This window comes from Dasypus novemcinctus (genome assembly GCF_030445035.2).
Source record: "Dasypus novemcinctus isolate mDasNov1 chromosome 8 unlocalized genomic scaffold, mDasNov1.1.hap2 SUPER_8_unloc_1, whole genome shotgun sequence".
NCBI lineage: Eukaryota > Metazoa > Chordata > Mammalia > Cingulata > Dasypodidae > Dasypus > Dasypus novemcinctus.
In genome coordinates, this window is record NW_026688123.1 from 1,881,342 (window position 1) to 2,025,520 (window position 144,179).

Consider the following 144,179-nt stretch of genomic DNA (forward strand, 5'->3'; position numbering starts at 1 on the left):
TCTTCCCAGAATGGTAGGGTGGAGCCCTGGGAAGAGGGACTATGGGCCACACAGATGGCATATCCATGGGAGGGCTCCAGAGGAAAGTGACAGGTAAGAATCAGGCCCTCTGGTCTTCCCCAGTTGTCTCAGGACCTGGTGCGGAGCTGCCACCCACATGCTCTCACCTGGATGCAGCCCTGGCAGGCTCCCTTGGGCTGCTTCTTGCCGACCTTCTGTGTGGAGCTCTGTAAACACAGTGCACAGTAGCCAGGCAGGAGGTGTCAAGAGGCTGCCTTGCAGTTGCCACAGGGTGATTTCCTTCTACCTTTGTGACCCAGATGAGGCACAGAAGGGTGTCTGAATGCAACTCCAGCCCATTTGGAATGGGCCTCAGGTCTAATATTTATAATGTCATTGTGTCCCACACACACTTGCCTACCCACCAATCAGCCATGACTGTAGATGTGAACCTGAAGGGCCCACCAGATTTCCCAACCCTGACAACTTGCTCCTGTCCGACTGTCCTGTTCCTCAAGTCTCCCACACAGTGAAAGGAGGGGGGTTTGGGGTGTCCAGGTAGGAGGAAAGTAGTGGGTTGACTTGATGACCTTGAGCCACACTGTGTTACCTTTGGGAATCTGCTGGTCAATGGCCAGTGGTTTTGAGGTTGAGGATTAATCCCATGTCTACATCAATGAAAAAATGTCTTATTCTGAGTATTCCTGAAGCCAGGACTTCTGGAATTACACACAAAGCAGGAGAACATCCTGCTCTCTCTAGCGTCTCCTCCTAAGTGAGGTGGGTAGGGGGTTGTCTGTGAATTCTCAGTGCCTGGTTACCAGGCTTTCAAATTCTGTTGTGTTCTATCTCCAAGGAAGTGATGTCACTACACTTAACTGACAGCTCTCAATGGATAAGACTTCCATGAAGTTCCCTCAGGACTGCTGGCTACTCATCCTCCTCAACCATGTCATCCTGTAAACTGGACAGAGTTTCACCATGTATCCCTTCTCACAGCTACCTGAAAAGGGCTGGGTGCAGACAGGGCTCCTGGCTTGAAGAGATTGCGCTGCCTTCAAACCTTGATACTACTTCTTATCAGTTTTCTGACCCTGGTCTTTTCATTTCCCCTTTCAGCCCCTCCCCAGTCTTCTCACCTCTACAGTGGGGAACATTCTAGCTCCTTATTCCTGGGTCATCAAATGTATGTGAGGTAATTGTAAAAGTCATGGGCTGGTGTCTCAGTAGGTAAAAGAATCTTAGAGATGGATGAATTATAAGAGGGGCTTTTCATAATATGCACTGCCACACCCAACAGCACTGGATACTGTCTGCGCAGTTTTGAGAAAGAAAATTTCCTTCTTGATCTCTTTACTCAGTCTGCACCTTGAAGAGGTTGAAATTAAATGAAAGTCAGATATGATTACTCTCTGGCAGGAAACCTTTCAATTACAATTAGACTTCCCATTACAATTAGAATCAGAACCAAGTGGCTCAAGTTAACTGATGCTGTGTATAGTCTTGGTGAAGCTCAGTTCCACCGATCCCATGAAACAAGGAGCAATACCACCAATATTGGTCCTGCCCTAAGCAATGATGGTCCCTAAATACATATATGCAGTTTTAATGCACACAAATGGAAGGAGGATACAATACAGCCAAGGTAGTACCAGTGGGGTAATTACACAAGAGATGCTGAGGTTACTCACTTTCACTGATGGGAACATGTTAATCCACTGATGTCTTCATGGCTCATCTCAAAAAATAAATCTTCTGAAGGTGTACTTCTTTGTCTTGCACTGTGAACCATGTGTCCTTTGGGGGATTTTCCTCAAAGTCTGCAAGAGTTTTTTCTAAAGCAAGACCTAATTAGGAATTGGCACCTAAGAACAATATATGAGATTCATTCTTGGCTGGGAGCCTCAGAAAGTAATCTCTCCCTTTTGAGAAGATGTCAGATAGACATTTCCAACTCAGCCCTGGATGTGGACAGCCCCCTGCGGGTGATGAGTGAAGCACAGGCAGGCAGCAGGGGATAAGGAGAGTCAGTGTCACAGGAAAAACCAATGCACCTCAAAGGTGAAAGTCAGAAGACCTAGAGGAAATCATGCAGACTACCCTAGGGCAGCTCTATTGCTACCAGATGCTTTTTAAGAGAACGCTGGAAAGCGGACTTGGCTCAATGGTTAGATTGTCTGCGTACCACATGGGAGGTCCAAGATTCAAACCCAGGACCTCCTGACCCATGTGATGACCTGGCCCACACACAGAGCTGATGCACACAAGGAGTGCCGTGCCACACCGGAGTGTCCCCACATAGGGGAGCCCCATGCACAAGAAGCGTGCCCCGTAAGGAGAGCACATGTAGTTTTCTGTTCTTCTTAATGATGGCCACTCTATATGGTGTGAAATAATATATTATTGTAGTTTTGAGCTGCATTTTCCCTAATAGCTAGTGATGTTGAGCATCTTTTCATGTATCTTTTGGCCATTAGTATTTCCTCTTTGGAAAAATGTCTATTCTAGTCTTTTGACCTTTTTAAAATTGGGTTGTTTGCCATTTTGTCAAGTTGTGTGATCTCTTTATATAACATGGAAAGCAACCCGTGTCAAATGTGTGGTTTCTAAAGATATTTTCTCATTGAGTTGGCTACCTTTTCACCTTAACAAAAAATTTTTAAGCACATAAGTGTTTAATTTCAAGGGAGTCCTATTTACCTACTTTTTCTTTCATTGCCTGTGCTTTGGGTGTAAGGTCCCAAGAACCACCACCTACCACAAGGTACTGAAGATGCTGACCTATTTTTGTTCTAGGAAATTTATTGCCTTTGGTTTTATATTTAGGTCTTTGATTCATTTTGCGTTCATTTTTGAGTAAGGTGTAGGATAGGGATCCTTTTTCTTTCTTTTAGCTAAGGATATCTGGTTTTCCCAGGGCCATTTGTTGAATAGGCTGTACGGACCTAGCCAATTGGATTTGACAGCCTTGTGAAAAATCACTTAATCATAGATTTGAGGGTCTTGTTTTGAACACTTGATTTGATTCCATTTGGCAATCTATCTTTATTCAAGTACCAAGCTATTTTTACCTCTGTACCTAGATACTATCTTTTAAAGCCTGGAAGTGAGAGTCTTCCATCTTTATTCTTCTTTTAAAGATATTTTTGGCTATTTGGAGCCCTTATTCTTTTGGAAATATTTGAAAATTGGCTTTTCCAAATCCACAAAGATGACTGTTGGAATTTTTATTGGGATTGTGTTAAAACTGTAGTTCAGGTTGCATAGAATTGACATCTTTATGATATTTAGTCTTCCAACTTATGCATCCAGAATGTTCTTCCATTTATTTATATCATCTTTCTTTCTTTTAGCTATGTTTTATAGTTTTCTAGTATAGATGATTTATGGTCTTGGTTAAATTTATTCCTAAATGTTTGAATATTTTAGTTGCTATTGTAAATGAAATTTTTTCTCTGACTTCCTCCTCAGATTTATCATTAATGATGTATATAAACACTATTGATTTTTGTGAATTAGCCTTGTATCCAGTCACTTAGGTGAAATTATCTATTAGTTCTAGTAGTGTAGTTGTGGATTTTTTGGAATTTACTAGTTATATGATTATATCCTCAGTGAATAGTGAAAGTTTTACATTTTCCTTTCCTATTTAGGTGCCTTTTATTTTATTGTCTTGCCTAATTGTTCTAGCTAGAACTTGTTAGCACAACATTGAATAACAGTGGACAGAATGGACACCCTTCTCTTATTCCTCATCCTAGGAGGGAAATTTCAGTTATTTATATGTTTTTTTTAAAAAAAAGATTTATTTATTTATTTATTTATGTTCCCTTCTCCCCCATCCCGGTTGTCTGTTTTCTGTGTCTATTTGCAGCTTCTTTGTCTGCTTCTGTTGTCATCAGTGGCATGGGAATTCTGTGTTTCTTTTTGCTGCGTCATCTGGTTGTGTCATTTCTCCATGTGGGTGGCACCATTCTTAGGCTGGCTGCACTTTCTTTCATGCTGGGTGACTCTCCTTAAGGGTGCACTCCTTGCTCATGGGGCTCCCCTATGCGGGGGACACCCCTGCATGGCATGGCACTCCTTGCACTCATCAGCACTGTGCATGGGCCAGCTCCACACAGCACAAGGAGGCCCGGGGTTTGAACCGTGGACCTCCCATGTGGTAGACAGATGCCCTAACCAGTGGGCCAAGTGCGCTGCCTATTGTTCTTTATTGTATTAAGAATGTTTCCTATTCCTATCTTTTGGAAGGTTTTTATCAGGAAATGATGTCATATTTTGTCAAATGCCCTATTTTGCATGTTTTGAGACAATCACATGTTGTCACAAGACAAATCTTTTCTCCATTTTGTTCTCCCAGGACAATGTGTAAACACATGATACAACCAGATACTATTTTTACTTAGCTTTGTGTGTTCTGTTTATATTACTGATAACCCTATTGAGAACTGAGACTGTGGCTTGGTTTTGAATATGAAATACAATGAATATTCATCAAAAAGTAGATAGCAAACAATTTAAATTTAATTTAATAATATGAAGTCAGTCTGGGTTCTTTCATTTTTCACCATCCTTGTCTGCTTTTTGTTTATTATTACCATTATTGAAATAATGAAAATGCTTTAATAATGATTGAAATGATGAACACACTACTATATGACTATAGCAAACACCATTGATTGTACACTTTGGATAGGTTGCATGCTTCATTAATATGTATCAATATAATTGATTTTTTAAAAAAATTAAATTGGTAGAATGTTATCAGGAGAATGAAAATGTAGAAAAAGAACCAAGTGTAATTATTTTTAAAATATTGGCCATTGTGATGGTTAATTACAGGTAACAGTTTTGCAAGGTTATGTTTTCCAAGTGTTTGTTCAAGCAAGCACTAGCCTGATGGTTACTGTGAGGGTATTTCATAAATGGATTTGCATCTATAATAAATTGATTCTATCTTTGACTTATTCTATCTACAGCTAATAAAGGAGATTGTCTTCATCAATGTAAGGAACCTCCTTATCCAGTCAGTTGGAAGTTTCAAAAAGCAAACAGGATTTCAGGAGTCAGAAAGAATTTGTACCTCTACTACAGTTTCCATTGGGGTAGTCACACTCAGAGTGATCAGAACTATGAGCTTGCAGCCTGCCACACAGAGTTCAGGCTTGCTCGGCCCACCTTCTGATGAGCCAATTCATGTAATAAATCTCTCTCTCTCTCACTCTCTCTCTCTCTCTATGTGTATATATATATATATAGTTTTTATTTCTTTGGAGAAATATAATGACTATATCCTTTAAATGGCAAAAGAATGAGAAAATGGTATAATAAGCAGGCTAGTGGAAACACCTTTCAGGACATTGACAATTAGGAAGTATTTCCTGGATCAATATAAGAGAAAGATAAAAATGAAGATGGGGTTAGGAAGGTAAAGAAAGGGAAACTCATTACTATAGGGGACCAAATTGAAGGCAATTATGTAATAGTAATCATACACAAACACACACACACAGACACACATATGTATATTCCTCTCCTGAGGCATAGGTAAATAAAAAAGGTACATATGAATAAAGAGTAAGTGAAAAATATGACACCATCTTTAGAATTTCCCCCAAAGTTCTTGGAGACATTTCAGAAAATGTCATTCACTCAAGGAGGTTGGATTTGACACTTCCAGGTTCCTGTGTTCCCACTGGTAAGGCTCTTTCTCATCTTGAAGCACAGGTTCCAGGAGCTCACCTACACTCTAGCCTTGGAGAAATCTTCTGTCTTCACTCCACAGCTCATCTTTTACTCCAATGGAAAATCACACCCTATCTACAGGACTGATCTACCTGCATATAGATTGTGAGTTCTGTGCTGAGAGTACTGCATGATCTTCAAGTCCAGGGCTGGCACCAAGGGAAAAAAAGCCGAATATATAGAGTTTGGTCCAGGGAGGAGAACTTTAAACATCAAAAACATAGACAATTCTTCCTCAGTGAAGAAAGTACACCTGGTCCTGTTCTAAAGACAGTAAAGTCATCTGGTTGATGATTTCCACATCCAAGTTCAAAGACAGAGTGCAAAACCATCAATGACTTAGTAAGGCAGAAGTTAAATTATTATAAAATTAATCCCAATAAACATGAGTTTCACCATAAAAGGTTATATGGAAAAAGATATTCTCATTATTTTTATTACTGTAATCTCAAACCTCAGCTTCAATCTTAGAGTAGAAGAGTAACTTAGAGTTTGATTCATTGATTCACTCATTAAAAATATTCATTGACTTCCCAACACAATTCTGTGTTGTGTTGCAAGATTGAGTAGCAAGGACAACTTTTAAAATTGACAAACTATGTGTATGTTAATAAATAAAAAAGCAGGTTTCCGTCATGTCATGGTCAGGGCCATGAAAGAATTGGCAAGTTGTGGAGTGGAATATAGGGAAGATGGTCTGGATATTTGTTGATAAATATGTAAGAAATGTAGAGAAAATCACCCATAGAGAACAAATGAGTGATGCTTTCCAGCATCACATATTTGAACAGCTCTTCGATCTGCCAGGAAGGCCCACCCTTCATGGATGAGGTCTAGAGCTATGTTATCAAAGATCACTGATCCCAAAAGCATAGTGGGCATTATAATTAATCCAGGGCCATCCTTAACCATGTCCAAAGGATGATGATCAGGATGAGAGCCCTGGGAAGGCAATGCTGTATTTATGGAAAACTCCAATTGTGTTTGTTTTTCCAGGCAAATGTTGTCTGGGCTGATCCAGAATATACCTTCCCCACATATGCACAGAACACACTCTGAAAATGCTTTAACTTCATTATTATAGAATAACACATGAGGTATTGTGTGAAATATCCTAGCCTTTCCTTGAATAACCCACTAATTTCCAGTGTAACTTCCAATAAACTGGTGACTTCCATCTGTTGATAATAAAAGTTTTGCTTGAGAATCCATATCTCTAACACTCCACATCACCAGTTTTGAGCAACTATAGAGGTTCGTCAGAAGACAAGCAATATACATGACGTGTAACTCTTTAAGACTCCATAGGAAATTATTAGTATATAACATCCTCAAGTTCCTCATTTGCAAAATAGTTTTCCAATTTGTTAGAAATGTTGTTGATAGAAATGTTGCAAGTTCCAATGACCTAATGGTTAAAATTCTTCCTATCTAATATGCACTTATTAAATACTGGTGATCAGCTTTTATTTATTAAAATAACAAAAATATTATGGGGCCAATATCTAGCATTCTTCAGAATGAACAGATTTCCTAGAGAACTTGGGGTCAGCAGGTATTATTGCCTCTCTCATGTCTACACAACTGGTATCTTTTTGAGTTGTCCGGTCAAAGAGTTCAGAAACACAAGCCAGGCACTCTTCAGACTGCTGCACTGAAAGACATTCCTAGCTGGTTTGGCATGATGTCTCCCATTTTCAATTTCTTTGAGAATACAAGCTCCTGTTAACATTGCATTTCTGGTATTTTCATCCCATCTCTCTGCTTAAGGGTAATTTTCAGATTCTTGATTTTTCCTTGTCACACCAGTTCTTCAAACTGAAACAGAGATCTTAAACATTACTCCAATTTTTGGCTCCTTCTCCTCAAAGCCTATCTAAACTTAAAGAAATAGTACTTCCTTTCCAGTGAATTTGAAAAAAACATTGATAACAGAGTAAAAATTCATGACTTTGCTCAAGGGAGGTATGAAATACTAAGAATTTTTAAAATTTGCATATATATAAATATACTCTAAGTTTTAATAAAATCAAGGAAAATAAATAATTAATATATATGTACCTCTTACCCCTTCATGAAAAGATGAATAATCTAATTACAGATGGACAAAGAAAGTACTTCAATAGACATTTCTTCAAGGAATATATGCAGTTGGCCAACAACCCCATTAAAAGATACTGAATATCTTTACACATTAGGAATATGCACATCAAAACTACATTGAGACAGCACCTCACACCCACTAGAATGATTATAATTTTTTTGAAAATCTAATATAATTGTTGGTTAAGATGTGCCAAAATTAGAATCCCCATACATCATAGATGGTCATGTATAATGGTGCAAGCCCTGTGGAAAATATTTGGAGAGTTCCTCAGTAAGTTATATTCAGAGTTATCACATGATCCAGCAATCTTACTCCTTAATTTATACCAGCCATAATTGAAAACAGACATTCAAATAGTTGTACACAAATATTCATAGCAATACTATTAATAATTACAAACAATAGAGAGCAACCCAAATTTCTATCCTTGAATGAATGCATAACCGAAATACCTAATATCCAGATATTGGAATACTTTTCAGCCATGAAAAGGAATGAAGTTAGTGCACAAGCTATAATAACATTGACAAATCTCAAAAACATGATAAGTGAAAGAAGCCAGATTAAAAGGTCACCTTTTAAAAAGATTCTTTTGGGAAGTGGCTGTGGTTCAATCAGTTGAGTTCCCATCTACCATATGGGAGGCCCTGGGTTTGCATCCCAGGGCCTCCCTGTGAAGGCAGGCTCTCTTGCCCGCATGCTGTGGATAGCTGCTGGCCCGGGCACCGCAGAGTGCTCACTCAGCAAGGTGACCCAATAAAAAGGGAGACAAGCAAAAACACAGAAGAGCACACAGCAAATGGACAAAGAGAGCAAAACAACAAGCAATCTGCAAGGGGTGGGATAAATAAAAATAAATACATATACAGAAGAAAGCACAGTGAATGGACACAGAGAGCAGACAGCAAGCTAAAAAACCACAAGGGGAGGGGGGTGAATAAAAAAAAAGATTCTGTTTATTTGGAATATCCAGAGTAGGTAAATCCATAGAGACAGAAAGAAGTCTAGTGATTGGTAAGTGTTGAAGGGAGCAGAGAACGGGGAGTGACATCTACTGAGGACACGAGCTTTCCTTTGAAGCGAAGAAAATGCTCTGGAACTAGATCAAGCTTGTTAAAAGAAAGCTGCACCCGTGAGAGAACAAACGGACACCTGATTGTGGAGGAGAAAAGAATTTTTGATTGTGGAGGAGAAAAGACTGAAGGATCTTGCAAGAACGCTGACCTGGATAACATGGCTGGGGGGCCAAACAACAAGAAACAACATACAGGCCCCTCCCCTGTGCCCCACTGATTGGGTTCTTCAGGGTTACAGCCTAGGGAGAGGTCTAGCTAATTTACGCGGTTCCACTGAGTCCCCGCTCCAGTCCCTGCATTCCAGTGGGCAGGGCGGCTGGTGCTGCTTTCACTGCTGGCACCTCTTTTAAATTTGGCTGATTTTCACTTTGGCCCCGCCCTCGCTTCTCACCATTGGCTCCCTCGTTTTGGCCCCGCCCTCGCTTCTCACCATTGGCTCCCTCGCTTTGGCTCCGCCCTCACTTCTCACCATTGGCCCCCTCGCTTTGGCCCCGCCCTTGCTTCTCACCATTGGCCCCCTCGCTTCGGTGCCAATTTTCAAATTCTTGGTGCAAAAGCCGCTAGAGCCCCTTTCCCTCCCTCCTCCAACACAGAACCGGCTCTGGCTTCCCCTTTCTGTGAAAAGCAAACTTAACCCTTTCCTTACCAGCTGATGCACAACATTGTTTGTGTACCAAATGCCACTGATTATGCTCTCTAAAATGGTCAATTTTTATGCACTGAATTTCACCTCATAAATAAACGGGCAGAACACTTACGTACAATAAATGCATAATACTTTATTCAGAGAAGTTCAATTTTCTCTGGAACATAAAACATATTTTAATATATAAATATGAGTATAAACATTAATAGTTCAAAAATTTTTAAGTTATTTTCTCATATTTATTTTCATGCCAAAAAGAAATATATTCCGAGATAATAAAATAAAAATACAAATGTAAAAGAAACACGGGGGGTGTCGCAACTCAGAAGCTGGGACCTGGAAGGGTCCAAGATGGGGAGGAGGGCGGGCGCTGCAGAGCGGGAGTGAAGGCGGCCCCTGGCGGCAGGTTTGATTCTCCCAGGGAAGAAGGGCGAGGGGTAGGAGGGGACTTGGGGGGGAGGGGACTTGGAGAGGAGGGTTCCTGGGGAGGAGGAGGCTTAGGGAGGAGGGGGGCTTGGGGAGGAGAACTTGGGGAGGAGGAAGGTTCTTGGGGAGGAGGGCGCTTGGGAGGGGTTTTTGGGGGAGGGGGCTTGGGGAGGAGGAGGTCTTGAGGAGGGAGGCACTTGGGAGAGGGGCTTGGGGAGGCAGCGCCCACAGGACTCCCGCCATCCCCTCCGCCCCCACAGTCTCCTGCCTGCGTGTCAGCCCAGGTGACACCCCCGTCCTGTCCACCGCCCCGACCTCCATGTAAAGTGCTCAGCTGTGTGGGAAATTGCGTGGACCCTATGAGCCTGCAGTGCAGGGCGATGGCTCAGGAACCCACCCCCCTCCGCTGGGAGATGGCTGTTCCTCCTGTAGCCAGAAGTCGGCGTTGTACAGTTTAAAGAAGTAAAAATTTCCTACATGTACTATTAATAACTTCAGTTTTTGTCCGGAAGAAATGGGAGACGTATTAGAAAGTTCACCATTTTCATCTAGCCTCAGTGGAAATGTAATGTGAGCCAGAGAGCATATTGACTTGTCCTGGGGAGAGATTGGGGTTTTGAAAATTCATTAGAAGGCATTATTTTTTTTTTGATGAAGCTAATGGTTTACCAAATGGTAAGTTTCCATCATTTTGTGAGCTGGTTCCCAGTTTTTATTGCAATTTTTAAAACATTTATTTCTCTCCCCTTCCCCCCACTCCAGTTGTCTGCTCTCTGTGTCCATTCACTGTGTGTTTTTCTGTGACTACTTCTATCCTAATCAGTGGCATGGGAATCAGTGTTTCTTTTTGTTGCATCATCTTGTGTCAGCTCTCCGTGTGTGCGGCACCATTCTTGGTCAGGCTGCACTTTCTTTCATGCTGGGCTGCTCTCCTTATGGGGTGCACTCCTTGTGCATAGGGCTCCCCTATGTGGGGACACCCCTGTGTGGCATGACACTCCTTGTGCACATCAGCACTGCATGTGGGCCAGCTCTACATGGGGCAAGGAGGCCCAGGGTTTGAACCATGGACCTCCCATGTGGTAGGCAGATGCCCTATCCATTGGCCCAAGTCTGCTTCCCTTAAAGCAATTTTGAAGTTTCGATGAATATTCTCTCTGAATGAAAGCAGAAAGAATCAAGTGGAAATACTGATGTGGTCCCTGAGGTATTAAAGGAAATGATGAGATGCATTTCATACATGGAAAGCACCAAACCTTGACAAAGTGGCTGACAACTTGTTGGCAGCTGCAGACAAGTAAGACCTGGAACTGCTGAAGGTCATGTGGGAAGAAGCTTGAGTAGTCACCTCACAGAGAAAAGGGTGCTGATGTGCACAGTGCAGAGCAGTTGAAAGCACAAGCCATAGGCTTTCCTCATAGGTGAGTGTACTTGCACAACTTGGGGGTTAAGATGGCAAAAACTGGAAACATCAGGGTGGGAGTCCATGATTCATTTACCCTCAAGCAGCAGGAGCCTTGAGCACTGACATCTGCACAGTGGCCACAGTTTGCCTAAGCCACCCAAACAGCTAAAATAGTCCTGAAAACTATCATGAATTATAAAACAATGGAATTGAGGAATTGACTTTTACTTCTCCAGGTTCAGAATGATTCTAATACACAAACCATAAGCAAAAGTTTTTTCTGTTATATTGTTCACAGAAAAGAAGCTGAAAAATCATATTCTCTGCTTTACCAGTGGATAGTTGATGGTTTATTCTTCAGCTTTAAATTAGACTAATTATATTCTTAATTTACTTTAAGGCCATAGATTATCTTTGATGATGTCTCTGATTTATATAATACTGTAGTTTTTGTGTGTATGTGTGCCTTGTCATTTTCACCAAGTCTATGCAGGATTACACTAGATCCTTAATACACTAAGATTGATAAATGAAGACATTGAGTTTCAATAGTATCTTCTGTTATTTTAGAAAACAAAATGAATTTTATAGGGTTTGTCCTATGTTATCTCAAATGTTCTGCTTAAAAGCACTTGTACTCGAGATTACCTGGAATGTTTCCAGTCTAAGTTCTAGGAATACAGTAGACCCTGTGGGCCATCAAGGTAAGTTATGGCAATACATGGCTTCAATATAATTTAATTTTCACTTCAGGGGCAAATATGCAATGAATTGCCCTAAATTTTTAGGAAACACAGTAATGTTTGTCTCTATGTTAGCTGTTCAATAAACTAAGACAAACTTTTGTTTGTGTTTCTTTTGGGGATTATCTCAAGTTTTACAATGATTGAAAACTGATGGAGGTTGAAATTTCAACAAGAAGAAAGCATGTTTTGTGCTGAAGTAGTTTTTTTTTAAGTTTACAATGACCTCCATTTATGTGAAGAATTCTGTACACATTAAAAGGATGACCAGATTTAAATTGAATGAATGGGGCAATTAAGAAAGATTTTAAAAAAGAAAGGTAATAAAAAATAATACCTAAAAAAAGAAAGATATATATGCTCTAAGTCAAGTGTACGCTAAGTAAGGGAAACTACCCTATATCAATCAATAAGATTATTTTCTTTAAGACAACCTTGTTCTCCCTAAAAGAGTCTTGCTTTTGGTTGAATGATATCTAATTCATGAATCACTTACAAGTTGTAAGATCCAGGGAAGCAGATTTGGCTCAAAGGATGGAGCATCCATGTACTACATGGGAGGTCCAGTGTTCAGACCCAGGACCTCCTGGCCTGTGTGGTGGGCTGGCCCATGCATGGTGCTGATGCACACAGGGAGTGCTGTGCCATGCAGGGGTGTCCCCCATGTGGAGAGCCCCATGTGCAGGGCATGTGCCCCATAAGGAGAGCCACCCAGCATGAAGAGAAGTGCAGCCTGCTCAGGAGTGGCACTGCACGTGCGGAGAGCTGATGCAACAAGGTGATGCAACAAAAAGAGATGGATTCCTGGTGCCACTGGCAGTGATGCAGGTGGACACAGAGGAACGTGCAGCAAATGGACACAGAGAGCAGACAACTCAGGGGGGTGGAGAAGGGAGAGAAAAAAAAGTTGTAAGATCCAAAAAATTAACTTCCTGTTATATTTTCTTTTTTGTTTGTTTGTTTTTTCATTTTTGGTGATGAGAACAGAATCTGAAGGCCACTGCTGAGGACTCTGGAGATAGGAAAGACAGAAGAAGGCACCTGCTGAACTTTGAGTTCTCTGTCCTCCCCATTATCTCCACAGTTTATGGGTGAGTCTCTTGGATCTGTGATCCACTCTTTTTGTGTTTGACTCTCTGATCTCACTAGCACTTAGTCCAAGGTCAGTGGGTCAATCTTACTGATGAGAAAACTCAAAATTTGAGCCTGACTCTCTATCATTAAGGTGCAGTCCAGTTTCATTTTTGCTACTGCTGGTTTTCATTGCTCCATATGCAAGTTAAGAAGCAAAATGATAAACATAGGTCCTCATACTCTTAATAATTTGATTCTCCACTCTGTGGAACTCTGGCATATTACATGATCAAAAATTATTTGGCTGGATCATGTGCTGATCAAACAAAATGGCAAATCTCACAAAAGACAACTTAGAATGTCAATGTTCTTTTTCATGGCTCTGTTTCTTTTAATGAATATATGCAATTTACTGGCTGACTTAGGTTATTCCCAGTTTGCAGCTTGCTCTGGGTTAAATTGTGTTCCCAAAACAGCATGAGGCCAAGACTTAATCCCAAGTGCCATGGACATGACTCTATTTGGAAATAGGGTATTGGAAGATATTATTAAAGATGGGGCCAAGCTGGATTAGGGCTGGCACGAATCCTGTGTGACTGGTGTCCTTATAAGGAAAGAATTGGGCACAGATAGAGATGGAAGATGCCATGTTACGGAGGCAGAAATGGAGCAATGCTGCCACAAGCCAAGGAGCACCAAGGATTTCATGTAATTGCCAGAAGCTGGAATAGACATAAACAGAGTCTTCACAGTGTTTTGAAGGTAATATGGCCCCTGCTGACACTTTGACTTTGGACTTGTAGCCTTCAGAACTGTGAGATGATGAATTTGTAGTTTTAGGCCACCTAGTTTGTTGTACTTTGTTCCAGCAGCCCTAGGACACTAAAACAGGGATTTTACAAATGATGGTGTAAACATTCTCATACATGCCTTCTGGTGGACATGTGTATGGATACCTATTGACTGTGGAATTGCTGAATCAGAGTGCACATGTAGGTTCAGCTTTAGAGGATACTGCCAATAACTTTCCAGAATGGTTTTCACATGTTTACTTACCATTTCTTTATTCTTCTGGAATTTGCCTTTCCATTTTTTCTGCCAATTTATATATTGAAGATTTTCCCATTTTTGATTTGTGGGCACCCTTTGCATGCTGTGGATACTAATGCTTTCTCATATATGATGCAAATGACACATCACAGTCAAACTATGAAAGTCAAACACAGATTTTTTTTTACATTTTTTATTATTAAAATTTTATTTTTAAAGAAGCTTTAGATTACTTAAATGTTGCATAAAAACACAAGGGATTCCCATATGTCCTACTCCCCCCATCCACACTTTCCCACATTAACAACATCCTCAATTGTGTGGTACATTTGTTACAATTGATCAACCCATATTGAGGCATTGCTACTAACCATGGAGTATAGTTTATAGTTTATACTTCATCCCACACAATTTTGTAAGTTATGACAAAATATACAGTGGCCTGTATCCATCACTGCAGCCACAGAGGACAAATCCAATGTCCTGAAAATGTCCCCATGTTACACCAATTCTTCCCTCTCCCATCCCTCAGAACCTCTGGTGGCCACTGCCTTTACATCAGTGATAAGTGTTCTTCCATTGCTAGAATAATAACACATTTTAAAATAGAATAATAATAAGTGTACTTCAGTTCATTGGTCATTCCCCTTTCTTGAGGATTTGGGGTTGGTGATGTCCCCTCTGCTTCTAATATAGAGGGGGCCTAGATCCAGGGGCAGATGGATGGAACTCTCTTGCTTGTAGTTATAGACTACATCTTTGGATGGCGATGACCATCATCATCTCCTTGTTAGTTGTCCTGAGTGAGTGGAATGACATATTCAAAGCATTGAAGGAAAAAACTGACAGCCATAATTTCTATATCCAGCAAAATGAAAGTGAAATAAAGACCATCCAAGAAGGTGCAGAGGTGCCCAAAGATGTACTTACCAAATCCAATGGATGTGTCATGATGATGGGAACGAGTGTTGTTGGGGGGGGGGAGAGGGGGGGTGGGGGGGTGGGGTTGAATGGGACCTCACATATATATTTTTAATGTAATATTATTACAAAGTCAATAAAAAATAAAAAAATAAAAAAAAAAATTAAAAAAAAAGACCACCCAAGATAAAGAAAGAGTAAGATAATTTTTCATTAACAAATATGCTGCCTTGGCTTACCAGGTTGCTGTGACAAATATCACACATTCTTGGCCTAATCAAATGGAATTTATTGCCTGATAGTTTTAAAGACTCTAGGTCCAAAATCAAGATGTCAGCAAGGCAGTGCTTTCCCCTGGAGCTGTAGCATTCTGGTCATGGCAGTCTCTCATTTCACGGTGATGTCCTGGATTTCCTCCTGTGGCTTTTTCTACTGTCTGTGGCCACATTTCTTCTGTTTATAAAGGACTCAGTATCACAGATTCAAGTCCACACTGATCCATTCACACCACACCCAAACAGACTCTCAGAAGCTCCTATTCACAAAATAGGTATACACTTTAATTGGTAATACAACTTCAAAGGGTCCTATTACAAATAGGTTCACACAGGAACATGGATTAAGAATGAGAACATGTCTTCTTTGAATATATAATTCAACCATCCAAAACATGCCTTACAAAAACATCTTAAAGCTAATACTTGATATTGAAAAGAAATTACTCCAGGCAAGGGCTCAAGTTCTCAGGAAGAAATGAAGAGCTCAGAGATTATGATCACTTGGATTAATAGAAAAGGCTATGGAGATATACTTTTTCTCATTTCTTGACTTAACTTCTATAAAAAGACATAATATTGTTTAAAGCAATAATTATAACTTTAAATGATACATTCATAACATACATAGATATATTGAGAATGGCATACAGAAAAGGGGGAGACATGGAGATACACTGGAGAAAAGTTTCTACATATTTCTGAAATTACATTGGCATTGATCTGAAGTAGACTGTGATAAATTGATATATATATTCTTATCTTTCAATTAAAATCCTTAAGGAATAACTAAAGAAGTTAAAATTAATTTAAATAGTGCTGTAAAAATGTCTAACACAACAAAGGCAGTCAAAAAGAACATAAAAATAAAAAAGAGACAGAAAAATCCCAATGTGGGAAATATACATCTGAACATGACAATAACTACATTAAATATGAATAGTCTAAACCCTCCAAAGTCAGAGATTTCATGCTAGATGAAATTGCAAGTCACAATTATAAGAGGCTGTATTGGGAAAAAATTTAGTGAGTATTGTTCAGACCTAAAAGTGAAACATTATGCAGGAGGCTTTGTTAATCAGCACACCAATGCCTTACTGGTCAGCACTTTTCATATTTCAGGAGCAGTGATGAGAAGCTGCTGAGATGAGCCCAGTGATAGGTTGGCTAAAAGGAAAGGTGACACAGAACTTTATGAAATAAAGGTCAGAGAGAGACACAAGAGAGGAGATAAAGATGGGACCAGGGGACTCACAGCTTCTGGAACTGAGAGCCCCAACCCTAGTTTCCACATCATATTTATTGGAAACTACCAAGCAGCTATTTGCTAGTAGAACTCCAACATCATCAATAATAGGGAACAACTGCAACATCTAACAACTGCAACATCTACAATAGAACAGGTGTAACATTTACAACAAGGAACAGGTAAGCCAGTTTCCCACAAGTAGAACAGTGGGTGTGTTTTGTTATTTTTTAACAAATAAGAAGAGATAGAGTGCATTCCAGGGAGTATTGTGGCCCTCCCTGGGAAGGCTGGCCACTTTCTCAGAAACTGACACAAGAACTTTAGAATGTACTGCCCAGAGAGTGTTCTATTCCTTCCTGAGGAGGCTGACCACTTCCTCGGGAACTGATGCAGTACTCACAAGTTGGCATCTAGAGTATCGAGTTCACTGATTATGAACACAATAAAAGGGACAGTCCCTGATCAAGCCAGTTGAAGTCCGACCCTGAGAGAGGGTGCTCTACACAGGTGTTGTTTTCAGTCAAGACTCTGGTTGCCTGCTGATTCAGGACTTCCCAGCCATGAGCTAGATCCTGGTGAGTTTTCATGTAAGACGGTTATATTTTTCTGTTATTTTGGGCCTTCAATCAATATTGATTTAATCCTTTCTTTGATAATGGTATTATTCTCAGTCTAATTGTCAGGATAGGCTTATTAAACTAGATATGCATATATATATATTTATTTATTTTGCATCCAATTGGGTCTCTGGTTGGAAGTGGGTCAGGTATGTCCATGTGTCCCTGGTTTGGTGAGATTGTGAATGTATGTATGCCTAGCATGAGGGATTTGGATATAGCAGTTGGACTGCTGTTTATAGACAATCCTTCATTTATTTTGTATTATTTCAATTAACAAAGGTTCACTAACACTATATATATGTGTACATGTACATACGCATATATATATATATATATATTTATATTGCATCCAATCGGGACCCTGGCTGGAGGTAGAAAAGGTATGTCAGTGTGTCCCCCAGTTTGGTGAGCTTATATCTATGGTATATATATTGTAAGGGATTATCAGGCAGCAGTTGGACCTCTGTTTGTAGACAATCCTTTGCCTATTTTATATTCTCCCAATTATTAACAAAAGTTTAATAAAATAAATATATATATGTCTGTGTATTGCTTTCTTATGCTTGAGTTAACTGAGTTATTATCTCTCTCTCTCTCTGTATATGTATATATATATATATATAAAAGCATTAGCAAAGAATTTTTATCTAACAGAACAGAGGTGTGTCTAAAGAGACACACCTTACAATCAAAGAAACAAATCAGTTGAAAGTAACATAACTAATAGAAAAAGATAGACCACTTAAATAAGATCAATTAGAAATCTGGAGTAGATACACTATTATCAGACAAAATAGAATTTACAGCAAGAAATATTACTACAGATACAAGGAGACATGACTAATACTAAAAGGGTCAATATATCAGAAAGATATGACCATTGTAATTATGTGCATACTTAAAAATTAAGCCTTCATATATTAATACATAAAAGGAAAAGACTGACACCTGTCTCAGAGATAATGAAGTAAAGAGGAGGAGGCAAGGTTACTGTCAGTTCCTCCTACTTTATGCTGCCAACGAACAGAATTTACTATGATTGTTTTAATCATCTATTGGGTTGGCTCATATAGATCATGCTCTTCCTCTAAATGTTCAGCCTATAGCTCTTCTTAGCATGTACATTTGACATGCAATGAATGTTACAGAATGAATTAATGAATGAACAAGCAGTGAATAAGTGAATGCAACTTCTGCCAGAGATGGGGAAGCAAGGGATTATATTATAGGAACTATAATAAATTGTTGGATGCCTTCTGTAGTATTTTCCAAACTGAATTCCTAGACTTGTTAATGATTTTCATTGAAAAACAGGAAACTGTACTCATACTTTACCATTCCTATTCCTTTCTTGGATATTCTCAATGCCCATTGCTGTGTTTAAATCCATTTCTTCACTTTTGCAAACTTATTTGACCTGAATGTTATTAATATCTTAAGAACTGCCCTTTAGAACCCTGTTTGTAATATGCTGGCTTATAGTGTAAGATAGCTCTGAGGAGGTGAGGGATGAGCCTAGATAGGTGGACCATGGCTAGGCCTTCAGATTTCTGGTATAAAATGGTAGGGAATTTGAATTTATTGTACAGACTAGATAAACCATTAAAAGATTTTAGATCTGGGAGTAACTGTCTAATATGTATTTTATAAATATCATATCAGCAGCATAGAGGATGAATTGGATGTAGACCAGGCAAGAAGAAGTAGAGGGAAGCTTTTGACAATGATCCTAAGACTTGAAAACAGGAATTGGGGGAGGGGTGAAATTAAGAAAACATCTAAGAATTAGGGTTGACATGTTTTCATAATTAATCACATCAAAGAGAGAGAGTGGGAGTAGTCAAGGAAATCTTCCATCTTCTGGCTGAGAGAATTGTTGGTGACATTCATCCAGACAGAGAAGATCTTTAGTTTGAGTGCCCATGAGAGTACACTTGGAAATTCAGATGTGGAACTCAGGAGAATGTTCTGGGCTGGACATGAAGGACTGGGCTCACTGGCACATGGATTGAGTTGACGCCATGGGTGTTGGTGTGGTCACTCAGAGCATGTAGACAGGGAGGGAAGAGGGCAGGAGCTTGAACCTTGGGGAACATCAAATTGTAAGGATATTCAGAGAACAGGGTTTTGGCCTAAGGGCATCCAAATAACCTCTGCTTATATATATATATATATATATATATATATATATATATATAAGATTTGATTTATTTATTTAATTCCCCCCCTCCCCCGGTTGTCTGTTCTCTGTGTCTATTTGCTGCGTCTTGTTTCTTTGTCTGCTTCTGTTGTCGTCAGCAGCATGGGAATTGTGGGTGGCGCCATTCCTGGGCAGGCTGCACATTCTTTCGCACTGGGTGGCTCTCCTTACGGGCGCACTCCTTGCACGTGGGGCTCCCCTACATGGGGGACACCCCTGAGTGGCAGAGCACTCCTTGTGCGCATCATCACTGCACATTGGCCAGCTCCACACGGGTCAAGGAGGCCCGGGGTTTGAACCGCGGACCTCCCATGTGGTAGATGGATGCCCTAACCACTGGGCCAAGTCCGTTTCCCAGCCTCTGCTTATAAAGACTCAGCTATATTGGATTAGGCCCACCCCATTCAGTTTGGCCACATGTTAACTGACAACATCTTCAATTCTATTTACAGATAGGTTCACACCCACAGGATCCAGGTTTCAGACATGAACATGCTTTATATGGGGGACAGGTTTCAATCCATGTGTGTGTATACACATGAAATAATATGTATGTACAAATATAAATACAGACATATACAAATACAGATATATATAGACAGACATTCCACAAGCATAAGCATTCACACTCAGACACTTATAGGCACATACAACAGACATATCATAAAGAGATGTTAAAGAAAGTTTAGGCTTTCAGGCTGAAAGAACAGAAACAGAAACTTGTGATAGTTACTCAACTCTACCATTTTAGTGCAGAAACACCAAAGACAATATGTATTAAATGAGTGTGACTGTGTTTTAATGAGACCTTATCTAAGGACACAGAAATTTGAATATAATGTAATTTTCTGATATTCATGAAATATTGTTCTTTATTTATTTTTTTCACCCATTTAAAAATGCAAAAACATTCTTAGCTCAAAGACTATAAAAAGAGGTGGGAAACTGCATTTTCCACACAATCCATGTTCTAAATACATCAGATAAATGACAGAAATTATTAGACTGGGTACAAAGCAAAATACAACCACATGCTCTTTAAAATGAACCCACTTAAATAAAAAAATATGTAAGTTAAAAATTGAAAGGATAAAGATAAAAAGCCAAAACAATACAAAAAAATTAAAGGATTAAAAAAAATACCATACAAATGCTAATCAAAGAATGATGGAATAGCTGTATTTTTTTTTTTTTTTTGCAGATAGAAATTCTATTTGACATTTTCAATGTGGTAAGAGCAAGCAAATACATGAATGAATATAAGGAAAATATTTTCCTCCATATTCATAGGTGACAAGATTATTTTCACAGAAACAAATTAAAATGTATAGACAAATAATAAGAATTACTAAAGTATTTAGCTAAGGCCCTAAATATAATATTTACAAACAAACAGAGTTTTACTAATGTTTCTTTTCTGTGATGAAGGAAATAGATAATGAGAGGAATGTTTCAATACTTGCAAAAATTTCAGACATGAAATGACCTGGAAATCAAGGCCAAACACATCATTAAACAACTCCTCTTAAAACTACTGTGTATTACTAAGAAATATCAGAGGGTCAGGTTAAATGGATGGACAAACCATATTTATATATTGGAAAAACAATTCAAAATATCACTACTAGCTCCATTAATAGCATGCAAAGTAGACTTCAGAACAGGAAATATTGTCAGGGATAGAGAGGGACAGTACTTAATGAGAAAGCATTCAGTTTTGCAAGATGATATAATCCCAAAGGTGATTGCACCAAACGACAGAATTTCAAAATAAAAGATGAAAGGAGAAATAAATACATCTATAATTATACTTGAAGTCTTCAACACTTATCTCTCAATAACTGATAAAATAAATAAGTATAAAATCAGTATGGATACAGATGGCCTGAAAAATGGACAATTAACTTGACCCAATTTACACATATAGAGCACTAAACCATACCAGAGCAGAATATATATTCTTCTCAAGTGCACATGGAATATGCAACAACTTAGATCATATTCTGGTCAGTAAAACACAGTTTCAGATATAAGATAATACAAATAATGCAAAGTGTCTTCTGTGATCATAGTGGAATTGAACTAGAAATCAATGACAGAAAAATATCTGGAAAACCCCAAATATTTGGACATTTACCAGTGTTCTTATTGATAACCCATGGGTCAAAGAATAAATCACAAGGGAAATTAAGAAATATTTTAACTGAATGAAAATGAAAATACAATATATAAAAATGGGTGAGGTGCAATAAAGCAGTGCTCAAGAGAAACTTTTAGCATTAATATTTGTGTTTTAAAAAGGAGATCTTGGGAAGTGGACTTGGCCCAATGGATAGGGCATCTGCATACCACATGGGAGGTCCATGGTTCAAACCCCGGGTCTCCTTGACCTGTGTGGAGCTGGCCCATGTGCAGTGCTGATGTGCACAAGAAGTGCCCTGACACGCAGGGGTTTCCCCTACATGCGGGAGCCCCACGCATGGGGAGTGTGCCTCATAGGGAGAGCCACCCAGCATGAAAGAAAGTGCAGCCTGCCCAAGAATGGCACTGCACACATGGAGAGCTGACACAGGAAGATGACCCAACAAAGGGAGATGCAGATTCCTGGTGCCACTGATAAGGATGGGAACAGTCACAGAAGCACACACAGTGAGTGGATACAGAGAACAGACAACTAGGGGGGCAGGGAGAAGGGGAGAGAAATAAATAAATAATAAATCTTTAAAAAAAAAGATCTCAAATCAGTAAGCTAAGACTCCATTGAAAGACTCTAGAGAATGAAGCACTGGGTCTGCCAAGTGTATTTAATTAAGACCAGAAACCCTTTCCAGTGGGAGGAAAGTTCTCCCCTATGAAGGTCTCTCAACAGGACAGGTGCTTCATGCTAAGATGTCCTATGGGGAAGGGCAGGTTGAGAGACATTTGTTTTTTCATTTTTTTTTTATTATGATGCATCTTTATGTTGAAAGAAATAAGCCAGACACAAAAGGACAAGTATTGTATGGTCTTACTGATATGAACTACTCACAATGAGTAAACTCACATAGGCAAACTCTAATTTACTAGGAGATAAGATGTGGGTTGAGAATGGGAGATGATGCTCAATGAATGCAGAATTTTTAAGGTTTATTGTAAAAGTGTGGAAATGAAGAGTTGGTGGTACCACATTATAGTAAGTATAACTAACACTGCTGGTTTATAAATGAGATTGTGACTAATGGGTCGACTATGGGTGTAAATGCTAATTGAAAGGAAACTAGAGAAAAATCTATGGAACATATAGAGATTTTGGTGTTGAATAACATGGTGATTAATAGTATAAACATAACAATGTTCTTCTTTGACAAAGGATTAAGAATATGTTGATACATGGGGAAATTACAGCAAACATTAAGTTAAGGATGATAGTTAACAGTAATGTAATATTTTTGCAGCAATAGAAGAATATATAGGGTATGGGATTTTTCCTTTTGGAGTAATGAAGTGTTCTAAAATTGACCAAGGTGATGACAGAATAACTGTGTGAAGAAAGTGAGAGCCACTGAGCATACGCTTTGAATGGATTGTACAGAGTCATTGCATTAAATTGGTCTAGATGAAAAGTTATTTAGATTAGAGAGTAGGGGTGCTATACCAAACACTGATAATGTGAAAAAATGTTTATAAAAGAAACTTTTAAATTATAAATGTAATAAGCACTCACTGTATGTTGAGGAAAACATGGTAGGACACAGACTTTAAAGAGGTCACTTGACACCATGTTGTGGGGAAAATCTTGTTATCAGTATTCCATGACTGCAGACTGCCTCATCAAGGTGCACAGACTACTTTTTAAGATGAATACGTAAAAGTGGATCATCACCTTTATAATGGGCCACTTTCTGCCTTTGTGATGTTGGAGGAAAAGCAGCTGTGGTCATTTTTGGTTGGCATCTGTGAGCACTCCCAGGCACAGCTCTCCAGAGGGAATATGTTTGCTTAGCATCTGCTTCAGTCAGGAGTGAGTCTAGACAACAGCTCCCAGCTCCCAGAGCTTATGACCTACACCAAACACCATTAGGGAGTATTGAAAGGGAATTTGGATTCACAACTGCACACATGTGTAGGGATGGGCATAGAAAATACATGATCAGTGTCTCATTATTTTGCATTAGTTCAGAGATATTATAGTCAAAGGGGTGCTGATGCAAAATACCAGAAATCTGTTGGTTTTTATAAAGGATATTTATTTGGAGGTAGAAGCTTACAGTTACCAGGCCATAAAGCATAAGTTACTTCCTTCACCAAAGTCTATTGCCGTGTGTTGGCGCAAGATGGTTGCCAACATTTGTGAGGGTTCAAGCTTCCTAGGTTCCTCTATTCCCAGGGCTTGCTTCTTTCCATGCTCAGCTGCCCTGCTCTTTCTACAAGGCCAGCTGTAGACTATCAGGAGACTGTCTCTGTGTCTCTCTCCCTGGGGCTTGATTCTCTCTGGGCTCAGCTGCGGCGGCTTGCTCGGTCGGTAGAGGTGGGGTCTGGCTGTGGACGAGGGGTCGGTCCAGCTCTGGATGAGGGGTCGGTCCCACTTGGGACGAGGGGTCGGTCCCACCTGGGACGAGGGATCGGTCCAGCAGCAGACGAGGGATTGGTCTCACAAGGGGTTGCGCGGTTCGGCTGACGGGGTCGCCCGGCGAAGCCGGCGACGAAGGGGTCGCCCGGAGAAGCCGGCGACGAAGGGGTCGCCTGGAGAAGCAGGCGATGAACTGGGGACAAGGGAGGCCAGGCCCTTGTCGGGGGCTCTCAGGACTGGAGGGCGCACGGCAGAAGAACTACCGCGGAGACAAGGTAAACACGCAAGTCCACTTTACTGAGGGAGAGGCAACAGTTTTATAGGGGCTGGGGAAGGCTCATTGGTCGAAGCCACGCCCTGTTCTGATTGGTTGCCGGCGAAAGGTCAGTGGGCGATACTGGGCGGGGGAGGGGTGGTGGTTAGGGATTGGCTGTCGCTGTTGCTGGGGGAAGGGGCAGGGTTTCGGGATTGGTGGCTGCTGTTGCTGGGGTGGAGGGCAGACTTGAGTTTCCCGCCCACGCCTGGCTGTTGCTGCTGTCGGGGGAAGGGAAAAGGGCGGGCTGGATTTTTCCGCCCACACCTGGCTGTTGCTGCTGTCGGGGGAAGGGAAAAGGGCAGACTGGAATTTTCTGCCCTGCGCCTGCGCAGGGAGAAGGAAGAAGAAGGGTGCCACCCCACAAGGCATCGGGTGGCGCCATCTGGGAGGAGGGGCGGCCGCGGAAGCATGGCTGCCGAGAAGGGGAGACCCGAGGGCACTCTGCGCCCATGCCGAGCTTCCTTCAGGGGTGGCGGTGAGTTCGACCAGCCACCCTATTATGGGGGCAGCGGCTTGGCCTACCGCGGCCGCTCCCCCGCCAGGCCAGCAAACCACGCTTTAGCCCGAGGGGTGACCGCATTTCCCCCTTCTTTTCAAATAAGGACCAGGATGGCAGCAGCAACAAGTAGCTGAGGCCCAAGAGGCAGTAAGCAATGAGGGAAGCGGGGCTGAAGAGGGAGGCGAGTATGCCGGGGATAAATGTACAATTTGGGGGGCAGTATCTTGCCGTTGCAAGCAAGGGTGGCCAATGTCCAATTCCCGTTGACCTCGGTGGCGATAAGGTCTATCTGTTGTTAAAAGTCCAGGATGATAGCGCATTACAGGTGGTTGATCTCTTCTTGGTGGCGAAGAGCGGCAGAGGCAGACAGTGTGATGGTCTAGAGGATCGCAGCGGTGAGGACAAGTCGCGTCAGGGCACCAGCGGTGGTGGTGGCGGCAGCGTCAGGAGTGGTGGAGATGTAGGCGAGGACAACAGGAAGGTCAAAGTCTCCACGGGCGCGAGAGAGGCCGATGTTAACGGGGCGGGCCGACATGGGGCGGTCCAATCTGCAAAGCAATGGGGGTTCAAGCAAAAAAGGAGGGGGGCGGGGGACGAGAAAGGACGCTTTGGATGGCTGAGAAGAGGAGTGAGGTCGAGACAGGAGGAAGCTCCGCAGAAGTATGGGGAGGCAAAAGCAGAAACGTTATTAGATGCTAGAAAGCAGGCCGTGGGCTGGGGAAAGTGGGTTGCGGGCCGTTTAGTGGGGCTGGAGCTGCTTGAGAGCGATGGCAGCATGGGGGGCCACGGTTACAGAAGACTTGGGGCTGTTTTAGAGAGATCTTACACCGGTGAGTGTCTAGGAGACCGGCTAGGGCCCGAACTTGTGGGGCTTGCTTAGCAGATAGGATGTTACCCATCGCTAATGGTCTTTTGGAGCCGATAAGAAAAGGGGCCCTTACCTTGAGAGCGCGGCGATGGGAGCTGAGGTGCGCGGTGAGACGAGGGGTCGGAGCCGGTGGGACTCCGACGGTGGTCGTGGGCCAAAGGAAGGCCCCGACGAGGGGAGGGCGGAACGACGAGCAGTGGAGCAAGGCAAAGGGGAGCAAGCGCGGAGGGGAGGAGGCAGAGGTGAAGGCAGGGGTGGAGGTGCTCAGGCACGCGCTCCTGAGAGTTTTATTGGCGCCTCTTAATCATAGCGGGTCGGTATAAGCCCCCGACATGGAAGGAGAAAGCCATCCAGCGATTCTCCCAGACCGCCGTGGATCATATGAGGTCACCAAGGTTCAGGAGCAGCAATGCAGAGCGAAAAGAGAGGGGTGAGAAGAGAGGAGGGCGTAGGGCTGTGGTAGGGTTACTTCAGACGTGCAAGCGCACGCTCCCGAGAAATCCAAGGCTCCTCTTAATCATAGCGGGTCGGTATAAGCCCCCGACATGGAAGGAGAAAGCCATCCAGCGATTCTCCCAGACCGCCGTGGATCGTATGAGGTAGCCAAGGCTCAGGTAGCAGCAATGTTGCACGAGAGAAGTCCCAAGGTGAGAAGAGAGGAGGGGGTAGGGCTGTGGTAGGATTACTTCAGACGTGCAAGCGCGCACTCCCGAGAAATCCAAGGCTCCTCTTAATCATAGCGGGTCGGTATAAACCCCCGACATGGAAGGAGAAAGCCATCCAGCGATTCTCCCAGACCGCCGTGGATCATATGAGGTAGCCAAGGCTCAGGTAGCAGCAATGTTGCACGAGAGAAGTCCCACAGTGAGAAGAGAGGAGGGGGGGGCCGCCAGGTTATAGAGTGAGGCTGTGGTGGAGTTACCTTGCCCCACGTTGTGCTGTGGTGGGGTTGCTTTGCCCCACGTTGGGCGCCAGCTGCGGCGGCTTGCTCGGTCGGTAGAGGTGGGGTCTGGCTGCGGACGAGGGGTCGGTCCAGCTCTGGATGAGGGGTCGGTCCCACTTGGGACGAGGGGTCGGTCCCACCTGGGACGAGGGATCGGTCCAGCAGCAGACGAGGGATTGGTCTCACAAGGGGTTGCGCGGTTCGGCTGACGGGGTCGCCCGGCGAAGCCGGCGACGAAGGGGTCGCCCGGAGAAGCCGGCGACGAAGGGGTCGCCTGGAGAAGCAGGCGACGAACTGGGGACAAGGGAGGCCAGGCCCTTGTCGGGGGCTCTCAGGACTGGAGGGCGCACGGCAGAAGAACTACCGCGGAGACAAGGTAAACACGCAAGTCCACTTTACTGAGGGAGAGGCAACAGTTTTATAGGGGCTGGGGAAGGCTCATTGGTCGAAGCCACGCCCTGTTCTGATTGGTTGCCGGCGAAAGGTCAGTGGGCGATACTGGGCAGGGGAGGGGTGGTGGTTAGGGATTGGCTGTCGCTGTTGCTGGGGGAAGGGGCAGGGTTTCGGGATTGGTGGCTGCTGTTGCTGGGGTGGAGGGCAGACTTGAGTTTCCCGCCCACGCCTGGCTGTTGCTGCTGTCGGGGGAAGGGAAAAGGGCGGGCTGGATTTTTCCGCCCACACCTGGCTGTTGCTGCTGTCGGGGGAAGGGAAAAGGGCAGACTGGAATTTTCTGCCCTGCGCCTGCGCAGGGAGAAGGAAGAAGAAGGGTGCCGCCCCACAAGGCATCGGGTGGCGCCATCTGGGAGGAGGGGCGGCTGCGGAAGCATGGCTGCCGAGAAGGGGAGACCCGAGGGCACTCTGCGCCCATGCCGAGCTTCCTTCAGGGGTGGCGGTGAGTTCGACCAGCCACCCTATTATGGGGGCAGCGGCTTGGCCTACCGCGGCCGCTCCCCCGCCAGGCCAGCAAACCACGCTTTAGCCCGAGGGGTGACCGCACTCAGCTGCTCTGCTCCTCTGTGTGCCTACTTCCCAAGCTCCAGCTCAAAACTCCAATATCAAAAACAAAAATGCCACTCTCTGCTCTGCCATGTGGTTTTCTCTGTGAGTCCCTGCCCTTTTGGTACAGCTGTCCCCCTGATGTGGCCCAATCAAAGCCCTAATCACAACTCAATCAAGTAAAAGTGACATCATTTGTATCCAATACATCTAATATGCCCAGACCAGTTCACCAAGCATAATCTAATATGTTTTTGGAATTTATAAGCAATATCAAACTGCTACAAGAGGTAAGCATGAAGAAAGGATCTAAGAATTGTAGATTTTTGCAAATAAGTACAAATAAAATAAATTCAAGCAGGGGTCAACAAACTCTGGACCAAACTCAGCTCCTATGCCTGTCATTAATAATGGTTATTTCATTTTTAAATTGTTGGAAAACTTTTTAAAAAGAACACTATTTCATGGCATGTGTAAAGTTTATGAAATTCAAACTTCAGTATCCATAAAGAAGCTTTTCATGCTTTTCCCCTTCTGCTGGCTGGTTGGAGGTGAGTACTACTATTTTGGAAGCCACTTGTTGAAGGCAGCACAAAGTGAGAAGTACCTAGGTCCTCGAATCACTTCTTAAAAAATGTCTGACTGATCAAGAAACTGTATTTGTGCTGTGAGCAAAAAAAAAAAAAATAGCATTTTAACATGCTATGACAGAAATATCATGATTTGTGTATTATATCAACTAAAGATACTTTAATCCACCAGCCATCCCAACTCCCTGTGACATGGCACTCTGTTTATTCTTTGGAGGCACAACTTCTTTTAACTCCATCAGGGCTTAGTAGAGCTGTCTCACTGTGCTTTGCCCTCATCCCTCACTGATCATGACCCAACTAGTCGAGTCCTCCAGTAATTTGGTGGTCTGAAAAGTTCAGGGATGGGGTCATGACTCAAAATATGCCAGTCAGAATCTCTTAAGACTAACTATATGGGCCATGTGAAAAGAGTTTTCCTCTTGTCTTCTGAAATGTAGAAGCTGGCTGTAGAATTAAGATAATAAAGGGAGGAAGGAAAAACTGAGACCTGCAGAGGGAGGGAAGGCCAAACTTCACTAAGTGTTTGAATTTAGCTGTGTGGGAAACCAGTGGCTTGGTTTAATAGGTAGGTGAGCCAAAAATTCATTACAGTTTTTTATTTTTAATTTCCATTTCATTATATAATGTGCTTAAGCTAACTGCAGTGGATTTTTGTGTCTTTCAGTCAAAGGAGGGTTGACTGCTGCCTGCCCCACTACAATGCTAGTTCTGGCCCAAAGTATCCTGTCATCACTGCTCAGCTGCCATCCTAGTCCACATCCCTGTGTTCTCTCCTCTGCATTTCTCCAAAGCCCCCTAAATGGCCTTTCAACATCCATCCTTGCTTCCCCATAACTCATTCTTCACATAGCTGTCAATCTAATCCAAGAAGTGGAGTGTTGTACTGCTCAGACTCTCCAGTGTCCTTCCTTTAGTACTAGAATATAGTCCAGAATATTTCACCAGAGCCTGTAGGCCTGGCAGGAGGTGGCCCTTCCCTGCTTCTTCAGCTGCATCTCACAACCTTCCCCCCACTCTTCACACTGCAGCACCCTGGCCTCTCTGTTTCCTGGGCCATCCAGGAGCTTCTGTACTTTAGGTCTTTGTACTTGCCATTCCCTCCACTGGGAAGCTGCTTCTTTGTTCCTGCAATAGCTTTTTCTCCTCCTTGAGGCCTGGACTAGCAGGCCTCACGTCCTCAGAGTGGTCTCCAAGGACCATCCCCTTTAAGCTTCTTTATTTCCTTCACAGTCTGTAATACCCTTGGCTATTTATTTTCATTTTCATGTTTATTATCTGCCTCTCTTCATTAGAATGGAAGCTTTAGGAAGACAGAAACCTGTTTTGTGCCATCAAGAGCTGAATCTCTGGGCACTGTGTGTAGTACACAGTCAGTGCTCAATAAATAACTCTCCTTTCCATGTGGCAGGCCCTGATGGTCCTCACTATGCTATTTGAACACCACCAGACTAGAAATTCTCTTGGTTCTTATGGGTTTGAGAGCATAGTGGTCTTCCTTTAATAAAGAAATGCTAATCAAATATAATGTCTTATTTAACATTCATTTAGGTTGGAGTGATAGTGTGGAATATTGTCATGGATTTAGAATTGTAGCACGTTGCATTGAATAGTTTTCCAACTGGAAGTCAACACTGTGTATTAACTTCTTTGAGTCCCCACCCCCACCTCTCTTTTATAAGACACCAGTATTCTGAGTTAGCCATGGATCCTGTATGAATCAAATATTATAAAGTGGTCAAATCATAATGATGCAAGACAGATTGCCAAGAATATAAGTCTGACCAGGACATATCCTAGAGAAAACTTTAGAAAATATTCTGATATGCTCAAATCCATTCTCCGTATAAGGATTGTTAGCATGTAGAACATTTTAACAAAGTTTCTTGATATTTTAAAGTAAGCCCAAGCTTTACTTGTTTTTCTAAATTTGTTCCCTGAGTATAAGATGTATTGCCTATTTCTTGATTGGAGAAGTAGGTAAGAGAGTAAATCAACAGTTTTTGGGTTTTTTTTTTTCAATTTGGAAATGGGATTTTATTTTCTATTTCACTCCTTTCTGGCCAAAAGGAGTTGAAGAATTTTTATTATGACAAATATCTTCAAAAATTTTAAAGGCAAAATATAACAAAATTTATTTGAGAAAACAAATTCTGTATGAGCAGTATTAATAACAGCTTACTTAAAATTACCCAGTATAGATTTGCTTCAACAGATGATGTTGTCACCTTCTAAACATGAGTCCTTTTTTTTTCTATAACAACTTTATTTGCAATAGATCCAAACTGGAAACCATGCAAATGTACATCAACAGATGACTTGATAAACAAATTGCTGTATATCCATACTATTGAATGCCACTCAGCAATATAAAAAAATTAACCATTAATACATATGACTGCATAGATGAATCTCAAATAATCATGCCAAGTAAAAAAAAAGAAGGCAGATGAGAAGTCTGCCTACCATATGGGAGGCCCCAGTTTCAACCTCTGGGGCCTCAAGGTAAAAAAAAAAAAAAAAGCATGCCTGTGTGGTAAGCCAGTGCCTATGCAGTGAGCTGAGTGGCTGCAAGAGTGCCTACATGGCAAGCCAGTGTCCACATGGCAAGCTGAGTGCTCATGTGGTGAGATGAGTGCCCACTTGGCAAATGAAGTGTCCGTGTGGTGAACCAGTTCCTGTGCAAGTGACTCATGTAGCAAGATGAAGGTGCAACAAAAGAGAGACAAGGGGAGAGTCAAGGTGAGGCACAGTAGTGTTGGAAACAGGCACAGTGGCCTTGCAAGGAGAAACATGCTGTTTCCATGGCTATGCTTGCAACATAAGGAATGCAGTAATTCATATTTCCCAGGAAGAGGACTTGGCCCAGTGGTTAGGGCATCCACCTACCACATGGGAGGTCCTCGGTTCAAACCCCAGGCCTCCTTGACCCATGTGGAGCTGGCCAATGTGCAGTGCTGATGCATGGAAGGAGTGCCATGCCACATAAGGGTGTCCCCCACATAGGGGAGCCCCACGTGCAAGGAATGCACACCATAAGGAGACATGTCCAGTGCAAAAGAAAGTGCAGCCCTCCCAGGAATGGTGCCGCACACAAAGAATTGACACAGCAAGATGATGCAACAAAAAGAGACACAGATTCCCATGCTGCTGACAACAACAGAAGCAGACAAAGATGAACATGCAGCAAAATGGACACAGAGAATAGACAACTGAGGGGGGGAGGGAAGGGGAGAGAAATAAATAAAAAATAAATCTTTAAAAAAGAAAGTGTTCCCAGCAAACAGGATGAAGCTATTAAAGGCTGAAAGAAAAGATGAGCACATACATTTTGTAGTAAATAGACTTTGTACCTTGAGAGATTTTTTTAATTCCTTAGACTATGAGTAATGCTTATAGTTAACTGCATGTTGCTGTTTGTTCTCACATAGACTGGGGTATATATAGAGCCCCTTATAAACAACAAAGTTGTCTGATGAGTCTCTACTTGCAGAACCCCTGATCCCAGCTCTCTCTCTCTATCTCTCTCTTTCACTCTCCTTTTTCTCTTTCTTTCATTCCTGATACCCTTTGGGCCCAAATCTCCAACAAGTGGTGCCCAACATGGGGCCCAAAGAAGTGAGTCTCCCAAAACAGTATTGGGAGCCACAGAAAGGACTCCTACAAGGGTTGTGAATGACATCCAAAGCAGTGTGACTCAAGTCTTCTTTTAGGTAAGTAACATTTCCACAAAGTCACCAGGGTAATGGGTATCCAAATGGGAAGTGTGGAAGAATATTCACAAGTGTTAAAAACTTTGTTGAAAATACACTACAAACACACGTGATAACATGGATGAATCTTGAGAACCTTATGTTGAGTGAAGCAACCCAGGCATAGAAGGACAAATACTACATGACCTCAATGATATGAAATAAACAAGCTGCCTCAGAGAGCTAGAGACTGAACGATAGGCTTACAGGAAATCAGGGGGTGGAGGAAGGATGTGAGCCGACGTCTGCAGGGGTGGAATTTATGATGAGCTGGCAGTAAGTATGAACACAAAGAAGAGATAAAATGGGGGCAAGGGGTTGCCTTTGGGTGGGGCTTTGTGGGTTTGAGGGGGGCTGGGGATGGGCGGATGGGTAATATTGCCCAAAAAGTGGGGGGAGGGAGGGGTAGCATACAAACACAGGAGAGTGTTAGGTGTTGGTTGAGAGTAAAATGCTGAGAAAATCGTATCAAAATATAATTAAGAGGGTTACCTGTTTAAGATGCTCGGAAGGGATGGTCCAATGCGGGACGGGCTCCTGGGGAATGTCTGAATGCTCATTTTGCCAGAGTGGGTGATACCATTGGGTAGAGACCCAAGTAGTGAGAGTGGGGGTGGACCCACATCCTGGGGAGGACTAATGCCATCAAATAGAGGGAACTGTATCTCTCGAGAGAAAGGGTGGCTCCCAGGGCATTGGGGCAGCTGAGCAATTTAGGACCTGAACACTGTTGCAAGTATCTCTGGACGTGGCTCCTCAGGAAATGGAGGTTAGCTGTCACTGTGGGCACCAAGGGGATGGGAAAATGGATGTTAAATGTGTGTAACCAAGATAAAGGTGGAGTAAGAGAGGAGTGTCGTGAGAGTACACAAGGATGGATATAAAATATGTAATATTACATCATAAACATATAGGGGACAACAGAATGATAATGTAAACCATAATGTAAAACATAGGATAACTAAAAATGTTAGAAAACTGCGTGTCCTAAAGTATGCACCACAATGTAAGCACAGATGTCACCTGGTTTGAAAACTATTGTCTCAGACTCTGTACATCACTTTAAGTAAATATGTTGTGAATAGCCTGTTAGAGTATCGCTGTGGAAGGGAAAAGGTTTTGTGGTGGATGTGTGGGAGTGCTGTATATTGCATACATGAATTGCTGTGGTCTAGGGCTCTTGTGAAGAGAAGATCAATAAGTAGGGGGAAAAAATAGGAAAAGAAAAAGATAGGATGTAGAATTTTTCCAAGTCAACACGTATTCTATATCTAACCTTTAAACCCATCGCTATAACCCATCTTGCTAGTAAGAGATCCTGACATAATGTTGGGGCTTCAATATTCAGGAAGTTCTGGATCCCAGAGTGGTCCAACAATGGCAGTGGAGGAATACTGGTATAGGATACTATTGACAGGGGATATATGGCTGACAGGGAGCTATACAGGGCATATGTCCAGGGTGCATGGTAATGTTTGGATATACTCATAGTGGCAACAATTAAAAACTAAAGCTGGGGGGGTACTGGGTCCCTGGCTGGGGGTGCTGTGCCATGGTCCCTAGGGGAGCAGCAGCAGTCCCCCTAAGTGCAGCAGCAAGGACCGAGAAGGGATGAGGGTCCAACAGTGAGCCCCTGATACTAATGACTATGCTTGTGAGCCTATATGCCTGAAATAAGAACAAGGCCTAGAGTAGCACTGTGCCTGGGAATTTCCTCCTGACAGCCTTTATGTTACTCAAATGTGGCCAGTCTCGAAGCCTAACTCAGCATCTAAATGCAATGCCTTCCCCCCAGCGTGGGACATGACACCCCAGGATGAGCCTCCCTGGCACCGAGGGATCACTATCAAGTACCAACTGATGATGCAACTGGAAAATGACCTTGAATTGAAGGTTCAATGCAGATCTAGCAGAATATCCCTATCTACATATAATAACATGACTTTAAAATGCTGTTTGACCTAATGTAAGGGGGAAATGGAAAGGAGAAATGAGTTTATATGGCTACGAGTCTCTAAAAAAGAGTCTGGAGGCTGTCAGAAGGACTGCCCTTATGCACAACTGAGCAGAATCTAAGAGACAGATGAAGTAGATACAATCCCCAGGTATTGGTTCCTTTGAGGGCTAAAGGGACCCACAGGTTCTATGGTCATGGCAGATAGGGTTCATTGCCATGACAGATGGCCCTTCTTTGGAGCTGGTGTTTCTGCGTGATGAAACTGGACCCAGAGGGGATCTCTTTTCATAAGACTATCATGCTATTTTACTGGAATTGTAGTTGGTATTGGGGTTTCAGATATATTTAGGGGATTGAATCTTTTTACTGACAATATGATAACCAGGCCCTGAGCCTCAACAGACTCCAGCTCCTACAGTCTGATTTATTGGACTCACCTCACTCAGCTAAGATGGAGTTGAAGAAGGACAACCACCACACCATGGAGCCTAGAGTGCCTACAACTGAAAGCAGGAGGATTGCATCCAGTAACCATGTGGAATCTGAGCCTCCTCTTGACATAGAGGTGCAACGGACACAACCAATCCAAGGACCTCAGAGAAAAGGTGGCATTGGAGTGGGAAAAGTGGACATGGGGGCTGATGGGTATGGGGAATGGCAGGAAGAGATGAGATGTGGAGGCGCCTTTGGGACTTGGAGTTGCCCTGGATGGTGCTTCAGGGGCAATCACCAGACATTGTTAATCCTCCAAGGGCTCACTGGATGGAATGGGGGAGAGTGTGGGCCATGATGTGGACCAATGACCATGAGGTGCAGAGATACCCAGAGATGTACTTACCAAATGCAATGGATGTGTCATGATGATGGGAGTGAGTGTTGCTGGGGGGGGAGGGGTGCGGTGGGGGTGGTGGGGTCGAATGGGACCTTTATTTTTTTAATGTAATATTTTTACAAAATCAATTAAAAAAATAAAAAATAAAAATAAAAAATAAAAATAAAACTTTGTTGAAAGCTAGTGGGATGCCTGTAAAAAGTTGTGAGTTAATATAATTGTTTGCTTTAATAGAAAAGCATTGTGGTTGGTTTCAGCCTCAGGGGAGTAATGTTTTAAATTTGAAACAGTGGAGATGTGTAATGAAAGCTTTATGGAGAGCATATCAAAGAGGGGAATACATTCCTTTTATCTGAGTGAGCTTTTTGCCAGCAAATTGCTGCCACCTTAGATCCTTTACAATCAGGAAGATAACAAAGAAGAAATTACTATATTTTCAAAACCCATAGACAAACAGAAAATGGAGGGCCATTTGAAAGAATTAAATTCTGAGCCAAAAAAGCAGAGGACAGTTTCCTGGCTTTATGCCTAATCCATACTAACCCTTTTATAGATAAGAAAATAACTGTCTCCCCTAATGAAATATCCAATCACCATATATCTCATCCAGGCGCTTCTCCTAGCTTATATCCAGTTCAACCTACTGCACCTGATGAACCACTACTTATGGCTGCCCTGACCTCAGCACTTAGAATTTTTTCAGATATGGCAGTCACTTTACCCTAAGTTAAAAAGATAGCTGTTTCCAACCCCACTCCTCAAACACCCTTGATGTGCTGTTTATTGCAAGGATCTTGACAAGGGGACCTGGAGGCTCAGCAGTTCTTATCAGCTTTTCCGGTGATGTCATGACCAACCCCATCAGATGCTAATAATCCTCAGAGAGGTGCTGAGTTCCATCATGAACCAATACCCTTTAACCTATTGAAAGATTTAAAACAGGCAAAAATACAAAATAAACTCTTTGTTAGTGAAATCAGTCTTGTAAGAAAACGCTGTTAAAGTGTTAATTAAGATAAGGAAATTATTCTGGCAGCAACTCTGTAAGCTCCCTGCTGTCTACATAATAACATAGTTGTGGGCTAGTGGCATTTAATAGAATTAAACAGCTGGAAAAGGAGAAAAACATGGCAACATTAGTGTTCTGTTTTCTTTCCATGCTAATTCTGATTGGGCCTACTTAACCAAGATAATAAAACTAGTACAACATTTTTATCAAGGTGTTAAGAGGAATTTTCAGTTTTAAATCAACAGTTTACTCCTGAACTTCAAGTCTCCATGTAGTCTTACAGAGTAGTAATCCCAAAAATGTGTGTTAATGGTCTGTCTAAACTGCTAAATAAGAGCTTAACTACATTATGCTGCTCAAGTTATCTTAACTGATTGCTAGTAACTAATAAAAAGGTTTCCAAGCACAAGCTTGCATGTTACAGGTAACATGGATTCCAGGGAAAATCTTAAAAACAGTAAAATCTAAGATGTGCTATGATGGAGAATTTAAAAACAGCTTTACCAAAAAAGTAAGAAAGTAAGAGTTATGAGTCAATTGTAAACTGTATGTTTCTGTTAATGTGTTGTAATTGTTTTGTGTTTGTCTGCTTGTTCAATGTCAGTGTATATTTTGATACCTCCAGATAGTGATATAAATTAATAAATAAAAATTTCTAAAAGAGCTCTATTCAAATGGTCAAAAATTAAATAAGTGCTTATATTAATACTTAAGTTTAAATGTTAATGGAATCTCTACAATAATAAAAAATTGTAAGTCTTAATTAATGAAATTACTGTCTCTTCATAAAAAATGGTTCTTGCCTAAATTGAAATGAATAGTTTATTTTTATTCACAAAATAAAGGATGTAAAACTTGAATAAATATTTTGAAAGGTAACGTTTTGCAGAAGTGCTAACTAAAAGTTGATAAGTTTGTTTAAAGTGTATTTTGTCCTAAAATAAGACAGCTGGTCTTCATAAAATCAGAAAGAACTTATGCAGAACAGAACTTGAATGCATGTGGTAAGTTATAAAGGGTATTGTAGTAACTTTGGGTAAGGGAATGTTCTGTGAAGGTAAAATTTGTCTTAAAATAATATAATTATAGTCTATATGGTTATAAATAATTACAATGTTTAATGAAGCATTGTTTAAATTAAGGTATTTAAATGGCTAATTCCAAAAAGTCATTATTAAACAAAACCTGAATTGATAATAATAATAAAAGGTAATTTTATAACAGGGAAACTTGCTGGTGGCCAGCCTCCCCTGCCAATTTATACTAATGCAAAGTTAAAATTTTGTTCTTTATCAAAGTCTCTCAAGTCATTAGTCTGTTTTAGTAAAATTTTATGAAAGCTTTTATCCTAAATAATCAATATACAAAGAAAGTCGGTTTTATCAAAATACCTTCTTGTGCTTTAACCTCATCATTTCCTCGGTGTTCAAAAAAGAAAAGGTCTCATCTCTTCTAAAGAAAATAATGTTCAAACCTGCTTTCTCAAAATCAAATCCTGAAAAGTAGCTTTTTGTTCCAAACTAATTACAAGAGATTTGTTCTTTTACCTTGAAAGAAAAATTAAAGTTAACACTTGAGTTCATTTAATATGTTATGAGTTGAATGGAAGGTGTTTAAAAGTGTTATAAAATTAACATGTTTTTTTACCTTCTGTTAATTAAAGTTGTATGAGTAAAAGTCTCAAATGAATACTTAAGAGTGTATAAATTTACCAATATTTCAGCATAATATTAAACAGAAGTACAATGTGGTTAATTATGGTTTTAATTATTATAAAAAGTTGTGCATCACAGAAACAGCCTCTTATCATAAATTAAAGTAACAACACTGTAGTATGCAGCAGTCCCACATATTGCTAGTTTGTTGCAAGAAAATTAATATCCAACTATGTCACTATCACTTTGTTTTAACATGCTAAGACTTTCTTTAGTATTTCCTTAGGCAAGTCAAGCCAGCCTGCATTCTCCTATCTGTAGAAAAGTCAACAATAGACTTTTGCAGTGCCTCCCCAAAGCTGTGTGTATAGCCCAATCATCTGTCCTGGCATGGTGATAATAATCTAGCTGTGTAGAAAATATCAGTGGCTGAAACTCTATTGATGACATTATGTTAACCAGTAATCCTTTTTTCAGAATGAAAAGAAACATCAGAGACAAGTGTATCGTATCTTAAGAGTCTGAACTAGGCAAACAATTGGGACAGTCTGCAAAATCCCTGCTGCTATATCAAATTCCTAAATGTTGTTTGGCTGGGTGGGATAAAACTATGCCCTCTGTTGTAGTTGATGGAGTGCAATGTTTTCTCATGTTAATAGAGTTTGTAATATTGTTGAAGTGCTGAAAATCTTTCATCCCTCATTTAGCTCAAATATTAAAGCCATTGTATATATTAATTGGGAAGAGTCCTTCATGGAAGTAGGAAAACCTCCAGCAAGCTGCTTTAAATAATAATAAAAGGAAGGTAAATTGTGGACATTAACTTAGCCTATGAATTGGATGTGGCAAGAACCAATATTGGCTTGGGTGGAGTTTACAGCAAAAGCAGAATTCTAAACAAGTATCCCTTGGATTTTAATCACAATTCTGAAAAAAGGCCAAAAGCAAAATATAAAAAAGCAATTGTGTGCAGCCTGGGAGGCCCTGCTAAAAGTGAAAGACTTAACCCAATAGTGTCTGGTCACTCTAAAGACTGCTATCCCTATGCAGGGGTGGATTGCAAATATTAAAAGCAAGACATAAATGATGAACTGTTGTAAATCACCCTCAGATCTATGAAAAAACATCCAGGATACCTGCTATTAGTAACAGGTGCCTGTCATGTCCCTGCCCACTCCACTAACATCCCTTTTAGGACGGTTCATGCAGATGCCTTTACAAAGATCCAGGACCCTACTACTGAAACCTGAGAAAAGGCAAAGTGGCTCCACTGAAAAGGCAAACATTATGATTACCAAACCTTGTGGTGCCTAGCCCAGGAGTTCTGGCTGCCTGTTACTCACCAACAGCTCATAGACTTCCCCCATAACTTCCTTCATGCTTATGCCAATGACTGTGACACAGATTCCTCCTGCTCTTGAGAGGAATGAGCTCTCAGATGCATGATTCAAACCCTCTGGGGAATAATACAACAAAAACCACTGGAACTGTATTCATTACTTTACAAAAACAAAAAGGGGGAAATGTGGAAATATGGCCCGAGGTTAAAAATACTTCACTGACACCTGTGGCAACTGCTGCCATGCATCACATTAACTTTACACATCCTGGAAATGTGAACTTGCAGCTTATGTCTGCCTATGGGGTTTGGGACTGTGTGCCCTCTCCTTATGCTATTGTGGCAGGAACTGTTAACATTACAAAGGAAAATGGATACCGGCCCCTTGGGCTAATGACAATTCATAGTCATAACCTACAAAAGAATTTGTGGAAAATATTTCTTGGAATTGCCCCTACTTATGAATGGTTGAGAAATATAAATAAGACAGGACAGTATTTGACCCTTAATCAAACATATCACCTTAAAGCCTGTGTTAGAGATCCATTTGTTTTCATAACTGGTAAGATAACTGTTAAGAATGACTCCTTGTTTTATGAAAATGGTGCATTGTATATATGCCTATCAGAAAGTGTGTTGCAGGATGGAGAAACATCCTGCAACATAGCAATGGCCAGAAGAAGAAAAGGCATCTGGATACCTGTGAGAATGACACAGATTTTGCAGTTGTCTTTGGAAAGTCAGTTACTGCTACATAAGAATTCCTGAAATGGACTAGATGCTTTATTGGACTGCTTATTATAAGCATTTTGGAGCGGATTGGAATGATTACAGCTGCTGCTACTGCTGTGGTAGCTTTACATGGAAGTACAAACACAACAATATGTATAATTGGCATAAAAATGCTAGTGATCTGTGGCATAGTCAAGAGCATATAGATGAGCAGTTAAATAATCTAGTTAATGATTTGGAATCAGCTGTGTTACATATTGGAGATCAATTGTATAATTTAAATTTGTTAAGGGGGTTGAGGTGTGATTGGAATGAAAGTAATTTCTGTATAAATGCACTTGCATATAATTCAGATACAGTACAGAAAAAATTAAGAATCATTTATTAGGCCATAAAAGTAATAACTCTCTGGAAATAATTGAATTACAAAGGAAAATATTAGAGATGTCTCATAATTAAATTCACGTAGCAAGTGATAAGGATATTTTCTCAGATACGATTTCACATATTACAAAATTTAACCCAGTTAATTGGTGGAAATCACAGCATTTCCTGTCAGCTTTAGGAATAGGGCTAATCATATTTGTTCTGTTTCTCATGATTCTCACCTGTGCCAGACAGTGCTTTTGAAGAAAACTGCAAAGCATAACAGCCATAGGACATGTGAATAATCTGGAGCTAGCCAAAGCACTTCAATAATTTCCCCAAGTTGAGGAAGTTGGCTGATAGTCAATGATGGGTAAGACTCTTGAGAGGAGGGCAACCTAAGACAGGCATGATCACCTTGACTAAAACAAAAAGGGGGAAATGTTGGAAACTGAGGCACAGTGGTCTCACAAGGAGAGTCATGTTTCCATGGCTACCCTTGCAACCTAAGGAATGTGGTAATTAAGAGTTCTCTGCAAACAGGATAAAGCTGTTAAAGGCTGAAAGAAAAGATGAGTACATAGAACACTTATACTTTGGACCTTGAGATAAGTTTTTTGAATTCCTTGGACTATGAGTAATGCTAATAGTTAACTGAATGTTGCTGCTTGTTCTCACATAGACTGGGGTATATATAGAGCCCCTTGTAAACAATAAAGTTGTCTGATGAGTCTCTACTTGCAGACCCCCTGATCCCAGCTCTCTTTCTTTCTCCCTCTCTTTCTCTCTTTCTTTCTCTTTCACTCTCCTTTTTTTTCTTTCTCTCTTTCACTCTCCTTTTTCTCTTTCTTTCATTCCCAATACCCTTCAGGCCCAAATCTCCAATGCAGTAGAAATCAGGAACTGAGGTGGCACAAGTGACAGGGAACCACTCTCCACATCAGAGGTCCCCTGGATTGAATCCTCGTCAATCCTAGAGTGAAAAGCTAGAAGAGAAGACAAAAAGAGAAATAGATACAGAAGATCACACAGCAAAGGGACACAGACAGCAAAAACAGCAGGGCAGAGAGGAAGGGGAAGGGAAAAGAAAAAAAAAGAATACAGTGGTCATATCATTTGCTGCAGATAAACCATTTAACACAATCCAATACCTTTTCATGATGAAATACAAAGAAACAAGCAAGCAAAATGAGGAGTACATAACTAGCACCACACTCAGTGGTGAAAGACTGTGAGTTTTGCCAATAATATCAGGGCCAAATCCATAATGCTGTTTTTCCCTCCACTATTCCTCAAGTCTAGGATGTCCTAGCCAGAGCATTTAGGCAATAAAAAGAAGGTAATGGCATCCAAATTGGAAAGGAAGAGCAAAAACTGTCTCTATTTAGAAATGACATGATTTATATATAAAAATCCCTCTAGGACTCACAAAATACTGTTACAGCCAATAATCAATGTCAGAAAGTTGCACAAAAGTCTGTATTTCTATAACATAGAAGCAAACAATCTGAAAAGAAAGTTAATAAAGCAATTTCTTTTACAACAGCATCAGGAAGAATAAAATACTTAAGAAGAAATTGAATGAAGGAGGTGCAAGATTTGTTACCTGAAAACTGCAAACCATTGATGAGACATGTTCAAGGAGGGAGACCTGGGGGAGCCATTTTAGGAATTAACATTATAAAAACCTGTGAATGAAGCTTTTGACTCACTATGGACAGGACAAGAGTTGTCCCATGGCCAACCTAGCCAGTGGGGCCTGCAGAATGAAGCGCTTGTCCACATGGGACAGGTCAACCAGGTCTTGGGGCAAACAGGGAGGCCTTCTTGACTGGGTCTGAGGTTCAGTTGGGTCAAAATGATGGCTCAGTTGTCCTGAATGATATTGCAGGGACAGATACTGGACATTATATATCCTGCCATAACCCACTGAATGTACTGGGAGAGAGTGTAAACTACAATGTAAACCATAATCTATGCAGTGCAGCAGTGCTCCAAAATGTATACACCAAATGCCATGAATGTACCACAATGATGAGGGAGGCTGTTGATGTGGGAAGAGGGGGGTGAGGAGGGTGGAGGGTATATGGGGACCTCTCATATTTTTTTAATGTAACATTTTTTTGTGTGATTTAAATATCTTTAAAAATACAATGAAAAAAATTGATGGGGTGCGGGGGTGGAGAGTGGGGTATATGGGAAACACTTATGTTTTTTACTGTAACATTTTGTGTGCTGTATTAACTTTAAAAATTATAATTAAAAAAAAGATGGCCCAGGCACCTCTCCTGGCACCCAGGGTTCAGGAGAGGAAGTGCTTGGTGCTCACTGTTCAGTGTACACATGCACCCCCTTCAGGCTACCAAGAGAATCTCTATATTATTCAGTGCTATAAATTTGCAAGTTCGAAGGAAATGGAGCTAACTATCCAGTGCCTTGATGAGACTGCATGGAGATAACAAGAAGCAAAGTACAAAGTAAGCATACAAAAGTCAATTGATTTCCTCTTCTACAAATGCATTTATAGTTGTAAAAACACATAATAAATTCCTTTGGTCAAACCTAAGAAAATACATATGTATTTTTCTCTCATAATCTATGAAAAACTTTCAAGTAGTAAAAAGTTAAATAAATGGAGAAATATTCCTTATTCATGGTGAGTAGATTCAATATTTTTAAGATCTTATACAAAATCCTAGAAAGATATTTTGTATATTTTTATGAACTGTTTCTACTCCTAGAATAGCATACAAAGTTCTTAAGAAGAATAAAATTGAGCAGCCCATACTGCCTGGTTCCAATTCATATCTACAATAATTAATAATAGAGTATAACTTTGATACACAGAACAATGGAAAAAAAATAGAGCCCATATGTAGACCCATTAAAATGTGTTCAAGTGAACATAATCCTTTCAACACATGGAAATGGAACAACTGGATGGCCATAATGAAAAAAAAAAGATGTAAACTTTACATCTTATATACAAACTCACCTAAAATAGTTTATGTTAATGCCTAAGAAGCAAAATGATTTTTTTAAAAAAATGAGGTTCCAACAGGAGAATGACCTTATGTTTGCTGATGAGTTTTGAAATGCAACATCTAAAGAAAGAGTCATGAAGGAAAAAATGGTAATGCAAATTCATTTGAAAAATTAAAAATTCTACTATGTGGAAGACACTGTTAATTGAATGAAAAGATCTCAATCCTGTACTGGGAGGAAGTTTTGTAAAACACATATTTTGTACTAAAATATACAAAGGCCTAAGAGCTCAATAAAAAGAAAACAAACCAGGCAACCAAGAAAATTGGAAAGTGACTGAACAGAGCCCTCACCAAATTAGTATACAACTAGCAAATAAGCACATATAAAGGCACTTAACATCATTTGTCATTATTGAAAAGTTTAAAACAACAAAGAACAGACAATCCAACTGCTAGCAATGAACAGGAACTCTCCTTCCTTGCTGGAGGGAATGCAAATGGCACAGCCACTTCGGAAGACATTTTAGCATGGCTTACTAAGATAAGCATATCTCAGCATGTGACTTGTTAATCACACTCTTAGGCATGTACCCAAGTTTGTTTGATAACTAATGTCCACATTAAAAAAAACAACAGCACTGATCTATTTATAGCAACTTTTAGTTATAATAGCCACAAGCTAGGAGAAACCAAGATGTCCTTCACTAGGTGAATGGATAACCAAACTGTGGCACAACTATGTCCACATAGTTACTCAGCAGTAAAAAAGAAAGTGCTATCTTGCCACAGAAAGACTTGGATGCATTACAAATTCATATTGTTAAGAGAAAGAAGCTGGTCAGTTAGGGCTACATAATGCATGATAAGGTCATGTCTGCTTGTTAATGGGTATGATGTTAGTGACCTCTTTGCACACAATGAAACTATGTGCTCCAAAAGTTGTCAAATAAAAAAACCTCAGATATCTGCTCAACTGTCATTTTCTCTTCCTTTAAGATCAGAATTGCAGTGGTGAAAAGAGATGATATTAAGTAGTTACTCTCAAACCTCAGCACCATAAAATTAGTTAGGCACTAGTTCAGCTGCTAGAGAGGTAAATAGTTGAACAAAAAGAAATTTTCTTGCCTTCCTGTCTCTTACATTATTGCAAGATAAAGAAATACAAAAAACAGCCTGGCAAGTAGTCTGAATTTCTTTTAAGTTTCCAGAGGTAGAACAATTCCAGGACTCTGGCTGGGCCTTTCTTAGTTGAGAAATGTGGGTTCATAGTTCAATATCCTGTACTTTAGCTGCAGTACCAGAAGTTAGATGAACTTGGTAGGGAGTCTTTTTATTAATGAGGGTCTGTCAACTTGATGGAACACCACAACTTTCCAAAATGTTTCCATCATTCCAAATAGGAATGCTGTAGATTTTAGGCCTTTACTTCTCATTCTGTACACTCACCACAGAAATGAATACATTCTGATGCTATGAGGTTTTTCTTTTCTATATATTTTTAAAAAGTGATACTACAATATTTGTCCTTTGTGTCTGGTTTATTTCACTCAATAGGATGTCTTCCAAGTTCATCAATATTGTCACATCATGAATTCATTCCTTCATACAGCTGAATATTATTCCATTGTATGTCTATACTATTATACATTTTATTTATCAGTTCATCTATTGAGGGATGCTTGTGTTGCTTCCATCATTTGGCAATTGTGAATAGTGCTGCTATGAACACTTGTGTCCAAATATCTTTTTGAGATGCTGCTTTCAATTCTTTGGGGTATATACCTAGTAGTGCAGTTGCTGGATCATATGATAATTCTATACTTTGCTTTCAGAGGAGCAATCAATATATCATCCACAGTGAATTCACCACTTTGCATACTACCAGCAGGGAATGAGAGTTCCTATTCCTGCATATCCCCTCCAACACTTGTGCTTTCCATGTGGTTTAATAAAATAAGAGGTGGCCAATTCAGCTGTAAGGAGGACACTCCCACTGTGGAGGCTCCCTTCTGATGCAGGCCAGGGAAGCAAGTGCTGAGTGGGCAGGGCCTCATGCAGAAGGAGACTCGGCCATCAGTCACCTCCAGGGGAGACCCCCATCCAGGGAGACCCGGATTAGAGGGGTCCCAAAATTTTCAGACACTGCCAGTCCCAACCAATTTCTCCCAAGATCCTATGACTGTCATCCAGGTCAGTTATTTGATAATATGGTGAGACCCTGCAAAAGTCCTCTGCCCCTGCTTGCCTTGAGGAAAGGGGAAACCATGGGTGGGAGTTTCCTGTGATGCCTGTGCAGGATCCTGTTCCCCATGGGCAGAAAGAAACACTTAGAATGAACCCACCAGGCTGTGGGTACAGGAGCCCTCTATTGGCATGACTCCCACCATTGTGCCCTGACATGCTCTGTGCAGGGGAGGGGTGAGGTCAGGGCACTGCTTGATCCTCTGGGCTTGCTGTAGGCCCAGGTAGGGCACAGAGAGGCAGAGCCCTGGGGCTGGTCTCCTTTCCTGCCATCAGCAAGGACAATTAGCACTTTCTATTTATACAACAGCAAAATTAGAGAGCCCTGTTGTATAGAGCCTTCCTGGTCTCCCCCACTACAGCTCAAGGACAGTGTTCCCTGGTGACAACAGGACAGCTTCCCTGAAGACACCAAGACAGCCTCCTCTGGCTGTCCTTTCAGAGCTAAGCTCTTTAGAAACAGTCCCATGCAGTCTCTCTCCAGACCTATTCATCTCTATTTCAGCCCTCTGTGTGTTTGAACTTGCTGAACCCTAGCCAACCACTCCAGTGGAACAACTCTCCTATGGGTATTCCAATTACTTTCAAAGTCTCATATGCAAAGGTCACTGTCTTTATCATTCTTGAACTTTCCTTCCTGAGTTTTCAGTAGTTTTACAGATTTGATTATGTTCTCCCCTTCTGCTATCTTGGCTTCACCATATTTCCTGGTGGGGCTCCCTGCTAATTTTCTTCCATACATCTCAGTGTCCTCTTCCTCTGTTAACCATTAACATGTTGATGTTCAACAAGGTTCAGTCTTCTTCTCACTTTCCTTCTCATTCACCATAGTCTATTTCAGTGACCACATCCAAACCTACTGTTTCAGTCAGGATGCCAAGGACTCTTAACTTTTCATATCTAGCCCAGATCTCTCTCCTGGTCCCACATGTGAATTTCTCACTTTTCTTTCATAGATCTCGAAACTAAGGCTGTTACCCCACATTTCTACACCATTTTCCTTTACACCACCCCCTGCCCAATTCTCTAAGTGAGAAACTGGAAGATTTCCTTTATATTTCCCAGTCTATCATTCTTAAATACAATTAGTCTGAAGATGTGTCAATACTACTCCCTAAATATATCTTCTCAATTCCAACTCACATCCCTATTTCTCATTGAAGATTTAGTCCAGCATTACATCACTGATAGTCTAGATTGTTGTCACAAGCCTCCAAATATTTTCTACACTTCTGGTCCAGCCTCCCTCAAATTTGTCTTCTACACAGCAGCTAGGACATGTATAAAATTCAAAATATTCCTTATCTAAAACCATTCAATTATTTATGTAGTTTGCATAATAAAATTCAAATTCATCCAGCATTTTAGAGCAGAAATTTCCAAACTGGCTATGATCCACCTCTATGACTCACCTGCAAACCACCCAATGGAATTATCTTACACTAAAGTCAGCATTTGTAAACAGTGTTCTAAAGAGCACTTCTACGAGATATTAATTAAATTCTGGTCTAATGAGTTTGTGACCATGGGGAAACGGACTTAAACACAGTGATGGGCAGAGAGTGTAAACTACCATGTATACTATAATATACTCTTAGTGTCAATGCTCCAGAATGTTTTCATCAATTGTAATAAATATACCACACTAATGGAGGATGTTGTTAATGTGGGAAAATGTGGAAAAGGTTGGAAGTGGGGCATATGGGAATCCCTTATATATATTTTGTAACATTTATGTAGTCTAAGTACCTTTTTAAAAAAAAATTTAAGTATATTAAAAAAATAAACACAGCAATGGGCATTGCGGATATTCAAATAAGGAACAGAGAAGATAAAGTTTGAGTACTGAATTCCTGTTCTTCACTGAATAGATACTACCATTTCAAGGCATTCAGTTTGGGAAATGTTACTGAAGGCATTTCGGAAAACCTACAGTTCCAGCAGTATACTATCCCTTCTTACTTCTCCATCTCTGCCTGGTGTGCCATCTATTCATTCAGTCACCCATTTGCTCATACATTCCAAAACAATCATTGGAAATCAACTAGTATATGCTGACATTCAGGGGGAGAACATGCTCTTGGTGAGCCAAACTTTGTAAACATATGGTTAAAACAGTCAGGATAAATGCTCTGAATTTGGGGCATAGTGCAAGGACCTGAGTTTGAGAGATCAATAGAGAGTAAGCTTTCCCCCTCCTCCTTGACAAGGGGTATCCCTCAGATAGGTGTCAATTTTTTTTTTTTACTTTAGCTATTAAATTGAGTCTTAGGTGTTAAATGAGCATATATTTACAAGTGTCATATCTTTCCCTTAAGTTGATCCTTTTATTGTTATGAAATCTCCCTCTTTGTCTGTAGAGGTATAGGTAAGGTATATGTAAATGAAATGAAGGTTAAATTGGTATCAAATATGATTTTATATACTTAGGATGTTAAATTTTAAATCCATGGAAAACACAGGAAAAAGAAATGAAAATATATCCACATAGGAAAAGGAAGGCAATCAATGTGGTACAATTCAAAACATCAAATATATATAATAGTAGGAAAAAAGGGTTGTGTTTAAAATGAATTGTTACCTTAGGACAAACTTTCTGGATAAAGTTAAGAAATTCATAATAATAATAATTTGGGGAAACGGACTTGGCCCAGTGGTTAGGGCATCCGTCTACCACATGGGAGGTCCGCGGTTCAAACCCCGGGCCTCCTTGACCCTGTGGAGCTGGCCCATGTGCAGTGCTGATGCGCACAAGGAGTGCTGCGCCACGCAGGGGTGTCCCCCACGTAGGGGAGCCCCACGCACAAGGAGTGCGCCCCATAAGGAGAGCCGCGCAGCATGAAAGAAAAGTGCAGCCTGCCCAGGAATGGCGCCGCCCACACTTCCCGTGCAACTGATGACAACAGAAGCGGACAAAGAAACAAGACGCAGCAAAAAGACACAGAGAACAGACAACCGGGGGATGGGGGGAATTAAATAAATAAATAAATCTTTAAAAAATAATAATAATAATTTGAAAGAATGTGGGAGAGTAAACTAGGCTGAGGTGACAGAAGTGATCATGAAATTATTCTAGATAGATATTTTTTATTATGTACATGTACATAATCAAGAAAATATATTTTAATGAAATGCAGAATTCTGATCCTCCACCCCAAACCACAGATAAAAATATCTGGGTATAAGGTATAGGAAATAGTATTTTAAATATGTTCCCTACAAGATTTTCATGTACAATAATGATTGATCCTTTCTGTTGGGAGACTGTAATGAATTCACTGAAAGGTTCAGAATTACTGACCTAAGTCATATATATTGGCTTCTTCAAGTTTCCACTGATTTCTAAAATATTACATACCTGGACCAGACCTTAAACTCCTGTCAAAATGTCTTTATCAAGCGATATTTTATAATTATACTTTTGATTTTTATTTACCAAGAAAGGGTTCTTATTTGCTAAAAAAAAATCTTTATTATTATTCTTTTTTATTCATTGTCTTTAATAACACTTGTCTGTTAGTTAATTCCACTGTAAAAGCTACCACTTTCAGCATTTTTGCTGGAAACTTTTTCTTAAGAATGGTATGTTTTCTTCTTTGTGAAAAACAAATAAGTAATTGATTTTTGGCCTGAGAAATTATTTAACAAAAATGATAAAAGCAGGGCTGGTCTGATGGAAGGGGCTGAGGGTCAGAACTGTGTACTCTCAGTTTCCTCCATGACTCCTGAGTTAATTTCCTGGCTGCTGTAACAGATTCCCAACAGGGATTTACTGACTCAAGATTTCAGAGGCTATAAGGCTTGCTTCCTTCCAGCGTCAGTATCTAATAACTCACCAGCAATCCTGGTGCTCCTTCACTTTTCTGTCATGTGCTAATGCACAAGGCTGCATCTTCTCCTTTCTCTTCTGGGTGACTTCCTTTGGCTGCTTCCACAGCTTCCTTTCCACATTCAATTTCCTTTGCTTATAAGAACTTCAGCCACACTGGATGATGGCCCACATATTCAAAGGTCCTAGTTACAAAAGTGTTCACACCCACAGACCAGGGGTTGGGACCTGAACATACCTTTTCCGGGGGATGCATAATGCAATCTCCAACACCAGTTATACTCTCTGACCACTCACCTTTGCAATGGGACCCAGAAAGCAATAAAAAATAATCATTAAGTGAAAAATCACTCTAGAAATCAGTATTTCAAATGTCCACAATTCTCACTTTGCACGGAACACTAAGAGATGCAGTCAAATTTAATAGAATATTGTAGTAACTCTCTTTGTGAGCATGTTTACTTTTTCCTTCTTTATGGCTTTAACTTCCTTAGTGTTTTAGTTTCAAGAGAATTTAACAATTATTTCTATAAATATGTATTTGTGTTCCTATACTAAAAAACCATTGTGGAAAGATGGGATACAAACAGTCTGAATGCACATTCATTAATATTATTTTTATTGAAATCATGTGAGCTCAAATGGCTTTGTTTACTTTACAATGTTTCTTCTGGGAAGATGGCAGACTAGCAAGACAGAGGATTCTCTTCTCTTCCAGAAAAATAGCTAGTGGACAGGCAGAAATGGCCTGGAAAGAAACTTCTAGGGTTCAGGACCCCAGGGGAAGGCTGGACACCACCCAGAAGAGAGAGGGGCAATGGAAAAGAACCATGATGGCAAAACCGTGAGTACATGCCGCAGCTGCCAGTATCCACCCCACCATAAGACACGGAATTCTCAGGCCTCAGGGCCACTGGCTAAAAGGGGGACCCACCTCCCAGAAATGAGGAGAGAGCACCACAGCCTAAGGCTGGCTGCTTTTGACTGACAACTTTGGTCTGCTGTGCCCTTGAGCTCTGCAGGCTGGGTGGGGCCCTGTTATTGTTTGCCAGGGAGCCAGCAAGGGACTAAAGAGATCCAGGACTAAGGAGACCCCACCCTTTCCTCTCCCTCTCCACTGACCAGGACTGGTTGTTGAGGACAGAGAAGGGAGTGGAATTACTGCCTACCTGGGATGAGGGAGGGGACTACCAGGAGAGCCTGAAGAACTGCCTCTGAGAAAGTTAGAATTAGTAGGCTCTTAGCCTCCAGGCAGGATCCTCTATCACAGTGATCTGGTCTGGGGGATGCTAACACACTCTGACCAGGAATTGAACTGAAAGGCTGACAAAGAGTGCCATCTGCTGGTGGACCAAGGAAAACCATGTGGGGAACACAGACGTAAATAAGCAAGAGAGGCATTTTCTGGTCTTTACAGTCTCCCTCCCCAAGGCCCTAGGAAGCAGGTCTGCAACACATTACCCTGCTCAGGGCCCAGATCTGAACAACTAACAGGGACAACCTAAAGACCCAGAACAAGTTGAACCAAGAATCAAGGACACCAGTAACACACAGCCTCCTGCCATTAATCCCTATGAAAGGAAAGTGAGCATCTGAGTAAACTCACCATCCAAATCAGATGCCTAGACATCAGCAAAAAGCTACAAGTCATTCTAAGAAAATAGAAGAAATGACCCAAAAAAGGAATGTATCAAAGTTCCCAGAAGAGACACAGAATTTCAGACAACTAACCAAGGAGATGCACACAAATTCCCAAAATCAAATGAGTGACTTGAAAGACAGTATGGATAAAAAGATAAAAGATATCAAGAAGACACCAAGTGAGCACAAGAAGAATTTGAAAACCTGAATAGAAAAGTAACAGAATTCATGGGAATGAAAGACACAGTAGTGAGATAAAAAACTAATTAGAGGGCAGCAGTTGTAGCTCAAGTGGTTGAGGACCTACTTCACATGGACAAGGCCCCAGGTTTGATCCCTGGCACCTTCTAAAAACAAACCGATGAAAAAATGAACTCTCACTTGGAGGAGATGTAGCTCAGTGGTTGAGCACCTGTTTATAATGCATAAGATCCTACATTCAATTGCCAATACCTCCTAAAGTATGGATTAAAAAACATGAGCCATCCATGTGCTGCCTACAAGAGACTCACCTTAGACCCAAGGATAAAAACTAGCTGGAAGTGAAATCTTTGAAAAAGATACTCCATGCAAACAGTAACCAAAAAGATCATGTCCTCTACACAAGTAAAAGAAAAAACTTGCAAACTTTGATGAATGATTCTGCAGTTCTTTGGGATTTGAGGGTTCTATGACAATAGAAAAGAGGCCACTGACTCTTGTGGTTTAGAAAAGCCTGAGAGAAGAGAGAGAAGAGGCAGGAGAAGGAGGAGGGGGTGGAGGAACTGGAAGGAAGAGGGGAGAAATGGGACATAAAGAATGGCAGGGAAGGTTCCTGTGGTCAGAGAGGACCCTGCAAAGGCACTAACAGAACAGGGGAAGCTTAAGGGAGCTGGGAGAAAAACCCTCTGACCAGGTTCTATACTAGAGCAGAAAAGAAAAATGATTTAATTGGTTCTATTAATGAAGAGTTCCAAGATATTTGCTCAATTGCAAAATTCCTTTTACATCCTAATTCACTTTTGAGTATGTCTATGTTGATAATGCTTGTTTAACTTAGTACCCCAGCTTTTAGCCATATTTAGAACTAGAGAAACTTATTCCTTGAAAAGGAATCAACGAGAATTTTTGTGGCTCCTTTCCTATGTAGGCACATCTCCTTTTGGATGGCATGGAACTGTTCCATCAGCAGGTGACAACTCAGAACTTGGTAGGTGAGAGATATAGTAGAAAGAAACTGTTCAAGTACCAAAGAGCATTATCATTAAAATAGCTTTTGCTCCTCCGCTTCACATTATCTGTATATTTTTTTGTTAGGTGAAATTCACATAACATAAAACTAACAATTTTAACAGTACATTCAGTGGCATTTAGTACCTTCACTATGTTGTGCATCAAATTTATCTAATTTCAGAAAATTTTTTTCACTCCAAAGGAAACCTCATAGACTGAAAAGGAGTTACTCCACCTTCCCCACTCCCCTCAACCCTGTCAACCATTAATTATCTTTCTGTCTCTCTTTATTTGCATATCTTGGGGGTGGGGTGGGGTGCATGGGAACCTTTTATATTTTGTAATGTAACATTTTTTGTGATCTATATAGTTATTAAAAAAAGAAATAAAAATTTTAAAAAAAGTTTCCATTTATATGAAACTTTTGGACATCACAAGGAATAATCTGTTTGGAGTGATTACACAAGCCCTAAAAGATGAATTACTGACAGTTTGTCCCAAGTACTGCTCTAAAATATTCCAAGTGTTGATTCATTTACAACCATAGCATTTCATAGGTCATAGGTCTTCATAGGCCTTTAAGATTTTCCACTTTAAAATTCCTGTGTATCTTGAGGAATTATAATAATTCTGTCCATTTTAACTATTTTTATCATCTTGGGTCCTAGAATCATGACCTGTTAGTTGAAAAGGAATCAGTCACCATTGGCTTACAATGATGCACTGCACTTAATTGCTCTACAACCTTAGCTTTGGCCTTCTGTGATGTAGAATATTTATCTCAGAGCAGGAGGGGCCAGCAGCTCCTCCAGGGAGGCGTCCCCGCTCCACGCCAGGGGGTCCACGTGGACGCCAGGCGCCAGTCGTGTCTCGGGGGCGGGGAGACGCTCGGCAGGGAGGACAAAGGTAGGGGCTCCCGGAGAGGCGTGGGACCTGGGCGCCAGGGAGGCCGAGGGGGCGCGGGAACTCCTGGGCCCGGGCGGGGGCAGGGTTGCTGCAGGGGTGCGGCCGGGCCTCAGCCCCGCCCCTGGCTGATCAGCCCCGCCCCCTCAGCCCCACTCCTAGCGCCGCCCCCGGCGTTCAGCCCCGCCCCCGGGCTCAGCCCCGCCCCTGGCCGTTCAGCCCCGCCCCCTGGCCGTTCGGCCCCGCTCCCACTCAGCCCCGCCCCCTGAGCCCCCCCCAGCACGCGGCGCGGCGGCGGCGGCACCTCTCTGAGCTCGGGGTGTTCGGGATCCGGTCGTGATGAGCTGGGCCAGGCCGAGGCGCCGCGCGGGCCCCCCTGTGTGCGGTGAGGGGCGCGTCTGGCCTGCGGGCGGGCGGGCAGCGAGCGCGGGACCGAAAGCCTCAGGGGGAGCGCCCGGCGCCCCCGAGACGCCCGCCTGCCCCCGGCTCCGTGCCCGGTGCGTGCGGGACCCAACCTGGCGGCGGCGGGGCGCGGGCTGCGGGGCCGCGGGAAGCGCGGAAAAGCGGCGAGCGCCTCTGCCCGTGCTGCGTTCCGGGAGCGCGGGCCCGCGCCGCCGCCGAGGCTCCTGCTCGCTGGACGGCTGTGCGCGCGCCCCGCCGGGCCTCCCCTCTCTCTGCGGTCTGGAACCGAGGTGTTGGGGGCTGCCTTCGCGGGAGGGGGGGGCGGGGGGCCCGCGGCCTGCTTCAATCTTTGGCATTTTTCCAGACACGGATACCTTTCTGTGAAAGTTAATTTAATGGAATTACCTAGTTAGAGCTGCACAGCTATTTACGATGTACCGCCTTTTGTTATCCAAGCCTCAGTCGATAGGTATTGGTATTTTTTTCCAGGTTTGACTGCCATGAACTTGCTCTAGGATTCATTGTACAGCAGTTTGTCTTGGATGGATTTCTCGGAGTGGAATTAGCAACAATGATGTAAGTTTATATTTTTAAGAAACTGACAAAATGTTTGCCAAAGTGGCAGGACCATTTGGCATTCTCACCAGAAATGTATGAGAGTTCCAGGTTTTCCACATCTTCTTTAACAGTTGGTATTATCTTTCTTGATTTTAGCCATTTTAGTATGTCTATATGATAACTCAAAGCAGATTTTAATTTGTATTTCCCTAGTGATGAAAAGAAGTGAATGTTTCTTCTTTGGTGAAAGTGTATTTATGAATTTTCCCATTTTGAAGTGCTGTTTGTCTTTTTTTTTAACAAATCAATTTTATCCATACATATCAACAAAACATTCAATTCATCCAAAGTGCACAGTCACTTTTATTTGGCACCATTACATAGTTGTGCATTCATCACCTCAATCATTATTAGATCATCTTCATTATTTCAATAATAATAATGAAAAAACAAGAAAATTCATCACTTTTCCATCTGTGCTTCCCCTACTGTTCACAGCTCCTGTTTTTGGCTACTCTTGCATGAATCCTTTATTTTCCCCTCTATAAATTGACTTATCTTTACATTTTATATAAATGGAATCATATAGTATGTTATGCAATATATTTAGTTCATAGTAATGCACTCTTACTGTATTTGTCCTTTTGTGTCTGGCTTACTTCACTCAACATAATGTCCTCCAGGTTCATCCATGTTGTCAAGTGTTTTACAACTTCATTTCTTCTTACAGCTGCATAATATTCCATCATGGAAATATACTACTATTTATCCATTCCTCAGTTAATGGACACCTGGGTTCTTTCCAGCTTTTGACAATTGTGACTAGCACTGCTCTGAACATAGGTGTGCAGATGTTTATTTGTATCAGTGCTTTCAGTTTTGGGTGTAGACCCAATACTGATATTGTTGGATCACTGGCAAATTTATATTCAACTTCTTTAGGAACTGCCCAACAGTCCTCCACAGTGGCTGTACCATTCTGCATTCCCACTAATAGTGAATAAGTTTTCCTATCTCTCCACATCCTCTTCTCCAACATTTGTACTTCTCTGGCTTTTTAGTAGTGGCCATTCTGATAGGTCTAAAATGATATCTCTTAGTTATGATTTGCATTTCCCTAGTCATTACTCATATTGAACATTTTTTTCTGTGTTTTCTTGTCATTTGTATCTCTTCTTTGGACAAATGTCTATTCATGTCTCTTGCCCATTTTTTAATTGAGTCATTTGTTTTTTTATTGTTGAGTTGTAACCTCTCTTTTTATATATGGATATTAAATCCTTATCGGACCTGTGATTTCCAAGTATCTCCTTCCACTGAGGCAGCTACCTTTTCACCCTTTTGAGAAAGTCCTGTGAGGTGCACAAGTGTTTAATTTTGAGGAGTTCCCATTTATCTGTTTTTTTCTTTCGTTTTGTGTGCTTTGGGTGTAAGAACCCACCATGTATGATTAGGTCTTTATGATGTTTCCCTACATTTTCTTCAAGTAGTTTTATGGTTGTTACTTTTATATTTAGGTCTCTGATCCATTTTAAGTTGATTCTTGTGTAGGATGTGAGGTAGGGGTCCTGGTTCATTCTTTTGCTTATAGATACCTAGTTCTCCCAGCACCATTTATTGAAGAGACATTTTTTCCCGTTAACATGAACTTGGCCGGTGTGTCAAAAACTAGTTGACTATGGAGTTGAGGGTTTATTTCTGGACTCTAAATTCTATTCCACTGATAGATGAGTCTCTCTTTATGCCAGTACCATGCTGTTTTGACCACTGTAGCTTTGTAATATGTTTCAAGGTCTGGCAGTGAAATTCCTCCCATGTTGCTATTCTTTTTTAGAATGCTTTTGGCTCTTTGGGTGTACTTTCTCTTTCAAAGGAATTTGGTAATTGCCTTTTCTATTTTTGTAAATTAGGCTGTTGGAATTTTGATTGGCATTACATTGAGTCTATAAATCAGTTTAGGTTGGAGTGACCTCTTTATGGTATTTAATCTTTCAGGACATGAACACGGAATGTCATTCCATTTGTTTATGTCATTTTAAATTTCTTTTACCACTCTTTTGTAGTTTTCCATGTATAGGTCCTGTGCTTCTTTGGTTAAATTGATCCCTATGTATTTGAGTCTTTGTTGCTGTTGTAAATGGAATTTTCCCACTGATTTCTCCTCAGATTGTGCAGTAGTAGTGTACAAAAACAGTGATTTCTGCATATTGATCTTGTATTCTGCCACTTTGCTGAGCTCATTAGCTCAAATAGCTTTGTTGTAGACATTTCAGAATTTTCTAAATATAGGATCATGTCATCTGCAAATAGTATGAGTTTTACTTCCTCTTTTCCTATTTGGATGCCTTGAATTTTTTTTCTTCTCTAATTGCTCTAACTAGAACTTCTAGTACAATGTTGGACAACAATGGTGATAAGTGGGCATCCTTGTCTTGTTTCTGATCTTAGATGGAAATCTTTGAACATTTCCCCACTGAATACAATGTTGGCTGTTGGTTTTTCACATATACCTTTTATCATATTCTGGCATTCTCCTTCTACTCATATCTTTTGAAATGTTTGCTATCAGGAAAGAATGCTGGATTTTGTCAAATGCCTTTCCTGTGTCTATGGTGATGAGCATGTGTTTTTTTCCCTTCAGTTTGTTAATGTGGTGAATTATGTTGATTGATTTTGTTATGTTTAGCTAACCTTGCATACCAGGAATAAGTCTAACTTGGTTGTGATGTGTGTAAGTCTTTAATAATCCTGCTGGATTCAATTTGTCAATATTTTGTTGAGATTTTTTGCATCTCTCTGTTCATTAGAGAGATTGGTCTATAATTTTCTTTCCTTATAATGTCTTTATTTGGCTTTGGTATTAGGGTGATGCTGGCTTCATGAAAAGTGTTGGGTAATTTCCCCCCCTCTTCATCATTTTGGAAGAGTTTAAAAAGGATTGATGTTAATTCTTTTTGAGATGCTTGGTAGAATTCATCTTTGAAGTCATCTGGTCCTGAGCTTTTCTTTGTTGGGAGATTTTTGATGATGGATTCAGTCTCTTTTAATGTGATTGGTTTGTTAAGTTCTTGTATTTCTTGTAGTGTCAGTGTAGTTTGTGCATTTCTAGGAATTTTCCCATTGTTGGGTTGTCTAGATTGTTGGCATATAGTTTCTCATAATATTGTCTTTTTGTTTTTTAAAGATTTATTTTTTATTTGTTTCTCTCCCCTCCAGTTGTCTGCTCTCTGTGTCTATTTGCCATGTGTTCTTCTGTGTCCTCTTGTATTCTTGCCAGTGGCCCTGGGTATCTTTGTCTTTTTTTTGAGCCATCTTGCTGCATCAGTTTTCCATGTGTGCGGTGCCACTGCTGGGCAGGCTGCGCTTTTTTTTGCCCAGGGCAGCTCCCCTTATGGGGTGCACTCCTTGTATGTGGGGCTCCCCACATTTGAAATTCTCTTTGTGCTTGCTCAATGTCTTCTTGATGTCATTCATCTCTTTAGCCATATTGTCTTTTCATCTCATGAATTTAATTTACACATCTTGTTAATTAGTTCTCTCAAATCTTGCATCTCTTCTGGGGCTTTGAGATATTCCTTTTCCTGGGCGATGTCTTCCATTTTCTTATTCTGGCTTGTAAATTTTTGGTGATTAGTATGTAGTTTATTCAGATGCTCAAGTTCTTTGTCTTTTGTTTGTGATTTAGTGGCAAGAGGCTCTGTGTTATTGTTGCTCTTTGATTCTTGATTCAATGTGGATCATTAGGGTTGTCCCTGTTATTTGCTCAAAGGTGTGCTCTGCACCCAGTAATGAGTTGCAGACCTACTTCCTAGGGGCGTGGGAGGAAAGCTAGAAAGGTCAGAAAAAGACTGATTTATTTTTAATTTTCTCATATGTACTTCCTAGTTCTGCTGGCAGATGGCACTATTTGGCAGCCCTCTCAGTTCAATGCCTGTTTAGAGTGTTTTTGCTGTAACACAGCCTGGATCTATATGAGTGGGTCCTGCCTGGAGGCTAAGAGCCTTGTAATTTGAACTTTCTTATAAAAAACTCTCTAGCCTTCTCTGGCAGCCCCCTCCCATTTCCTGGGTGGGAGGTAATTCCACTCCCTTCTTCATCCTCCACAGTCAGTCCCAGTTTATAGAGGGGATCGAGAGGGTCAGATTTCTTTACTCCCTTGTAGCCTCCCAAGGCAAACAATGGCAAGGCCTTCCTGGCCTGGAAGGGCCCTTGGGACACAACAAACCAAATGTGTGGGTCCAAAGCTGAGTCAGCCTTAGATTGTGTCCCTCTCTCTCCTGTTTCCTGGGAAGGTGCTTCCTCAACAATCAGTCCCACCTATAAGAGAGGGAGATTGAGAGTGTTGTATTTCTCCAGTCCTGCTTAGTGTCCCAAGGTAGACAACAGTGTGATCCCACTTAGCCCTGAAAGGCTGGTGGGACTCAGCAGACCAGAATTGTGGGTGAGAAACTGTCAGCCTTAGGCTGTCCCTCTTGCTCCCCTTTCTGGGGATGCCTTTGTAATCAGATCAGAGTTCTTTGTATCCTTTTTAAATAATTTTTAAAAGATACTTAGGTTACATAAATGTTACATAAAAAAATAGGAGATTCTCATATGCCCCACAACCCATACCTCCTACTGGTTCCCAAGAAATTAACTTCTTTCATTACTGTGCTACATCCATTACAACTGATGAACAGATTTTGGAGCATTGCAACTGAGCATGGTTTTTAGTTTACATTGTAGTTTATACTCTCTCACACTCAATTCTCTAGGTTATAGCAGATTATATAAGGGCTTGTGTATTGGTCAGCCAAAGGGGTACTGATGCAAAATACCAGAAATTGGTTGTTTTTTTAATAAAGGGTATTTGTTTGCGGTAGGAGCTTACAGATATTAGACCATAAAGCATATGTTACATCCCTCAACAACGTCTATTTTCACGTCTTGGAGCAAGATGTCTGCCGATGCCTGCAAGGTTCAGGCTTCCTGGGTTTCCTCCCTTCCAGGATCTTGCTTCTCTATGGGTTTAGAGTTCCTTGCTTCCCAGGGCTCCAGCTTCAGCATCAAACTCCAACATCAAAACTCCAACATCAAGAACCCTTAATTCTGTCCTTTGCCATGCCTTTTATCTGTGTGTCCCTGCCCACCAAAGTGTGGGGTCTCAATGCCCTTCCAGCACAAATGGTTAACAAAATTACTTAATCAAGTAAATCTATGAATTCAGTATAATCTAATATGTACAGAGGAAAAGATAAGTTTACAAATATAATCTAATATTTCTTTCTGGAATTCATCAATAATATCAAACTCCTACAGCCTGTATCTGTCATTGCAGTGTCATTCAGGTCTATTCCAAGTCCTGAAAATACCCCCATATTATACTTCTTTTTCCTTCTCCCTGGCTTCACCACTTCCAGTGGCCATTGTGTCTACATCAATGATAGTTTTTCCATTGATAGAACCACAGTAAGTCTATAGTAGAACACCAGTAAGTCCACATTGTCTATATTTTATTCCCCAATCCTGAGCATTTTGGAATGGTGATGCCTACTGTTCCAGAGAGGGGACTTTGATCCTATTTGTCTGATAGATTGGACTTTCTTGCTTGCAGTTGTAGACTTTCTTAGTTCCTTGGTGTGGTGGTTGTCCATTCTGAATTCTTTGTTAGTTGTCCTGGGTGAGTTCAATGAATTGGAGAGTAGTTTTACCTTTGATCACTGTAATACATATTGTCCTATATATACAGTTGCATTTTCTTCCATTACTTTCCTAATATTTTACTTTTTTCATTTTGCCTTCCAAGAAATTTTAGGTCACAGTAGAGTCACATAGAGAATCAAGGGGACTCCTGTATTTGCAACATCCTTCCCTTTTCCCCCTTACCCTGTTAATAACCTTCTTACATGTGGATGGTACATTTGTTAGAACTGATGTACAAATATTAAAACATCAGTGCAAATTATGGTCAGTGGTTTATGTTATGGTTTACATCTTAGACCATATACTTCTATAAATTTTTGATGAAATTTAACATGGCCTGTATCCATCATTGCAAGATCATGCAGAACACTTCCTTTGCCCCCTAAATATCCACTCTTATGTTGATCCCATTCCTCCCTCTCCCTCCCCTCAGGACCCACTGTGACCAACAGGCTTCACTCCTTGAAGGACAAGATTTGTAGATACTTGGAACAATGCTGAAGGCTTGACACACTAGTCTGTCCTCCCCTATTAGGAACCACCTGTACTCTCTGGAGACACCCTGCTCTCTGTTTGAGAACATATCAGGCCTCCCCTGTATGGGAGTTCAACTCTTTTCCACTCATGTGGGTTTCCCTCCACTGATACAGCACACTATGACAAAATGATCACTTGCACCTTCTCTAGAAGACTGCCCCAGGTGTGCCCTGCCCCAAATGTACCCCAATTCAACACCCTAAACCAGTCCAACACCCTAAACCAGTAGCGCTTCCTTGTCATATTGCCAAAATAATTTTCTCAACATTGTAGTTTCAACCACATACCTGCCAATCCCCAGTGTTCAGCTGCTACCTCCCCCAACCCTTCCCCTATTTCCATGGACCATCCAGCCCTTCCTCCCTACCTTAGGCCCTGTCAAGCTTGCACCACCCAACCCAATAGTATCCCTCCACCCCTGTCATATTCCTTCATTGCACAACTTCTCACTTACACCTAATCATAGATTTCACGCCTATGGGCATTGGCTCACAACTTTCTTCTCCCTTTCTATTTCCTGGAAACCTATCTTCCAGACTCTGGCTCCCAGAGTTGGCTCAATTAGCTTAATTCTTATCAGAGAGGTCCTGTAATATTTGTCTTTCAATGTCTGGCTTGCTTCACTCAACATAAGGCCCTTAAGATTCATTGATGTTATCCCATGTGTTATAGTGTATTCCTTTTTACAGTTGAGTAATATTCCATTGTATGTATATACTACATTTTGATTATCCATTCATCTGTTAATGGGCATTTGGGTTGATTCCAAATTTGGCAATAGTGAATAATGCTGCTATGAACATTGTTGTGCTTAATCAGTTCGTGTCCTTGTTTTCAGTTCTGGGTATATACCCAGCAGTGGAATTGATGGGTCCATATGGCAGAACTATAATTAGTTTTGTGAGGAAATGCCAAACTGTCATCCACAATGGGTGAGCCTTTCTACATTCCCACCAGCCATGGATGAGGGTGTCCATTACTTCACATCCTCTCCAATACCTTAGACCTCTGATTTTTTAATGTCCACCAGTCTAATGGAAGTAAGATGGTATCTCGTTGTAGTTTTGATTTGCATTTCCCTAATAGCTAGTGATGTTGAGCATGTTTTCATATCTTCTTTGGAGAAGTGTTTGTTCAAATCACTTGTTCATTTTTTAAATGGGTTGTCTTTCTATTTTTGAGATATAGGATTTCTTTATATATGCTGGATATTAGGCTCCTATCAGATATTTGGTTACCAAATATTTTCTACCATTGGTTAGACTGTCTTTTCACTTTCTTCACAAACTCCTTTCAGGTGCAAAAGGTTTTAATTTTGAGGAGGTCCCATTTATCTGTTTTTTTCTTTTCTTTTGCTTCTCATGCTTTGGGTTTGAAGTTCATGAAGATATTTCCTATTACAAGGTCCTATAGAAGCTTCCCTACTTATCTTCCAAGGTCTTTATGGTCTTGGCTGTTACAATTAGACCTTTGATCCATCTTTAGTTAGTTTTTGTACAAGGTGTGAGATGGTGTTCCTCTCTAATTCTTTTGGATATTTATATCCAGTCTCCAAGCACCATTTGTTGAAGAGGCCTTGTTAAATATCAAATGAATGTATATGTGATGATCTTTATCAGAACTCTCAGTTCAGTTCCATTGGTTAGTATGTCTGTTCTTGTGACAATGCCATGCAGTTTTGACCACTGTATCTTTGTGGTATGCTGTAAGCCAGGTAGTGTGATTGCTCCAATTTCATTTTACTTTTTCAATATGTCTTTGAATATTCAGGGACTCTTGCCTTCCAAATAAATTTCTTAGTCTTTCCATTTCATTAATAAATGCTGTGTTGATTTTTATTGGGAGTGCATTAAATCTGTAAATAGTTTGGGTAAGATAGACATCTTAATGCTATTTAGTCTTTTCTGTCCATGAGCAGGGAATAGTCTTCCATTTTTCTAAGTCTTAGATTTCCTTTGACAGTGCTTTATAGTTGTCTGCATATAAGTCATTTACTTCTTTAGTTAAACTTTACCTAGTTATTTGATTTTTTTAGTTTCTATTGTAAATGGTATTTTTTTTTTTTGCTTGATTTCCTCATCAGATAGCTTGTTATTGGTGTGCAGGTACTGATTTTTCACATTTTTCTTATAACCTGTAACTTTACTGAACTCATTTCTAAGTCCTAGAAGCTTTGTTTCTCAGGGCTGTTTATGTATAGGATCATGTCATCTGTAAATAGTGAAAGTTTTACTTCTTCCTTTCCAATTTTGATGCCTTTTACATCTTTTTCTGGCCTCAGTGCTCTGCAAGTACTTCTACCATAATGTTAAATAGGAGTGGTGAGAGTGGATATCCTTGTCTTGTGTCCAATCTTAGAGGGAAAGCTTTTAGGATTTCACCATTGTACATGATTTGGCTGTGGGTTTTTCATATATATCTTATATTATGTTGAGGAAGTTTCCTTCTATTTGTATCTTTTGGAATGTTTTTATCAGGAAAGTTGCTGTATTCTGTCAAACACTTTTTCTGTATCTGTAGAGATGATCATGTGTGTTTTTTCCTTTAATTTCATTATGTGGTATATTATATTGATTGATTTTCTTATGTTTAATGTTCCTTGCCTACCCAGGATGAAACCCACTTAGTCACGGTATGTAATTTGCTTGATGTGTTGTTGAATATGATTAGCAAGTATTTTGTTGAGGGTTTTAGAATCTGGGTTCATTAGAGAGACTGGTCTGTAATTTTCCTTTCTTGTAGCATCTTTGTTTGGATTTGGTATTGGGGTAATGTTGGCATCATAGAATGAGTTAGGAAATGTTCCTTCTACTTCTATTTCTTTGCAGAGTTTAAGCAGGATTGGTGTTAGTTCTTTCTGGAATGTTTAGTAGAATTCACATGTCAAGCTGTCTGTTCCTGGGCTCTTCTTAGTTCGGAGGTTTTTGATGACTGATTCTACCTCTTAATTTGTGATCGGTCTGTTGAGTTCATCTTTTTCTTTCATCAGTGTGGGCTGCTTGTGTGTTTCTAGGAATTACCCATTTCCTCTAAAATATTCTTGTTGGCTTAAAATTTTTCAATGGCTCCTCTTATGATACACTTGATTTCTGTGGTGTCAGTGGTGATATCCCTCTCCTCATTTCTTATTTTATGTATTTGCATCTTCTTTCTTCTTTGTTAATGTAGCTAAGGGTCTGTCAATTTTATTGATCTCCAAGAACTGACTTTTGGTTTTATTTTTTCTTGTCCATCCTTATTTTCAATTTCAATTAGTTCTGCACTAATCTTGGTTGTTTCCTTCTTTCTACTTCCTTTGGGTTTCGTTTGTTGTTCTTTTTCTAGTTTCTCCAGGTGTGCAGTTAGGTCTTTGATCTTTAATATCAGCATTTAAGGCTGTGAAGTTTCCTCTCAGTACAGCTTTTGCTGCATCCCACAGATTATTCTATATTGTGTTGTTTTTTTCATTCCTTTCAAGGTAGTTACTGATTTCTTTGCAGTTTTCTCCTTGACCCACTGGTTGTCTAAGCATGTATTGTTTAACTTCCATATCTTTGTGCCTGATCTGCTTCTCTGCCCCTTGCTGATTTCCAGCTTCAGTCGATTATAGTCAGATAAATTACTTTGTGTAATTCAGTCTTTCTGAATTCATTGAGAGCTACTCTGTGGCCTAGCATATGTCTGTCCTGGAGAATGATCCATGTGCTCTCAAGAAGAATGCATATCCTACAATATTTGAGTGTAATGTTATGTATATGTCTATTAGGTCTTGATCCTCTAATGTATTACTCAGGGTCTTTGCTTTTTTATTGGCTCTTGTTGAGATGTTCTGCATAATGGTGATAATGGTGTATTAAAGTCCCCCAGAGTAATTGTAGAAGTATGTGTTTCCCCACTTAGTTTTTTCCTTTGTTTGCCTCATGTATTTTGAGGTGCCCTGATTTGGTGCATAAAATGTTTCTGATTTTTCTTTGTTCTTGATAAATTTCTCTTTTTTAAAAATATATAGTGTCATTTTTTGTCTCTTACAATAGATTTGCATTTGAAGTCTGTTTTGTCTGATTTTAGTATAGCTACTCTCACCCTCTTCTGATTATTGTTTGCAGGTAAAAGTATTTTCTAACTATTCACTTTCATTCCCCTTGAATCCCTGGGTCCTTGACAAGTTTATTGTAGGCAGCATATGGATGGGTCATATTTCCTTATCTGCGGCGGCTTGCTCGGTTGGTAGAGGTGGGGTCTGGCTGCGGATGAGGGGTCGGTCCAGCTTTGGACGAGGGGTCGGTCCCGCTTGGGACGAGGGGTCGGTCCCACTTTGGACGAGGGGTTGGTCCGGCAGCAGACGAGAGGTCGGTCTCACAGGGGTTGCGCGGTTCGGCTGACGGGGTCGCCCGGCAAAGCCGGCGACGAAGGGGTCGCCCGGAGAAGCAGGCGATGAACTGGGGACAAGGGAGGCCAGGCCCTTGTCGGGGGCTCTCAGGACTGGAGGGTGCACGGCAGAAGAACTACTGCGGAGACAAGGTAAACACGCAAGTCCACTTTATTGAGGGAGAGGCAACAGTTTTATAGGGGCTGGGGAAGGCTGATTGGTCAAAGCCACGCCCTGTTCTGATTGGTTGCCGGAGAAAGGTCAGTGGGCAGTACTGGATGGGGGAGGGGTGGTGGTTAGGGATTGGCTGTCGCTGTTGCTGGGGAAGGGGCAGGGTTTAGGGATTGGTGGCTGCTGTTGCTGGGGTGGAGAGCAGACTTGAGTTTCCTGCCCACGCCTGGCTGTTGCTGCTGTCGGGGGGAGGGAAAAGGGCAGACTGGATTTTTCCGCCCACGCCTGGCTGTTGCTGCTGTCGGGGGAGGGGAAAAGGGCAGACTGGAATTTTCCGCCCTGCACCTGCGCAGGGAGAAAGAAGAAGGGTGCCGCCCCACAGGCATTGTGTGGCACCATCCGGGAGGAGGGGCGGCCACGGAAGCATGGCTGCCGAGAAGGGGAGACCCGAGGGCACTCTGCACCCATACCAAGCTCCCTTCAGGGGTGGCGTTGAGTCCGACCAGCCACCCTATTATGGGGGCAGCAGCTTGGCCTGCCGCGGCTGCTGCCCTGCCAGGCCAGCAAACCACACTTCAGCCCGAGGGGTGACCGCACTTATCCATCCTGCCAATCTGTGTCTCTTGATTAAAGAGTTTAAGTCTTTAATATTCAATGTTATTACTTTCAGGGAATTACTTATATTAGCCATATATATATATTTTTTGGCTTATATATGCCATCTGTTGTTTTTATTTCTCTTTTTATCTTTTTATTCTTGCACTATCTTCCACTGCTTTCCTTTTTTTTCTCCTTTCATCCTGCAGGACTACCTTTAGTATTTCTTGAAGGGCAGGTTTCTTAGTGACAAACTTTCTTAATTTCTCTTTATCTGTTAATATATTGAATTCTCCTTCATTTTTTAAAATCCAGGTTTGCTGGATAGAGAATTGTTGGCTAGAAGTTTTTTCTTTTAGCACCTTAACTCTGTCATACCAGTGCCTTCTTGCCTGCTGGTTTCAGATGAGAAGACAACATTTAATCTTTTTGAACTTCTCTTGTGTGTGATGGATCTCTTTTCTCTTGCTACTTTCAGTATTCTCTGTTTGTCATGAGCATTGGACAATTTGTCAAGTATATATCAGCTCTCTGAGTATACGGTGCCACTCCTGGGCAGATTGTACTTTTTTCTTGCAGGGCTGCTCTCCTTGTGGGCACACACCTGTGTGTGGGTCACCCCTATGCTGGGGCACTTCTATGTGGCATGGCACTTCTTGTGCGTGGCAGCACTGTGCATGGGCCAGCTTACCAGATGGGTCAGGAGGACCTGGGGATCAAACCCTGGACCCTCTCTATATGGTAGATGGATGCTCTAACAGTTGAGCCACATCTGCTTCCCCCAGTGTCTTTTTAATATCCTTAATCTCTTCCTTCTCTTCATTAAGTTGATTCATGCTATTTGGATATCTTTGATTAGTTCCAAGTTCTGTATCTCCTTTTTTTCAGTTTGTTCATTTAGATTGGGCCATGTCTTCCTGTTTCTTATTATGGCTTATAATTTTTTTGTTTGTGTTTAGGCATCTATTTATCTTGATGGGTTTATTCAGTTGGTTAGCTTCTCTTTCTGCTCTAGTGTTTTATTTTGTTATTGTTTTTGCACATTGTAAGTTTTCACTTTGACACTCCATTCCTCTTAATCTATTTCCTTGTCATCTCTGTTCTCTTGAAAAAAATATGACCAAAGATAGGAGATAAAGAATAATAATAGCATTAATAATAATAAAAGGTAGAAGAGAAGTCATACAAGACCTAGGAAAATAAATAGTCCACATTAGTAAAAAATCTTAAGAAGGACAGAGGAATAGTGGAATTGAAAAAATGAAGTGAGAAAAAGTAGAGAAAAATAATGAATTAAAAGTCTGGAATGATGAGGGGAGAGATGAAGAGAAAAGAAAAAGTAAAAAAAGTAATGAAAGAAAACAGAAAAACAGAATGTGAAAAAGAAATAAAATTTTTTTAAAAATTGAAGGCCAAACAAAAATAGGCAGGATGAATGAGAAACAACAGAAAACAGAAGATCAAAAAAATGAAGGAAAGAAAAGAAATTATGTAGGCAGAAAAAAATGGGAAAAGTATAAAAAAGGGGAACACAGAAAGGGGAAACACAATAAAAAGAAAGAAAACAGTAGCAGCAACAACAAGAAAACAACTTAGGAAAGCTTTCCCTTTAGGCTCCTAAGGAGCTTCTCAGGCTGCTGGTGTTCATCAGTCACCCTGCAGCCTTTCTTCTGCAGGCAGGTGATGTATCCAGTTTTAGTGATTAAAATTTAAAGTTAAAGAAAGGGGCCTTTTTTTAAAGCAAGGAAATAACAGGTCCAAGAACACCTAAATCCAAAAGAAGACCTGTTCATTCCTTGTCATAAAGTGCAGGCCGATGCCTGATAACGTGTTGGGTCACACCTTTGACCAGGAGCCTCCTATTGGCAAGGCCTCCACTGAGCTAAATTGCCTCCTTAGGTTAATCAGACTTTAGAGAGCTAGGTGCCATATTCCCCCAGGTGTTTGTAGACTTCTGTACCTGCTAGAGTCCTGCTGATGAGGTGGTTATGCCCAGCCCCTTTCTAGTCTAATGGCTTTCTCTCCTCAGGAAGGCATCTAGGTGTGACTGCCTGCCTGAAGGGATCCCCCCTCCCCTCTTCCAGATAGGTCTGGGTCTCTTCCATGATTCAAAGGGGCCTGAGCTGGTCAAACTCACCACAAGGAAATGACTGTGCAGCATCTGCCAGTCCCCTCTTTCTCCCAGGGACCACCCCTTCCCAGTCCCTTGGCAGCAGCAAGCCAGGGGCCATGTGGCTACTTGCTGGGATTGTGGGGTACATGTGTGATTTCCAGCCACAGAGGCAAGCAACTCATGGTTTTCTTCTTTATCTTTCCAGTACCTTCCAGATGACCCAGAGCACCTTCCTGTTCTATAAGTATCCAGAGCCCCTCCTTTAGATAGGTCCCTGACTTCTCTGTCCTTTTTTTTGTGAGCGTGTCAGTCTCTACCTACCTTCTTCATCACATTTCCTGAAAGTCCTCAAAGTTGCTTTTTGATATTTATTTCCTCTAGAATATCCTTGCAGTTGTCTCTGTTCCCTTGATAAAAAATATTAGGACCAGAGGAAAGGAAAGAGATAAGAGAAGAATAATAGTAATAATAATGCAAAAAAAAATAGAAGGGAAACTGTGTAAGAGCTAGGAAACTAACGAATGTAAGTAAAAAATCATTAAAAATACAAAGAATAAGAATAAAAAGAGTTGGAATAGAAAAAAATAAGAATGAAATAGAAAAGAATTAGAATGAATTAAAATGCTCAAGAGATCAGAAGAAAATAGAAGGAAAGAAAAAGGAGAGAGATAAAAAGAAAAAAAACCAACAAGAACTGGTGGAACAAAAGAAAAGCAATAGAAGTCAGCAGACAAAACTGAAGGAAGAGAAATAAAATAAGTTGAAAAATAAGTAAAAATTAAAAATTAAAAAAAGGAACAATGAAAGGGAAAAGAACAAACAAGAAAAAATAATAACAAAGAAACCACCCCAGAAGAGCAGCCTTTCCTCTTAGGCCCCTAGAGACCTCATAGGCTGTTGGTGCTCATCAATGACCCTGCACTCTGCCTTCCACAGGTGATGAATCCAGTTTTACCAAATAAAATAAAGGAAAAAGAAAGAAAAATCCAAAAAACCATTGGAAAAAAAAAAAGAGAAACTCAGCCTATACATCCCTATCATGAGGTGCTCATTGTGTGCCTACTCTCTCTCAATCCCTTCACTCAGGAGGTACCAGGGCTCCAACCAGGCACCTACATGCAAGACAGGGGCTTCCCTCTTGTGCTGCTGCAGCTCTATGAGCTGAATAGGTTTTTGGAAGCTTGTCTGGCTTTTCCTGGCCCTGTTTCCCTTAAGGAGTTGGACTTCTCATAGCTCTCAGGGGCTGGGCTAGTTGGGTGTCTGTCCCTGCCCCTTCCTGACCAAGTTCCCCTCTCCCAGGGTGGCTTGGTGTGACAGCTTGCCTGAGCAGACTGCCCCTCCCCTCTCCCCACGGCCACCTCAGTGCTGGCTGGTGTCCTCCCTGAGATTCAAAGGGGGCTGAGGTTTCCAAACCCACAGAAAGGAAACCACTCTCCACCCTTCACCAGACCCCATTCCTCCAGGGAATGCTGCCTCCCACTCAGCTGGCCTTTGAGAGCCACGGGGTTCATGGAGGCTATTTGCCCTGATGGTGGGGCTTGCCCACCACCTTTTCCAGCCACAGAGGTGAGCACCTCATGGTTTTCCCTTGGGCTCTCTATTTTGTCCAGCTCCCTCCTGAATGATGCCTGCATGCCTGCTCTCTCCTGCTCTGTGGATTCCCAAAACAGCTCACTCCAGTTAGGCCCCTGCCCCCTCTCTGCCATTTTTTTTTTTCAAAAGAGATGAGCAGTGCCCAACTGCATCGACACCATTTTCCCAGGTTAGTGTATCTACAACATCAATTTTTAGTGTGCTCAATGAACAAAAGGAAAACATGAGAATGATGTCTCCCCAAATAGAGAATATCAGTAAAGGGCTAGAAAGTATAAAATTAGTGGAAATAGAACTGGAGTTAAAAAGTACAATAATATGAGAACTTCTCTTGAGGTGGTCAACAACAAGTGTTTCCCTGTCTAAAGTTCTAAACAACTCTCAGCAGCCTGGAGTTTGCACCTTCCTATTTCAGTCCTTCCTCACCCAGATCATGTCCACTCCAAAGGATGTAGCAGTGAGTCCTTCCAGTTTTCTTACTAATTTTACTGGTCACTAGTGATGTTAAATGAATTTTCCTACCCTTGCTCATCCTTAACTCACTGCAGATCCTGTGATTTAGGGTACAAAGAAAAGGGGACTTGGTCAGTTATTGTTTTTTCAGTAACCTCTACTTCCTTTTGAGAACCAAAGCCTGCACCCCACATGAATGAAAATCCACCAATGGAGAAACAGCACTGTACTCATAGAGATTCCACATCCTTGCCTCTGGGTCCCCATGAGATTTACAGGAAAATATAGCCATCCATTAACAGGGAGAATTACAATTCAAATTTCTGTGAACCCCACTATTCCTCAGAGAATCCCCAATATTTCTACCTAAGTCAACCAGATCTCAATGACAGCCCTCCTCATGTTATCTAAATTAATCTATCCTAGTCTCACAAGGGAGAGAGGTGATTGTTTTCTCTACTAATAACACTTATTGAAACCATTTAAATTTGAGAATTGGTTTTTCCATTTCTGTAAACAAAAGTGGCTGCTGGTATTTTTATAACTATTATATTGAATCTGTAGTTCCCTGTGGGTAGTATTGATATTAGAACAATACAGTCTTATCCTTGAACAATGGATGTCTTGCCATATGTTTAGGTCTTCTTCGGTTTCATTCAGTTATGTTGCTAGTGTTCATGTGTTTCATCCTTTCATTCAATTCATTCTTAGCTATTTTATTTGTTAGTGGCTAATTGAATGGACTTATTTTTTTGCTGTGCTATGTAAACAAAACTGAGTTTTGTGCATTTATCTCATACAATGCAAGTTTGCTTAATGTCTTTATTGTTGCATTAGTATTGTTGTGGCTTCTTTGGAGTTATGTATTTAAAGGATTCTATCATCAATGTATAGGGATAGCTTTCCTTCTTCCATTCCAATATGGATGACTTTATTTTTCTTAGTTGCTCTGGCTAGAACTTCTATAACAATGTTACAAAGCAGTGATGAAAGTGAATTAACTTATCTTGTTCATGAACTCTTGGGAAAGATTTTCAGTATTTCACTATTGAGTGTAATGTTAGCCATGGGTTTTTTAGATGCAGCTGTGGACAGAGTAGAATGACTTCCACAAATGACCATCCACACAGTGAGCAGCAGAAAGTCCCCTTATAATAGGCATCCTGTGAGTGCATTTCTGATAACCTGGAAAGTGAGTTAATTATAGGATACCTACATTTTTGTGGTTTTGATGAAGTTAAAACTTGCCAGTGTCTGTATGTTCAAAGTTTAATAATAAGATCATGATAGACTGTGCGTGAAATATTTTGTTGTGTTGTTAAATTTTAAAAATGCAGTAAACCCTATTAAATGCATTTTTCTTTCTAGAGGTTATTTTTAAAATAGTACTTTAACTGGAGTAAGAACAAGTATTAACTAGAATCCTTGAGGACCATATGTGTGCCTGATCATAGGTATAGAGCCATATGGTGATAATATTGTAGTCCAGATATAAATGACCCTGAACATATTTGATTATGAATGTAAAGCAATAGAAATTTTTCAAAATTTGCTGAATATGACCTGTGATTGCTAACACCAAATATGTATGAAAATAGATCGATTTAAAACTAAATAGAGAATTAAGAACTGTAGTCATAAAGTAAATATAAGAAAGTAAAATCAAATGATTGTAGGAATAGAACACATTAAATATACAAAAACAAGATAGTTCAGAAATGAAATACAGTGTAACTTATTGAAGTAACTTTTAGATATTGCTTTTGAAAAAAATAGAGTTTTGTACATCATTGATTTTGAAAATCTATAGACATGTATGGAGAATGACTAGATTTTGAAACATGGTAAAGTTTCTCAAGACAGGAGTACATGTAAAAGGAACATTCAGTAGTAGAATGGAGAAAGAAAATAGCAACAAAAGGTGGAATAGAGGTAATGAACTGAGCGAAGACCCTTTTTTGTAGAGTGGTAGAAGTATAGAGTCTGGAAATATCAGGAAGAAAGCTTCTATAAAGTGTTTCATAAAACATGTAGAAGGAGAAACAGATTTGTGTTGTTGGAAAGTTATTTTCAGTCTCACTTCTATCTATAATTTTTTTTTAATAATAGGAAAACCAACAGAAAGAAAATTCATATTATTTTCAAGTATAAAAGGAACAGAGGGAGAAAAGGAGTAAGTACAGAGTAATCCACAACAAATGAATGAAAGCTCTTCATCATGATCTATATTATGTACTGAAATATACTTACTGAAAAGTAGATAACAGGCATTAAGAAAATGAAATAATACATGATAAGATGTCATAAATTAAAAAAACAAAAAATGAATGAGAAGAAATAAAAATGGAAATATAGTTCAAAATTGAAATGTAATCTCTAAGCATTAGGGTGACAAAGTAGAAAGAGAAGGTGAAAAGCTGAAAGGATTGAAAAATTAAATGGAGAATGTTAAAGATTAAAGAAAAACACTTAAAAGTTGAGGAATGGTTCAGATGATACAATAGGTGAATGCTGGGTGCCTGAAGCAGGAAGTGGGTGGGGCCATCCCTAGTCCTGAGGCCTGGGCTGGGCCCTGAGGTGTGGGTGGGGCCTTCAGTGGGCAGTGCTGGAAGCTGCCCCAGCCCTCCCTCCCATGATGCTCAGCTCCAGGCTGCAGGCCTTGGCAGGTGGTGTCCAGGCTCCTTCAGCCCGGCCTTTGGGGATGGCTGTGGCTCCTCAGGTGCTAGGCGTCCTATAGCTGTGCACCCTGGGGGTGTTTGTTGGAGGTGTTAGTCCTGTGCACTGGGGAGGGTGCAGACCTGTGCTGAGTTTCTTATCCTTTAATACTGGACCTCCTGCTGCTGGAGTGGGAGGTGGTGCATTTCTCATTTGTCTGTGGACCTGGGGGACTCCAGATCACTGATTTGTCAGTTAAAGTAAGTCCATGAACTGGGTTTCCACAGAGCCGAGAAACAGAAGGATGAGCTCCAGGATGACTATGTGCTCCCCCTTGTCTAGGGCAGTCCAGGTTTATGTCCACTGTCCTGCCTTTTCATGTCACCCCCTCTCACTAAGAGTATCCCGATGGGACTTTATGACATTAGCTTTCTAACAAGGTGACATCTGTGTTTACATTATGGTGCATACTTTAGGATACACAGTTCTTTACATTTTTAGTTATCCTATGTTTTACATTATGGTTTACATTATCAGTCTGTCATCTCCTATATGTTATGGTGTAATATTACATGTTTTATATCCATCCTTGTGTACTCTCAAGAAACTCCTCTCTTACCCCCCATTTACTTTGGTTCCACACATTTAACGTCCATTTTCCCTTCCACCTTGGTGCCCTCAGTGATAGCCAACCTCCGTTTCCTGAGGAGCCACTTCCAGAGATAGATGGAATAGTGTTCAGGGCCTAACTTGCTCAACTGCCCCAATGCCCTGGGAGCCACCCTTTCTCTCGAGGGATACAGTTCCCTCTATTGGATGGCATTAGTCCTCCCCAGGATGTGGGTCCACCCCCACTCTCACTACTTGGGTTTCTACCCCATGGTGTCACCCACTCTGGCAGAATGAGCATTTAGACATTCCCCAGGAGCCCGTCCTGCATCAGACCCTCCCCTCCGAGCATTCTAAACAGGTAACCCTCTTTATTATATTTTGATATGATTTTCTCGGCATTTTACTCTCCACCAACACCTGACCCTCTCCTGGTTCGTATGCTACCCCTCCCTCCCCCCACTTTTGGGCAACGTTACCCACCCGTCCCTTCCCAGCCACCCTCAAACCCGCAAAGCCCCAAGCAAAGGCAACCCCTTGCCCCCCTTTTATCTCTTCTTTGTGTTCATACTTACCACCATCTCGTCTTAAATTCCACCCCTGCAGACATCGGCTCATATCCTTCCTCCACCCTCCGATTTCCTGCAAGCCTATCGTTCAGTCTCTTGCTATCTAGGGCAGCTTGTTTATTTCATATCATTGAGGTCATGTAGTATTTGTCCTTCAATGTCTGGGTTGCTTCACTCAACATAAGGTTCTCAAGATTCATCCATGTTATCACATGTGTTTGTAGTGTGTTTGTTCTTACAGCCGAGTAGTATTCCATTGTGTGTATATACCACATTTTATTGATCCACTCGTCTGTTGATGGGCATTTGGGTTGATTCCAACTTTTGGCAATAGTGAACAATGCTGCTATGAACATTGGTGTACATATATTGGTTTGTGTTCTTGTTTTCAGTTCTGCTGGGTATATTCCCAGCAGTGGTATTGCTGGGTCATATGGCAAATCTATGGCTAGTTTTTTGAGAAACCGCCATACTGTTCTCCAGAATGGTTGGATCCTTCTGCATTCCCACCAGCAGTGGATGAGTGTTCCCCTTCCTTCACATCCTCTCCAGCACTTGTATTCTTCTGTTTTTTTCATAGCTGCCAATCTTATGGGTGTAAGATGGTATCTCATTGTGGTTTTGATTTGCATTTCCCTGATAGCTAGAGATTTGGAACATTTTTTCATGTGCTTTCTTGCCATTTGTATTTCTTCTTCGGAGAAGTGTCTGTTTAAGTCTTTTTCCCATTTTTTAAATGGATTGTTTATCTTTTTATTTTCAAGATGTAGGAGTTCTTTATATATGCAAGTTATAAGTTTCTTATCAGATATATGATTGCCAAATATTTTCTCCCACTGTGTGGGCTCCCTTTTTACTTCCTTGACAAACTCCTTTGAGGTGCAGAAGGCTTTAATTTTGAGGAAGTCCCATTTATCTATTAGTTCTTTTGCTGCTCGTGCTTTTGGTGAGATATTCATAAATCCATTACCTATTACAAGGTCCTGTAGATGTTTCCCTACACTGCTTTCTAAGGTTTTTATGGTCTTGGCTCTTATATTTAGGTCTTTGATCCATCTTGAGTTGATCTTTGTATAAGGTGTGAGATGGTAATCCTCTTTCATTCTTCTACATATGGCTATCCAGTTCTCCAGACACCATTTGTTGAATAGGCCACTCTCTCCCAGTTGAGAGGGTTTGGTGGCTTTATCGAATATTATGTGGTTGTATATGTGAGGTTCTATATCAGAGCTTTCAATTCGATTCCATTGGTCTATATGTCTCTCCTTATGCCAATACCATGCTGTTTTCACCACCGTAGCTTTATAGTATGTTTTGAAGTCAGGTAGTGTGATTCCTCCAATTTCGTTTTTCTTTTTCAGTATGTCTTTGGCTATTCGGGGTCTCTTTCCTTTCCAAATAAATTTCATAGTTTTTCTAGTTCCTTAAAGAAGGCTGCATTGATTTTTATTGGGATTGCATTGAATGTGTAGATCAATTTTGGTAGGATAGACATCTTAATAATGTTCAGTCTTCCTATCCATGAACAAGGAATAGTCTTCCATTTATTTAGGTCTTCTTTGATTTCCTTGAACAATCTTGTATAGTTCTCAGTGTATAAGTTCTTTACCTCTTTAGTTAAATTTATTCCTAAGTATTTGATTTTTTTATTTACTATTGTGAATGGTATTTGTTTCTTGATTTCCTCCTGATCTTGCTCATTATTGGTGTACAGAAATGCTACTGATTTTTGCGCATTGATCTTATAACCTGCGACTTTACTAAACTCATTTATGAGTTCTAGAATCTTCGTTGTAGATCTCTCAGGGTTTTCTATGTATAGGATCATGTCATCTGCAAATAATGAAATTTTGACTTCTTCCTTTCCAATTTGAATGCCTTTTATTTCTGGTTCTTGCCTCAGTGCTCGAGCAAGTACTTCTAAGACAATGTTAAATAGGAGCGGCGACAGTGGGCATCCTTGTCTTGTTCCTGAGTTTAGAGGGAAGGAGTCTAGGATTTCTCCATTGTAAACAATATTGGCTTTAGGTTTTTCATATATACTCTTTATCATGTTCAAAAAATTTCCTTGTATTCCAATCATTTGGAGTGTTTTTATCAAGAAAGGGTGCTGTATTTTGTCAAATGCTTTTTCTGCATCAATAGATATAATCATGTGATTTTTTTCCTTCAATCTGTTTATATGGTGTATTACATTGATTGATTTTCTTATGTTGAACCATCCTTGCATACCTGGGATGAATCCCACTTGGTCGTGGTGTATAATTCGTTTAATGTGTTGTTGAATACGATTAGCAAGTATTTTGTTAAGTATTTTTGCGTCTAGGTTCATTAGAGAAATTGGTCTGTAATTTTCCTTTCTTGTGATGTCTTTGTTTGGCTTTGGTACTAGGGTAATGTTGGCATCATAGAAGGAGTTGGGTAATGTTCTTTCTGTTTCGATGGTTTGGAATAGTTTCAGCAGGATTGGTGTCAGTTCTTTCCGGAATGTTTTATAGAATTCACCTGTGAAGCCATCTGGCCCTGGGCTCTTCTTAGTTGGGAGATTTTTAATAACTGATTCTATCTCTCTGCTTGTGATTGGTTTGTTAAGATCATCAATTTCTTCTTTTGTCAATATGGGCTGTTTATGTGTTTCTAGGAATTTGTCCATTTCCTCTAGATTGTCATTTTTGTTGGAATATAGTTTTTCAAAATATCCTCTTATGATAGTCTTTATTTCTGTGGGGTCAGTGGTGATATTGCCTTTCTCATTTCTTATTTTGTGTATTTGCATCTTCTCTCTTTTTTTCTTTGTTAGTGTTGCTAAAGGTTTGTCAATTTTGTTAATCTTCTCAAAAAACCAGCTCTTGGTCTTGTTTATCTGTTCAAGTGCTTTCTTATTTTCTATTTCATTTAGTTCTGCTCTTATCTTTGTTATTTCCTTCCTTCTTCTTCCTGTTGGGTTACTTTGTTGTTGTTTTTCTAATTCCTTCAAATGTGCAGTTAGTTCTTCAATTTTTGCTCTTTCTTCTTTTTTGATATATGAATTTATGGCTATAAACTTCCCTCTCAGTACTGCTTTTGCTGCATCCCATAAATTTTGGTATGTTGTGTTATCATTATCATTTGTTTCAAGGTAGTCATTGATTTCTTTTGAGATTTCCTCTTTGACCCACTGTTTTTCTAAGAGTGTGTTGTTTAATTTCCAAATCGTGGTGTGAAATCTGGGCTTCTTTCCCTTGCAAATCTCCAGCTTGACTCCACTGTGGTCAGAGATAATGTTTTGTATGATTTCAATCTTTCTGAATTCGTTCAGCCTTTCTTTGTGGCCTAGCATATGATCTATCTTGGAGAATGATCCATGTGCGCTTGAGAAAAATGTATATCCTGCTGTGTTTGGGTGTAGCGATCTATATATGTCTATTAGATCGAGCTCCTCTAATATACTATTCAGATGTTTTGTGTCTTTGGTGATTCTCTTTTGAGATGTTCTGTCCAGAATTGATAGTGGTGTATTAAAATCCCCCACTATAATTGTAGATGTATCTATTCTTTCACTTAGTTTTTCCAGCGTTTGCCTGACGTATTTAGAGGCACCCTTGTTAGGGGCATAGATATTTATGATTGTTCGATCTTCTTGACAGATTTTCCCTTTGACTAAAATGTAGTATCCTTCTTTGTCTCTCACAATTGTTTCACATTTAAAGTCTATTTTGTCTGATATTAATATAGCTACTCCTGCCTTTTTTTGGTTATTGTTAGCTTGTATGATTGTTTTCCAGCCTTTCACTTTCAATCTCCATGCGTCTCTGGGTCTAAGATGTGTCTCTTGTAGACAGCATATGGATGGGTCATATTTCCTTATCCAGTGTCCCAGTCTGAATCTTTTGATAGGTGAGTTTAATCCATTGACATTCAGTGTTATTACTATCAAGGAATTATTTGTGTTAGCCATATTTTGATTGGATTTGTGTTTGTCATATTTTGTTTGTATATTTTTTTTTTGTCTTTTTTGTTGTTGTTGTTGGTCTTATACTCTCCTCCAACTTTGCCTTTCCTGTTTTTTCCTTTCTTCCTGCAGAACTCCCTTTAGAATTTCTTGAAGGGGAGGTTTCTTGTTGGTATACTCTTTCAGTTTCTGTTTGTCTGCGAATATTTTGAACTCTCCATCATGTTTGAATGCTAGTTTAGCTGGATAGAGTATTCTTGGTTGGAAATTTTTTTCCTTTAGTACCTTGACTATATCATACCACTGTCTTCTTGCCTCCATGGTTTCAGAAGAGAAATCAGCACTTAATCTAATTGAGCTTCCCTTGTATGTGATGGTTTTCTTTTCTCTTGCTGCTTTTAGGATCTTCTCTTTGTCTTGAGCATTGGATAATTTGACAAGTATATGTCTTGGGGTGGGCCTGTTGGGGTTTATGACTTGTGGAGTGCGCTGTGCTTCTTGGATATGTACATCTGTCTCTTTCAGTAGATTTGGGAAGTTTTCAGTCATTATTTCCTGCAACACTCTTTCTGACCCCTTTCCCTTCTCTTCACCTTCTGGAATGCCTATAATACGTATGTTTGAGCGTTTTGCATTGTCATTCAGGTCCCTAAATCCTAATTGGATTTTTTCTATCTTCTTATTGACCCCTTCTACTATCTGTTTGATTTCTGATGTACTGTCTTCCACATCACTAATTCTCTGCTCTGTCTCTTCTAGTCTGCTGATATTTGCTGCAAGTGTATTTTTGATTTCTTGAACTGTGGTGTTCATTCCCATCATATCTGTTATGTTTTTGCGTATGTCTGCAATTTCCCCTCCAAGTGATGTCTTCATGTTGTTAACCTCTTTCATTACTGCATCAAATTTGTCGGTGATAAATGTTCTGAGATCTTTCATTGCTTGTGCCAAGTTTTGCTCCCCTTCGTGATTATTGGTTTGTTGATTGGATTCAGCCATGTTTTCCTGATTATTGGTTTGGTTCGTAGATTTTTGTTGCTTTCTGGTCATCTCTTTATTTTGACGAATTTAATCAGTTCCTTAGCTTCTTTGTCTGCTCTTGGAGGTTAATTAGTTGTTATTTTTGCACAGGTGTTATATCTTCTCTTTGTCACTTTTTTCTTCTTATTCTAGTTACTTGTTATTGGTTAAGTTCACTTTAGAGGAAAGTATTAGTGTTGGGGAAAGGCAATTGTGTAAGCAAGGGAAAAGTGTAAAGTTGTATTGGTGATGTATGTTAATAAAGCAGGAATATGAGATCTGGAAGGATGGAGGTTAGATTCATGTAGATTGTATAGAGTTATAGCTGTAGGTAGAGTACCTTTTATGCAGTTGATGACTGAATTTGGGAGGAATATGGTATGAACTACACAGCTATTGTTTTCATGAGAGAGGGAAAAAGAAAAGAAAGGTAATAGTTTCAAGAGTGGATAATAGACAGAAAACAGAACAAAGGTATTAGAAATTAAGAGTTAGACACTTTGTGGATCAAAGAACGGGAGGTGGGGGGTGGAATATAGGAGAGACAGTAGATGATAGTGGATATCAAGATGCAGGGGAAGGGGGATAGTGTAGGTAGCCTAAATCAGTTCACACAGAAATGAGGCAGTGGAGGATGGGAAAACCCAGCAAATGTGAGGTGTTCCCTGTAGCACCTATTGTATACTTGAATTAAAGTAAAAATAAGTGGAAGATGAGGGACAAGAGGGAAAGAGAAAACTGAAAAAAAAAAACAAACTAATTATAATAAAGAAAAAAGAAAGGCAAGAAGAAAGGAAGAAAGAAAAAGAGGATGGGCAAACGGTGGGGAACGGATAGGGAGAAGAGAGATACAGGTACACACGTGTCACAATTGCAACACTATCTAAAACAACAACTTCCCCCCGCTTTGCCCTAAAACCCCCCCGTCTGTCTGCCCAAATGGGTCTGCAAGCACCTCCCTTCCCACAAACCCCCAATAGGCCGCCCAGGGCCCACGAACTCCCCAGTACTGCAGATGCTCAAAAAAAAAAAAAAAAAAAAAAATTAAGTAAAATTAAAAAAAAAAAAAACAAAAAACAAACAAACAAACAAACAAAAAAAAAAAACAGAAACCCCTCCGCAGGCCCGGCTCCGCCCGCCGCGGAGGCTTGGACCGGCTCTGCCCGGCTCCTCACGCCGCCTTGGCCTGGCCTGGCTCCGCCCAGCTCCGCTCGCTACAGCGGCCCAGCCGGCTCCGGCGTCCACCTCCCGCCACCGCGGCCTGGACCGGCCCTGCCCGGCTCCGTACCCGCCGCGGCCTGACCCGGGCCCGCCCGGCTCCAAACGCTACCGTGGCCCGCAGCCGGGGCCTGCACCGGCCCCGCCCGGCTCCAAGCGCTACCGCGGCCCACAGCCGGGGCCTGCACCGGCCCCGCCCGGCTCCAAGCGCTACCGCGGCCCGCAGCCGGGGCCTGCACCGGCCCCGCCCGGCTCCAAGCGCTACCGCGGCCCGCAGCCGGGGCCTGCACCGGCCCGCCCGGCTCCAAGCGCTACCGCGGCCCGCAGCCGGGGCCTGCACCGGCCCCGCCCGGCTCCAAGCGCTACCGCGGCCCGCAGCCGGGGCCTGCACCGGCCCCGCCCGGCTCCAAACGCTACCGCGGCCCGGCTCGGCCTGGCTTGGCCCCGCCCGGCCCCGCTCACCGCCGGCGCAGCGCGGCCCGGCTCCGGCGTCCGCTGCTGCGGCCCGGCCTGGCTCAGCCCCACTGAGCGGGGCTAGATGCCTCGTCTCCGCCTACCCAAGAAGGGAATCCTCTACAGGTAGCTGGGATCTCCGTGTATATTTCACAGACAAATCCTCTCTGTTACCTTCCCTCCAAATCGATGTCCAGACACCTCCGGACCAGCAAAAATCCCGAAACAATCCGGTCCCAAAGAGTCTCCAACACCGCCCAGCCGATTCCCTGCAGAAGACTCTAACAGGGATGTTCACTCAGCCGCCATCTTGCCCCCTCCCAAAAGTAATATTTTTCCGATGGGACTTTATGTTACATGGTCAGGCTATTAGGTATATTGTGGACATTTCTTTAAGAAAGGTTGACTTAATGACTGAATAGCTTAAAAAATACTTGTAAAACATAGAGTGTACAATGAGACACAGGCATAAATCCTTGTGCCCAGATGGCCTATCCAGCAAGGAGATGTGTGAAATTGATAAGTGGGTGTCTGGGCAGGGGTAGAACTGAGGGAACAGAGGCTGGATAAGAGAGAGGCTTACCTTTCATTGTGTAGCTTTTTCAACATTTGATTTTTATTAAAATGAGTGTTTTTATTACAAAATACACAATAATAAGATTCTGGGAAGGGAACATTACAGGCATTTGAAATATGTCCTGTTATGTGAATTTTCCTTCTAGGAGACCCCTAGTCAGCTGGACAGCCCCAGACAATGGGAGAAAATTTTGGTTTTATGTTCATGAGGAATATTGGTATGTGGTTGTCCATTCTTTTAATATCTTTTTCTGGTTTTGCCATTAGGGTAATGTTGGCCTCATCAAGTGAGTTAGGAAATTTTTCTTCGCTTTGTTTTTTGAAAGAGATTGTGGAGAATTGGTTTCATTTTTCCTTAAGTGTTTGGTAGAATTTGCCAGTGAACTATCTGAACCAGGTCCTTTCTTTTTTGGAATGTTATTAATCATTGATTTTAAATTTTTAATAGCTTTGGGCTATTCTGATGATATATTTGTTCTTGTGTGAGTTTTGATAATTTGCATCTCTCAAGAACGTTTCAGTTATTACATCTTAAGTTATCAGATTATTGGACATAGGGATGTTCATAATCTTGTTTGATTATCCTTTTAATGTCTGTGGAACCAATAGTGAGGACCCTTCTTCCATTCCTGGAATTGGTAATTTTTATCTTCTCTATTTTATGTTTGGTTAGCCTAGCTAGAGGTTTATCAATTTGCTTAAATCTTTTCAAACAACAAACTAATACTTTAGTTTGGGTATAAGTTTTCATTTCTATGTGATTACTGTGCAGGAGTGCACTTGCTGGGCTGTATGATAAGTATATATTTAATTTTATAAGAAGCTGCTAACTAGTTTTCAGAGTGACAGTACCATTTTACATTCCCTTATGCAATGTATGAGAGATTCAGTTTTTCTGCATTTTCACCAGCATTTGGTACTGTCACCTTATGTTTTAGTTGTTTTAATAGTGTGTAGTTATATACCATAATGGTGTTGTTTGCATTTCCCTAATGGGTAACGATGTCCAGCATCTCTTCCTGTACTTATTTCCCATCCATTTATCTACTATGGTGAAATGCTTGTTCATATATATTGCCCATTCTCTAATAGGATTGTTTTTTCATGGTTGAATTTTCAGAATTTTGGAAATTCTTTTTGCGGTGGCTTGCTTGGTCAGTAGAGGTGGGGTCTGGCTGCGGACGAGGGGTCGGTCCAGCTCTGGACGAGGGGTCGGTCCCACTTGGGACGAGGGGTCGGTCCGGCAGCAGACGAGGGATCAGTCTCACAAGGGGTTGCGCAGTTCGGCTGACGGGGTCACCCGGCGAAGCCGGCGACGAAGGGGTCGCCCGGAGAAGCAGGCGACGAACTGGGGACAAGGGAGGCCAGGCCCTTGTCAGGGGCTCTCAGGACTGGAGGGCGCATGGCAGAAGAACTACCGTGGAGACAAGGTAAACACGCAAGTCCACTTTATTGAGGGAGAGGCAACAGTTTTATAGGGGCTGGGAAGGCTGATTGGTCGAAGCCACGCCCTGTTCTGATTGGTTGCCGGCGAAAGGTCAGTGGGCGGTACTGGACGGGGGTGGGGTGGTGGTTAGGGATTGGCTGTCACTGTTGCTGGGGGAAGGGGCAGGGTTTAGGGATTGGTGGCTGCTGTTGCTGGGGTGGAGGACAGACTTGAGTTTCCCGCCCACGCCTGGCTGTTGCTGCTGTCAGGGGGAGGGAAAAGGGCAGACTGGATTTTTCCGCCCACGCCTGGCTGTTGCTGCTGTCGGGGGAGGGGAAAAGGGCAGACTGGAATTTTCCGCCCTGCGCCTGCGCAGGGAGAAAGAAGAAGAAGGGTGCCGCCCCACAGGCATCGTGTGGCGCCATCCGGGAGGAGGGGCGGCCGCGGAAGCATGGCTGCCGAGAAGGGGAGACCCGAGGGCACTCTGCGCCCATGCCGAGCTCCCTTCAGGGGTGTCAGTGAGTCCGCCCAGCCACCCTAGCCTACTGCGGCTGCTCCCCCGCCAGGCCAGCAAACCACACTTCAGCCCGAGGGGTGACCGCATTTCCCCCTTCTTTTCAAATAAGGGCCAGGATGGCAGCAGCAACAAGTAGCCGAGGCCCAAGAGGCAGTAAGCAATGAGGGAAGCGGGGCTGAAGAGGGAGGTGAGTATGACGGGGATATAAATGTACAATTTAGGGGGTGGTATCTTGCCATTGCAAGCAAGGGTGGCCAATGTCCAATTCTTGTTGATCTCGGCAGCTATAAGATCCATCTGTTGTTAAAAGTCCAGGATGACAGCGCGTTGCAGGTAGTTGATCTCTCCTTGGCAGCGAAGACATTGTAGGAGAGGATTACTTTTTCCTGCCAGAGGCTTACTGTCCAATTAAAAGGCTGATGGCTGGGGTTGGTGAGTGCAATGGGGAGTGTGAAGAAAAGAAGGGTGACGGTTTTGGACAAGAGGAGGCTTGGTGAAGTCATTATGGAAGGAAGATAAGGAGTAAAGCATAAAAGAGGATAATAAACAGAAAGGCGATGGAGAGTAGAATTCGTTGGCCGAGGTTCCAATCTTCTGGGGCGGTAGTGGCTAGACAGATGGCGGAAAATATTATCAAGAAAGCAAAGGTTATGAGGAAGAAATAAAGTATTAAAGGCTGTGGGGGAAGTGAGAAGATCATTTAGAGGATAGGGTTGAGAATGGTATGTTTAAGACAGAAGCTTTGTGGTTTGTAGGAGACTGCTTTATAAACGAAGGAGAATGAGGGCAGTAAATATAGTAACGATAGATAGGAAGATGACAGTGAGGAGGAGTCTTTGTTTAAGGTTCCAATCGTCCAGCACAACAGTGGCTAGGCCGATAGCGAGGGGTGTTGCTAAATAGACAATGGCTGCAAAGACAAAATCATCTTCTGTTTCCTTAAGAATAACTTTTCTTTAAATACTTAGTAGCATGCAATATTAGAAACCGTTTCCTAAAAGCAAGTTGGCAGGGGAGCTTGGTTGCTGTTAATCTTTCCTGTTATAAAATTACCTTTTATTATTATTATCATCAATTTAGTTTTATATATATATATTTAAGAATGACCTTTTGGAATTAGCCATTTAATACCTTAATGTAAACTATTGAAGATAAATTTTATCTTTACAGAACACATTCCCTTACGTAAAGTTATCACAACACCTTTTACACTTGCCACATGCAAATTAAATTTTAAGAGTTTATGAAAAATTAGCCATCTTACTTTAGGACAAAATACGTCTTTTTGCAAAACTTATTACATTTCCGTTAGCATTTTTACAAACTTTTAACCTTTTTAATATTCATATAAGTTTTATATTCTTTATATTATCCTGTGAAGAAAAATAAGTTATTCATTTTAATCTAGGCAAGAACAACTTTTTATGAAGACGTACAGTTAATTTTGTTAATTAAGACTTACAATTTTTTTTAATTGTAGATATCTTATTAACATTTAAACTTATGTATTAATATAATCTTAAGTATTAATATAAGCGCTTATTTAATTTTTGGCCATTTGAATAGAGCTCTTTTAAAGATTTCTAGTAATTTATATTTACCATCCGGAGGTATCACAATATACATTGACATTGAACGAACAGACAGACAAACACAGAACAATTACAACACATTAACAGAAATATATAATTTATTTACAGTTGACTCATAATTCTTACTTTCTGGTATAGCTGCTTTTAAATCCTTTTTTATATAGCATATCATAGATTATACCCTTCAAGATTTCTTCTGGACTTCTTGTTGCCTGTAATAAGCCAGGAGGGAATCTTTTACCTTCCTGCTCCATAGCAGAAGTGACCCTATCTATAAGGCGAGTGTAGGTATCCGGGTCCCAAAGCTGACACGTGGTAAGCCACGGATTAAAGGGGAGAAGAAGGTCCCAATATACTTGAAGCTGTTTGAAAAAGATCTTACACCGGTGAGTGTCTAGGAGACCAGCAAGAGCCCGAACTTGAGGGGCTTGCTTAGCAGATAGGATGTTACCCATTGCTAATGGCCTTTTGGAGCCGATAAAAAAAGGGGCCCTTACCTTGAGAGCGCGGCGATGGGAGCCGAGGTGCGCGGTGAGATGAGGGGTCGGAGCTGGTGGGGCTCCGACGGTGGTTGCGGGCCAAGAGAAGGCCCCAACGAGGGGAGGGCGGAACGATGAGCAGTGGAGCAAGGCAAAGGGGAGCAAGCATGGAGGAGAGGAGGCAGAGGTGAAGCAGGGGTGGAGGTGCTCAGGCACGCGCTCCTGAGAGTTTTATTGGCGCCTCTTAATCATAGCGGGTCGGTATAAGCCCCCGACATGGAAGGAGAAAGCCATCCAGCAATTCTCCCAGACCGCCGTGGATCGTATGAGGTCGCCAAGGTTCAGGAGCAGCAATGCAGAGCAAAAAGATAGGGGTGAGAAGAGAGGAGGGCATAGGGCTGTGGTAGGGTTACTTCAGACGTGCAAGCGCGCGCTCCCGAGAAATCCAAGGCTCCTCTTAATCATAGCGGGTCGGTATAAGCCCCCGACATGGAAGGAGAAAGCCATCCAGCCATTCTCCCAGACTGCCGTGGATCATATGAGGTAGCCAAGGCTCAGGTAGCAGCAATGTTGCATGAGAGAAGCCCCACGGAGAGAAGAGAGGAGGGGGAGGGGGCCGCCAGGTTATGGAGTGAGGCTGTGGTGGAGTTGCCTTGCCCCACGTTGGGCGCCAGCTGCGGCGGCTTGCTCGGTCGGTAGAGGTGGGGTCTGGCTGCGGACGAGGGGTCGGTCCAGCTCTGGACGAGGGGTCGGTCCCGCTTGGGACGAGGGGTCGGTCCGGCAGCAGACGAGGGATCGGTCTCACAGGGGTTGCGCGGTTGGGCTGACGGGGTCGCCCGGCGAAGCTGGCGACGAAGGGGTCGCCCGGAGAAGCAGGCGACGAACTGGGGACAAGGGAGGCCAGGCCCTTGTCAGGGGCTCTCAGGACTGGAGGGCGCACGGCAGAAGAACTACCGCGGAGACAAGGTAAACACGCAAGTCCACTTTATTGAGGGAGAGGCAACAGTTTTATAGGGGCTGGGAAGGCTGATTGGTCGAAGCCACGCCCTGTTCTGATTGGTTGCCGGAGAAAGGTCAGTGGGCGGTACTGGACGGGGGAGGGGTGGTGGTTAGGGATTGGCTGTCGCTGTTGCTGGGGGAAGGGGCAGGGTTTAGGGATTGGTGGCTGCTGTTGCTGGGGTGGAGGGCAGACTTGAGTTTCCCGCCCACGCCTGGCTGTTGCTGCTGTCAGGGGGAGGGAAAAGGGCAGACTGGATTTTTCCGCCCACGCCTGGCTGTTGCTGCTGTCGGGGGAGGGGAAAAGGGCAGACTGGAATTTTCCACCCTGCGCCTGCGCAGGGAGAAAGAAGAAGAAGGGTGCCTCCCCACAGGCATCGTGTGGCGCTATCCGGGAGGAGGGGCGGCCGCGGAAGCATGGCTGCTGAGAAGGGGAGACCCGAGGGCACTCTGCGCCCATGCCGAGCTCCCTTCAGGGGTGGCAGTGAGTCCGCCCAGCCACCCTAGCCTACTGCGGCTGCTCCCCCGCCAGGCCAGCAAACCACACTTCAGCCCGAGGGGTGATCGCATCTTTTGATTTTTTTCTAGATATCTCTGTGGTATTTTTATGTTGTTGTTGTTTTTGGTGTTAGGGCCAGGGCTTGAACCCAGGACTCATAAGTGGGATGCCAGTGCTCTACCACTAAGCCACATTGGCTCCCCTGAAATTTTTTTGTTAGCTCGTTTTTTGTTTTTGTTTATTTTAGCAAGTACCTGCAACTGAACCCAGAACCTCCCATGTGGGAAGCAGGCACTCAACTGTTTGAGCCTTATCCACTCCCAATATTCTAGATACCTGTTCCAGATATCAGCTTTAGATAGTCTTGGTATCTCTTCTTTTTTTGGTCATAGTTAAATTTGCAAATATTTTTCCCTTTATAGTTTGTCTTTTTTAGATCTGTAGTTTTAAAATTTGATGAAGAGCAATGTATCATTTTCATTTTTTATGGATCTCATTCAGTGTACCCTCCCTTCAGAATCTGTTTCTGTGTTTTCAAATATCAAATAGTTTTGATGAAACCCCCAGTCTTTCTCTTGCCTAGCATCACAACGCCATTGATACTTCTGCTTCAGTGTCACAATTTTAACAAAAATTTGTTTTATTTATTTTTAAAGGAGGTTTATATGCCATAGATGTTCCATCAAAAATATAGGGGACTTCCATATACCCTCCTTCCTCCCCCAACACACTTTTCCCCACAAACATCATCCTTCATTAGTGTGGCCCATTTGTTTCATGTGATTAACACATATTGACGCGTTGCCGCTAAGCATGGTCTGTAGTTTGCATTGTTTCACACTTTGCACAGCTCATTTTTATAAGTTTTGAGAAAATGTATAATGACTTGTATCTCTTATTGCAGTATTATGCAAAATTATTCCAGTGTTTCAAAAATGCCCCATGTTACACCTATTCTTCCCTCTCCCTCCCCTCAGAACCTCCTATATCCACTGTCTTTATATCAGCGTTACAAGTTCTTCCATTATTAGAATAATAATAGTCTACTTTAGTCCATAGTTGCATTCCTCCTGTTTGTTCATTCCTCTATCTTTTGGAGTTGGGGTTGTGTCACTTTCTTACCCCACAGCAATCCAGCATCAACTACTTCAAATATGTGCAAAACCTGACCAGCTGGTTTCCCTAACTGCTGCTGCTCTGTCTAATCCACTGTATCACTTGCCTGGACTACTGAGCTAGCTTCCTAACTGATCTGTCTTTTTAAAATTTTTTTTGTTTATTTTTTAATTATGTTTATTTTTTAAAATTTTTCTCCCCTTCCCTGCACTGCCCATTGTCTTCTCTGTGTGTCCATTTGCTGTGTGTTTTTTCTGCGTCTCCTTGTATTCTTGTCAGCAGCACCCAGAATCTGTCTCATTTTGTTGCGTCATCTTGCCATGTCAGCTCTCCATGTGTGTGGCACCATTCCTGGGCATGCTGTGCTTTTTTCATGCTGGGCAGCTCTCCTTATGGGGTGCACTCCTTGTGCATGGGGCTCTCCTATGCAGGAAACACCCCTGTGTGTCACAGCACTCCTTGCACGCATCAGCACTGCACTTGGCCAGCTCACCACATGGGTTAGGAGTCCCTGGGCTTGAACCCAGGACTTGCCATGTTGTAGGCTGATGCTCTATCTATTGAGCCAAATCTGCTTCTCTCATCTTGCTTTTGATGTGCCTTTCCCTAATGGCTAATGGACTTGAGCATCTTTTCATATGCTTATTTTCCATTTGTATGTCTTCTTTGTAGGAATGTCTATTTAAATACTTTGCCCATTCCACCCCCACTTATGGCTTTTATTGTGTGTGTGCTATCTGCTCTCTGTGTCCATTCGCTGTGTGTTCTGTGTCTGTATTTATCTTTATCCCTCTACCCCCTTGCTCTTTGTGTCCATTCACTGCATGCTCCTCTGTGTTCTTGCTTGTCTCCCTCTTTTTGTTGCAATGCCTTGCTGAGCAACACTCTGTGGTGCTTGCAGGCCATGCAGCACTCCACAGCATGTGGGTGAGCCTGCCTTCACAAGGAGGCCTCGGGACACCAACCCAGGGCCTCCCATATGGTAGATGGGAGCCCAACTGATTGAGCCTCAGCTGCTTCCCTACTTTGCCCATTGTTAATGGGTTTGTTTGCCATGCCCACCTCCGTTGGAGGTTATCCAGTGAGTCAAGCTCTGTCTTCCTTCTCCACTTGTCACTGGCTATTTCCTTGATGTGGAAATAGCCCCCACCACTTGGCTGCTTCCTCCTCCTCCTTTGATCTCCAGCTCCAGTCTTGTCTTCTCTGACTTGTAACCTTTTTCTTTTGAGGTGCCAGGACTGGGCATTACACCTGGGTTCTTGTATAGGGGAAGCAGGCACTGAACCACTGAGCCACATAGGCTCTCTGGAGTTGATTTATTCATTTGCTTGCTTGCTTGTTTTTAGGAGGCACCAGGAACCAAACCTGGGGCATCCTATGTGGGCAGCAGGTGCTCAACTGCTTGAAACTCATCCACTCCCAGGATATTTCTTACCTGCTCTGCTATCCTCCCTGTGACCCCTCAAGGTATATTTGCTGATTCTTTATCTCTTGCTCACTGGATTGTAAATCACTCCCATAAGGTTTTCATTAATCTTTCCCTGCCCTGTGCCTAGCACAGGGTCACCAAACGGTCACCACTGACTGTTTAATGGAGTATAAAGAGTGGAGATGGTGACTTTTTCCACCATCTCTATGATGACTCTTCTGGTTGGGGAAGTGGTTCCAGACCATCATATTTGCATCCCTTGGGGGTAGCTGGGGCTCATCTTGGACTTTGAGGGCAGCCCAACATGGGTGGAATTGTCCTCTTGTGAAGTCACATCCACAGTGGTTTAGCATAAAGTCAGACTTCCCTGTACTTGGATCCTGACATATGCTTAGTGGGTTACTTCAGGGAAAGTACTTTGAGATCTCTGTGCCCATCCCTCATCTGTAAAATGGTGATTTAAAAAATCCCTAATTTTTAGACTTTGGTTTATAATTGAAATCTAATTTCAGCTTGTCTGACTCCCCAAATAGATTCCTTCCATCCCTGTTCCTCAGAAAGGAGAGTGATGGACTCAGTGGGTCCCATGCTTTCTTTAAAAATTTTTAAAATAATTTATTAAAGCATACCATACATAAACATACATAAACAATAAGTGCATAATAATAGTTGTAAATTTACAAAACAAACATATATAGCATCATATAAGACTCTCATACCTCACCCTTCCACCAATACCTTGAATTGTTAAACATTTTTAACTAATGATTAAAGAGCATTGTTAAAATACTACTACTAAGCAAAGTATTTTCCACCAATTCTCTCTATTATTATCTTTAGATCATTGATATATGATCTTTCTTAAATAATAAATATGGTAAAACTTGTGGACTTACAAAACAAACATGTATAACATCATACAATGGTCCCATACATCAACCCTCCACCAACACATTGCATTTTAGTGAGATGTTTCTTACAAATTATGAAAGATTGTTGTCAGAATCTTATAATCCTTACCTTACATTTGGTGTATTTTGCCCACAACCCACCCTATGATTATTTTTTAAGTATATTTGTTGTAACCTTATAAAACAATCATACCATGTGCAGAATTCCCAAACAACACCCCTCTATCTGAACATTCATTACAGATAAGATAATATCATCTGATTGTTACCATGTCCATAGTCTACATTTGGCACACATTTTCCATACTGCCTCATTATCAACACAGTACATCTTTGTCATAGATGCAAGAATAGTGTATCATTACTGCTAACCACAGTCCACAGGTCACTACAGTTGTATTTTTCCCATGTATCTCCACATTCCCACCACCTTGCTGTAGTGATGTATATTTGCTTTACCTAATAAAGGACACTCTTGCATCTGTACCATCAAACACAATTCTCATCCACCTCTTGGTTTACTGTGCTATTCAGTTCCTAGGATATTCTCTAGCATTCTGTCAATTGGCATTTCATACCTAGACTACCATTTTCAGCCACATCCCCATTTATAAACTAACTTATACTCACTGTACGTTACCATCCACTCTATATGTTTCCACACTTTTACAGCAAAGCTAATGAAAACTTTTATGTACATTAACCATCAGTAGTCCATCTCAGTCCTCTTCTTATCTCCTTTAAGATTCCACCACCTACCATCAAGTCTTGAAGATACTTTCCTACAATTTTTTGTAGAAGCTTAGGGTTTTTGCCTTTAGTTTTAGGTTTTTTATCCATTTTGAGTTAATTTTTAGATAAGCTGTGAGATAGGGGTCCTCTTTTCTTTTTTTGGCTATGGATATCCAGTTCTTTCAGCACCATTTATCAAACGGACTGTTCTGCTTGAGCTGTGTGGGTTTGACAGGCTAGTCAAAAATTGCTTGAGCATTCATGTGAGGGCCTGTTTCAGAACCATCAAAATGATTCCATTGGTCTATGTGTCTGTCATTATGTCAGTACAATGCTTTTTGTTTTTTTGTGTTTTTTTTTTTTTTTACCACTATAGCTAGGAAATATGAATTAAAGTCTGGAGATGAAAGTTCTCTTTTCCTTTTTAAGTTGTTTCCAGGTATTCAGGACTCCTTACCCTTCCAAATAAATTTGTTAATTGTGTTTTCAATTAAGGAAAAATGCTGGTGGAATTTTATCAGGATTGCATTGACTGTATTTCAATTTGAGTAGAATTGACATCTTAATGGTATTTAGTCTTCCAATGCATGTGCATGCAATGTTCTTCCAGTTATTTAAGACTTAAAAAAAATTTTTTTTAACATTGACTTGCAGTTTTCTGAATACAAGTGCTTCACATCATTACTTAAGTTTATTTTTGACTATTTGAATTTTACCTGCCATATTTTATTTTCACCATTCTTTTCCATTTTTAGTTACTTTATTGATATAATCTTCATTTCTAGACTCTCTTCCAGGCCTCTCTCTCCTATCTTTTCACACACTAGCACACCCTTTAGTATGTCCTGATAAAGTCTCTTGCTTAGAACTTCTCTCAGTTTCTATTTATCTGTGAATGTTCTAATCTCACCATCATTTTTGAAAGACAGTCTTGCTGGATATAAGATTCTTGGCTGGAAGTTTTTCTCTCATAGTATCTTAAACATATCAGCCCACTGCCTTATTGCCTCCCTGGTTTCTGGTGAGAAATCAGCACTTAATCTTATTGGGTATCCCATATATTATGTATTGCTTTTCTCTTGCTGTTCTCAGAATCCTCTTTTTCTTTGGCATCTGGCATTCTGATTAGTATGTGTCTCAGAGTTGGATTTTTCATATGGGGGTACATTGTGCTTCTTGGACATGGATATCTATGTCCTTCAATAGAGTTGGGAAATTTTCTACCATTATTTCTTCATATATTCCTTCTGCCCCCTTTCCCTTCTCTTTTCTGAGTTACCAATGACATGTATATTTGCACATCTTTTGCTGTCTTTTCATTCCCTGATTCCTTGTTCAATTTTTTCCATTCTTCATCTGTGCTTTTATATGTTCGCTTTTAGAGGCCATTTCTTCAAGCTCACCAATCCTTTCTTCTCCCTCCTCAAATCTGCTATTATATGATTCCAGTGTTTTTTAATTTCATTTTTTTGTGCCTTTCATTCCCATAAGATCTGCTATTTTTCTATGTATGCTTTCAAATTCTTCTTTGTGCTCATGCAATGTCATCTTAATATCCTTAATCTCTTTAGCCATCTCATTGAATTTATTAAGGAGATTTGTTTGAACTTCTATGCTTAGTTGTCTCAGCACCTTTCTGTTATCCTATTCCTTTAACTGGGCCATATCTTCCTGTTTCTTGGTGTAGATTATAATTTTTTGTTGGTGTCTTGGCATCTGGCATAGTACAGTATTCTGGGTGCAGTTTTTCTCATTAGTTTAGGGCTTCCTGCCCTTTTTCCTTTGCTAGGTGTGCAGTAGGAGCCAAGGATGTAGTTGGTGCTCTAAGCTGTGGAGGCTTAAGCTGCCCCTATTACCCTGGGATGATGAAGCTTCTCTCAACTTTCTCCTTTGCCAGGGGTAGAAACAGAATCACAGCTGTGTGGAATAGTTCAAGTCATGCAAGCCTAGACTAGTTGCCCAGAGAGAATGATGAAGCTTCACACCCCTTTCTCTCCTGCCTGGGGTGGGGATGGAGCTGCAGACATGGACAGCAATCTATGCAATGCGGGTCCAAGATGATCACAGTTGTCCTGATAGACTTCCAATTTTTCAATCTGTGTCAGTGAGAGGTACCTGCAGTTACCTGGATAGGCTTGTGCACGGCTTGCCAATTTCCTCCCTGCCAGTGGTGGTGCTGAAGCCTAGGCTGGGCTGCAGGTGATCTGGGTGAAAGAAACTGGTCCCTATGGTCACTGTGATTTTCGGTCAGCCCGGCTTCCCCTCATGCTGTGGGTGGAGATAAATGGTGGCCACCAGCCTCTTTCTGACTTGGGCAGGTCCATACTTTAGCTGTTCTTAGGGTTAGACTTTAGCAAGCTGAATTTACTAATCGGTTTCTGAAATCAGTGGCCAACCATCTCTTCATCCCCTGTTTTTGGGAAAATGGAGTTTCCAATTCCAGCCACAGAATAGCTCTTGGGGTGGCTTGTGCTGCTATAGTAGGATATTCACTGGCCTCAGCAGCTTGGCCATCTATTTCACAAAAAGGCTAATTCAGATTACCCAGTTCCCTCCCTGCTGGAGTTGGGTCTAGGACCTACACTAGAGCTGCAATCTGATGTGGATGGAAAGATGCCGGTTCCTACCAGCACTGGGATTTTTAGTCCTGGTTCCCCTTTTGCCAGGCATGGAGTTAAGATGGTGGCTGTCAGCCTCTTTCTGACTTGGACAGGTTCAAAGTTTAGCTCTTCATAGGATTATACTTTATCCCACCTTATTTACTCATCAGTAACTGAAGTTGGTGCCCAACCATCTCTTCCTCCCCCATTTTTGGGAAGTGGAGCTTTCAATTCCAGTCATGGAACAGCTCCTGAGGTGGCTTGTGCCTCCAGTGGAGGACAGACACCAGCCTCCAGGTCGTCAGGTGCTCTACTTAGGAATTTTCTCTGCTCATGGCAGTCTTCTCCTTCCATTTCTTCAGGGATGTTGCAGGATGCTCTTCTGGTCTCCTGGGGCCCCTAAACAGGTGCACCAGCTAGTGCCAGATAGCTCTGGGTGTTTACTAACTGCCCTACTGCAGGAGCTGACTCTAGGAGCTCCTAACTCTGCCACCATATAGCTGGTTGTCTGGTCCTATGCTTTTTAAAAGACAAATTGTCCAGGCATATTTCATATCATAGACACATGTGTTTCACTATTTAGAGAGCAGAGGGTAGTTTTCATTCCTTGATCACTGTAGACCTAGTGCCTTGATGCCAGGCTTACACTCTCTATGCGAGCTGTGATTTGTCTAAACCTTAATTAAAAGCAAAAAAATTACCAGCTTCAAAACACTGTGTATATCACTTGTGTTTTATTGTATGTACTAGTGATGATGCAGCTGATTCCACAGAGTCCCCTTCCCTGGGCCCACTGTCTTGGGCCTCCACCTGTCTCTCCCCCTCTTCAGGGGATGAGAAGGGCCCTCTTCACCATAGGCTCCCCATCTATGAGTCCCTTCCCAGGCTCACTTTTACCCTGGGTACCCCATTTATCCTTTTCCTGGATCCACTATATTTTGGACTCCCGGACATTAAAGTCCAAACACATTTTTAATATTTATGTGTCAGGCTTCATACTCAAGTTTCATTTATTTTGCTCCTTTCCCCACCTCATTAGCTGGGACATAAGGAACTTTAAAGAGTTAAACCTGGCTTCATCTGTCTATAATTGTACCAGTCAATGGCTTTTCTATACTTGATTCACAGAGCAGAGATATATTATGGAAAAGAAAAAGAATCTGGAGCCTTGACAAGGCAGTGGGAAGGGCAGGATGCCCCAGTGGGCAGCAGTGAACTCAGCCAGCTCCAGGTCTAGAGGGGACAGGCTCTTGTCTCCTCTCCTGTGTGAGTAATCTTGCTGCTGGGATCCTACCAGATGATAGCCCAAACCCCCAACTTCAGGAAGAAAGCTGCAGGGAGTACAGAGGAAATGGAAACCTTTATCTCTAGAGCTCCAGCTGGCTCTAGGAGTGAAGAGAATGGGGCTTGATTTGTATAACATATGTAAACTGGGCAACCCCTAATCCAGGCTGCAGGAAAGTGGACAAGGCTGCTGCTTTTTTAAAAAAAATTTATTTTATTTATTCCCAACCCCCCTTTTCTGCTCTCTTTGTCCATTTGCTCTGTGTTCTTCTGTGTCTGCTTGTATTCTCATTAGGCAGCTCTGGGAACCAATGCTGGGACCTTCCAGAGTGTGAGAGAGGTGGTCATTCTCTTAGGCACCTCAGCTCCCTGATTTGCTATGTCTCTTATTGTCTCTCCTCTCTGTCTTGTTTTGTTGCCTCATCTTGCTGCACTAGCTCTCTGCATGGGCCAGCACTCCTACATGGCACAGCTCTCCTGCATGGGGCAGCATGCCACATGGGCCAGTTTGCCTTCACCAGGGGGCCCTGGGCATCAAACTGTGGACCTTCTATATGGTAGATGGGAGCCCAACTGCTTGATCCCCATCTGCTTCCCAAGGCTGCTTTTTGAGGTTCTACTCCCTCAGGCTGGCATTCTCCTCTTAGATCCTGAGATGGTGGAGCCCCACCTGGAGAGAAGTGAATGGGCTGAGGGCCCACAGTTCTGTCTTATGCAAAGCCCTGCCTTATGATGTCAGAACCCTGAAGGCAAGGCTGCTCCTAGTGGGTTGGTGGGATTAAAGGTTGGGATGGACTTGCATGCAAATCCAGTATGACTCCCAGAGGTGCTGGGCCCTCTACCAGAAGTAAGGGGGTCCTGCCAGAGCAGGACCCTGGATGTCAAGCAGCTTGTAGGGGCATTAGTGCCTCCAAACACAGGGTTCTTCTCAGGGGTGCTGGCTTCCACAATGACTATAGGGGTGTTCTGGCTCCAGGGCCCCAGGGCTTCAGGCCCAAAGCTTATCCCATAGCAGTTTGTGGTGTGGGGCCCCACTCATTTCTGCTCTTATACCAAGTGCTTGAATGTTGGAGCACAGATCTGTGACCTCCACTTGGCTCCCAGAGCTCTTAGTGCTGCTGAAACCCCCAACCTGGAGCTGGCTGGGGTGGTGCTGCCAAATGTTGAGCATCTCTGCCTCATGTTGGGCTTGAAATTGGTCACAGCACAGAGCACACTGGTGGCAGTTGCAAAGCCAGAGGCATTGACTGTGCCAGAGGAGAATGCAGTGGGGATGGACCCACAGGCCAGCTGGAGCCTGGCATGGGTGCCCAAGGTGGAACTTGTGGGTATCAACCCCCTGAAGCTAACTGGTGCTGCCCAGGGGTGGCTGGCCTTGAGTAGAGGTTGAGGTAGGACCTGCCAGGTTTGCAAAGTGGAAAGAATGGGCAGTGCTGATGGCTCCATGAGGCTGCCCACCAGGAACTCCAAATAGGGACTGGGGGGTGGCTGTAGGGTTAAAGGGGTCTTTACACTTTGGAGTGGGGTTGACTGGGGTGCCTGTGGCTGAGGCAGTGCTGCCACTGGTGTTGTCTGAATGGCCTGGTCAGATGGGAAGAAGGTGGCCATTGGGCCAGTGGGAGGCCCACAGAACAGTAGCAGGGGAAGGGATGGGTATTCATCAGGGTGACCCCAAGGTTGGAAGACAGTGGGAAACCAAGCCTGCAGATAGGCAGGTTGAGTGGTTGTGGATTATTTTTCATTTATTGAATTATATCACTTATACACAAAATATATAAATAAGTTTATAGTAATAGTTGTGAACTTGCAAAACAAACATGTATAACATCATACAGGACTTGTATACTTCACTCTACCATCAATGCCTTACATTGTGAAACATTTATAACTAACTGATTAAAGAGCATCCTCAAAATATCACTACTGGGAAGCGGACTTGGCCCAATGGATAGGTCGTCCGCCTACCACATGGGAGGTCCTTGGTTCAAACCCCATGCCTCCTTGACCATTGTGGAGCTGGCCCATGTGCAGTGCTGATGCGTGCAAGGAGTTCCGTGCCATGCAGGGGTGCCCCCCACATAGGGGAGCCCCACACGCAAGGAGGCACCCTGTAAGGAGAGCCACCCAGCATGAAATAAAGTGCAGCCCACCCAAGAATGGCACCACACACGGAGACCTGACATAGCAAGATGATGCAACAAAAAGAAACAGAGATTCCCAGTGCCACTGATAAGGATAGAAGTGGGCACAGAATTACACACAGCAAATGGACACAGAGAACAGACAACTGGCAGGGGAGGGGAAAGGGGAGAGAAGTAAGTAAAAAAATAAATCTTAAAAAATATATATACATCACTACTAACCAAAGTATCTTACATTTGGTGTATTTTTCCCCAAACCCACTTTATTATTTTTTATATGATTTTTACATGAACATATATAAACAGTGTGTAGAGTCAAAGTTGTGAACTTACAAAGGAAACATGCATAACATCATACGGGGTCCCATAGATCAACCCACCACCAACACCTTGCACTGTTATGAGACAATTGTTCAAATTATGAAAGAATATTGTCAAAATCTTACTACTAACTATAGTCCTTATCTTACATTTGGTATGTTATTCCTCCAACATACCCTATTATTACTTTTTAAATATTTTTTTATGACAGACGCTGTAAGCTTACCAAACAATCATGCTCCTGTGCAGAATTCCCATACAACACCCCTCTATGAATACACTACACTGTGGTGGCACATTTGTTAGAGTGTGAGATAATACAATCAGATTATTATCAGGTCCATAGCTTACATTTGGCACACTTTTTCCATGCTCCCATTATCAAAACAGTACATCCTAGGCATATTCATGAATATTACATTATTACTGTTAACCACAGTCCATAGGTCATTCCAGTTGTGTCTTTCCCATGCTTCTCCACATTCCCACCACCCTGCAATAGTGATATATATCTGCTCTAGTTCACAAAGAACACTCTTGCATCTGTACCATAAACCACAATTCTCATCCACCTTTGTGTTTTCTGTGTTATTCATTCCCTAGAATATTCTCTAGCTTTCTGTGAATTGACATGTACATCCCTAGACTACACTTTTCTGCCACATTCCCACTTATACACCAACTGTTACTCATTATAATATGTTACCATCAACCCTATACATTTCCATGCTTTTACAGTAAGGTTAATTACAACTTCTACATACATTAAACATCAATAGTCCATCTCAGCCCTGCTCTTATCTCCTTTAAGAATCCACCAGTGACCACCAGGTCTTGAAGATATTTTCCTACATTTTCTTTTAGAAGCTTTATGGTTCTTGATTTTATATTTAGGTTTTTGTTCCATTTTGAGTTAACTTTTGTATAAATTGTCAAATAGGGGTACTTTTTCATTCTTTTAGCTATGGATATCCTGTTCTCCCAGTACCATTTGTTGAAAGGTCTGTTCTGCCTGATCTGGGTGGGTTTGGCAGGCTAGTCAATAATCTCTTGACCCTAGATGTGAGGGTCTGTTTCTGAAACCATCAATTTAGTTCCATTGGTCTATGTGCCTGTCTATATGCCAATAGCATGTTTTTAACCACTGTAGCTAGGTAATGTGGTTTAAAGTGCTGAAGTGAGAGTTCTCTGATTTTGATTTTCTTTTTAAAGATGTTCCTGGCTTTTCAGGACCTCATTCCCTTCCAAATAATTTTCCATTTATTTTTAAAATTCTTGTGGAATTTTTATCAGGAATGCAATGTATCTTTATATTGATTTGAGTAGAATTGACATCTTAGTAACATTTAGTCTTCCAATGCTTGAGCACGGAATGTTCTTCCAACTATTTAGGTCTTTTTTCATTTCTTTTAGCAGTGAGTTGTAGTTTTCTGAATACAAGTGCTTTATGGTATTGGTTATGTTTATTTGTAAATATTTGGGTTTTGTCTGTCATATTTTGTTTTCAGCATTCTTTTTATACTTTCAGTTACTTTTACTGATATAATCTTCATTTTTTGACTCTCCTCCAAACCTCTCTTTCCTGTTTTTTCTTTTCTGGCTCTAACACACCCTTTAATATTTCCTGCAAAGCTCGTCTCTTGGTTATACATTCTCTCCATTTCTTTTTATCTGTGAATATTCTAAACTCACCCTCAATATTTAAAGACAATCTTGCTAGGTATAAGATTCTTCTCTCGCAGTTTTTCTCTTGCAGTATCTTAAATATATAATACCACACTGTCTTCTTACCTCCGTGGTTTCTGTTGAGAAATTGGCATTCAGTCTTATTGGGTATCCCTTATATGTTATGCATTGCTTTTCTCTTGCTGCTCTCAGAATTCTTTCTTTGTTTTTGGCATTTAACGTTCTGATTAATATGTGTCTCAGTTGGTTTACTTCGATTTATTCAGATGGGAGTATGTGGTCCATCTTAGACATGATATCCATGTCCTTCAATAGGTTTGGTCAATTTTCTACCATTATTTCTTCAAATATTCCTTCTGCCCTTTTTCTCTTCTCTTCTTCTGGGACACCCATGACACATGTTTGTGTCTCTTGCTATCATTTAGTTCCTTGAGACCTTGTTCAATTTTTCCCATTCTTTTCTTCATCTGTTCTTTTCTATGTTTTCAAAGGCCATTTCTTCAAGCTCACCAACCCTTCTGTCTCCTCAAATCTGTTATTATATGAGTCACATATATTTTTGTTTCATTTATTGTGCCTTTCATTCCCATAAGATCTGCAATTTATGTATGCTTTCATATTCTTTGTGCTCATCCAGTGTCTTCTTAATATCCTTAATCTCTTTAGCCATCTCATTGAATTTGTTAAAGATGTTTGTTTGAACATCTATGATTAGTTGTCTCAACTCATGTTATCTGGAGGCTTATCTTGTTCCTTCAGCTGGGCCATGTCTTCCTGTTTCTTGGTGTGGGTTGCAGTTTTTTGTTGGCATTTCTGCATCTGGCTTGCAAGAAGTATTTATTCTGGGTGTAGTTTTTCTCTTTAGGGCTTCCTGCCTTTTTCTCCAGTGTTGATTGTGCAGTAGGAGCCAAGAATGTAGTTGGCATTGTAAGCTGTGGAGGCTCAAGTTACCCTCATTTCCCGAGGGACTGATGAAGCATCTCCCAACTTTCTCCTCTTCCAGGTGTAGGGACAGAGCCACAGCTGGATGTAATAATCCAAGTTTTGCAGGCCTCAATTGTAGTCACCCAGAGAGACTGATGAAACCTCAAGTCCTTTTCTCTCCTGCCTATGGGGGGGATGGAGCTGCAGGTGTGGTCAATAATCTATGCCATGCATGTCCAAAATGACGATAGTTACCCCAGTAGAGTTACCACTATTCAGTCTCCCTACCGAATGTACCTGCAGTTACCTGGAGAGGGTGGTGCAGGTGGTGCTGAAGCTTAGGCTAGTCCTGAAGGCTGATCTGAGTGAAAGAAGCTGGTCCCTACCAGCAGTGTGATTTTCAGGTAGCCCAGCTTCATCTCATGCTGGGGACAAAGTCAAAATGGTGACTACTGGCCTCTTTCTGACTTGGATAAGTTAAAACTTAAGCTGTTCTTAGGGTTGTACTTAACCAGCTGAATTTACTAATTAGTAGCTGAAATCATTGGCCACCATCACTTCCTTCCCTGTTTTTGGGAAACAGAGCTTCCAGTTCCAGCCACAGAAGAGCTCCTGAGATGGCTTGTACCACCAGCGTCAGATGATTACTGGCATCCTCAGTGTGACCTGTATTTTTCCAGAGAGGCTGGCAAAGGTCCCCCCAATTTTCTCCCTGTTGGAGATGGGGCTAGGGCTTGGGCTAGAACTGCAATCTGATCTGGATGGAAAGAAGTTGGTTCCTACCAGCACTAGGATTTTCAGTCCATCTGCCTCCCTCATGCCTGGGCAGAGTTAAAATGGTGGATACCAACCTCTTCTGACTTGGATGGGTTCAAATTTTAGCCATTCTGAGGATTATACTTTAGCCCGCTGAATTTACTAATCAGTAGCTGAAGCTGGTGCCCAGTCATATCTTCCTACCCATTCTTGGGAAGTGGGGCTTCCAATTCCAGCTGCAGAATAACCCCCGAGGTAGCTTGTGCCTCCAGTGGAGTATGGGCACTGTCCTCCAGGGCATGGGGTGCTCCACTTACAAATCTTCTCTGCAGATGGGCAGTCTCCTTTCTTCTGTTCCTTCAAGGATGTTGTAGGATGCTCTTCTGGCTTCCTGGAGTCCCCACACAGGTGCTTTAGATAGCTCTGTGTGATTACTAACTGCCCTGTAGCAGGAGCTGACTCTAGGAGCTCCTAACTCTGCTGCCATCTTGCTAATTATCCTTGAATTTTGGATATTTTACATATAGGTCTAACGTTTCCTTTTACATCTTTTTGTTGTTTATGTTTCTTTGTTGAGAACTATCTTTTCTTTCATTCCAAAAGGACTTACCTTTCTCATTGAGCAGAGACTGCTTTGTCAGATAATTCCTTTTGTGGTTCATTTGGGACTGTATTTGCATATTGTTTTTTCCCCTGGAGAATAGATGAGGTTTTTTTTCTAGTTCTTTTTATGTTATGTTGTATAATTTGTGATGATATCCCAGTTATGTGTGCTTATTATATAGTTAGAGACTTCAAGATTGTTTTAGCTAATTGGTGCTTTGCTATTCCATATGAATTCAAGGATCAACTTTTTCCATTCCAAAAAAAGGTAGCCGAGATTTTGATAGGTATTGCATTTAATCTGTAGATCATTTCAGATTGTACTGATATTAAATCTGAAACATGGACACACCATATTCTTGTCATTTATTTATGTCATCTTTAATTTCAGTGTATAGATCATTCTTCTCTTTATTTAAATTTATTATCAAGTATTTTATTCTTTTAGATGCTTGTCCATATTTTATTCCCCAATCCTGAGGATTCTGGGATGGTGATACCCACTCCACCTCTAATTGAGAGGATGCTTCAATCCCATATGTCTGATGGGTGGGACTCTCTTGCTTGCAGTCCTAGACTCTCTCTGTTCCTTGGTATGGTGTTTGTCTAGCCTCACCTCCTTGTTAGTGTCCTGGGTGTGGCCACTGAACTGACGAGTAGGTGTTGCAACTAATGGAATTGATTTTTAATGCCCATTTTGAATTGTTCTTTCCTGGTATGGAAAAACAAAACTGATTTTTTTAGTGTTTATCTTATACCTTGCAACTTTTCTGATTTATTTCTTCTGTAGTTTTCTTGTAGATTCTTTGGGATTTTCAGTATGAAGGATCATATCATCTGAGAATAATGTTAGTTTTACTTTTCAGCTCTGAATTTGAATGCCTTTCTCTTTTTTTTGCCTAACTGCCCTGGCTACAGCTTCCAGTATAATTTTGAATAGAAGTGGTAAAAGTGAGCATCCTTGTCTTGTTCCTGACCTCAGGTTTCATTCTTTCATTGCAAGCTTTCATTGTTTCTCACATTGACCACAGTGTTACCTGTGAGGTTTTTGTATTTGTCATGTTGTGATTGTTACCTTTTATTCCTATTTTTCTGAGTGATTTTATTATGAACTCATGGTAGATTTCATCAGAAGCCTTCCCTGTGCTGTTGAAGTTATCATGGGTTCCCCCTCCATTCTTTTAATGTGGTGTTACTATACTGACTGATTTTCTTGTGTTGAACCACCACTGCATTCTGGGGATAAGTCTCCCTTGGCCATGGGGTATAATCCTCATAATATATGTAGTTTGATTTGATTTGCCAGTGTTTTGTTGAGGTTTTTTGCTTCTATATTCATATGGTAAGTTCTGTTGTTTTCTTTTGATGTTGCTCTCTGGTTTGGGTATCAGAACAATACTAGCCTCATAGAATGAGTTAGAAAGAATTCTCACCTCTTCCATTTTTTTTGAAGAGTTTGGGAAGGACTGGTGTTAATTCTTGTTTGAATGTTTGGTTTAATTCTCCCTGAAGCAATGTGGACTTTGACCTTTCCTTGTTGGCAGATTTTTGATTATTTAATCTCTTTGCTTTTATAGGTCTGTTAAGGCCTTTTATTTCTTCTTGAGTCAGATCAGGTTATGTTTATGTTTCTAGGAATTTGTTCATGTCCTCTAGATTATCTAGTTTGTTGATATATTTATTCTCTTATAACCCTTTTAATTTCTGCCAGATCAGTGGTAATCTTCCCACTTTCATTCTTTAATTAGTTATTTGGATCTTCTCTCATTTCTCTTTGTTTGGCTGGATAAAGCTTTGTCAATTTTATTCATCTTTTCAAAGAACTGAATTTTGGTTTCATGATCCTCACAGTTGATTTCTATTCTTTATCTCACTTATCTCCATCCTAATCTTTATTATTTCCTCCCTCCTACTAATGTTAGGTTTGGTTTACTCTTCTTTCCTCAAGATATGAAGTTAGGTTATTGATTTGATATCATTCTTCCTCAATGTAAGAATTTATAGTTATACGTTTCACAATGAGCAGTGCCTTGCTCCTTTCCATAGTTTTTGGCACTTTAAAAAAATTTTTTTCTCTAAGAATTTTCTGGTTTCCTTTGTAGGTGGATTTCAGAAACTTATCCCATTGGTTATTTTTAAATGGGTCATATATTTTCCACTTGTACAATTTCAGTTTTCCTTCTGTTATTGATTTTTATATATATCCATTGTGGTAGGAGAGGATTTTGTGTGATTTCTATCTTTTAATTTTTATTGTCTTGTGCCCTAACAGATGGTCTAGCCTGTAAAATGATCCATGGACACTTTAGAAGAATGTGTATTCTACTATTGTTGAGGGTTGTTCTGTATATGTTAGGTGCAGTTTGTTTATAGTATTGTTTACATCCTGTTTCCATTCTGAAATTCTGTCTTGATGATTGATTCGTTCTTTATTTTTGAATATTTATTTTATTAATGTATCTCACCTTCCCCTCTGTTGTCTGCTCTTTGTGTCCATTAGCTGTGTGTTCTTCAATGTCCACTTGCATTTTTGTCAGGTGGCCCCGGGAATCTGTGTCTCTTTTGGTTGCATCATTTGCTGCATCAGGTCTCCATGTGTGTGGTGCCACTCCTGGGTGGGCTGTGTTTTTCGTGTGTGGTGGCTCTCCTTGTGGGGTATACTCCTTGCACATGGGGCACTCTTATGCATGGCATGGCATTCCTTGCACGTGGCAGCACTGCACATGGGCCATCTCACCACACAGGCCAGGAGGCCCTGAATACTGATCCCTGGACCTCCTTATATGCTAGGCAGATGCTTTATCAGTTGAATCACATCTGCTTCCCTGATTCATTCTCTAAAGTGGTGTTTTGAAGTCTCTATTATTGTATAACTATTTCTTCTTTCAGTGTTGCCAGTGTTGTTTCATGTATTTTGTGGCTCTGTGCATATATGTTGCTTATTACTATACCTTCTTGGTGGATTGACCCTTTTCTTAATATATAGTGTCCTCCATTTTGTTTGTTGTTGTAGTTTTAGAATGCAAGGCTGTTTTTTTTTTCTTTCTGATAGTAGTTTAGCCACCCCTGCTCTCTTCTAGTTACTCATAGTATGTAATTTTTTTCTTCTCAAAACTTTCAAACTATTTGTTTCTTTGATTCTAAAGTGAGTGTTTTTAAAATAACATAGGTGTTTGAAATATTTTATAAAATACATTTGGCCAATATGTGTATTTTGATTCGTAAGTTTAATCTATTTCTGTATTTTTTGTTTTTTAAAAGATATTTAGATTACATAAATGATGTATTAAAAACATAGGGGATTACTGTATGCCCCACTCCCTACACCTCACACATTTTCTGACATTAACATCCTTCATCAGTGTGGTACATTTGTCCCAATTGAGGAACACATTTTGGAGCATTGCCTCTAATCATGGATTATAGTTTACATTGTAATTTATACTCTGTTTCACACAATTTTGTAGCTTATGGCGATATATAATGACTTGTGTCTGTCATTACAGTGTCATTCAGGGCCATTCCCTTGTCCCAAGAATGATCTCATATTACATCTGTTTTTCCTTCTCCTTTCCCTCAGAATCTCTAATGGCCGCTGCCTTCACATAAATGATATAAATCTTCCATTCCTAGAATCAGAATAAGTCTCTAGTAGGATACCAGTAAGTGTACTTTAGTCCATAGTTCATTCCCCAATCCTGAGGATTCTGGGACGGTGATGCCCATTCCACCTCTAATTGAGAGGGGACTTTGCTCCCATAGAGCAGATGGATGGGATTGTCTTGCTTACTGTTGTAGATTATGTTTTTTGGGATGGTTGTCCCATCAGCCCATCATTATTGTCTCATCATTTCCTAGTTGTACTGGGTGAGTCCAGTGAACTGTAGAGTGGTGTTGCAACTCTGTTGAGATTCAAAGCGCAGCTGGGACATAGACATTCCAAAGACTTAAGTATTTGGATGTACACCTTATAATCTTATTTATTTTGAAGCATGTACTTTGAAAAGCAGGATTTATTTAGGCATTTTAAATTCATTTCTTATACATCTTATACTTTTTTACCCTCATTTCCTCCATTCCTGCTTTCTTTTGTGTATAGTTGATCTTTTATAGTGAAACAGTATGATCCCAGTCTTACTTCTTTTTCTGTATATTTTTTAGATATTTTATTTGTAGGGTTTTGTTGGAGTGTATATTTAACATCACAAATTGATAATAATCCTCTTTGAATTAACTTGAACTTACCTTCAGTTTCAACAGAAATAATAAGAAACTAAAAGTGAATTGTTAGATTACTTTCAAAGAAAATTTAATTTAGAAATGAACTACATTTTAAGACATATAACTACAAATACCTTTAAAACTAATTGATCCTGAAATATGTGCACATTTAAGGGTAACGAATAGATTTTGTCAAGATGATGGCAGTTGTTCCATTTCAGAACAAGAACTTACTGTAGGGTAAGAAGCAATAATCAGATATGGAATGAAAAGGACAGGTGCAATAGAGATAGTGAGAAAAAAAGACCCATATTTAAGAGTGGGAGAAATATGGAACCAGGAAACACCCAGAATTAAGCTGCCATATTTTTGAGCAGTTTTCAGAAATGACAGGAGAGACATCTCTGTGAAGTTGGGAAAGCTATTCTGAATCATAATACTGCCTACAAATTCAAGGGGAAAAAATCATATAAAATGACCAATAGAAAAAATACTCATGTCTGTTGACATACAAAGGTAATATAGGGCAAAAAAGGAATAAATGCAGAGCAACAACATACAATGAAATGAAAATTCTTCATTTTGGTGTCTTTTATGATGTACTTTAAAAAAAAACAAGGTATAAGGTATTAAGAAAATGAAGCAAGATATGAAAAGACATCAGATAAGAAATAAACAATGAAAGGACAGAAAAGAGGAAAGAATATGGAAAACAAAAAAGGAAAATTACTTCAAAATGTAATGCAAGCTAGAAGAAACACAGTGAATGATAATGCCTTATAAGAAATAGTAGTTGATAAGAGAGAAAAATACTCAAGAAAGCTAAAAATTTTAAAAGATTTGAAAAAAGTGTTAAAAGCTAATGATATGTACAGAAGAGCCAATATGTTAATAACTGGAGTGCATGAATAGACAAAATCAAAGCAGAGACCTGAAACAAATGAAAAAATACCATTTTTTCCCCCTGGAAATAGAAGGAATGCTTTGAAACTGCTTATTAAAAGTGCATACTGAGCACTGAATGGGAATAAATATAATGGCAATATATAGTCTAGTAAAATTGATGGGCTTTAACAAAAAAGAAAAATTTGTGCATTTAGCACAATAGATAGAAAGAAAATTAGATTCTCATTAAGGTTTTTGAAGACAATGCATTATGTCAGAAGAAAATGGAACCATTACTTTTATACCCAGCAAAATTGATTTGCAAGTGTAAAAGTCATGGAAGTCCAAGTTACACAATTAGACCATGGGTAATATTGTTCCCACATTCCCTTTTAGCTGAGTGAACAGAGTTCAGTAAAGGTAGTGTTCAGAAAGACATTGGCCTGAGGACATTGCTAAGTATTAAATTTATACTTGTTCAGTATGACTAAATGAGGGTTGTATGAGAGAGGGAGTGTCTTTGGTGAAAGCTACTATGGAGACAGACTTAGGGTAATTCAGGAAGTTCTAACTCTGTTTAGGGTGCTTATCTTATCTGTATGTGTACTTATTTTATTGATAAATATTAAGAAAAACAACTTGTAGGAGACAAATATTGTTTAATATAATAATACCTAACATTAAAAGTAAAGTCTATTTCTAAAACTCACTCTAAATCTATCAAACTAAAAACCAGACTTTCACTAAATCAGCTGGTTAGAGAATGGGTATGAGGGATTGAGCACTGAGGCATCTCCATTTCATTGGTATTATGCCTTCTTTCAGTCTGCAAACACCAGCTCCTCTCAGTTTCCAGCAAAGACCTTCAGTTCATGCATAGTCTTTGTAGCTGTCGATACTAGGATCTGTAACACAAACACAAGTGTCACAATCTGGAAAGGCACAGAGATTAATGAGAGAGGAAGCTGTACATGCTGACCCTACAGGCACCTGCAGCCCTCTTCCCCAAATTAAGGAGCCATTGGATGGATGGCCAAGCAACCTAAGGGCTTTTATGGAAAGGGTTTCTGTCCCCTGGGTGGGAGTTGTCAGGGCATCCTTTATGTCCTGTGCCTATTTTTACCAGTTAGTTCTTAGCTCCACTTGCCTGTTCACATAAAATATTAATCGCAGCTACCTAGTATTCCCCTCGGTTTTGCTGAATTTCCTGAAATGCCAAAAAGAAATGTAGAAAACCAGTGGATTCCATATGCACTTGTTTCTCTTCCCCTCTTCTGACCTGTTCCACATTCCTCTTCTTTCTTTTCAGGTCTTTTTACTTCCCAAATCTCTTGAACCCAGTACAGAATAATTTCTGGAATGAGACTTGTTCTAGAACAGTGTTAACAGCTGGGGGAGGGAGGAAAGAAAACATTTATGCATGTCTGAGTGACCTAGTGCAGGAAAACACCTGTGTGGCCTGAGGAAAGTTCACAGGGAGTGGCATGTGTAGAGTTTGTGGGAAAGGGCTGACCTGTCTCACTGGAGCTGTGGGTTCTGAGAGGAGCAGGGAACCCTGGGCCCTGTGGTCCAGAGAATCTGTGGTGGTTCTGGTTCATTCCCAGAGACCAGGTCAGCAGGAGTGTGAGAGCCAGTGTGTGAAAGAAGCCAGGCAGTAGCCCCTTTGCATGAGTCCTACAGAAAGCCTGCCAGGCCTTAGAAAGTATTGAGGGGCAGCTGGACATGAATCTTTCTCAAGTGCGGGCAAGTTCAGGTTTTATTCCTAATCCTTGGCTTTTGGATCTGGGTGTAGAGTGAATGCTAGAAGGGCATTCAAGGATATGTATCCTGGAGTCAGGGCAAGATGGCATCTGAGTGAGCACACCTTATGCTCTCTCCTGTGAAGAGGCAACTGAGCAGGGTTGGAGTCTTACTGGAGTGGGCTCTCTTGGGGTGATGCATTGCCTTCCCCCCAGTGTGGGACATGACTCCTGGTGATGAGCCTCCCTGGCACTGAGGGATTACTACCAAGCACCAGCTGATGATGTAACTACAAAAAGCCCATGAGCAAAGAGGTCAACTCAGACTGGCAGACTATCTCAGTCTACATGTAATATCAGGTGTTAAAAACTGCTTTCTGACTTTGGATAAAAAGGGAGAAATGGAAAGGACAAGTGAGTTTATATGGCTAAGTGTCTCCAAAAAAGAGTCGGGAGGTCATCAGGGGGTGACGCTTATGCATGCCTCAGCAGGGTACCAGAGACAGCCAAGGTAGATGGAAACTGAGGTGCTGGTTCTGCTGGGGGCTGCAGAGATCCACAGGTTCTATGGTCAAGGCAGATGGCTCTGGAGTTCAGGGCCATGTCAGGTGGCCCTACTTTGGAGTTTCTGTTCCTGAGTGTGATGGAGTTGGGCTCAGATATAATCTTTCTACACATGCCTCTTCTGTTACTTTTACTGGACCTGTGGTTGGTGCTTGTGTTGGTGTATACTCAGGAGACCTGAATCTCTGAACTGTCCATGTGACAGCCAGGCTCTGGGCCTCAGCAGACTTAATTTCTTGGACTTACCCTGGCCAGCTGACAGGGAGGTGAAGAGTGACAACCACCACACCAGGGAGCCAAGAGTGCCTACAGCTGCAAGCAGGAGAATTGCATCCATCATCCATGTGGAATCTAAACCCACTCTTGATGTAGAGGGGGACTCAACATAGCCATCCCAGGTCCATGAGATGGAGGAATAGAATATGGATTAGAGTGGACTTACTGGTGTTCTGCTGGGGAACTATTAACTATTGTGATTAGTAAGGGAATAAATTGTAGTAGTGATGTGGAGAGGGTGGCCACGGTGGATGCTGATGGTCAGGAAATGGAAGAAGAGATATGGTGTGGGGGCATTTTCAGGATTTGGAGTTGTCCTAGGTGGTGCTGCAGGGACGGATGCTGGACATTGCGTGTCCTGTCGTGGCCCACTGGGTGGACTGGGGGCAAGTGTGGACTACAATATGGACCACTGTCCATGTGCTGCAGTGATTCTCCAGAATGTATTTGCCAGGTGCAGTGGATGTGTCACAATGATGGAAGAGAGGGTTGCTGTGGGAGGGGTGGTATGGGTGGGGTGGGGGGTATATGGGGACCTCATTTTTTTAATGTAACATTTAAAAGAAAATAAAGAAGAAAAGAAAAAAAGATGTGCATCCCACTGACCCTCTCTGGGACATACTCACACCCCTCTCCCCTGCCCCCACATTCATAAGCACACTACTCAGACTTGCACTTAGTCCACAGTCCCTGTACATAGAGTCCATGCCACCTAAGGGAACACTGATGCTTATAAGAACTGTAGTTCTTTACCTGGAGAATCTATTTAACCATACCTCAATCCTCATTTCTTCCAGCAGATGGAACCAGAATGATTCTCCAGACAAAGCAGCAAGAGTGCTCTGATTTTCTTATGTGGATATTTCCTCAAGAGTGAGTGATTCCAGAATATGTGCTGTTTTTGTTTCCTCCTAGAGTCATTCCCAGTTACAGAAATGACAGTTTCATACTGGATCATGCTGTACTCAGGTACTTTGTTCCCTTGGTGCTTTAGAAGAACAGATGGGAAACACTGGTCAAGTCAAAGGCTCAGTAAGCAAGTGTAGGGACATCTATGGAAGGACACATGCTTTGCTTGGACATAAATCTCTCAAGTAAATTTTGCTTTGTAATTACAAAATTCTTAATCAGTAGAAGAAAAAATGTTGCTGAGGTAAAGACCCCTACCATTTAGTTTATAATCTGTGACCACCTTTTGTGGATGCCCTTTTTAAAAAGGGGTCAGTTTGAAGAGGACCCCACTCAACACTTTTCTCTCCTAGGAAATTGTATATATGAAATATATTATACATAATTAGATATCCTTATCTGAAGTCAATGGAAAGAGAGAGAAACAAAAAAGGTAACATTTATATCTTAGGCAAAGAATAGTGACCTCACCTCAGCATTAAATGGGCCACCTCATCTTCTTGGCCTTTGGGAAGCTCCACTATCAGAGTATCTCTGACCACATTGGTGTTTAACCATGAATTACTCAGGGAGTAGTCTGGCCTTAGACAGGAGAGTAGACTGTTTGGAGTTTGTGGATTAACAAGTACAGTATGAGCTGCTGCTGGGCCATCCTTCTTACTGTAAGAAGAATAGCAAAGACAATAGGAGAAAAGAATCATAGTTAATGGCAACCTAAAGTAACTTGTAATAATCATTCTATGAATGGTTTTAAAATGCAATGACAGGGTCCCATGATGCCTCCCATTTGTTCTGTATCTCACCTAAATTTCCAAAATTGTCAGTGTGTTCTTGACATCTTCCAGATCATTTCACCCTCCATAGATCCACAAATGCTGATCCTACAGATACCATATGTTGTATAGGAAATTCCCTAATGAATAATGACTTTGAATATTTTTTCATGTGCTTATTGGTTATTAATGTATTCTCTGTAAGGTAAAGGAATGGCTCCCAAGTACCATCTTTATTTCTTTAGATGTCCTTGTCTTATTGTTGCCTATACTGTCTCTGTGAGTTTATGTCTAGGGCAGTGCCCCTCTTCACACGTCTCCTAGGTGCCTGAAGCATAACCACTGGTGTAGGAACTGGGGTTGAAGTTTATACCTAAACCTAGCAGGTCTACTACAATCTCTCCCTAGAGTTAACCAGCAGCATAAAATAAAAATGTTTTCCATCAACTTTGGGGGGAAGCAGCCTCTGAAGGTATCTGGCCTTTCTCACTCTTGTGGTCTAATATGTCATGACTGGCCCCCTTTTTGGATCTGTTTGCCACCGTCTTCTTTCTCCTTTGATTGGGAAATTGGAACCATGGACCTTCAAAATTCTAATTGTTTATTTCTTATGAATCAATGCCTTATTAGTCATATGGGGATTTCATCCAGTTCCAACCAGGATGCTGCACCATTCTTCCCTCAAAAACAATAGAATAGCAAGAGAAGTTCATGCCCTGTCAGGCAGGGACTACTGCCCTAACCAGCAGGAAGTAACTACAGAAGAATGACCTTCTCCCCTCAGCACCCCCTTAAGAATAATGGCATGACCCCCCTGAGGGGAAGTTGAGGCAGTGTAGGACAGGGAAATGACATGAGCCACAACATGGCCAACAGACTTTGGCAATGAGACCCTACGGAGTCCTTTACCTTGACTTTCAGGTTCCAGTTGGGACTTTTTGCTGGGCTGAGGGGAGGCACTGCATATTCCAAACAGTACTCAACTTGGCCCCCACTGTTGTTGGGATAACAGCTTGGGCCCCTCCCATTACCATTGGTAAGGGGAAGAATAATTAATAGCTTTGAAGGTGACTACACAAGCCAGAACTCATTTTCTCTGCCTAGAGGAGCCAACACCAAATTTTTGTTCTTATTTCCATCCTCTCCATTTCTCAGCAAGTTCTGTTCTTTCCCTCATTTCTAAATAAAATCTTTTTCCTGGCCTAAGTGAAAAAAGAAAGAAAAAAAAGAGAGAGAGGTTCCACAATAGATGTTAGAGATGCAGCTGTGAACAAGGTTTAGTGACTTCCACAAATGACAGTCTACTTAGCAGCAGAATGTCCCCAGGGTACAGGAAGCCTGGGTGTGCATTTCTGAAATCCCAGAATGTTACCCCATTAGTAAGATACCAACATTTTCATCATTTCAGTGCACACAATTCTTAGGAATGTGCATGTTTTCAAGATTCTCAGTTAAGAGAATCAAGGTGTCTTGTGGCTGGCAGGATTTTTATGTGTACATGGAAAAATTTAAAATATCAGTAAACAAACATCTATTCTTTCTTGCTAGAGGTTATTTCTAAAATAAAGTGTTTAAATACAGTACGGGCAAAAGTTACTAATGAGTTTTTGGACCATGTATATACATAAGTTACTTTGGCAGATCTTTTATATGCCTCATAATAGAAAACCAATTTTTGGTAAAATTGTAAGCCCAATTAAAATGACTCTGAACCTATATCAATTGGAATCTAAAGCAATAGAAATAATGTTTTAAAAAAACACATCTAAAAATAACTGCCACGACTAAAACCAAATTAAAAGACTAAATAAAAAGAAAAATGCCTAATATGAATGATAAAAATCAATGAAAAGGCAGCAATAAAATACAATAAGAAACTATAATCCTAAGAATAATATATAAATATAAGCTTAAATTCAGAAATAAAATGCATTTGAAGACATGTAGTTGAAAACACCTTTAGGGAAATGGATTTGACTCAACTGATAGAGCGTCCGTCTACCACATGGGAGGTCCAGGGTTCAAACCCAGGACCTCCTGACCCATGTGGTGAGCTGGCCCACATGCAGTGCTGATGTATGCAAGGAGTGCCATGCCATGTAGGGGTCTCCCCTGTGTAGGGGAGCCCCATGCACAAGGAGTGCATCCCTCAAAGAGAGCTGCCCTCCACGAGAAAAGGGCAGCCTGCCCAGGAGTGGCACCACACATGGAGAGCTGATGCAGCAAGGTGATGCAACAAAAAGAGACACAGATTCCAGGTTGTGCTAACAAGAATCCAAGTGGACACAGAAGAACACAAAGCAAATAGACACTGGGTGCAGACAAGGGGGGAAAGGGGCGAGAAATATAAATGTTTAAAAACAAACACCTTTAAAGATAATTGATACTGAAAATATATACACATTTAAAGGTAGTGCCTAGAGTACATTGAGCTCCATAGAGACAGCTCTAGGCAAGTGCGAGCCGGGCGGGACTGGGCTACTCAGAGCCTTGTGGACAAAAAAGTAAGTAGACATGGGCAAAAGAGACCCTGAGAAGCCAAGAGGCAAAATGTCATCATATGCATTCTTCATGCAAACTTGCCGGGAGGAGCACAAGAAGAAGCACCCTGAAGCTTCAGTCTACTTTTCAGAGTTTTCCAAGAAGTGCTCAGAGAGGTGGAAGACCATGTCTGCTAAAGAGAAAGGAAAATTTGAAGACATGGCCAAGGCAGACAAGGCCCGTTATGAAAGAGAAATGAAAACCTATATCCCTCCTAAAGGGGAAACAAAAAAGTTCAAGGATCCCAATGCACCCAAGAGGCCTCCTTCGGCTTTTTTCTTGTTTTGTTCTGAGTATCACTCAAAAATCAAAGGCGAACATCCTGGCCTCTCCATTGGTGATGTTGCAAAGAAGCTGGGAGAGATGTGGAGTAATACCACTGCAGATGACAAGCAGCCTTATGAAAAGAAGGCTGCTAAGCTGAAGGAGAAATATGAAAAGGATATTGCAGCATGCCAGGCTAAAGGAAAGCCTGGTGCAGCAAAAAGGAGTTGTCAAGGCTGAAAAAAGCAAGAAGAAGGAAGAGGAGGAAGATGAGGAAGATAAGGAAGATGAGGATGAGGAAGAGGATGAGGAAGACAAAGATGAAGAAGATGATGAATAAGTTGGTTTTAGCACAGTTTTTTTTTCTTATCTATAAAGCATTTAACCCCTCTGTACACAACTCACTCCTTCTAAAGAAAAAAATTGAAATGTAAGGCTGCATAAGATTTGTTTTTAAACTGTACAGTGTCTTTTTTTTGTATAGTTAACACACTATCCAATGTGTCTTTAGATAGCCCTGTCCTGGTGGTCTTTTCAATAGCCACTAACCTTGCCTGATATGGTATGGGAGTTGTAAACTGGCATGGAAATTTAAAGCAGGTTCTTGTTGGTGCACAGCACAAATTAGTTATATATGGGGATGGTGGTTTTTTCATCTTCAGTTATCTCTGCTGCAGCTTATCCAAAATAATTGTCATTCTGTTAAGTGAATACCACTCTGTAATTGCAAAAAAAAAAGTTGCAGCTGTTTTGTTGACATTCTGAATGCTCTAAGTAAATACATTTTTTTATTACTAAAAAATAAAATAATATAAAATAAAGGTAGTGCCTAGACAAGATGGTAGTTGTTCCCTTCCAAAATAAGAGTTTAAATAAGGGGCAATAATCAATAATCAGATGGAGAAACAAACTGGAGAAGGACCGGTGCAGTGGAGATAAGGAGTATGAAGACCCATACCTAAGAGGCTATGAAAAGATCATTGCAGGGGAAGGGGGGGCAAGGGTTTGATGTCGAATATATGGGAGTCTCCTATATTGTATGTGACCTAAAACTTTTTTGAAGACAAAATTAAAAATAAAAGGGTGTAAGCACCAAGGAAGAAAAGGAAGAGATTGCCTTGCCACTGTATATAGAGGGCAATACCTAGTACAGTGATGAAAGGCAAAACCAAAGTTTTATGATATTTTTCATTTTTTAGTACCCTTGTTTATGTTTTACTTTATTTTAGTTTTTCTAAATTAATATGAATTCTCTTTCTAATCTTTAAACATTTTATTACTATTTCATTTTCCTATTAATTGAAATTGGCAATATATTAAACTTTTTTTGAAGGAGTTTTGATCACAGTGGGGTTCAACTATGGCAGGGGGGAACATTGGTGTGGGGTGTCATTGATGGGGGGACACATATTTGGGAGGGAGTTCTCCAGGACATGTATATAGGGTATATAAAAATGTTCAGATATTTGTTGGGTATTGTCATAGTAGGTTGAGTTACAAACAACTGAGGGAGTGCTCAGTTCCTAGCTAGGGGAGCTCTGTCATTCCCCAGTGGAACAGTAACAGCTCCCCTAGTGTAAGGGCAAAGACAGTGATGAAGGCTGGTCCAATGATGGGCCCTTGATACTGATGACTGTGCTTATGATCCTGTGTGCTTGAAATTCCAACTAGGCCTGGAGCTGCAGGGTGCCTAAGAGTTACCTCCTGAGAGCCTCCCTGTTGCTCAAATGTGGCCATTCTCTAAGCCAAACTCAGCATGTAAATGCATTACCTTCCCCACAGCATGGAACATGACTCCTGGGGATGAGCCTTCCTTGCGCTGAGGGATTACTGCCAAGTAGCAGCTGGTGAAGCAACTAGAAAAAGACCTTGAATAAAAGGGGGAAATGGAAAAGACAAGTGAGTTTATATGGCTGAGAGACTTCAAAATGAGTTGGGAGGTCATCAGAGAGGTCACGCTTATTCACACCTCAGCAGGATTCCAGAGACAGCTAAAGTAGATATGACCCCAAGTAGTGTTGCTCCAGGGCCACAGAGGCACACATGGTCTATGGCCATGGCAGATGGCTCTGGTGTTCAGTGCCTTGCCAGTTGGCCCTAGTTTGTAATTTGTGCTCCTGAGTGTGATGGAGTTGGACTCACACGTGACCTCTCTGCACTTTTCATCTGTCACTTTTACTGAACCTGTGGTTGGTGCTGGGGTTTCTGTATGCTCAGGAGACTTGAATCTCTAGAATGTCCAAGTACTACCTGAGCCCCGAGCCTCAACAGGGTTGTACTTACTCTCTTGTTCATTGGACTTACCCAGGTCAGCTTATAGGGAGGTGAGGATGGTCAAACAACACAGCAAGGAACTGAGAATATCTACAACTGCACACGGGAGAATTGCATCCATTAACCATATGGGATCTAAGCCCACTCTTGATTTAGAGGTGGAGTGAACATCACTATCCCAGGGCCCACAGGATGGCAGAATAAAATATGGAATAAAGTGGACTTACTGGTATTCTACTACAGAACAGTTATGACTCTAGCAATGGAAGAAATTTTATCATTGAAATGGAGAAAATGTCTATGGGAATTGCTGAGGACAGGGAGAAGGAGGAAGAGGTGTGATATGGGGGCATTTTCAGGTCTTGGAGTTGTCCTGAATATTGCAGGGACAGATGCAGGACATTACATATCCTGCCATAGCCCATTGAATCGACTAGGGGAGACTGTAATCGTCAATGTAAACTATAATCCATGAGATGTAGCAGTGCTCCAAAATGTATTCACCAAATGCAATGAATGTGTCACAATAATGAAAGAGGTTGTTGATGTGGGAGGAGTGGGGTGGGGTGTGGGGTAATCAGAACCTCTTATTTTTTCAAATTTTTAAATTTTTGAGTTTTTTTAGAAGATATATAGATCACAAAAAATGTTTTAAAAAATTACGTATTCACCAAATGCAATGAATGTGCCACAATGATGAATGAAGTTTTTGATGTGGGAGGGATGGGTGGACGGCATGTGGGGTATATGGGAATCTCCTATATGTTTTAGTTAAACATTTTTGTCATCTATGTGTCTTCAAAAAACAATAAAATTTAAAAATAAAACAAAAAAAAATATAAATATACATATGAGGGACTATAGATATGTTGAGAATCTTTAGAAAGAAACTTCTGGTTGTAAAGGCACACAATTCAAAATGAATGGAGTAACTGTGAAGGTTAGGCTAATGTGTCAACTTGCCAGGTAATTGTGCCCAGTTGTTGGTCAAGCAAGCACCGGGCTAATTGTAATACAAGGACATTTATGGACTTTATTCATCAGTGACTTTACTGCATAGATGATTACATGTGCATTAATTGGGGAGATTGCGGTCAGTATTGAGTAATGCTTTATCCAATCAGTTGAATGCCTTAAAAGGGGAAGTGATTCCATCATTCCTGGAGAATTTCCCAGCTCATGTTTGGACAACCACTGTCTCCTAGAAACTCATCAAGGACCTTCACTGGACTTTCATCAGAGCCCTTGGTTTGCAGCCTGCCTGTGGAACCTGGACTTGTGCATTCCCATGGTCCTGTGAGAGACTCATAAAATCTCCTAGTATTGACAGATACCTCCTGTTGATTCTGTTTCTCTAGAGAACCCTAATAGAGTAACCATGACTATCAAAAAGATATTAGAATATTGAATAGTTAAGTAAACTCACAGGTATTTTCAATCTAAAATATGGTATGTGCACTCTCAAATAATAGGATGTTAAGTGAAGGATTAATTCTAGAAACTGTTCAGAATTATGTTCAAGGAATACATTTTATTCCATTATTTTCAGAAACAGAAAAACATTTTAAGAGAAGATGCATATTCCAAAACTCCCAGAGCCATTTTTCCCACATTTTTATTATGTAGTGTATTAAATTCATAAAATGTTGAAATAGAGGCACGTTCCCTACATCAGTTTTCCCATGAAAACTCTTTAAAGACAATATTCAAGAAACATTCTATTCAATGCTACCCCAATATTTTTTATTATTTAAGCAATATATTTTACAGCTATAATATACTGATTTACTTTAAATCTTTTTTTAAGAATGATTTTTGTCATTTCTGTGTTTAGGTTTCATATCCAAGGATGAAACTTTTGAAATGTTCTTTGATCTTTTCTGCCACAGTGACTTTAGTTCATAGTTCTGTAATTCTTAGATTTTAGTATTCATGGTCCTACCATAACTATTTTACCAAGATAAAATAGAATGGTAGATCTAGTAACATGTGATCTGACTTCTAAACTTTTAAAAATTGTGAATAGTTTTAAGTGGATTTATATTTTACTTAATTTACTTAGCATACTACAAATGGTATGATGATATTTGGTCAGAGTTGGCACTTAGGAGTATCTATAAAATATTTGTATAGTTTATACACTTTCCATGGTGTAACCTTTTACTCATATGTGGCATTGGTGTGGAGAAAGTGGCCATGGTGGCTGCTGGGGATGGGGAATGGGAGGAAGAAATGAGAGGTGGAGGAGTTTTTGGGACTTGGAGTTGTCCTGGATGATGCTGCAGGGAGAGTTACTGGACATTGTATGTCCTCCCATGGCCCACTGGGTGGAACGTGAGAGAGCGTGGGCTATGAATCAGAGCATTGACCATGATGTGCAGTGGTGCTCAGAGATGTATTCACCAAATGCAATGAATGTCTCATGATGATGGAGGAGATTGTTACTATGGGGAGAGGAGCGTAGTGAGGGGGGTGGGGGACCCCATATTTTTTGAATGTAATATTAAAAAAATAAAGACAAAAAAAAGAGGATGCAACAAAAAGAGACAGATTCCTATGCCGCTGACAACAACAGAAGTGGACAAAAAGAACACACAGTGAATGAACACAGAGAAGAGACAACTGGGGCAGAGGGGGGGCAAAGGGGAGAGAAATAAATAACAATAAATATTTTTAAAAATAAAAAATAAATAAATAAATGATAGTTTATTTCTGGATAGTCAATTCTATTCCATTTGTCTATATGTACCATGTTGTCTAGATTACGGTAACTTTGGAGTATATTTTGAAATTGGGACATGGGACTCTTCCAAATTTGTTCATATTTTTCAGGAGTGTTTTGGCTATTTTGAATATTCAAGTTTGGCTCTCTTGCATTTTCAAATGAATTTGCAGTTCAATTTGTCAATTTCAGCAAAGAATTAAGCAAAACTATTTTAATAGTGATAGCACTGTAACTGTATATCAGTTTGAGTGGTGTGACAACCTTAAGAATATTAATAGTTCCACTCTAATAACATGAAATGTTTACATTTATTTTTTCAGCAATGTCATAATTTTGAGTATAAAAATTTGCACAAATGTAAGCATATAAATTTGCATTGAGTCTTTTAATAAGTATATTGTAACAATTTTATCCTTTTCATGCTATTGCAAATATAGTTGTTTTCATAATTTCATTTTCAGAATGCTTATTATTAATGTAAAAATATATAAATGATTTTTTTACATTGCTCTTCAATTGTAAAATTTTGCTGAACTCATTTAGTAAATCCTGTAGTTTTCTTAGTGATTTCTTCAGATTTTCTATGTATAAGACAAAAACATCTGCAAGTGGGGATAATTTTAATTCCTCATTTTTCAAAATGTCTTTTATTTCTCTACTCTCTCTCTCTATATATCTATATATCTGGTTTTGGTGGAAGGTGCAAGTCAGGAGTGTGACCAAGAAAATGCCTGAGCAATTTAAACCACTGTTTGGTGTCATTTTGAAGTGACTTTGTACAAATCTAGCCTGTAGTCTTGGAACACTGACCAGAGTTTCATTGGAACAAAACGGATAAATCTTTTGCCTTTAATGTTTTAATAAGGAAATTTCTTTGGACACTAGTATGTTTTAGTATATAATACTGCTACTATAAATATCTATTTTTATATCAAACTATCACAACAATTTACTAAGAACTTATTTTCTAGTAAATGTTTTAAGTAGTTAGGAAAAATGGCTGGATATGAGTCTCCTAAGGGTCTGTATATATCTTTTTATTTTTACCATTTCATATTGGATTTTTCTTTGTAATACTTTATGTGTATGTCTCTGATGTGCCTGGTTCATTTGGTATCATTAGAGGACTGATGTGCATTTAATTTTTTATATTTTAATTTTTACTCATGTTAGACATGTAGATTCAAGGTACCCAAATCCACATACATAGATAATAAAATATTTTAAAATATATAAATTCCTTCCAGTGAATGATATATACATCAGTTATTTATGTGTATTTGTAACTCTTCATACAATATGGGTTGAATAGTACTCCAGTTTCTATTTGTGATTCTTTGCATTTCTGATTGTTCAAGAGCATTCATTTTAGTATATTTTCATCTGAGTTCTGCAAGCACTTACCTCATTCAAAAGCAAGTCTCTCATATATCTTGAGAAGCACTAGAGAGAAACTTGAACAAAAAGGAAGACATGATTGTAAGTTTGGAATGCTTGAATAGTATTTAGGGCCTCGCCCCAATTTATTGTGTGACTGTGAGCAATGAAGTTTACCAGGACCTTTTAACATGTTCAGTATCCCTCTACATATGATCTAGAACAGAAATGTATCATTATAATCATTAGGCATTTAGGTACTGTACTTAATACTAATTAATGCACCAACTAATACATAAGTTTCTCTTTGAGTGGCAGTTAATAGATCTAAGCTCCAGGCTGGCCATACCATACATGTTATCTTTCCATGGGATCAGGCCATAGTGCTAATCATTAAGTTCTACTTACCTCTCTTGTAATCATCGCTCCACTTGGTATGCCCTTCACACAGCCAGCATGTTGCAGCACCGTTGACCCTAGAGAAAAGCTAGGAAGGTAGGCTCCAGTATTCCACCAGCCAGGTGCATAGTGCCCTTCAGTACCATGAAACTGTACCAGTCTGGAGGTGCTATCCATTGTACATCTGGCCATTTTGAGCCATCGTTGGCTGCAGCAAGAGTCTGAAACTCTCCTCCACTTTCCTCCATTAATAAAATCTTTCATTAGTGTGGTCCATTGGTTCCAGGGTTGAACACATATTGAAGCATTGCTACTAAGCATGGACTATAGTTTACATTATAGTTTACACTCTGCTCCACACAACTTTATAGGTTATGACAAAGTGTGTAGAGGACTGTATCATTACAGTGTTATTCAGGACAATTCCAATGTCCTGAAAATGTCCCCATGTTGAGCCTATTCTTCTCTTTCCCTCCCCTCAGAACCTCTAGTGGCCCCTGCCTTTATAATGATAAAAGTAATTCCATCATTAGAATAAAATAATAATTCTATAATTGTATAACACTGAGTCTACTCTAGTCCATTGCTCACTCCCCAATCCTGAGGATTTGAGGATGGTGATGCCCACTCTTATCTCTAATTGAGAGGGGCTTAGATCCTATGGGGCAGATGGATGGAACCATCTTGCTTGCAGCTGCATACTGTTCCTTGGGATGGGTGTTGTCCATCATCATCTCCTCATTAGTTGTCCCAGTTGAGTCCAATGAACTGATGAGTAGGTGTTGCAACTCTGCTGAGATTCAGGGCCCAACCAGCACATGAACAGACCAAAGATTTAAGTCTCTGGGGCATGTATTTAAAAGTACAATGCTAATTATAGTTTTATAGTTTCAAGTAAATGCTTTCAATTCTAATTAGTGATATATTTTATTATGACAACCCTTTTGTTATAGTTGAAGGACATACTTGTCTTATTGTTTCTAAGTAATGTGATTTTTGTGGGGTTTATTTATTTATTTATTTATTTATTTGATGCTTAGAATGAGTTTAGAGGACTTGGAATTTTTCTATTGGAAAAATTGTGGTAGAATAAATAAGTAACCCTTGGCTACAATATTGAGCCTTGATATGATCCAGTAAATCTTTCTACATGCACTTGTAAGTTTTGGTCATCCATTTATCTACATCTACCTACATAATTTTTTGGTGAAAATATTCTGTAGTACTAATGGACTAACAAGAGTCAAAACAGTCATTCAAAATCCAAAGTTTCTTATTATTCTATCATTGTTTCTCAAAATGGTTAGAAGGTCAAAGACTTCCAAAGTCATAAAAAGCCCCTTCCATTGCTATGACATAGATTCTTCCAGAACTGTTGCTTTTTCTTGATTTCTGCAGCCCCATTGTTCAGATCCTCTTGGGACTTTATTTCTCTCTCCTTTATACTTCCTTCATATTCTCAGTTTAATATTAGTGGTTAGCCTTTTTACTTTTGCTTTTTACCCCCTCCAATCTTTTTCCTTTTGAAGATCTCTTATTTACCCACATTTACTTGTGTTTTTTATACAATTACCCCCAAATCTGCAATGTAAGCATTGGTTTTTCATCAATTTGTTTGAATGCAACATCTACCTTTTTTCTTTGGTAGATTTACATGAATGTCCCCTCTTTGGTTCTGATGTAACATGTCTAAAAAATAATTTATCTTTCTGTGAAACCAACTGCCTCTTGAAGTCTCACCTAGGCTTGGAAACTCCTATGTCATCATCCTTCACCTTACCCCCACCTTGAAAAATGTAGACATTCACTTGAGTTCTGCAAATTCTGTCCTTTTTAAAATTCTTAGTACCACTTCATTGCCCCATGTATTGTGTTTCTGTGTGATGGATCTGGACTCAGATGTGATCTTTGTCCACAAGTCTCTCCTGTTACTTTTACAGAACTGTAGTTGGTGCTGAGGTTTAATGTATACCCAGGGGACCTGAATCTCTGGACTGACCATGTGATAGCCAGGCCTTGAGCCTCAACAGACTTGCAACTCTTACACTCTGGTTTATTGGACTTACCCCACTCAGCTAACATGGAGGTGAAGAAGGTCAACCACCACACCAGGGAGCCAAGAGTGCCTACAACTGAAAGCAGGAGGATTGCATCCAGCATCCATTGGAATCTAAGGCCCCTCTTGATATAGATGTGGAGTGGACACAACCATTCTAAGGTCCACAGGATGGAGGAATAGAGTATGGATTAGAGTGGACTTACTGATATTCTATTCATGAACTATTGTGTTTATTAATCAAAGAAAATGTGGCATTGGTGTGGAGAAAGTGGCCATGGTGGCTGCTGGGGGTAGGGAGTGGGAGGAAGAGATGTGATAGGGCATTTTCGGGACTTGGAGTTATCCTGGGTGGTGCTGCAGGGACAGTTACCAGGCATTGTATGTCCTCCCATGGCCCACTGGGTGTACTATGGGAGAGTGTGGACTATGGTGTGGACCATTGACCATGAGGTGCAGCAGTGCTCAGAGATATACTCAAAAAGTGCAATGAATGTCTCATGATGATGGAGGCGGTTGTTATGGGGGGAGGAGTGGGGTGTAGGGGGTGTGGGGTATATGGGGACCTCATATTTTTTTAATGTAACATTAAAAAATAAATAAAAACAAACAAAATTTGAAACAAAAAGAGATCTTTTTCTTTTGCCTTAAAGATTTTTTTATTAGAGAGGTTGTAGATTTCCAGAAAGATGCATAAAGTGTTCCCATTTCCTGCCCCCATTTTAAACACTTTACATTAGTGTGGTACTTGTGTTACAATCAATGAGTAAATATTATTTTTGTACTATTTTTTATAACTTTATTTCAAATTCAGAAATAATAACAGAAAAATGCAGCTCAACAAGTTATGGAAACATTCCTCCTAAAAAGTTCTTTCTCATCTTTATCTAATCTAATTGCAAATTCTAACTCAGTTGTTCCTCTAGTGTTCAGAAAGATACAGCGATTAGTTAAATAACATAATTATGCAATATTAATTTAAATTAATTAAGGGAAAAACTGCTTAATCATATTCAGGTTTCACAAAACCAAACTCCTGTCTTTTTTAAACCATGAGCATTAATATAGTATCAACCTTGCTTTTGCTAGAAAATCATTACTATGGTCTTCTTAATTATAGTTCTAAATTATTTATATTTTTCCATTGTATCAGCACATTCTTAACATGTAGTAGAAGTCCATTCCTCTATTTATCTTACTAACCACAATCTCTTGGCCAAATCATTGTTCTACATTTCCAATATTATCCTCCAGCTGTCCTGCAACTAACATTAATTTTCCTAGACTACTGTTTTTGCCCACATTTACATTCATAAATCATTTGTGTTTGTTAGATTCATCATAATGTGTTGCCATCAAGTTGAAGCATTACCATATATTTACATTTTACCTGATTAAGCATTTCATATACACCCAATATCATCTTCCCCTTTTCATCCACATTCCATCTCCCACCAAACTTCATTTCATAGTCCAACTTCTTACTTCTGAATAATATCCCAGTGTATGAATATACCACATTTTGCTTATCAGTTCATTGTTTGATGCTTACTTAGGTTGTTTCCATCTTTTAGCAATTGTGAATAATATAATTGTCCTATTAATTATAGTCCATTTTTTCCTTTAGGCATCACTGTATTGTATAATCTTATGATTGTTTACTTTTAATTTTTATTCTTTCAATGTACATACCACACCAAATTTCCCCTTTTATCCACATTTAGATATACAATACAGTGGTGGTAATTATATTCACAATGTCGTATTACCGTCACCACTGTACATTAAGAAAAGTAAGTGATCTTTTCACTTTCCAGTTTCTTCCTTCTTCAGTCTGTTCTTGTTGTATTCAGTGTGGACCATTTATACTCCTCATGACTTTCCTTTTAGCCCAAAGTTTTTAGTTAGTAGCTTGAGCATTGCTTATTGGATCAATCCAAACTCCATTTCTGGTTTTCAAACCTCCTTGGGTGTTTCTCTATTGTTTTGCAACTTACAATTTCTTCTTTTTTAATATAGGCACTTATGGCTATGAATTTCCCTCTTGGTACACCTTTTGCTGCAAAACCATAGGTTTTGATTCATTTTGTTGTCATTTTCATTCTTTCAAGTAGTTACTAATTTCTTTTGTGATTTCCTTCTTGACCCACTGCTTGTCTAAGAATGCATTGTTTAACTTATATATCTTTGTGCCTGATCTGGTTCTCTTCCTGTAACTGATTTCCACCTTCATTCCACTGTGGTCAGAAAAGTTATTTTGTATAACTTCAGTCTTTCTACATTCATTGAGAGTTGTTATGTACCTAGCATATGGTCTATCCTGGAGAATGATCTATGTGCACTTGAGAAGAATATATATCCTGCTGTATTTGGGTGTAATGTTCTGTGTATGTCTATTATGTCCAGATCCACTAATGTATTATTCAAAGTCTTTGTTTCTTTATTGACTCTCTGTCAAGATGTTCTGTCTAATGGTGATAATAGTGTATTAAAATCCCCCACTATAATTGTAGAGGTATCTATTTCTCCATTTAGATTTTCCAGTGATTGACTCATGTATTTTGAGGCACCCTGGTGAGATGCATAAATGTTTATGATTGTTCTTTGTTCTTGATAGTGTCCCTTTTATTAACTTATAGTGTCCTTCTTTGTCTTTTACAATAGTTTGCATTTAAAATCTAATTGTTGGATATTAGTATAGTAAAGAGTATATTGTGATATTAAAGAGTATATTATGATCACATTTCCAGAAACAGCAATATCATGAAAAACCCAACTTTCTTTCATCTTCAGACTTTTTCAAAGATTTATTTTTTATTTATTTTTCTCCCCTTCCTCCCCCCCCCCCCCAGTTGTCTGTTCTTGGTGTCCATTTGCTGTGTATTCTTCTTTGTCCGCTTCTGTTGTGGTCAGCAGCATGGGAATCTGGTCTCTTTTTGTTGTGTAATCTTGCTGCGTCAATTCTCCATGTGTGTGGTGCCATTCTTGGGCAGGCTGCCCTTTCTTTCCTGCTGGGCAGCTCTCCTTACCAGGTGCACTCCTTGTGTGGGGGGCTCCCCTACACATGGGGCACCCCTGCATGGTATGGCACTCCTTGCGTGCATCAGCACTGCATGTGGGTCAGCTCCACATGGGTCAAGGAGGCCTGGGGTTTGAACTGTGGACCTCCCATTTGGTAGGCAGATGCCCTATTCATTGGGCCAAGTCTGCTTCCCTCATCCTCAGATTTTGTTGTTCCATATTTTAACTAGTATATAAATTAAGTAAATAATATAAACAAATTGACTAATTTAAATCTACTTCCAACTTGTTCTAAATTTAAATGTGATTCTTTTAAATTTAAATATACTAGTTTAAGTTTACTCTTCTAACCTTAATTTTACTTATTCTTAATTTAAATTTAACTCTAATTTCTTTCTAAATTTTAGTGCATTTTCATGGAAATCAATTTCCTTTTTACTTATATTGGTGTTGTGACTTTCTTCAGCTCCCCACAGCATTACCAAATCAATAACTCATTCTTTTTTAAAATTCTACTCAATTTATTCATTTTTTTAAAAAAATTACATTCAAAAAATATGAGGTCCCCATTCACCCCCACCATCCCCACCCCACCACTCCCCCCACAGTAACACTCTCCCCCAATAACTCATTCTTGTATTGTTTTTACTTCCTGACTTATTGTCACTTCCCAATATATTCCCAGTAATAACTTCAAGTAAATTTACTGTGTAAAGGCTCTTTCCTAGGTTCTACTTTAGGGAAAGACAAACTAACATATCATCATTAAAATATCATAGAAAATACATTTTCTCACATTTTAATGCTCTTTTAACTATGTGCAATAAATTTATAGATAAATCCTATTGTTTGAAGTAGACCTATACTATTATAATAATTATAAATATGTACATAATAAAATCTCAATTATATATATCCTATATTTTAACATATTTAATTTCTATAAAGATCTATATTTTTATTTATGTAAGCATTTTTATCTCCTGATAACAAGTACAAGTTGGCTTTCTGTAGCCTCCCACTGCTTTAAAATACACAGTCTGTTGAGAAGAAGTATATCTTATATCCACAGCTGCATGTAGAACAACATTGTTAAAATGTGAATTTATCTGATGCCTATAAATTAGTGTCTGTTGTGTTATGCTAGTAATTTTTCATTGCTAGTGAATTTGAAGATATTTCACATATTCACATGTCAATTGAAAATCTTCTGGGAATGCTGCATCTCTGTCTTTCTCATGGAATAGTTCTACTCTGTGCGAAAAAGCTGTATCCACTAGTGATTTACTTCTATACACCATCTCTATGGCAACAATTGTGATGCTACCAAAAACTTATATTTTGAATGGCATTCCCCAAATATTACACTGCCTGTTACAGTATGATCATTAATTTGATTGAGATAATGGATTCTGCTGAATTTTGCCCCTTCTGATCATTTCAAAATTAAAATTCAATATATTTAGACAGGAGGGAATTAGAAATTGAAACCCAAATTATTATATCCAAATACAACATTCTCATGGGAACTTTATGAATAACAGATATGAAAGTAAAGAATGGAAATTTCTATCAATAATAAAATGAATTAATGGTGGTGTATTCATAAATGGAAACATATCCAGAAAAACTTTTGAAAAAAATTTGTCTACACATTAACCATATAACTGTGTTGCTGATATACCAATGGAATGAAGAAAGCCAAACCAAAAAAAAAAAAAAAGCATTAAAGTGTATACTTTCATTTTTCTATTACCCACACAAAAGTAAATCTTATGTGGGCTGAAAATGTCAGTAAAACAATAGTAAGAGCTCACAGTCATCTATTCTTTTATCCCTGATGTCTATTTGATTTTTTCTCCAGTTTTGACTCACTTTTTTCTCATCCTTGCAACTTAATTACTTGTATCCCTTTGAAGTATTAAATAGTGAGGTCCCACTGAGTAGTACACAGCAAACCACCTATAAGGGCATATAGATTTTTACCCTTGTAACACTTTTATTCATATTTTTTTCCTCCATCCAAATTGATACTGCATAACAAGTTGCTACAAATAATAAAAACCAACTTATTTAAAGTCCCTGAAATGCATGCCACTTGAAATTATCTGAAGTGCATAATCAATTCCAAGTCTTCAGCTCTGAATTTTATTGAGCAGGTGGTATGATCCTGCTGAGCTACCAGCTGTGTCTGTCATGCTTGTTGGAACATGGTGTCACTGACAGACCAGGAGAGAAGGCTAAACTTGAATTTATAGGCAGTGGAGAAAAAGGAAAAACACTGAATGTGCATTTGCTAGATGACTGTATTCAGAGATTTGTCTACATCTTTGCTTGAGGAATAGGATTTTCATTTAATAATTTTATAAAAATAAACACAAAGTTTTAAATAGTCTCCATGCCTTAATTTTTTTATGTTATCTTTTTTTAAAGATACATAGATCACACAAAATGGTACATTAAAAATACAAGAGGTTCCCATATAACACAGGGAACCCAGGGATCCCGGGTTTCCCAGGTTATTCCTTGACAGTAATTATGTTAATGCTCATGGATTAAGCTCACCAGTCAAGAGACAGAGATTGGCAGGATAGTTAAGGAAATATGACCCATTTATATATTGCCTACAAGAAATCCATCTTAGACCCAGGGATGTGAGATGGCTGAAAGTGAATGGTTAGGAAAAATTTTTTAAAGCAAACAATAAAAAAAGTGCAGGAGTTCCTATACTAATATTGAACAAAATAGACTTTAAAGGCAAAACTATTGTAAGAAACAATGATGGACACTATATAGTAATAAAGTGGTAATCTATCAAGAAGAGAGAGCAATCAAAACCATTTGTGCACCTAACCGGGGCACCTTAAAATATATGGGGCAAACACTGGAAAAACTTAATGGAAAAATAATGCCTCTACAGTTACACTGAGGGATGTCAATACACCACTATGACTATTAGAACATTTCAACAGAGAATCAATAAACAAAGACTTTACAACAGTGAATCAATAAAGAAACAAAGACTTTGAGTAATACGTTAGAGGAACTGGTCCCAATAGACATATATAGGATATTACACCCAAATACAGTGGGATATACCTTCTTCTCAAGTGCACATGGATCATTTTCCAGGATAGACCACATGCTAAGCCAGAGAACAACTCCTAGTGCATCCAGAAAGATAGAAGTTATACAAAGTAATTTCTCTAACCGCAATGGAATGAAGCTGGAAATAAGAAATGGACAGAGAACACAATTAGGCACATAGATATGGAAGTTGAACAACAAACTCTTTTACAGAGAGTGGGTCATGAAATAAAACACAAAAGAAATCAGTAACTTCCATGAAATGAATGAAAAGGACAACACAACATATCAAAACCTATGAGATGCATCAAAAGCTATAACGAGAGGGAAATTCTTATCTATAAATGCCTATATATAAAAGAGAAGAAAGTGCTTAAATCAAAGTCCTAATTGCACACCTGGAGGGATTAGAAAAAAGTAAACTAACCTCACAGGAATTCAAAAGAAGGAAATAAAAATTCTTGGTTCTTCAAGAAGATCAATAAAATTGAAAAAACCTTTAGCTAAACTAACAAAGAAAAAAATAGAGAAGATGCAAATACATAAAATAGAAATTAGGAAGGATATATCACCACTGTCCCCAAAGAAACAAGGTGTATCATAAGAGGACACTTTGAAAACTTATATGCCAACAAGGTGGGTAAGATAGAGGAAATAGACAAATTCCTAGAAACACACAAGCAGCCTATATTGACAAAAGAAGAAATTGATGAACTCAAATAATCACAAGTAATAAGATTGATTTAGTCATCAAAAACCAAGGAAGAGATGTGATGTGGGGGCATTTTCAGGACTTGGAGTTGTCCTGGGTGGTGCTGCAGGGACAGTTACCAGACATTGTATGTCCTCACATGGCCCACTGGGTGGACTGTGGGAGAGGGTGGGCTATGATGTGGACCATTGACCATGAGGTGCAGCGGTGCTCAGAGATGTATTCACCAAATGCAATGAATGTCTCATGATGATTAAGGAGGTTGTTATGGCGGAGGAATGTGGTGAGGGGGTGGGAGGTATATGGGGACCTCATATTTTTTTAATGTAACATTAAAAAAATAAAGACAAAAAAAAAACCTCCCAACAAAAAAGAGCCCAGGACCATACAATTTCACAAGTGAATTCTACCAAACTATCCAGAAAGAACTAACACCAATCCTGCTTAAACTCTTCCAAAAATAGAAATGAAGGGAATATTACCTAGCTAATTCTATGATGACAACATCACATTAATACAAAAGCCAAACAGAGATGTCACAAGAAAAGAATACTATAGACCAATCTCTCTAATGAACTTTAGATATTAAAATCCTGAGCAAAATACTTGCTAATTGTAGCAGTTTGATATTGATATGAATTCCAAACATAGATATTGGATTAGGTTTGTAATCTGGTCTGTACCTGGGCATGATTTAGGTAGGATTAGGGCTTTGATTAGGCAATGTCTTTAGGGCATTGAGGCCCCACCCTTTAGTGGTTGGGGACTCACAGACAAAGGCATGGCAAGGGACAGAGGTGGAGGGTTCTTAATGTTGGAGTTCTGATTTTGGAGTTTGATGTTGAAGTCTAAAGCTGGAGCCCTAGGAGAAGAGACAGAGCCATTCACCTAATAGTCTACAGCAGACCTTGTGGAGAGAGGCAAAGTCTAGAGAGCCTCATAGTCTATAGCTGACCTTGTGGAGAAAATGGAGGAGCTGAGCCCAGAGGAACCCAGGAAGCCTGAACCCTCACAGATATCAGCAGCCATCTTGCTCCAACACGTGAAAATAGACTTCAGTGAGGGAAGTAACTTATGCTTTATGGCTGGTATCTGTAAGCTCCCACCCCAAATAAATAACCTTTATAAAAACCAGTCAATTTTTGGTATTTTGCATCAGCACCTCTTTGGCTGACTGATACACTAATCATATTAAATACATCAAACAAATTATACATCATGACCAAGTGTGTTTCATCCCTGATATGCAAGGATGTTTCAACATAAGAAAATCAATGTAATTCACCACATAGACAGATTAGAAGAAGAAAACCATGGTCATCTCCATAGATACAGAAAAAAAATTCAACAAAATGCAGCACCCTTTCCTGGTAAAAACATTTCAAAAGATAGAAATAGAAGGCAACTTCCTCAATATGAGAAAGGATATATATGAAACACCCACATCTAACATTATATTCAAATTTGAAATCCTAAAATCTTTCCCTCCTAGGTTGGGAATAATACAAGGAAGCCCACTGACACCACTCCTATTTAACATTTTGTTAGAAGTACTTGCTTAAGCAATTAGGCACGATAAATATATAAAAGTTATCCAAATTGGGAAGGAAGAGGTAAACATTTCTTTATTTGCTGATGATATAATCCTATACCTCAAATCCCTGAGAAATCTGCATCAACAGTTGTAGGGTTTATAAATGATTTCAGTAAAGTGGCAATTTATAAGACTAATGTGCAAAAATCAGTAGCATTTCTGTACACCAATAATGAGCAATCTGAGAAGGAAATCACGAAAAAATCCCATTTACAGCAGCAACTAAAAGAATCAAATAAAGAATAAATTTAATGAAAGATGCAAATGCCTTTTACACAGAAACCTACACAACACTAATAAAGGAAATTGAAGAAGACCTAAATAAATGGAAGAATATTCCTGGTTCATATATAGGAAGACTAAACAATTAAGATATCTATCCTAACCAAACTGTTCTTCAGATTTAGTGCAATTCCAAAAAAAAATCACCACAGCATTTTTAAACTAAATTTGAAAAACTATGAAATTTATTTTGAAGTTGCCCTGAATAGACAAACATATATTTTAAAAGAAAAACGTAATTGGGTAAACCACACTACCTGACTTTAAATCATACTACAAAGCTACAGTGTTCAAAACTGCATGGTATTGGCACAAAGATAGACATACTGACCAATGGAACTGATTTGAAAGTCCTTAGGCAGATCCTCAAACAAACAGTCAACTGATATTAGACAAAGCTGCCAAGCCTATTCAACTGGGAGAGAGTGGCCTCTTGAAAAAAATTGTGATTTGAGAAGTGGATATCCATATCCAAAGGAATGAGCTAGGAAAACCACCTCACACCTTATATAAAAATTAATTCTTAGTGGATCAAAGATCTAAATATATTAGCCAAGACTAAAGATCTTGGAAGATAAGCTAATAAAGGTAAGCATCGACAAGATCTTGTATTAGGAAATTTTTTCATGAACTTTACACCCAATGCATGAGCAATGAAAGAAAAAATAGATAAATTGGACTGCCACAAAATAAAAAATTTGCATCTCAAAGGAGTTTGTCAAGAAAGTAAAAAGGCAGCATTTTCAATGGGAGAAAATATTTGGTAGTCATGTAACTGATTGGGGCCTAATATCTAGCATATATAAGGAAATACTACACCTCAAAAATTGAAAAATCAAGCAAAAAATTGAAAAAATGAGCCAGTGATTTGAATAGACAATTCTCCAAATAAGAAAGACAAATGGCTAGAAAGTCCATGAAAAGATGCTTAACACCACTAGCTATTCAAGAAATGCAAATCAAAACTACAAGAAATATATAATCTTTCACCTATTAGATTGGCAGCTATTAAAAAAAATAAAACCAGAAGCCTACAAGTGTTGGAGAGAATGTGGAGGAATAGGAACACCCATTCTCTGCTGGTGGGAATGTGGAATGGTGCAGCCATTGTGGAGTAGAGTTTGGCAGTTCCTTTAGAAAGCTATCTGTAGAACTGACATACAATCCAGCAATCCCACTGCTAGGTATATATCCAGAAGAATTGAAAGCAATGACATGAACAGATAAGTGCACATCAGTTTTCACAATGGAAATTGATTATTGCCAAATGCCAAACTTTGATTATTGCCAAAGCTTGGAATCAACTTAATTACCCACCAATGGATGAATGGATAAATAGATTATGGTGTATACATACAATGGAATATTATTCAGATGTAAGAAGGAATGCAATGCAGTATTGGCACACAGGATAACATGGATGAATCTTCTATCTTTTTAAAATTCATTTTTAAAAAATATTACATTAAAAAAATATGAGGTCCCCATTCACCCGCACCGCCCCCACCCCACCACTCCCCCCACAGGAACACTCTCCCCCATCATCATGACACATCTATTGCATTTGGTGAGTACATCTCTGGGCATCGCTGCACCTCATGGTCAGTGGTCCACATCATAGCCCATACTCTCCCACGTTCCATCCAGTGGACCATGGGAGGATCTACATATGGATGAATCTTGAAGAACATATGTTGAGTGAAGCAAGCCAGGCAGTGAAGGACAAATATTACATGAACTCACTCATATGAATCAAATAAGTTGAGCAGACTCACAGAGGTAAAATCTTGAAAATAGGTTAAACAGAGTTACAAAGGGAGAAGAAAGTTGTGAGCCAATGCTCTTATGGGAAATATGTATGATAGTATAGAAGTGTATGTATGCAGTGGAGGGGCATGACAGTGGTGCAGTCAAACTTTTGGATTGAGCAGTCCTGCTTTGTCAGGATGAGGTGATAGGGAGGGTGGGTTGGACTGTCCATGGAACTAGGGTTTGGATTGGGGGAAGGAGCAAGTGAACACTGTGGAGATGGAAAGATATGTAGTTAAAATTACAAAATTGAGTTTTTGGCAACATGGCAGGAGAGAGTTACTGGTTTAGGGTGTTGGCTGTGGCAGCATTTGGGACAGGGTGCTCTTGGGGCAGTCTTCTAGGGAGTGTTAGATTGTTCTTGTCATAATTGGTTGTGTCAGTGGTGGAGACCCATATAGTGAGTGGGAAGGTGTGGGATTCCCATTTGGGAGTCTTGCTATATGCTCAAATAGAGGGGTGGGAGTCTCTTGAGAGCATTAACAGTGCTTAATAGGGGAGGACAGAGCCGGATGTCAAACCCTCAATGTTGTTGCAAATATCTATAATTTTTTTTTAAGATTTATTTTTATTTATTTAATTCCCCTCCCCTCCCCCGGTTGTCTGTTTTCTGTGTCTTTTTGCTATGTCTTGTTTCTTTGTCCGCTTCTGTTGTCGTCAGCGGCACAGGAAGTATGGGCGGCACCATTCCTCGGCAGGCTGCTCCCTCCTTCGTGCTGGGCAGCTCTCCTTACGGGCGCACTCCTTGCGCGTGGGGCTCCCCTACATGGGGGACACCCCTGTGTAGCACGGCACTCCTTGTGAGCATCAGCACTGTGCATGGGCCAGCTCCACACGGGTCAAGGAGGCCCGGGGCTTGAACCGCGGGCCTCCCACGTGGTAGACGGACGCCCTAACCACTGGGCCAAAGTCCGTTTCCCAATATCTATAAATCTTGATCTTAAGGAGTAAAGCCTGGTGGTTGAAATGGGTTCAGAGGGAAGAGAGGGATAGAATAGATGGAATATGGAGCATTTGGGGCAATGGAAGTGTTCTTCCTGATCTTGCAATGATGGCTACAGGCCATGTTAAATTCCCTCAAAATTTATAATAGTGTATTTTCCAAAATGTAAACTATTGGCCATGGTTAGTAGCTATGTTCCAATTTGTATATCAATTGTAACACATATACTGTCCACATATAAAATATTATTAATAGGGGAAAGGGAAAAGGGGGGAGGATACTGGGTATATGGGATACACTATATTCTTTATGTGAATTTTCTGTAACCCAAAAATTAATTGAAGATAAAATGAAAAAAATAAGACATTGGGTGAATAAATGGGAAAAATGTCACTGAACTTACAAGAAAACAGATCTTAGAGTTATGAAACACATAATGTCAAGAATTTCTTAAATATTTTTTCATTATATTTATTATTCCAGGTCTCTTTAAAAAAATTTATTTTGTATTTTAGTAATAATTTTTCAAATTATCATTATTATTTTATTTTCTTAGTAACTATATTTGGCTATTTTTTTGGCTTCATTTATGAAGAAGTTTTGGCTAACTTAAGAGTTACAACTGTGACAAGGGAGTATCATTTATGCAAGGTGTCACTGATGGGGAATAAATTGGGGAGGATAACCTGGGCATACATATAAGGCATATAAATGTCACCAATTTTTCAGGAGGCATTGCAAAAGTGCATGAAGATTAACATAATATCTGAAAGAATATCAAACTCCCAACCTAGGGATCTCTGCCATATTCTCTAATGGAACAGTAAGAATCCCCTGAATGTAGGGGGCAATGACTAGTGAAGGAAGATGGTCCATTGATAGGCCCTTAATCTATTTTTTAATTTATTTTTAAATTAATTTATAATTGTCTTTTTAAAAAGATACATAGATCACAAAAAATGTTACATTAAAAAATATGAGGTTCCCATATATCCCCCCCACACACACACACCCCACTCCTCTCACATCAACAACCTCTTTCATCATCGTGGCACATTCATTGCAGTTGGTGAATCCATTTTGGAGCACTACCATAACCACATGGATTATACTTTACATTGTAGTTTACACTGTCCCCCAGTCCATTCAGTAGGTTATGGCAGGATATATAATGTCAAACATCTGACCCTGAAATATCATTTATGACAACTCCAAGTCCAGAATATGCCCCAACATTTCTCTTCTTCCCTATCGTTGCCCTCAGCAACTACCATGGCCATTGTCTGCACATCAGTGATACAATTTCGTCCGCTGCTAGGGTCAAAATAGTTCAATAGTAGGATACCAGTAAGTCCACTCTACTCCACATTTTATTCCTCCATTCTGTGGGCCCTGGGAAGATGATGTCCACTGCACCTCTCAGTCAGAAGGGACTTACATCCCATATAGCTGATGGATGTGATTCTCCTGCTTGCAGTTGTAGGCACACTTGGCTCCTTGGTGTGGTGGTTGACTATCCTCACCTTCCTGTTAGCTGATCTGGGTAAGTGCAATGAAATGGAGAGTAGAATTTGCAACTGTGCTGAGGCTCAGGGCCCAGGTGGCACATGTCCAGTCCAAAGCTTCAAGTCTCCTGAGAATACACCAAACCCAGTGCCAACCACAGGTTTTTTAAAAATGACAGAGGAGGCAAGTGTAGAAAGGTCACATCTGAGTCCAATTACATCACATTCAGGAGCACAAATTCCAAAGTAGGGCCCACTGACAAGGCACTGAACTAGAGCCTTCTACTATGACCATAGAACCTGTGTGTCTCTGTAGACCTTGGGAGCACCAATACCTGGGGTTGTATCTACTTTGGCTATCTCTGGGATCCTGCTGAGATGTGCATAAGTGCAATTCCTCTGATGACCTCCTGATACATTTTGAAGTCTCATAGCCATATAAACTCATTTGTCTTCACCATTTCCCTCTTTCATTCAGAGTCTTTTTCTAGCTTTATCACCAGTTAGTGATTGGTAGTAATCCCTCTGTGCCAGAAAGGTTCATCCCTGGGAATCATATCCCACACTGGGGGGAAGGTAATGCATTTACATGCTGAGAGTGGCCATATTTGAGCAACAAGGAGTATCTCAGGAGGTAACTCTTAGGCACCCTGCAGCTCTAGGCCCACTTGAAATTTCAAACACTTAAGCTCATAAGCAAAGTCATCAGTATCAAAGAAAGGCACATCATTTGAAATTCCTTCTTCACTGGTCTTTGCCCTTGCACTTGGGGGACTGTTGCTGTTCCATTGGTGAATGTGACAGAGCTCCTCCCTCAGTTGTCATTTGTCCAACTACTATGAAAATACCCAATGAATATTTGAACTTTTTTATATGCCCTATATACATGCCCTGGAGAACTCCTTCCCAACCACATGTTCCCCTTCAATAACAGCACACAACAGTGTTCCTACTCTGCCATAGTTGAACCCCTCTGTGATCCAAAACCTCTGGAAAATTGAGTTCTAATATAATGCCAAATTCAATCAATAGGAAAATGAAATAGTAATGATAGGTTTAAAGATTAGAAATAGAATACATACTAATTTAGAAAAACTAAAATAAAGTGAAAAATAAATTGGGGTATTAAAAAATGAAAAATATCATAAAACTGTTTTTGACATTTTGCCTTTCATCACTGTAATAGGTATGTACAGTGGCAAGGCAATTGCTTTCATTCCTTCCTCAATGTCTGCATCCTTTTTTTGTCTTTATTATTTAATGTTACATTAAAAAAATATGAGGTCCCCATATACCCCCCGCCCCCTCACTCCACTCCTCCCCCCATAACAACAACCCCCTCCATTATCATGCACTTGGTGAATACATCTCTGAGCACCGCTGCTCCTCATGGTCAGTCGTCCTCACCATAGCCCACACTCTCCCACAGTCCACCCAGTGGGCCATGGGAGGAAATACAATGTCCAGTAACTGTCCCTGCAGCACCACCCAGGACAACTCCAAGTCCCAAAAATGCCCCCACATCTCATCTCTTCCTCCCACTCCCTACCCCCAGCAGCCACCATGGCTACTTTCTCCACACCAATGCCACATTTTCTTCGATTACTAATCACAATAGTTCATGAATAGAATATCAGTAAGTCCACTCTAATCCATACTCTATTCCTCCATCCTATGGATCTTGGAATGGTTGTGTCCACTCCACTTCTATATCAAGAGGGGGCTTAGATTCCACATGGATGCTGGATGTGATTCTCCTCAAACGTGACCAGTCTCGAAGCCAAACTCAGCATGTAAATGTGTTGCTTCCTCCCAGCGTGGAGCATGACTCTCTGGGATGAACCTCCCTCGTGCTGAGGGATTACTACCAATTACCAGCTGATGATATAACTAGAAAATGACCTTGAATAAAAGGATCAACTCGGACCAGCAGAATATCTCAATCTACATATAATACCAGGAGTTAAAAATGCATCCTTTTTTTTTAATTTTTAATTTTGTCTTCAAAAAAGTCTTAGATCACAGTAAAGTAACATATATAATATAGGGGGTTCCCATATATCCAATATAAAACTCTTTTCCCCCTTCCCCAGCAATGAAATTTTCACATGTTCATGTTATATTTGCTGCAGCTGATGTACAGATATGGAAACATAGCCACAAAACATGATTCCATTTTGGTTTTACATTATGGTTTACATTTTAGAATGTACACTTTTCTAAATTTTTAGTTACATTATGGTTTACATTCTAGATTGTATACTTTCATAAATTTTTGGTGAAATTTAACATGCCCTATATCCATCATTGCATGATCTTGTGGAACATTTCCATTGTCCTCTAGTTACACCTGCCTCCATCTATTCTATTCCTCTCTCCCCTCCCCTCAGGGCTCACATAACTAATCTTCACTGATTGAAGGACCAGATGCACAGTTACTTTCAAAGATGCTGAGGGCTTGACACACTAGACTGTTCTTCCCCAATGAGAGGCCCCGGGGACCTTCAAGCAAGGCAGGAATTCCCCTACTGAGCTACAGCAGGTCTATAGGCTAAATAGGCCACTGAAAGCTTATCTGGCTCTTCCTGCCCCAATTTCTTTTAGGAGTTGGACTCCTAAAACAGTTTTCAGGAGTCAGGCTAGTTAAGAGCCTGTCTCCCTCCCCTTGACCAAGTTCCTTTTTCCCAGGGCAGCTGGGTGTGGCAGCCTGCCTGATCAGAGTCCTTCTTCCCTCACCCCAGGGCCACCTCGGTGTCACTGATATCCACCCCAAGATTGAAAGAGGGCTCAGGTGCCCAAACCCACAGAAAGGAAACCACTCTCCACCCTTAGCCAGACCCCCCTTCCTCCAGGGAATTTCCCCTCCCACTCAGCTGGCCTTTGTGAGCCAAGGGTTCCACAGAAGTTATTTGCCTTGAGGGTAGGATTTACCCAGGCTTTTCTGTCCACAGGGAAGATCAACTCTTGGTTTTACCTTGGGCTCTTTATCTCTCTTGTCCAGCTCCCTCCTGAGTGATGCCTGCAGGCCTGCAGCCTCCTGCTGTGTGGATTCCAAGACAGCTCACTCAGATGAGGCCCCTGCCCCCTTGCTGCCATTTTTTGCAGAAGAACTGAGCAGTGCCCACCTACATCAGTGCCATTTTCCCAGACTAGTATCTAAATTATCAATTTTTAATCTGCTCAATGAATAAAAGGAAAACATGAGAATGATGTCTCATGAAATAGAGAATATCAGTAAAGAGCTAGAAAGTATAAAATCAACAGGAATAGAAATTCTGGAGTTGAAAAGTACAATCAGTGATATGAGAACTTCTCTAGAGGTGGTCAACAATAGTTGTCTCCCTGAGTAAAGACCCGAACAACTCTCTCAGCAGCCTGGAGAGTGCACCTTGCTATTTAAGTCTTTCCTCACCTAGATCGTGTCCATTCCAAAAGATGTAGCAGTGAGACTGTGAGAGGTTTGCAATAATTAACAAGCTGTATCTCAGTTTCCCCTGATATTTATTGGGAAAAGGCAAATCCCCTCTCCTGTGTCTGAGGGCATGGCAGGCATTTTCCCACAGGTTAAACAAGAAACCTCATAGGGATAGGAATAGAGGGAAATGGAGATCTTTACTCCCTCTACCTGCATATCAGAGGAAAACAGAGATGGAAACCTTCACTATTTACATATCCTTTGATCCCTACAGCTGAAAAGAAACATCTCCTGCAGCATACCAAGAAGCCATAAACACCTTCAACCACCTCCCAGTACCTGACTCAGACCCTCAACTCCCTCCCACTATCATTTCCCTGCCTAGGAAAGTTCTGTATAAATTCAAGTCCCCCCTGTCTCCTTCCAGGAGTGGGCTGAAGTCTCTCTTCAGACCCTGACCATGCTGGTGGGGGGACTGAAGCCTGTTCTTCAGAACCCCTCCATTGGGAGAGCTTCTCAATAAATACATATTCTGTCTGTGGTCAATCAGTCTCCGTGTCCTAGCTGGTTTTTCTCCAACAGAGACTTTCTAGTTTTCTTATGAATTTTACTGGTCACTAGTCATGTTGAATGAAGTGTCATACCCTTGCTTATGCTTAACTCACTGCAGATCCAATGATTTAGGGTATACAGGAGAGGGGAGATGGTCAATTATTTGTTCTTTCAGAGACCTCTACTTCCTTCTGAGAACCCAAGACTGCACCCAGCCTGAATGAAAATCCTCCAAAGCAGAGACACAGCACTGCTGTCAGAGATATTCCACATCCTTGTCTCTGAGTCCCCAGGAGACTTCCAGAAAATAGTGACCCTCCATTAACAGGGAGAATTACAACCCAAATTTCTGTGAACCCAATATCCCTTAGGTTCCCACAAATTCTTACTTAAGCCACATCTCAGTGAAAGCCCTTCTATTATAAATTAATCTTTCCCAGTCTCACAGAGGAGAAAGGTGATTGTTTTGTCTATTCAAGTCCCTTATGATGCCATATAAATTTGAGAATTGGTTTTTCCATTTCTGTAAAAAAAAAATGGCTGCTGGGAGCCCCCCCCCCCCCGCTTTGTTTGCTCATCTTGTTTTAGGAACCAAACCTGAGCCTACCATATAGCAGGCAGGTGCCCAATCACTTGAGCCACCTCTGCACCTTGCTGTGATTTTTATAACTATTTTGAATCTGTAGTTCCTTGTGGGTAGTATTGATACTAGAACAATGCAGTCTTATCATCCTTGAACAATGAATGTCTTGCTATATGTTTAGGTCTTCTTCAGTTTCATTCAGGAGTGTTTGCAAGTGTTCCAGTATTTCTATCCGTTCATTACATTCATTCTTTTTTTTTGTTTTCAAATTCCAACTTTTTAATCAGCTCCATGAAGGACATCCTAAACACTATGAGACACAACAGAATATTTCTTTCTTCCAGTATTAAAAAAGATGACATTCACAAACATTTTAAAGAAGCTCTTCTATATAATCAGGGTGGTAGTCTTATAACACAGAGTAAAAAACATCTTTTAGCAATCATGTTCTTGATGGAGATTTCTTGTAGGTACGTTCAGAAACTGCTTCCTAACTGTGTTAAGAAAACATTGTGTACAAATTTTTAAAATGTCCCTAGATGCACATTAATTTAAAAAAAATCTTCCTGACCAAGCTTTTTTGCCAGAACCAATAATCCTGAGAGCCCAAAATAAAAAACTAGCAAAAGAAAAATACCCAGACTTTACAGTGTCCCAGAATTTGTCTTTAAATGGAAGGGAAAACTTTTGAAACACATGGAGCTTTTTAAAAGGTCTTTGACAGGCTACCCTGGGAGCTCAATTCAAAAATAGAAGTTGATGTACTAAAACAAAGACGTTTCAGTGCAGCTCCAAATATCTTTATAAATACAGCCATTTGGAAGGACGATGCTGGATCAGAAGAATTTTTATTCTTTGTGTATATTATGTGTGCATGCCTCATCTCAGTTGTCATAATTGTCTCTGTAATTTCCTCCAGAGTAGCGGTCATAACCACCCTGGTTTCTGCCACCATAGTCTCTGGACCTGCCATATCCATATCCATATCCTCCAGGCTGACTGTCATACCGGCTGCTCCCATATCCTTGGTCCCCACCACCTCGAGAGTAGCTGCGACCACGCCCATGACCCCCAAAGGCACCCCCTCTGGTTCCCCTGGCTGACTTGCCCACATGGTCCACACGGATCTGGCGGCCATCCAGGGACTCTCCATTCATGGCCTGCATGGCAGCTGAGGCATGCTCTGGGTTGGTGAAGGTGATGAAGCCAAAACCCCTAGACCGCTGAGTCTCCCGGTCCTTGACGACGACCACTTCCGAGATAGGCCCGAAGCTGCTGAAGTGGTCTTCCAATGCCTGCTCATCGGTGTTGAAATTGAGCCCTCCCACAAAGAGTTTCCCTTCTTCAGACGACATGGCAAGGAATTCGAGTCCTGGAAATCAGAAAATAAAGCAGACTGATTAACAGCTAACGCCGAGGGACAGAGAGAATCCATTACATTCATTCTTAGGTATTTTATTTGTTAGCCTGCTAATTGAATGGACTTTGAAAAGAAGTCCATTTCAGGTTTATTTTGGTTTGTTTTTTTGTTTTTGTTTTTTGCTGTACTATATAAACAAAATGACTTTTTTGTGTGTATCTCATGCAATCCAAGTTTGCTTAAAGTCTATATTGTTGCATTAGTTATGTTGAATCTTTTGAAATTATGTATTTAAAAGCTTATGTCGGCAGTGGATAAGGATAGCTTTACTTCTTCCATTCCAATTTGGATGACTTTATTTATTTTTCTTACCCATTTGCTTGGCAAGGGCTTTAGGTCCAGTGTTGAAAAGCAGTGATGAAAGTGAGCTAACTTACCTTGTTTGTGACCTGATGGGAAAGATTTTCAGTATTTCACTGTTCAGTATGATGTTAGCCGTGGGTTTTTTATATGCAGTTTTGAACATAGAAGAATGACTTCCACAGATGACTTAGTCAGCAGCAGAAAGTCCCCAGGTTGTTGGCTTCCTGCAAGTGCATTTCTCAAATCCTGGAATGTGAGTTAATTGTAGGATACCTACATTTTTATAGTTTTGAAGATCTTAATTCTTACTAATATCCATATGTTCAAGTTTTAGTAATAAGATCATGGTAGACAATACCTGAAATATTTTGATGTGTTCTTAAATTTTAAAAATTCAGTGAAACCAATTAAATGAACTTTTCTTTTAGAGGGTATTTATAAAATAGTACTTTTAATGGAGCAAGGGCACATATTAAGCACAATCCTTGGGGATCATGGAAAATATAAAGATTACTTTGGGGGGCGTTGGTGTGTGTGCCTGATGATACATATTATGCCATATGGTGGTAATATTGAAGTCCAAATATAAATGACTCTGAACCTATGTGATTGTGAATCAAAAGCAATAGAAGTTTTAAAGAGTTTCCTGAATATGAACTGTGATTGCTAACACCAAATCTGTAAAAAAAAAAAAAAAAAAAATAGATTGATATAAAACATAGAAAGTTGATAACTCTTTAGTTATTATAAAATAAGAGAAACTAAAATCTAATGATTGTAGGGATACAATAAATATAAATATAAAAAATTAAGGTAATTCACAAAGGAAATACAGCTTAAGTTATTCAAATAACATAGATAATTGATTTTTAAAATATATAGACATTTATGGATAAATGATTTTGAGAATATATAGACATTTATAGGGATTGACTAGATTTTGGCAATGTGGTAATTTTTCTCTTCAGGAGAGGAGTACATATAACAGAAATATTTGGTAGCCAATAGAAAGAAAATAGGGAATGAAAGGTTCAATAGAAGTAATGAGAGTGAAGACCAGGTTTTAAGAGTGGTAGAAGTACAGAATCCAGAAATATCAGCAAGAAAGATTTCTTACTTTAAAATATTTCATGAAAAATGTAGAGAGAGAAACAGATCAGTATTGTTGGGAAAGCTGTTTGCAGTCTCCTTTCTGTCTATATAATTTTTTTAACTATATGAATACTAACAAAAAAAATCCACATTATTTTATTTTCAAGTACCAAGGTAATAATAGGGAGAAAAGGAGTAAGGGCAGAGACATGCACAACAAATGGTGATCTACATTATGTGCTGAAATGTACTTTCTGAAAACTAGATAAAAGGCATTAAGAAAATATCCAATATATGACAAGATATAAATTTTATAAAAAACTCAGAAAATGAATGAGAAGAAATAAGAAAATTGGAAAAAATACTTCAACCTGAAATGTAATCTCTAAGAAATAGGGTGACAAGATAATGCTTAAGTAGAAAGAGAAGGTGAAATGCCAAAAGAGCTGATAACACACTAAGTGGAGAATGTTAAGGAGTTGGAAAAAAAAACCTGAAAAGGTGAGGAATGGTACAGATGGTCCAGTGTCTGCACCCTGGAGTGCCTGAACCAGGAGGTGGGTGGGGCCATCCCAGTCCCTAGGCCCTGGCTGGGCCCTGTGGTGGGGTGGGCCTGGAAGCTGCCCCCCCTCCCATGATACTCAGCTCCAGGCTGCAGGCCTTGGCAGTTGGTGGGTGGCCCTAGAAGCTGCCCTGCCTCCTCCCATGATGCTCAGCTCTAGGCTGCAGGCCTTGGCAATTGGTGGGTGGCCCTGGAAGCTGTCCTGCCTCCTCCCATGATGCTCAACTCCAGGCTGCAGGCCTTGGCAGTTGGTGTCCAGGCTTCAGCCACCAGGCCTTTGGTGATGGCTGTGACTCCTCAGGTGCCAGGCCACCTTGAGCTCTGCAGCCTGGGGATGTTTGTGGGAGGTGTTAGTCCTGTGCTCTGGGGAGGGAGCTGACCCTTCTGCATTAACATAGTGTGCTCCCCCTTGTCTAGGGTAGTCCTGGTTTATGTCTGCTGTCCTACCTTTTCATGTATCCCCCTCTCACTAAGAGTATCCTGGTGTGACTTTATATTATATGGTCACACTATTAGGTCTGTTACAGAAATTTCTTGAAGAAAGATTGATTTAATGACTGAATAACTTAATTTAAGTTAAAAAATATCATACAAAAAGTAGACTGTAAAATCAGACACAGGCATTTTTTTTTGTGCCCGGTCGGCCTGTCCAGCAAGGAGGTGAGAGAGATTGGTAGGTGGGTGTCTGGGAGGGGGAAGAGCTGAGGGAGTAGGGGCTAGATGAGAGGCAGGCTTACCTTTCATTGTGTAGCTTTTTCAACAGTTGATTTTTCTTAAAATGGGTGTGTTTTTTTCCCACAAAATATACAATAATAATAAAGATTCTGGAAGGGGTTAAGACAGGCATTTGAATATGTCCTGTTACATGAATTTTCCTTCCAGGAGGCCCCTAATTAGCTGGGTGTTCTCATACAGTGTGACAAAGTTTTGGTTTTATATTCATGAGAAATATTGGTATGTGTTTTCCATTCCTTTAATATCTTTATCTGGTTTTGCCTTTAGGCTAATGTTGACCTCATAAAGTGAGTTAGGAAATGTCCCCTCTGCTTTGTTTTCTGAAAGAGATTGTGGAGAATTGGTTTCATTTTTCCTTAAATGTTTGGTAGAATTTGCCAGTGTCTGAACCTGGTCCTTTCTTTTTTGGAATGTTATTAATTATCGATTCAAATTTTTAATGGCTCTAGGACTATTCTGATTATATATTTGTTCTTGTGTGAGTTTTGATAGTTTGCATCTTTCAAGGAATTTTGAGCCATTACATCTAAGTTATAAAATTATTGGATGTAGGGATGTTCATAGTCTTGTTTGAGTATCCTTTTAACATCTGTGGAACCAGTAGTAATGATCTCTTTTCCATTCCTGGTATTGGTAATTTGTATCTTCTCTATTTTATGTTTGGTTAGCCTAGAGGCTTATCTGTTTGATTAAATCTTTTCAAAGAAAAAACTGATGCTTTAGTTTGGGCATAAGTTTTCATTTCTATGTGATTAATGTGCAGGAGTGCACTTGCTGGGCTATATGATAAGTATATATTTAGTTTTATAAGAAACTGTTAACTAGTTTGGCTTTTTTTACCCCCCACCCCCCTTTGTGGCATTTTGCTTGCTGTCTGCTCTCTGTGTTCATTCGCTGTACATTCTTCTGTGTCTGTATTTTTATTTTATTTCCCTCCCCCCCCCTTGTGGCTTGCTTGTTGTCTCTTCTCTGTGTCCATTCACTGCCTGCACTTCTGTGTTTTTGCTTGTCTTCCTTTTATTTTGTTGCATCACCTTGCTGAGTTGGCACTCAACTGTGCTTGCGGGCTTGGTGGCACTCCGCAGTGCCTGGGCTGGAAGCTCTCTGCAGCATGTGGCCAAGCCCGCCTTCACAAGGAGGCCCCGGGATGCAAACCCAGGGCCTCCCATATCATAGATGGGAGCCCAACTGACTGAGCCACAGTCGCTTCCCTGCTAACTAGTTTTTCAGAGTGACTGTACCATTTAACATTCCCTTAAGCAATGTATGAAAGATTTAGTTTCTCTGTAATTTCACCAGCATTTGGTG

At 40.6% G+C, this 144,179-nt stretch overlaps 1 long non-coding RNA gene and 2 pseudogenes across 1 annotated transcript; 2 read left to right on the top strand and 1 right to left on the bottom strand.

Annotated features, from left to right (window-relative positions):
- The first annotated feature begins 53,030 nt into the window (after nucleotides 1–53,030).
- LOC139438465 (uncharacterized) lies at nucleotides 53,031–108,901 on the top strand. The gene is made up of 3 exons (XR_011648126.1): nucleotides 53,031–53,141; nucleotides 53,648–53,734; nucleotides 108,736–108,901. It is a non-coding gene; the product is annotated as an uncharacterized lncRNA (long non-coding RNA).
- A 3,218-nt stretch (nucleotides 108,902–112,119) lies between these two features.
- Nucleotides 112,120–113,188, top strand: LOC131277339 (high mobility group protein B1-like; annotated as a pseudogene).
- Nucleotides 113,189–139,130: 25,942 nt separating this feature from the next.
- Nucleotides 139,131–140,185, bottom strand: LOC101434462 (RNA-binding protein 3 pseudogene; annotated as a pseudogene).
- Nucleotides 140,186–144,179: the final 3,994 nt, after the last annotated feature.